The 144179-nt window shown below is 38.6% G+C and overlaps 6 protein-coding genes across 13 annotated transcripts; 3 read left to right on the top strand and 3 right to left on the bottom strand.

The window, feature by feature from the left end:
* Positions 1 to 24577: 24577 nt before the first annotated feature.
* Positions 24578 to 31486, bottom strand: LOC137024797 (gastrula zinc finger protein XlCGF57.1-like). Of its 2 annotated transcripts, none has more exons than XM_067392681.1 (3): positions 31434 to 31486; positions 30681 to 30815; positions 24578 to 26947 (listed from the first exon to the last, which is right to left on the bottom strand). In XM_067392681.1, the coding sequence occupies exons 2-3, from the start codon at positions 30763 to 30765 to the stop codon at positions 25740 to 25742; spliced, it is 1293 nt and encodes a 430-aa protein (XP_067248782.1). In that variant the 5' UTR covers positions 30766 to 30815; positions 31434 to 31486; the 3' UTR covers positions 24578 to 25739. The 2 variants fall into 2 exon arrangements, with proteins under 2 accessions (XP_067248782.1, XP_067248781.1); XM_067392680.1 differs by having other exon boundaries at positions 30681 to 30845; positions 31434 to 31469.
* A 10619-nt stretch (positions 31487 to 42105) lies between these two features.
* Positions 42106 to 58109, top strand: LOC137024793 (tripartite motif-containing protein 16-like). Of its 2 annotated transcripts, XM_067392674.1 has the most exons (6): positions 42106 to 42856; positions 46327 to 46422; positions 46509 to 46742; positions 47656 to 47815; positions 50405 to 50446; positions 55927 to 58109. In XM_067392674.1, exons 1-6 carry the CDS (start codon positions 42287 to 42289, stop codon positions 56460 to 56462), a joined length of 1638 nt encoding a protein of 545 aa, XP_067248775.1. In that variant the 5' UTR covers positions 42106 to 42286; the 3' UTR covers positions 56463 to 58109. The 2 variants fall into 2 exon arrangements, with proteins under 2 accessions (XP_067248775.1, XP_067248776.1); XM_067392675.1 differs by lacking the exon at positions 50405 to 50446.
* Positions 58110 to 67373: 9264 nt separating this feature from the next.
* On the bottom strand, positions 67374 to 77781 carry LOC137025164 (tripartite motif-containing protein 16-like). Its single transcript, XM_067393197.1, has 6 exons — positions 77581 to 77781; positions 74984 to 75079; positions 74664 to 74897; positions 73782 to 73941; positions 69075 to 69122; positions 67374 to 67897 (listed from the first exon to the last, which is right to left on the bottom strand). The coding sequence occupies exons 1-6, from the start codon at positions 77779 to 77781 to the stop codon at positions 67374 to 67376; spliced, it is 1263 nt and encodes a 420-aa protein (XP_067249298.1).
* Positions 77782 to 80914: 3133 nt separating this feature from the next.
* On the bottom strand, positions 80915 to 87107 carry LOC137025163 (gastrula zinc finger protein XlCGF57.1-like). Its single transcript, XM_067393196.1, has 3 exons — positions 86936 to 87107; positions 81162 to 82044; positions 80915 to 81104 (listed from the first exon to the last, which is right to left on the bottom strand). The coding sequence occupies exons 1-3, from the start codon at positions 87105 to 87107 to the stop codon at positions 80915 to 80917; spliced, it is 1245 nt and encodes a 414-aa protein (XP_067249297.1).
* Positions 87108 to 93107: 6000 nt separating this feature from the next.
* Positions 93108 to 108282, top strand: LOC137024788 (uncharacterized). Of its 3 annotated transcripts, XM_067392669.1 has the most exons (13): positions 93108 to 93158; positions 98314 to 98508; positions 98758 to 98810; positions 99288 to 99482; positions 100039 to 100201; positions 100501 to 100965; positions 104974 to 105026; positions 105402 to 105596; positions 105822 to 105984; positions 106130 to 106567; positions 107161 to 107228; positions 107652 to 107695; positions 108178 to 108282. In XM_067392669.1, exons 2-13 carry the CDS (start codon positions 98364 to 98366, stop codon positions 108227 to 108229), a joined length of 2034 nt encoding a protein of 677 aa, XP_067248770.1. In that variant the 5' UTR covers positions 93108 to 93158; positions 98314 to 98363; the 3' UTR covers positions 108230 to 108282. The 3 variants fall into 3 exon arrangements, with proteins under 3 accessions (XP_067248770.1, XP_067248768.1, XP_067248769.1); XM_067392667.1 differs by lacking the exon at positions 108178 to 108282 and having other exon boundaries at positions 107652 to 108082; XM_067392668.1 differs by lacking the exons at positions 93108 to 93158; positions 108178 to 108282 and adding an exon at positions 93181 to 93279 and having other exon boundaries at positions 107652 to 108082.
* A 5625-nt stretch (positions 108283 to 113907) lies between these two features.
* LOC137024799 (uncharacterized) lies at positions 113908 to 127713 on the top strand. 4 transcript variants are annotated; one of them, XR_010895754.1, is made up of 10 exons: positions 113908 to 113959; positions 115376 to 115594; positions 116463 to 116515; positions 117040 to 117234; positions 118469 to 118631; positions 118917 to 119384; positions 120285 to 120352; positions 123181 to 123224; positions 123753 to 124521; positions 124718 to 127713. XR_010895754.1 is itself a non-coding variant. In XM_067392682.1 (9 exons), exons 2-9 carry the CDS (start codon positions 115426 to 115428, stop codon positions 123802 to 123804), a joined length of 1212 nt encoding a protein of 403 aa, XP_067248783.1. In that variant the 5' UTR covers positions 113908 to 113959; positions 115376 to 115425; the 3' UTR covers positions 123805 to 127713. The 4 variants fall into 4 exon arrangements, 3 of the variants coding, with proteins under 3 accessions (XP_067248783.1, XP_067248784.1, XP_067248785.1); XM_067392682.1 differs by having other exon boundaries at positions 123753 to 127713; XM_067392683.1 differs by lacking the exon at positions 120285 to 120352 and having other exon boundaries at positions 123753 to 127713.
* Positions 127714 to 144179: the final 16466 nt, after the last annotated feature.

Here is a 144179-nt window from a genome sequence, read left to right as displayed (position 1 = left end):
CACTGGTAACAAAATGAGAACTTTATCTCCAGTCCGAAATGAACGTTGTACTGCCTTTTGATCATAGCGAGTTTTCATTTGTGTCTGCACTGAACCAAGTGAGCGTCTAGCCAACTCCCACATAGTATGTAGTCGCTCACGGAATGCACTGACATAATCTAGGACATTGGTAGTTTGAGACGGATACACAGGAGAAAGAATTTGCCCTTGCAAAATTTTCAGTGGACCACGAACGGTGTGTCCAAAGATTAATTCAGAGGGACTGAATCCAAGTGACGCTTGGGTAGTATTGCGAACTGCAAACAACAAGAGCGGGATCTCCTCGTCCCATTCTTTTTCACGCTCAACACAGTAGGTTCGAAGCATCGATTTCAATGTTTGATGAAAGCGTTCAATAGCGCCTTGCGACTGAGGATGGTAGGCACTGGATACCTGATGTTTGATATTTAGCTGTTTCATTACCTTCGCGAACACTCTGGACATAAAATTCGTGCCTTGATCAGACTGAATGAATTTAGGCATTCCAAATGTAGTACAGAACTTAACAATTGCTTTGACAATCGTAGGGGCTTTGAGAGAACGGAGCGGTATTGCCTCGGGAAACCTGGTTGACGCACACATTAGCGTTAATAGATAAGTGTTTCCAGACTTTGTTCTGGGCAACGGACCAACACAATCAATCAGAATTCGTTCAAACGGTTCGCAGAGGACTGGTATGGGCTTCAGTGGGGCAGGAGGAATCACTTGATTTGGTTTACCTGCCATTTGACACGCATGGCAGGATCTACAAAATTTGGCTACATCTGATTTCATCGACGGCCAAAAGAAATGCTTCAATAAACTATCATAAGTCTTTCGAATACCAACATGACCAGAAAGTTCATGATCATGCGCAACACACATTACCTGCTCCCTGTAAGGTTTTGGGACAACAACTTGAAAGACAGCGCTCCACTCATTCTCTGCGTGACGTGGAGTCCACTTACGCATCAGGACACCATCGTCCAGGTAATATGCAACAGGATGCTCTAACAAAACATATGGCTCAACAGTAACCGCTATACAGTGACTCAAAGTTTCATCAGCACGTTGTGCTTCAATTAACTGTGGCTTACTAAAGGATAAATCGACATTGGGGAGCGCACACACATCCATCTCCATTGCATCGGCATCATTCTCTGACTGGACAAAATCATCAGCACACATAAAGGAATTAGACAGATCCACTGTGTCCAGTAGTTTACGAGCTTGAGCTCGGGGTCACAACACATGTGCCAAACACATCTGGAAATTCTTCCTGCAACACATCTTCATTGTACACATCTGGAACATTTATTACCTCAGGTAGACAGAAAACTTTTACCTGCTAAATCGTTCCCGAGAATGAGTGATACACCCTTCACAGGTAGTTCAGCTTGGACCGCCAGCTTAACGTTTCCTGTAATTAATCCAGATCGCAAAAACACATTGTGCAAAGGAACCTTAACTACTGCAAGATCAATGCCCTGCACAAGTACATCGGAATCACAACTTGACTGTTGAGAAAATGGTAACACACTTTCTAAGATAAACGATTGCGCAGCGCCAGTATCACGTAGGATACGGATGCACTTCGTTTCTGTCTCATCCTCACTCAGTGACACAATACCATCACAAATAAATGGTTCAAAAGTAGACTCAGTCACCGCACTCAAAGATACATGTTTGGGTGACAAAGTCTGTCGTTCAATCAATGAAACGCTCTTCGAAGGAATCGCTTTTCTACTAACTTTGCGTTTTAGAGCGGGACAAGCAGCAATGAGGTGACCCACCTCATGACAATAAAAACACTCACGACTTTCACTCTCTACACCAGAAACGTTCTTCGGTGCCGTTACTGTATCCTTAGAACTGCGAGACCGATCAGGGAGATTACGTTTTCCGGACGAAAACACTACTCTATGAGTAAGCACAAACTCATCAGAAAATACTGCAGCCTCAGAAAGAGAGGAAACTTTCTGCTCATTTAAGTAGACTACAATTTTTTCTGGCAAACAATTTTTAAACTCCTCCAACAGTATTAGCTCTTTAAGCTGTTCAAACGTTCCGACTTTGTTTGCAGCGCACCATTTTTCAAACAAATTTGCTTTGTCTCTCGCGAATTCGACAAACGTTTGACTAGAGGTTTTCACAAGACTGCGGAACTTTTGCCGGTATGCTTCGGGAACCAACTCATAAGCGCGCAAAACAGCACTCTTCATTACATCGTAGTCTAAGCTTTGTTCAAGCGTTAGTGCTGAACAAACTTCTTGGGCTTTACCGACGAGTTTGCACTGCAATAACAGTGGCCAAACATTCCGCGGCCATTTTAATGTGGCGGCGATTCGCTCAAACACGGTAAAATAGGTGTCAACCTCGCTCTCTCGAAACAGTGGGACTAATGCAATTTGACGACTTATATCAAAATCAGGTTGACTTACTTGTGGGCTGCGTCGAGGTGCAGGAATAGGACTCGGAGTAGAAGCAGTGATGGGTGATGACACGGGCACTCTCACGCTCACGTCAGGCGCATCAGCAGCGGAGGGGGAACAGGTGATCTAGTTTTGAGTTCAAGTTCCAGCTCCTTGAGCTTGATATCTCGCTTGATCTCCAGCTCAACTGTGCGCACATGCAACAGCTGGCTCTGGTATCGTTGCCTGCCCAGCTCCACCTCTAACTCTTTTAATTTGATCGCCAGTAAAGGATCTCTCGGAGAAGGTAGATCGACGGGATCTATGCTGGCCAGATCCTCAGGCTTGGGTTGCTCACCCTCACCCACGGAAACCGGCAACGGAGCTGCAACACCCGCCGCCTCACTCTCCTCTGGCAAAACTCCGTGCTCCACCAAGTGTCTATAAATCACATGCTTAATCTCCCTTTTCACTGCACCACGAGAAACTTTAATTTGATACAATTCCGCAATCGAAAACAAATCATCTTTGCGGCAGATATCCAATTGTTGTGATGTAGGTTCAATCGCAAACTTCTCAAGTTCAAATTTCGAAGCCATTCCGAATTCCCTTCCCCTTAAAGTGAAAACCACTAAGCAAACGACGACATACAAAGCAAATTTCATGAGTTTCTTACCTTTTATTTTCCTCACACGCAACGAAGTATCCAATTGGTTTTCCTAGGGAAAAAATAAACTTTTTAAGACGAGCCCCCAATTTCTGTTACGACCATCTAGGGGTCGGCCGCAACAGGAAGAGGAAGAAATGAGTCTCACTACCAGAGAGATTCCAAATAGAAAAGATTTTATTTCTTACAGAGGGTTAGCGTCAGGGGCAGACAAGGCCAAAATAATAAACAAAAGAATCCTTTTTTTAAACCTCTACAATTCCTAGTTGAAAATAAAGAAAACAAAATACAGTTTAAACTTACCTATCTCCCTAACCAAAAACAATATAAAAAAAAATGTATACAAAATAAAATGGCGTCCAACCCCCTACATCCCTCGACTGGGCAAAGATATATACAAAAGTATTTACAGGTAATATTTACAGAAGTCAGTAGCGAACAAAGCAGAATCAGTATCCAGTAATCGGTAGTCAAACAGGCGTGGGTCGAATAAACAAGAAATAACAACAAACAAAATACTACAGTAAGTCACACTCGCAAATACAAACTCCAAATAATCACTCACAATCAATCTCTCTGGCACGACACTCTACACTAACAAACGATACGAAGTAATGATGAGATAGGTAACGATCAACGACACGATGGCACAATGATGGCCTCTTCAGTGTGTTTGGGGCGGTCTTTATATTCAGATCAGGTGAGGAGGAGAACCAATCGCAGCCTCCAACAGGTTATCACAAGCCACGCCCATCTGTAATACAAACATGCAGGCACATACACAGAAATTAAAAAAAAACAAAAAAAACACACAGGACAAAAGGATGGGATGAATGAATAAATAACTTCTGCTCATAACAGCAATATACTTGACTCATCTAGTACTTATCTAGAAAGCAATATACTTCACTCATCTTATTTCATATAAATAAACTACAGCTCGTACAAAATGCAGCAGCTAGAGTTCTTACTAGAACTAGGAAGTATGACCATATTAGCCCAGTTCTGTCATCACTGCATTGGCTTCCTGTTAAACATTGTATAGATTTAAAAATCTTGCTAATTATTTACAAAGCACTAAATGGTTTAGCTCCCCAGTACCTGAGCGAGCTCTTAATGCATTATAGTCCTTCATGTTTATTGCGATCTCAGAATTCAGGCCAGCTGATAATACCTAGAATATCAAAATCAACTGCAGGCGGTAGATCCTTCTCCTATTTGGCACCCAAACTCTTGAACAATCTTCCTAGCATTGTTTGGGAAGCAGACACACTCTGTCAGTTTAAATCTAGACTAAAAACACATCTCTTTAACCTGGCATACACATAACACATTATCAATTTATTAGGCTGCATAAATTAGGTCAGCCAGAACTGGGAACACTTCCTATAACACCAGATGTACTCGTTACATCAGAAGAAGAATGGCATCTATGCTAATACTAGTCTTTCTGTTTATCCCGAGGTTTACCGTAGTCAACCGGATCCGGGCCGTATCCAGCTGAGACCAAGGACCTGCACCATGACATGACCAAAACTTAGCCCTGAAGTATCAGCAGAGATCGAGTCAACTAGATCATCCATTGTGAAGACATCATCAACACGACAGCCAGTGCCACAGTTCCACAACAAACCGACCATACCGGCGTGATGAATACGATCCTCAATTGGACACGACCACAACGCAGCCCTGAAGTATCAGCAGAGATCAAGTCAACTAGATCATCCATTGTGAAGGCCTCATCAACACGACAGCCAGTAGCACAGTTCCTCAACAAACCGCCCATACCGGCGTGATGAATACGATCCTCAACTGGATGGAACTGAAATAAATACTTTGATTGTTGTGATCCTATCAGACTTATGATAGCAACCTGATTCGTAACAAAGCACTGTTCGCCAGAGGAGAACTGGCACCCCGACTAAGCCTGGTTTCTCCCAAGGATTTATTTCTCCATTTTAACACCTATTTGCCATTTGTTTGCCACCTGATGTCACCTGTTGGAGTTTGGGTTCCTTGCCGCTGTCGCCTTTGCGAAGTGTAGTTATCTCTCTGAGTTAATTTTAAAAAATTGTCATAAACCAAATATCCTTTTTTCCACTATTGAATCTGTTCTTCATCCAAATATTAATGTGTTTCCTGAGACATCTGTCTCTCTCTGTGCAGATTTTGCAAGACATTTTAATGACAAGATTTCTCAAATTACATCTTTGTTGCCTCTGTCATCGTATAAATTGCCTGATATTCCTATCTCCCCTTCCACTTGGTCTGTCTTTGAGCCTGTAAATCTAAATACTCTGTTTGAGATTACATCTTCTCTGAAACCTACTACGTGCCCCCAGGATGTAATTCTTGTACGTTTCCTTGGACAAATTATTGAGACCATTGGCCCTGACTTATTGTCTATTATTAATAAATGTCTCTCTACTGGCACTGTACCTGGCGACTTTAAACTTGCCACGGTGCGGCCTCATCTTAAAAAACCTAATTTGGATCCCGCATTACCGGCCAACTTTCGTCCTATTTCAAACTTGTCTTTTTTTTCTAAAATTTTAGAGAAAGTTGTTCTAAATCAACTGCAATCTTATTTGTCTATAAATTCAATTTCTGAAAAATTCCAGTCTGGTTTTAAATCTTGTCACAGTACCGAGTCAGCTCTTTTACGAGTTTTAAATGATATCATGGTGATTACTGACTCTGGGCAGTCTACGGCTTTGGTTCTGTTAGACCTCAGTTCTGCCTTTGATTTAGTTGACCATAATACACTTTTATCACGTCTTGAAACATGTGTTGGTCTTCGGGGCACGGTGTTGCACAGGTTTCATTCTTACCTTACTAATAGGAGATATGTTGTCAGCATTGGAAACCAATCTTCATCTGAAATACATTTAAAATCTGGTGTCCCCCAGGGTTCGATTCTTGGTCCAGTACTGTTTTCCCTGTATATGCTTCCTCTAGGATCTATTTTTAATAAGTATGGGGTTTCTTTTCACCTGTATGCTGATGACACACAACTTTATATCCCATTGAGGCGCGATAATAAACAGGCTTTAAAGCATATCTTAGACTATTTGGATGAACTAAAGCTTTGGCTTTCAAGTAATTTTTTAAGCCTCAATGAGGGTAAGACTGAATTTATTTTGTTTGGCTCAAATGACCATTGTGTACATGACTTTGATTCTGAACTTCTTACTCCTTACAGCACTACATGTGTAAGAAATTTAGGTGTCTGGTTTGATAATAATCTTAAATTTGATAAACAGATAAGTGCTGTCGTTAAGTCCTGTTTTTATCATCTTCGTCTTCTGACAAAGGTGAAGCCATTTTTGTCTCTAAAGAAGCTTGAAATTGTTATGCATGCTTTTATAACATCTCGATTAGATTACTGCAACTCTTTGTATATTGGTGCTCCTGTGTTTCACGTCTACAGTTGGTCCAGAATGCAGCGGCTCGGCTTCTTTATGGGAAGCGTAAACATGAGTCTATTACACCAGTCTTGATTTCATTGCATTGGCTGCCAGTCAAATATAGAATTGATTTTAAAATTTTATTGTTTGTCTATAAATCTCTTCACAATCAAGCTCCACAGTACCTATCGGATTTGCTACACCCGTACACTCAATCAAGAGCACTCAGATCAGCTGATTCTGGATTAATGCGAGTTCCCAGGGCACGTCTCAAAAACAGAGGTGATCGTGCTTTTTCTGTTATCGGCCCCAAGTTGTGGAATAGTCTCCCAATTCAAATTCGAGCTGCTACCACTCTGTCTATTTTTAAGTCTACTCTTAAAACTTATTATTTCTCCTTGGCATTCAACATCCCCTGATTTGCTGTGCAATGATCGTATATTTTAATACACCTCATCCATTTTACATTGTTTGTTCTACAAATTGTCTTATTGTTTGTAACCCTGTTGACTGTTCTTTTTTGCATACTCTGTGCAGCACTTTGGTCGACTTCGGTTGTTTTAAATGTGCTATATAAATAAACATTGTATTGTATTGAATTGTATTGTATTTGGCTTGCTTAGTTGGGGACTCTTGACATTTGATATTCAACAGTATTCTTGACATTTATTCAACAGTGCTTCTGATCTTCCTGCATTGACACTATTCTTGAAGAGCTGCTGTACAGCAAAAATTATGTACCAGTTATCAATGTAAAGCTGCTTTGACACAATCTGCATTGTAAAAAGTGCTATATAAATAAAGGTGACTTGACTTGACTTGACTCAAGAATGACTGAACTGCCTACTAGATGCATTTCCCCCTATCCCTCTGTTATGGGAGATGTTACACAGGATGTGCTACTCGTGGCACCATGTTTGACAGCCAGATCATGGTTTCCTTTGTTGCTGACAGGCAATCTGTGGAAACTTCCCCTCAGAAAGGACCTCTGCTCCCAGCTGGAGGCAAGGGTCTGGCATCCAGATCCAACTCATCTGCAGCTTTGGGTCTGGCCATTGGGTTAAAGGCTTCTCTGGAGCATTATGACCCTGCACTTATCCATACCATCTCTTATGCCAGGGCTTCATACACACAACAGATTTATGCTTCCCGTTGGAAGCTTTTTTCTACATTGTGTGGGAAGGGGAGGTTTGATCCTGCAACATGTGACATACCGAGCATCTTAAACTTTCTTCAACATTTACTGGAGGAGATCAAGGCAGCTTCCACGTTGAAAGTGTTTGTCTCTGTGATTGCTGCATATCATGCTCCAGTTGGTAGATCTTCTCTTGGATCTCACAGTCTTGTCTGCAGTTTTCTGAAGGGTGCACGACATCTGAACCCTGCTCGGACTCCTAACTTCCCCGTGTGGGATCTGCCACCTGTGCTTACCTTCCTTTGCTCTTCCCAGTTTGAGATGACATTTAAATGGATGTCCTTGAAGACTGCTTTTTTGTTGGCTATCGTTTCTGCGAAAAAAGTCAGTGAGTTGCACACTATTAACAGTAAAACCTCCCTGTCACAGACATGGCATATTCCTTCACATTCCATGGTTCTGGCCCCAAAACCTATTAATACAGTAAAAATCTCCAAATTAAAGCCACCAACAGTGGAATCATAGAGTCATACCTAACATATATTGCCCTATTCCAATGCCTCTACCATGTTATCTGTTTGTTAATGACCTTCACAAAAACAACATCCAAATGTACAAACTGCTGCTGGCATCAAACAGACACTTAGTGGACAAAGTTGCGACTGAATTTGGACATCTGCCTTATAGATCGGCATTGACCTACCAATCGTCGAGTTACCCACCACCACCACTGATCCCCACCTTTTCTTCCACCATAAACGTGCACTTATTCAACAGCTCTCAGTGAAAAGGAGAGCACTTTTTATGGTGGTCTGATTGTTACACTCTGTGATGCTAATGTAGTGATGTTTGTGATGTGTCTGAAACATCACCATCATTGTGGGAAGTTTGGTTTGAGTTAACTACAGTTATGTGTTTTAGTGCAGTGTGTCTACAGGGTGCCCACCTATGCATCATGGCAGCACAATAGCCAGGTCGGAACACCAGCTGTTAATCTACCAACTAAAGGAGCTACTATATGACTATATGTGTGTGTGTGTGTGTGTGTGTGTGTGTGTGTGTGTGTGTGTGTGTGTGTGTGTGTGTGTGTGTGTGTGTTTGTGAGTGTCACGTCGTCTAATTATAAGGTGAGTAACTTGTTTTTTTCTCTCGTAAATCGTTGTATGCCTTAAGTTGAGAGTGTAATAAATGTTTATGTTTAGGGTCCTCGTTACAGGCATTGCATCACTCAATTCAATTTCAATTTCAAATGAGCTTTATTAGCATGACTGTGAATCACAGTGTTGCCAAAGCATTAACATATTATACATTAATAATAAAATAAACAAACAAACAAACAAAACATATATGTATACATCATGTTACATGCAGTGATGCAAACAAATCCATCTTAGTAAATTAATAAATAAAGCAGGTCTCTAGAGAGTTATCCATCTCTAATGTTGTGAATGGCTAACACATATTTTGCAGCTGTGCTGTCATCTTCACCAAGTATGAAGGGCATTTTCTCAGTATCACTCAGTTCAATGAATGATGGAAATAGTGTTCCAAGTATGGAGAGAAATGTTTCTCTTGCATCGTGATATTTAGGACAGATGAGTAGGAAGTGTTTCTCATCCTCTATTTGCTGTAGATCACAGTGTCTACAGATTCTCTGCTCTCTCGCTGTCCATGTTTGTCTATGTCTTCCTCTCTCTATTTCTAGATCATGGTCACTTAATCTGTATTTGGAGAGGATTTGTCTTTCTTTAAATTGTTTTATTAATAAATAATTTGCCAATTTAGTGGTTCTATTTAGGGTTGAGAAACACTTATTTTGGATCTCAAAATGTGCTTTTAGTGATTCATCATGAGTATCTTTTAGATTTTTGTCAATTTCTTTAATAATAGTTTTGGGGTTGTAGCTGTGGTCCACTGGGAATTGAGTTTCATGGACAAGTTGAAGAGCGACTGTGTTTAGAGGATGAGATTCTGCTGAGGTTTCATTGGTGAGGAGGGCTTTATATTGGACTGAATCAGGATCAGACTGATGGAGGTGATGCCAGAACTGAACACATCTCTTCTGGATCTCAATGTTCAGTGGGTACAAACCTAATTCAGCCCTACAGGCGTCGTTGGATGTGCTTCTGTGAACCCCTAAAATGTTTTTGCTAATTTCCAATTGTAGTTTTTCTACTGAAGTTTTATCCCAATTTCTAAAATTAAAAGATAATTCCATAGAAAAGAATTGGTTTAATTATTGAATTGTATAATTTTATCCAAGTTTTAATGGGTAATTTTAAGTGACCGCATTGTGACTTTATAGCATAAAAAGCCCTCCGGCCTTTTCACTCAGTGTTTTGACAGCCAGACCAAAGCTTCCCGAAGTGCTGATGTCGATGCCCAGATAACTGTAGCTGGTGCTGTGCTGTAGGACCTGGCCTTTATAAGTGAACTGGTGTTTGTTTGCCTGAGATCTGGCCTTTTTCTGGAACACCATTACTCTGGTTTTGTCCAGATTGACTGTCAGGGCCCACTCATGACAGTACTACTCCAGCAGGGACAGGCTTTGCTGGAGACCCTCAGGTGTGCGGGACAGCAGGACCAGATCATCTGCGTACAGCAGAGTGACCTCTGACCTCTGTGTGGTGTAGAGTGAGGCCGGGGACAGTAGAACGCTCTAGCACTGATGCCAGATCATTTATGTAGATGTTGAATAGAGTCGGACTCAGACTGCATCCCTGCCTCACTCCATGTCCCTGCTGGAAAAACGCTGTTCTGTGGTTATTGATTTTCACCGCACATTTACTGTCTACAGGGATTGTATAGTGTCAAAAGTTTTCCCACCAATGCCAATTTGTAGGAGTTTGTACAGTAAACCGTCATGCCAAATTGAGTCGAATGCTTTTTTAAAATCTACAAAACATGCAAATATTTTTCTTTGTTTGTCCTTGATGTTTTTGTTAATTAGTGTGTGAAGAGAATAGATGTGATCGGATGTGTGTTGTTTTGGTAAAAATCCAATTTGTGCTTTATTTAAAATGTTGTGTGTGGAGATGTGTGTGACAATCCGGCTGTTTATGATGCTGCAGAACAGTTTTCCTAACGCACTGCCCACACAGATGCCTCGATAATTATTGGGGTCAAATCGATCACCTTTTTTAAATATGGGGGTGATCAGTCCCTCAGACCAGATCTCAGGGAAGTTAACGGACCATAAAACCAGATTAAATAATTTAGCTAGAGCTTTATTCATGCTGGAACTGTTGAGTTTAAGCATTTCATTGCTAATGTCATCTTGGCCACATGCTTTCTTTAATTTAAGTCTTTTAATATGCTCTGTTATTTCAGATATTGTTATTAATTTGTCTAATGTATTTTGATCATTTTTAATTGTTTTCTCCAAGTCTACTAGTGTTTTCTTTATTTTACACTGAGGCTGGTTAAGGTCAGTATGTTAAATTTTTTGATAAAGATTTTCGAAATAAGTTTTCCAAAATGTGCCACTCTGTAATGATATTTCTGATTTGGGTTTTTCAAGTTTTTTATATAGATTCCAGAAAGAATTTTGATCAACTGATTCATCAATTTCCTCAATTTTGGTTTTAAAATAATTTTCTCTTTTGTTCCGCATTAGTCTCTTGTAATTTCTCAGACACTCTTTCTCTCTCTCCAACCGTCACTCTGGGCCACGCTGCTGCTTTGGGTAGTCAACGCTTCTGGTCCAGTGGCTAAGTGGGCCTGAAATTTGTTTTTTTTTCTCTTGTGGTCACATCATTTTTTGTTTGGGTTAATTTGTTGTTATAATAATATAATAATAATCCTTACATTTATATAGCGCTTTTCTGGGCACTCAAAGCGCTTTACATATTGAAGGGGGAATCTCCTCAACCACCACCAATGTGCAGCATCCACCTGGATGATGCGACGGCAGCCATATTGCGCCAGTACGCCCACCACACACCAGCTTATTGGTAGAGAGGAGACAGAGTGAGGAAGCCAATCAGTGTATAGGGATGATTAGGAGGCCATGATGGACAGAGGCCAATGGGCAAGTTTGGCCAGGATGTCGGGGTTACACCCCTACTCTTTTCGAAGGACATCCTGGGATTTTTAATGACCACAGAGAGTCAGGACCTCGGTTTAACGTCTCATCCGAAGGACGGTGCTTTTTGTCAGTATAGTGTCCCCATCACTATACTGGGGTGTTAGGACCCACACAGACCACAGGGTGAGCACCCCCTGCTGGCCTCACTAACACCTCTTCCAGCAACAACCTAGTTTTCCCAGGAGGTCTCCCATCCAGGTACTAACCAGGCTCAGCCCTGCTTTTTTTTGTATTGATTTATCTTTTGTATTACTGTCACCAACCCTCAGTTTCTGATTTTGACTGTGTGATAACAGTCACTATTAATTAGAGTGATTACCGCTATGCGGTAATCGTGATGTCAGTTATATTGAAATCTTGAGCCGTGATCAGCTCTGAGTTTGTGTGATCTTTGTTGTTGTGATGGTATACGTTGTTTGTTTTTTCTTTAATTTGTATTTTTATTTGTAAACTTGATTATAATGTTCATTTGAGTATTGCAAGTTTTCTTGGTTTTGTTACATTTGTTTAATACATTGATTCTGACTGTTTTGTTTTTGTTTATTTATGTTGGGGTTTGGTTTGTTGGTAACACTTTACAATAACAGTACATGAATAACCATGAACTAATACCTGAGTTAATAGTTACTTCAACATGAACTCATGATTAGTTAAGATATGAACTAATGAAGAGTGATCCTTAACTACGACAGGAGTCATAGGGATTCATGCATGAAAACAGAAGCCTTAACTAAGCGTTAATACATGTTTGATAATTAATGCATTAATTAACATTTAGGGTAAACTAAATCAAACATCTCTATAAGAAGGAATAATACATATTTGGACTTTGAAATAAATTTAAACAATTTATTATTGTCAGAATTTAAACTACTGACATCAGCAGCTTCATTATAAACATTACTGAAAGGCACATGATTAGTTTGTAATTATTTTCACTGACCCTCCCTATCAAACATATAAAATACTAAATACACTATTTATCTTAAAAGGTTTATCTTAATCTGTTTTGTGATATTCTTTCCTATCAAACTAAACTACTGTGACTTACATCAGTTCCTGAGGAATCGGTTCCCAAAAAAATAACCAAACAGGAAACATGAACTAAGGTCAGGGAGCGTTTGCTGGGATCAGATTCAGAAGATCACTCTCCATCCAGACGCAGGCCGTGATCATACTGTACCTCCATTCTCTGACTTTTTGAAAAGTCACACAACATCACTTAACTGGGCTGATTACTTATATAGTTGTGTTAGTACATGTGTGTTTGATAGTAAGTTAATGATAATCATGAGCTGAATTTGGTAAGTAGTTAACAGGGAATTAATTATGATTGTGCCCCCTCAAGTAAAGTCATGACATAAGTATACATTAACAAACCATTAGTTGATGTTAGTATATGCTTAGTTAATAATGAGTTAATTATGATTGTGCCCCCTCAAGTAAAGTCATGACATGATGCACATATCACACATCATTAACTAATATATGAATAAACACTATAGAGTGCCATCCTTATTCCTTTACACCCCGGTACAAAAAAACTAAAATAAAATGTATTTGTATTTTACTTTTATTTATATAATTAAACATATATGGACTTGAAAGCAAGCCATAAACATACCTGTAAAGACACACATAAGGCACATTTACATCTAAAATAGCGCACGTCCACAAGCTAATGCTAATCAAAGCATATAAAATACAATACAAATACAGAATAACTGCACATAACCTCCTGAAAACCCCAATAAAACATACATGTAAATATGTCTTTAATTATTAATTCGGCTTACCAAAGCAGTCAACATTTATTAGTTTAAAATGCCAGCAACACAACAAACGCGCCAAGAGAACACCTAACGTGCGCCACTAATGAGTGTCCCGCCAGAAACAAACCCTACATACTTTAGTTCCGGGAATAAACTATGACTATTTAGCTATGACTAAATAAAAATGAACTATAAAAATCAGAAAACAGTTTAGATCAAATTAAATTTATTAGTGGTAGTTAGTCTATTTTCCACATTTGTTTAGACAGATCTATGTAATTAATGGCTAAATAATCATGTGCCATTGCAATTATTTGTCACAAAGCTGCAGATGGCAGATTATGATATTACAGTGTAAATTATGACAGTATTAAATCGCGTTTAATTCAAATTCAGAGTACTTCTTGTTTACTCTTATGGAGGCTGATTTATTTAGTTTACCCTAAATGTTAATTAATGCATTAATTATCAAACATGTATTAATGCGTAGTTAAGGCTGCTGTTTTCATGCATGAATCCCTATGACTCCTGTCGTAGTTAAGGATCACTCTTCATTAGTTCATATCTTAACTAATCATGAGTTCATGTTGAAGTAACTATTAATTTAGGTATTAGTTCATGGTTATTCATGTACTGTTATTGTAAAGTGTTACCGGTTCGTTTGTCTTCTAATGTGATTTTTCTTTCTCTTTTTTTGTATTTTGCAGGAGCTGAGTGTTCCTTGGAAGCGGGCTGGTTGAGAAATCACCTCGTTGGTTCTGGGTTGCACAGGCTTCACTTCAATATGGGTTGTCATTATTGCTATGTCACTATTTCTGGTCATGATTTGCAGTGATTTTTTTGGATGTGATTCTGATTGGCGGGATTTATTTTTTCCATCGGACCAATACAATTAAATTCTGTATTTTTGGGGTTTTAAATTTTGTAAACTATTTTAACTTTAATAAAAAATATCTGTTTAAACAGAAACTCACACCTCTTGCCTCTTCTAAGTGGAACTTATTTGTGTGACATTAACAGCCTTCCCATTAGTATGCAGAAAAAGAAAAGTTCAGTTCAGACAGGCAATGAAAAGAGTCCTGGGAGAACTAGAGTCAGATGCACCTGCACAATACGAGTAGGTAACCAGTAATCACGCTTACTCTTGTGGCTCTGTCATAAATCCCCGGTCCTCCCATTTATGGTAGTCTCCTGATCAGTGTTTTTTTGATAACACTGGTGCTCTGGGGATAATTGAATTTAAGTGTCCTGATGTAGACAGTGTACTAGAGTGCAAGTACTTTTCTGTAAGAGCAGATGGTATGCTTGCTCTCAAGACCAGCCATGAACTTCATTATCAGATGATCGGATAATGGAATCACATGGATGACATGGTGCGACTTCTTGGTCAAATCCAGAAATGACTTCCACCTGGAGCACATTTACTTTGAATTGGGAGTCAGTAAAAATATATTCCACTGACTGTACAAAAATGTATTAATAATATTTAATAAATTACATTCACAGTATATCGTCTAAAAAGTATGAAATAAATATTTCTACAGTTTTAGAACAACTAATTTCTCTGTTAAGAGAATTATCCACTTGCACAACTGAATGGATCTGGAAATGATAAGGGTTACAGATCCAGATCCAGGACTGTTTTGAACCCATCCATGAAGCAACTCATCCGGCCGGATCTGATTTGAGTGTCCATCCATTTAGTGTGTCATTCAGTCTGGTTACCTTCCAGATACCTCATTCAAAATTGGTATTCTGGCCAAAACCAACTACAGAAATATTTCAAATCTAACAGACCAACATTTGCACTATAAAAGTTTGAATATTTGATATGTCTGCCTTTATTAATATTAAAAAGTCTAAATCCATCCTTTTTAGCCAGTAACAATAAAAATAGTTAATTAAAGACTGTAAATACATTGAAGAGGTACTACAGAAAAATCAAATGCAACCATAAATTTTACCAATAACATTGTTTTATTTAATGAAAAACATTTTTCTAAATGAAAAAGAAGACATTTCAAAACAGGCTACTGTTGGTCAGGATGCTGACAATGGGAAGACTCCTTGAGCTTTCCCGATCTGCTGCCAGGCTGAAGCACCGTATTACATGCTTTACAATGTTGTCATTAGTGGTGTGGGGCTCATAATAACATTCCATGTGATGTTAATATTAATGGTTAAAGAGAGCGTACCCCCCCATATGTCTTTATTTTATTTTGTATAGTTCATTTTGATGGTTTTGTTTTCTAAATGTATGGTTGGGGTTAAAAATGTTGGTGCAAATGCATAAAATCCTGCTTAATGTGAGTAATGCTCAAGCAGGCATGTTGTTTTATTGATCAGACAGGAGAGGGCGTCCGCGGAAGAAAGGTGCGGGCGTAAATGACAAGCGAGAGAATTAGTTTTTTTGGCATCGGTTGAAAAAGGCAGGCAGATTTGTGAACTACGAATACGTGTAAGCAAAAAAAAACAACATTAAACGAACCCATCAAACCAAGCACGCCTGGAACTTCATTTATTTCGGCATGCAACAAACTTGGAGGCACTGCTGGGATTTGTAAGAAGTGCGAGCCGAAGGGTTCACGAGAGAGAGAGAGCTAGCCAGAGAGAACGCTGAGATTCTCGGCCGACTAAGCGTGTGAATATCAGCACGAGATGGATCTGGAAGCCCTGGCCGAAAGTGTAACAGAGAGACTGTGGCTGTTGCGGCTCGATCAAGTGAAAGAGGTATGTGATTGTAACAAAATCTCTCTCGAAAACGCCCCCACTAAGCGCGCACTTATCAAGAGAGTAACTGAGTCGATCGATGCTGTGATTGAACGCGAGGAAGAAGACGTAGCAAAGCATTTTCTGTTGTCAATGTTGACGTTCATGGAAACGCAGGGAGAGAGAGAGGACGATGAAAATGACGGCGGCAGTATTAAAAATGCGACAGACATTTCACAGGCTGAAAAGTATACTGTGGATGAGACATATTTACAGCAAAGTCACTTTAAAATGCACACGCAAAATACGGAGATGAGAGATAAAATAAAAATAAAAGGAAAAGAGGATGAAATTGTTCAAAATCGGCCCCTAGAACAAGACATTTACTTGTCTTGCCCCTGAAGTCACTGTAAGGAGGGATTTCAAAGTTTGTGGTCAAATTGGAGAGAGCGGACAAAAAGATAAATTGTCATTCACTAATTTGATGCACCAGGTGGACAGAGGATTGAGAAGAGGCCATAGTGAAGCAGAAATTATTGAAGCAGTAATAAAAGCTATTAGCCCAGGATTGAGTCTACGCAATATGCTTGAAATCAAGAGAAATCTCACTCTGTCACAGCTGAAAACAATATTAAAGGGACATTTCAAGGAGGACAGTTCTACTGACCTGTACTACAAATTGTTGAACATCACTCAAAATGCCAATGAATCTCCACAAGCATTTCTATTCAGAGCCATTGAGTTAAAAGAGAAGCTGCTGCACACCTGTGAAGAGGGCGGTGAGTACTTCAGTACAGAGCACGTTCAGAAATTCCTACGCTCTATTAGCACAGGGCTGATCAGTGATAATATTAAATTTCAGCTGAGGCCGTACTTGGATGATTCAAAGATCTCTGATGAAATGTTGATAAACAAAATGAATGAAGCCGCTGGTGATGAGATAGAGAGACTGAATAAACAAAAGAAGAACACTGCAAGTAAAGTGGCAAAAGTACACAAACTCTGTCCAGAAATGCTGGCCCATCCATGCAGGCAGGATGAGATGACTGCCAAGGTGTTGGTTCAGGAACAGTCAAGTGATATAGTCAGGCGAAAAAGCAGAGATACACCAGCAGTGGAGGGGCGCAGAGAAACAGAGTTATATGAGATGGTCAAACTCCTGAGAGAGGAAGTTGCAGAACTCAGGAAAAACCAAAACAACCCTCCTGAACGTATGGCAAGGGGAAGATCCAGCTACAGAAAGGGATGCAGAGCATGTCAGGAGAAAGGTGAAGAGGATCGATGTGAACACTGCTTCAGATGCGGAGTTGTGGGTCATGCTGCCCGGGGCTGTAGAGCGCCAAAGAATCCAGCAGAAGGGAGGAGCGATGTAAAAATATCAGTTCATTCCATGAGACCAGACAGCTCAACCACCATCTTGGGCTACAGTGGTCCACAAGAGAAAACTCAAGAGCTCCTGCGGCAAAGAATTAAACAGCTAGAGGCAGAGCTAGAGCAAAGAGGAAAAACAGAGCATGCTAGAGCTGCCACCTACACCAACCACATACCCTTGCGGCATCGAGCGAGATTGGAGAACCTCATTGGTCCAAGATGTATGGTTGACTGCTTCTTTGAAGGCGTGCCGGTGCAGGCGCTCTGGGACACTGGATCGCAGGTGACCATTGTCAATGAGGAATGGAGAAGAACTTGCTTTCCTCACATTGAGACACGCAGCCTGAATGAGCTGCTGGATGAAGGTGAAACGCTCATTGGTCGAGCAGCAAATCAAACTGATATACCCTTCTCTGGATGGGTGGAGCTGAAATTCCAACTAGGACCAAAAAAAGGGTCCCAGGCAGAACTCCTGGTGCCAGTGCTTGTCTCAAATGAACAAGGCGTGGGGCAGCCTCCAATCATTGGCTACAATGTTATTCAGCAGCTGGTGACAGAGGGAATGGAGCAGCACCCTGATGTCATCTCAGAAGTGGTAAAGGAAGCTTTCTCTTTTGACTGAAAAAAAGCTGTTGTATTGATACGAATGATACAAAATGGGGACCGAGTCGAGAGAGAAGGAGTAGTGAAAGTTGGACGAATTACTACAGTAGTTGCAGCAGGACAGACAAAAATGGTGAAGTGTGGAGTGAGGGCTGGTCCTCTTGTTTCAAAGCAGGAAGTCCTGTTTGAGCCAGAAGTTATTCCACAGTGGCCTGAGGGACTGGATGTAGCTAGAATGGTAATCAGTCTACAGAATGGAAACTTGACAAAAGTTCACATCCCAGTAACCAACATCAGCAATGTGGACATTATGCTGGCTCCCCGCACTATACTAGGACGAGTACAGCGAGTCCGAGCCATTTATCCAGCAGACACAAAACCCGCTATTGTAGAGTCAGACCGGACTGACAGTGGTGATAGTGTGATAGCAGGAGTGGTGGTCACTGAAAGTAAAGATGTAACATCTCTGAACGGGTTTGACAACACCGGCCAGGATGCTAATGGAAATCTGTGGGACCCACCAGTGTCAATTGATCATCTCACGCCAGAGCAACAGAGAAAAGTTAAGCAGCTGCTGAGGGAGGAGTGTGCAGCGTTCTCGAAGGATGAGGATGATGTGGGGTGCATCCCATCCCTCAAAATGAAAATCCGCTTAAGTGACATGTCTCCAGTAAAGCGTACTTATGTCTCTGTGCCAAAACCGCTACATAAAGAGGTGAAAGAATACTTGGAAGACCTTCTGAATAAAGGATGGATTAAGAAGTCTCGCTCCTCTTATGCATCCCCGATCGTCTGTGTACGGAAGAAAGATGGTAGTTTACGCCTATGTATAGATTACCGCGAGCTCAACCGCAAATCTGTCCCAGACCGTCACCCTATTCCACGGGTACAGGACATGCTAAACAGCTTAAGTGGGAGTGCATGGTTCTCAGTCCTGGATCAGGGGAAGGCGTATCATCAGGGGTTCATGGAGGAGGGCAGCCGACCATACACAGCTTTCATAACGCCTTGGGGCCTTTATGAATGGGTCCGGATCCCTTTTGGGCTGTCCTCTGCCCCCGCCGAGTTCCAGCGCAGTATGGAGGAATGTTTAGCAGGACTGAGGGATGACACCTGCCTTCCATACTTGGATGATAACCTTGTGCACAGTAAGACATTCGAGGAGCATCTCTGTGATGTCAGAGAAGTGTTACGCCGTTACCAGAGACATGGGATGAAGCTCACAGCTAAGAAGTGTGAATTGTTCAGGGCTGAGGTAAAGTTCCTGGGTAAAATAGTCTCTAAAGGAGGCTATACTATGGACCCCAAGGAAATTGCACCCGTACAAGCACTAAGAGACCGTAAGCCTAAGACGGTGGGTGACTTGAGACAACTGCTGGGGTTCCTGTCATATTATCGCACATACATTCCCAGTTTTTCCCAAATTGCTAAACCCCTCTATGAACTATTGTCAGCAGGAAAGCCACCAGGAAAAGTGGCAGGTGGTAAAGGGGAAAGCTGTAAGAAGAGTGTGGGAAAAGGGAGAAAATTAGCACAGCTTAATTCCAGTCATTCTATAACTTGGACAGAACAACACCAGAATGTCCTTAACCAGCTGCTTGAGTTCTTGCTTCACCCCCCAATCATCGGCTACCCTGATTTCGAACAGCCCTTCATCTTGCATTGTGATGCGTCACAAGATGGACTGGGAGCCATACTATATCAGAGGCAGCAAGGGAAGCTGGTGGTGATTGGCTATGGATCACGGACACTAACGGTTCCGGAGAAGAATTATCATTTGCACTCGGGGAAACTGGAATTCCTTGCAATGAAATGGGCTATTAGTGAGCGATTCCGTGAATACCTTTATCACGCAACTTCCTTTGTGGTCTATACGGACAACAACCCGCTGACATATGTGTTGTCCACGGCTAAGCTCAATGCCACCACCCACCGATGGATAGCAGAGTTGGCTGACTACAATTTTACTATCAAATATAGACCAGGCCGCACACACCGGGATGCTGATGGACTGTCGAGGATGCCTTTAGACATGGAGAGTTACATGCAGGCCTGTTCACAGGAGGCCAGTCCAAGAGTCATAGCTGCTGTCACGAATGCACTTCTCCTGAAGCCAGAGGAAGAAGAGCCCTGGATGTGCCCGATCACCATAGCTACAATTTGCTCTGAGGCTGAGCAGGAGCAAGGAACATCACAAGTGAACAAAGTGACTCCCGAAGAACTCAAAACAGCCCAAGAACAAGATCCGGTACTTGGAAAAGTGCGGGAATACATTCTAGCAGAACGTTGGCCAAGGTTGGTGGGACGAGGCCGTCGTGATGAGTTGACTGTTCTGTACAGGCAGAGAAAAAAGTTGTTTTTAGATGAAAAGGGAATACTGTGTCGACAATCAGCAGGACGATCCCAGACAGTGTTGCCTAGAAAATACTTTCACTTGGTGTTAAAGGAGCTTCATGAGGAGATGGGACACCAAGGAGTGGAGCGCACACTGAGCCTTATCCGGGACAGGTTCTATTGGCCTCACATGCAGGCAAATGTGGAACATTATGTCACCAAAGTGTGTAGCTGTCTGAAACGCAAGCGTCCAAATAGGACAACGAGAGCACCACTGGTAAACATAGTGACGACTTACCCTTTTGAACTGGTATCAGTGGATTTTCTGCATCTGGTAGGCTGCAAGGGTGGCTATGAATACATCCTAGTATTAATGGACCACTTCACACGCTTTGCCCAAGCGTATGCCTGCAAAAACAAATCTGCAAAAACAGCTGCAGAAAAAATCTTTGGCGACTTTGTTCTCAGGTACGGATTCCCCACTAAACTCCATCATGATCAGGGAAGGGAATTTGAGAACAAGTTGTTCACCCACATGGAGGAACTCTGCGATATCCAACGCTCCCACACGACTCCCTACCATCCTGCTGGAAACGGGCAGGTGGAAAGATTTAATAGAACATTGTTGTCAATGTTAAGATGCCTGCCGAGTCAAGCCAAAGCTGACTGGAAGAGCTCCCTTAACAAGGTTGTCCACGCGTATAACTGTACGCGAAGTGAAGTGACAGGTTATGCCCCGTACTACCTCATGTATGGACGACACCCAAGGCTGCCTGTTGATGTAATGTTTGGCCTGAAGCCAAGGGAGTGTGGAGAGTCGCACAGTGATTATGCCGCCAAGTGGAGAAAGCGCATGAAAGAGGCATATGAATTGGCATCAAGAACAGTGCAGAAGGAGCAGAGGAGAGCAAAACAAGGCTACGACAAGAAAATATATGGAACAGATCTCCAGCCAGGAAGCAGAGTGTTGGTGAGGATTTGTGGAGAAAGAGGTGGTCCGGGAAAGCTCCGGTCATACTGGGAGGACAGAGTGCATGTTGTGACAGAAAGGAAGTATGAAGACGGCCCAGTGTATGTAGTTAAGCCAGAGCATGGCCCTGGGGAAGCACGGGTCCTTCACAGAAATTTGTTGCTGCCTTGCGACTTCCTACCTGCTGACAACAACCAACAAAAGAGCAGTAAAACACAATTAGGGCGAAAAGAGACAAAGACAAAAGGAAAAAAAGACACACATCAAGAGGATGCTGTAACTGAAGAGGACTCAGAGGATGAGGATGACTGGAGAGGCGTGACGACCTTGCCAATACAGCAAATTACAGAGAACGAAAGCCAGCTGAGACCTGAAGAGGATGAGTTCCATTTAAAAGCTACTGAAGGAGCATTGGACCAGCAGTCAGATGGTGAGCATGTACTGCCCAGGTGTGATGAAGAGGACGGAAACTCAGAAGCGTTTGCAAATGAAGTGGACGATGACAAGGAGATGGCAGAAGGGGGGCAGGTGACATCATCAGATGAAGCAGATGACATCAGCCCAGCAGTAACTCACCTGCCACAGAGAAAGTATCCTTTAAGACAAAGACATCCACCCACAACACTGACGTATGATACATTAGGCAAACCCTCTCTCACACATAGAGGTTCTTTGATTTCATAGTTGCTAAGTGAAGTCGTAAAAACAGTTCATAAAGTTCATAAGTAAGAGAAAGTTCATGAGATTGTTTTATTTAATATACATACAGTTCCAGTAAACAGACAATGGCACATAAATTGCTAAACTATAGTGATACAGTCATAATAGCTTATAATGTGGGTCTGTTTATAGAGCATAGACTATGTCTAAGGTTCCAACCTTTCAGCACTTGATGTGTGGCCCGTTGCATGACGGAGCAATCTTTCGACATCATGTGGCCAGTGGTGTCTACTCCAGCAGATGGCATGAAGGGGGAGATACATGTCATCCGAAGACAGTTGCAAGACAAATTAGCATCAAGTATAGAGACTGACTCCCTTATGTACTACTTTGCTCTAATGTTGAGGACAGAGATGCTTGGAACGATGGAATGCCAAGTCGGCATTCATTTTTGGAGGGGAGAGTGTGGGGCTCATAATAACATTCCATGTGATGTTAATATTAATGGTTAAAGAGAGCGTACCCCCCCATATGTCTTTATTTTATTTTGTATAGTTCATTTTGATGGTTTTGTTTTCTAAATGTATGGTTGGGGTTAAAAATGTTGGTGCAAATGCATAAAATCCTGCTTAATGTGAGTAATGCTCAAGCAGGCATGTTGTTTTATTGATCAGACAGGAGAGGGCGTCCGCGGAAGAAAGGTGCGGGCGTAAATGACAAGCGAGAGAATTAGTTTTTTTGGCATCGGTTGAAAAAGGCAGGCAGATTTGTGAACTACGAATACGTGTAAGCAAAAAAAACAACATTAAACGAACCCATCAAACCAAGCACGCCTGGAACTTCATTTATTTCGGCATGCAACAGTGGCGGCAATATTCCTGTAGCACACAAGAATATTTTCATTAAAATCTCATTGGAACTATTTTTTTTAAAAGGATACACATAACCACCGCTTAAAAAAAACAATACAATAAATTGTACAACTCGACATTTAAACGTACACTATGTAAGTTTTGGCGCTCTAGCAATCAATAAACAAAACTGTGTGCGTCCTGCAGAAGAACATTGTAGTCGGGGCAACTTCTTGTTGTGCAGTAACAATAACTAAAAGATCTAAATGTCTTTATTAGAAAATATGGAAAATGACATAACAGATGAGCAATTTTATTGTTCTTAAGTATGAATTATAGGAAGTGTAGGAAAAAAAGTCATGCCATTTAAATGAAGGGTACATTAAAAAAAAAAAAAAAAAAATGCAAATCCCAATAGCCTAGAAGGGTTAATTATTTAACATATTTTTAACTAAGTTACTACTTGAAAATACAAAACATTTAAATAAGTTATTTATTAACACCAGCAATGATCATTATACATAACTGATGTATTAAATACATTTACATATATGTTTTATTTAAAAAAAAAAAAAAAAAATCTAACATTTTTAAACATTGCATTAAAAAGGACACATGAGAAGTGCCTGAACATATGTTTGCACAAGTTCTCCAATTTGGCACTGTGGTATTGGTATTGTGGGGCACGGTGAGAGCATTTGGTTAAGTTGTCTCCCCCATAATCAACAACAAGGTTTAACAAATATTTGTCCAATAATTATATAATGGGGGACAGAGCAAAAACATCAATCAGGTTTAATGGAGTTTGACAGAATCTGTCACATACAGGAGAAAACACTCTTATACATATTTGCTAATAATAGACAAGGTGCACTGAATAAGCGCATGTCTGGCACATACAGATGATCTATTTACCCTGAGTTCCTCTGATAACTATATAATGGCATCTAAAGACTCTTGACAAAGACTATGGATCTCAAGTTCTGATCAGAACTTTTATTGAGCAAATCACAGTGAAAAAATATATTTAAAGGAATATCATTAGGCAGGAGAGGAAAATCTGGAAATGTAGCCTTGAGTAAAGCTACAAAACTGTAAGTATCTGAAAAGAATGCTGCTTCAGAAGTGAGAAATTGTCTGTAAGTGGTTAAAAAGATGCAAAAATGCCACCAATATATAAATCTTGAAGGGTATTGATGCCACAACTAGACCAAAATAGACAACATATTTTATATGTGCAAGTAATGAGGTTGACCTTCCTTTTATTTTTTTATGCTGTTGTGGCGCACGTTTTTGTAAGATGCCAGGTGTAGAAATTTAGCTTTGCTGAAAACCATCAGTGTCATTGCTGTAAGAGATTACAGAATGTGCACATGTATCGGCGTACTGTAAATGCATCTCGCTGGTGAGCGAGAACTGAGCCTGTCAAATTCAGTCATCAAAAGGTATGTTTAAGATCCAAATGCAATTTGTTGTAAATTAAATTGGGTACAATTCATGTCCATTTATGGCCATTTTTATTTTAACAAATTTCTCCAAAAATATTATATTTTATCAATTAAGAGAATAGTATAATCTCACATATAATATAGGTAGTCAACCAAAATGCCTATTACAACCCAATCACATGTGATGATTGTTCACAAAATCACCACCAGGAGGTGCAAAAGGATGTGTTGCTCAGCATTGCTCAGAAAGGCTAGAATTGTGACATCTTGAAGATAAAATAATGAAATAAATTACTGGAGGTAATAACAACAACAACAACAACAAAAATATAGCATTATAACCTTTAATCTCAGCAAATTATTTATCATATAGGCCTGGTTTCAAAGACAGGTTAGATTAAGTCAGGATTAGGCCTTAGTTCAATCAGGATATTTAAGTAGCTTTAATAACTGTATCTTAGAAAAAAACATTACTGGTGTTCATCTTGAGACAAAACAATGGCTCTGACGAATCACGCTTCTGTCTGGCAAAAACTGCAGGTAGGTATGTTGGAGCAGGGTGAAACTAATCTTATCTTAGCAGTATTGTGGGGTTAAGACCTATGCCTTATGACATATCTGGTTGCACAGAGTGAGTGGAGCAGAGCAGGCATATTCATTTAATTCCCATGGGGGAAAAAAAAAAACATCAGGTTTGAGAACCCCATCCATGTGAGAAAAAAGTGACTGTTCTGGAGGATCTCTATACCCTTAAATAGGGCACTATTTGAGGGGACACCCATTTGTAGTGGTATCCGAAACCATAGTGAACTTTTATTGAGTACACTCATTCAATCGCATAATACAGCACAATACCGAGTATACAACTGATGTACACTCAATGGCTAGAGAATACCCAGAATGCACATAACGGCACACTCAGTGTCCAAACTCACTTACTCCTTTTCATTCACTCTTCAAGTGGACTATATTAGTGGACAAATGTAGGGAATGTAGAGAGTTTTGAGAAACACGGCTCTATACAATTGAAATTAATTTCCCACAGATATATTAAATGCCATGGCATTTAAAAGCCTTTCCACAGACCTAGGTGAAAAAATTACTTCTCAAATGTATTTCTAAGTGTGAATGCAAAAAACTATTTGACAGATCCTAATTAAATTGCTATTTCCTGAGTGAATGTGAAAGTGATTTTTGAAATTGTTTAATTTCATGAACCTCTTGCCACACTCTAAAACTTTCTTTCTCTGATGATTTTGTAAATGTTTGAGGCCACTTTCATATCTGGAACTCTTCTTACACTGAAGACATGTGACGCCTCATGTGACTGTTAATGTTTCCTTTAAATCTGAAACTCTTTCCACACTGATGGCATGTGTAAGGCTTCTCTCCGGAGTGAATTCTCATGTGAGTCTGAAGGTTTACTTTCAGTGTGAAACTCTTTCCACACTGAGGGCAGGTGAAAGGCTTCTCTCCGGTGTGAACTCTTAAGTGTTCCTTAAGGAATGCTTTGATTGTGAAACTCTTTCCACAGTGATGGCACATGTTAGGCTTCTCTCCAGTGTGAGTTGTTACATGCTTCTTAAGGTGATTCTTGTCTGTGAAACTGCTTCCACACTGCTGACATATAATACAGTTCTCCCTTGAGTGAATATTCATGTGGTACTTTAGTGTTTCTTTACATCGAAAACTCTTTCCACATTGAACACATATGAACGGCCTCTCTCCAGTGTGAATTCTCATGTGAGTGTTAAGATTTCCCTTTAATGTGAAACTCTTCCCACACAGTTTGCAGTTGTAAGGGCTCTCTCCGGTGTGAACTTTCATGTGTGAATCAAGGGTTCCTTTACGTGTGAAACTCTTTCCACACTGAACACATGTGAACTGCTTCTCTCCAGCATGAATGTTCATGTGAGTCTTCATGTTTCCTTTTTGTGAGAAGCTCTTCCCACACAGTTTGCAGGTGAAAGGCCTCTCTCCTGTGTGAATTCTCATGTGAGTCGCAAGTTTTTTATTGAATTGGAAACTCTTTCCACACTGGTGGCATGTGAAAGGCTTCTCTCTGGAATGAATTTTTACATGCATTTTAAGGTGTTTCAAGTCTGGGAAACTCTTTCCACACTGACGACATCTAAAACAGGTCTCTCTTGAGTGAATCCTCATGTGGTAATTAAGCTTTTCCTTACATTTGAAACTCTTTCCACACTGACCACATTCAAACAGCTTCTCTTCTGTGCAAATTCTCATGTGAGTCTCAAGACTTTCTGTTTGTGAGAAGCTCTTCCTACACAGTTTACAGGTGTAAGGCTTCTCTCCAGTGTGGATTTCAAGGTTTTGTTTTTGTGTTGGATTAGAATTGTTAGATTTGGTCTTCTCGGCTCTTGAGGTAATATTTTCAGTCTGTGTGGATTTTTCTCCAGTTATGAAATCATGATTTATCTCATACTGATTTTTCTCTTCCATTTCATTGAGTTCTTGAACCTCCTCCTTCAGTGCCATCAGGTCTAAGGTGAAAGAGACAAATACAAATTAACTTGTGTCACAAGTTCACCTGCCCATCCTGCCTTAATAAATGATGGTGAACAACTTTGGCTGTGGCAGTGTATAAATAAGCATTGGGCAGAGGGGGGAATGAGAACGAAATATGATGCTGTGGCAATGGAGAAACTAAAGGTTGAAAAAGGAGAAAGATAGCAGGAGGGAATAAAGGTTGAATTACAAACAAACATGTTAGCCTGGATGAATATGGCATCAATTCATTATGGTGTGAATAAGCAATTAATTGGGTTTGGTCTATTTAACAAATAAACCAGGTCCTTTCAACACCTGGAATTAAGATTGTTTCGGTCGATTGACAAGTGAAAAACATTCATGTTTACATCTTTTGTCCTGATTTCTTCAAGGGGAGCGTCTATGAGCAGGTAAATGTATGGACATTGTCAGATATTTCGATCTAACGGACAAAATAAGCTCACGCAATAATTTCAAAAATATCCTGCACCCTGAATCTACCATAATAATCTAATGATGGCTTATGACAAGACGGCAGTCAAAGTATTTTAGGCTTCTGTGCTAAAATGTGTCGTCACAAAATTGATAAACAAGGAAATGTTGTATATATTGTGTACATTGAATAAAGGGCTATATTCTATGAAATTAAAATACATTTCTTTTAAATGTATAGCGCAGCTTTTTAATGAGGCAACAACAAATATGTAGGATAGAACAAGACAAGGCTACTAATATTCTTTCATTGTGCAATAGTATTATATAGGCTCCAATACAGACCGACACAAAGCACTTATGTGCATCCCGTGTGCAGAATGATGTGCTTGAAACAACAGCAGTTTTTTGAGCATTTTCTTTCAACAGATTTACATTACAGTTAATGTGTGTGTGAAGAACGATTCATAGCACTCTATTCTCCAGTGTTGTGATCTAACTAACAGACACTGTTTGAGATGTGCGCGCGCTGTTTTTTGCAAGGCTTTAAACATAAGCAAATTATAAACTTTCCTTAAGATTCAGCACTGGCTGACCGTTCCATATACTACCTTGAGCGTCTTTCACAAGTTCTGAAAGATGGTTTAAACGAGAATGCACGCGTTGGCGATAAAGCATAGACTGTCATTGTGTGAAAATGTGGAGAAAGTTAAAACAAAGCTGCCTCTATAAATAGCCCACAGGTATAGATTTTTCACGCGTTACATAGTATCGTTAGACATTAGATCGCTCTATATCGCTGTATTGTTATACCCCTAATGAAGATTCATTGAATGAAAAACACCTCAAAGCTTATCTTTTTGTGCTGCCTGAAGATTACTGTAGACATCATATTAAGCATGCAGACTATTTTTGTTAGGGATGTGCACAAATAGTCGAATATTTGAATATTCGTTCTGTAATTAATTTTCGAAAAATAAAAATACTATTCGAATTTTACTATGTTCCTTTGCTGGCTGTAAATGCAGTGAATCCATGATAAATCCTAAGCACTAAAACTCGCAGTTATAACTAAATGCACCGGGTGGCGCTGTGGAGCGTATTTAACAAGTTTATTTTATTTGATCGTCACATGTTGTCGTCTGCCTCGCAAAGTTTGGAATTACTTAGATGAAAATGATACGGTGGCCGAGAGAGCTCAACGCGCTGCAAATGAGAAAACATCTTCATCAGTTTGACAACACATGCGCTGCAAACTCCACAACACTTACAAATAGTGAAACGCGCTGCAAATAAAGAAAACATCTTCATCAGTTTGACAACACATGCGCTGCAAACTCCACAACACTTACAAAAAGAAAAACGCGCTGCAAATAAAGAAAACATCTTCATCAGTTTGACAACACACGCGCTGCAAACTCCACATGTTTTCTTTATTTGCAGCGCGTTTCACTATTTGTAAGTGTTGTGGAGTTTGCAGCGCATGTGTTGTCAAACTGATGAAGATGTTTTCTTTATTTGCAGCGCGTTTCACTATTTGTAAGTGTTGTGGAGTTTGCAGCGCGTGTGTTGTCAAACTGATGAAGATGTTTTCTTTATTTGCAGCGCGTTTTTCTTTTTGTAAGTGTTGTGGAGTTTGCAGCGCATGTGTTGTCAAACTGATGAAGATGTTTTCTTTATTTGCAGCGCGTTTTTCTTTTTGTAAGTGTTGTGGAGTTTGCAGCGCATGTGTTGTCAAACTGATGAAGATGTTTTCTTTATTTGCAGCGCGTTTCACTATTTCTAAGTGTTGTGGAGTTTGCAGCGCATGTGTTGTCAAACTGATGAAGATGTTTTCTTTATTTGCAGCGCGTTGAGCTCTCTCGGCCACCGTAAAATGATCTTACAAAATGGAATTACTTTTGATCAAATTAATTAATGAAACTGAGTTATCATAATATCAACACCATAATGAGAAAGCACATAAAATCGAAATACCCGTCAAGTGAGGAAAGACAGCTGCATTCACGACAGGTAAGCGCAACCTAAAGTTATCCCCGAGTGAGCCAAGATGATAACTTATCTGATAGCAAAATGATTTTGAGACACATGCTTCCTTTAAGTTTCGTAGAGGGAGATATATTTATGAACAGAAAATAAAGTGCTACTGTTAGAAACTTAGCTTAGCACACAGTTATATAGGCTATTATCTTTGTGTCTCTGCAACATCTGTCAGCACGGCTCGTTTTCTGACCCGAGCATGTGGATATTATTGTTTTTCTCAACATGAACATGTGAAACAATATAAACACGATAACCATATACTGACTCGAGAGTATTATGTACGTTTTGTACAATAATGGGCGCTGTCCGGCTTATTAGTATTTTCCCGCTCGCGCTGCTTGATATTAAATGCTTTTGTTCTTAATATTTTCAGTTTACACATATTGTTTAATCCTTTGAACTAAAAGAAAAACTTAAGATATAATGTAAGCTTGTTCAGAAATGCTTACAAAATATTGATGAATATAAAACAATAACGTCTTTCTCGTTTAACCTCATTTAAATAAACTAATATTCGAATATTCGTTTTTTACGAGCCCAAATATTCGAATACAATATTTTGGAAAAATGCCCATCCTTAATATTTGTTGCGTCTTGCTTGGCAGGAGTTAATAACTCAGTGTCAAGTTTTTAATGCTAAAATATTTATTTTAAAAGAGCCTGTCTCAAGATGGAGCAGCTTTTCCCATTCATTTGTGTTCAGTCATTCTTGTGCTTTCGCAAGAGGAAATTTCATGGTGCAAGCCAATATCAAAAGAGCTAAGCAGCATTTGTTGCAAAATGTCACACCACAAGTGTGGCTCATGCAGGGCATTCCTGCATCCCTCGGGTGAGCACTCTTAATGCGGGTGTATTTATTTGTGATAATGAGAGTAGCATTACTTAGCACTAATATATAACACTAATTCTTTTAAATATCTGAATTTTCATTATTGTAGCCTCCATGTTTTTGTTAGATCCTGTTGCATAATTAAGTGAAATAAATTAATGGTTTTGACTTTTTAAATTCAAAATTTGCTTTTGAGTTTAATATTACAGAAAATAACTGTCTTAGATAAGTAAGCAGGATCTTCTCAGGTTGAAGCAGCATTAGTATTTGTATCATGTGATAACATGTCTGTCCACATGAGGCCACCCGCTCCATGTCAAATAAAACCCCTTTATCTCTTCAAAAATATAATTATTTTCTGTGGAGTTGGACATTTAAATAAGGATCAAATAAGTGAGTTGAGCTTTGAGAATGAAACCAACCTGTTTGTTCCTCAGTATCTTCATGTTTCACTCTGAATGTTTCTTCAATCGTCACATCTTCAATCTCCTCTTTAATAAACGCCATCTTTATAATAGTGTGTGACGTGGATCTCAGTCACTTCACCAGGAGTGTTTCTGTATGTTTGGACAGAGATCAATCATGTCCTGTTTAAGATTAGAAAAATTAACAAAAACAAAAACTCTGTCTCAATCAGCTCTAGTTCACTATTTCAGTACACTAGTAAGAGAGTCAGTCAGAGTCAAGTTAATGGACTTTAGATTAGACTATGGATTATGGATCAGATTTGACAAAAACATATAGGCTAGAACTATAATTAAATATTAACAAAATAACAAATTATACAAACTATTAATATTTAGTTTTGATTTAAGTATTTTATAAAAGATTACATTTCCATGATAGCATTAGTTGGTTTGTAAAAGTTGTCGTTTGTGTTTGTTCTCGTTGCAATTACACGCTTTGAATCAGTGAGTCGTTTTGTAAAGCATTTGGTTCAGTTGAGTTTCGAAAAGTTCTGTTTCTCTCATCACTACATGCAACATTCGTGTTTATGATAATCTGATTCACCATATAGGGAATGAAATGACTGTTTATCAGTTAACGTTACATAAAGCATTATAATGTTACATTCAATAATTGTTAATTTATTTACATATCTTGCAAAACGGTTTAAATAAATCAACTGAACAGTTTTCATTGGTTTAAACGTATTAAATGCTTAAAGCACCAACCTTTCTTCAGCCGAATCACAACAGAAGCAGGAGCACTGCGGAGCCTTATGACATCATATCGACACACCAAAATAAAAGTCCCGTTCAGACGCTGCTGTCTAATGTACATACAAATTCATGTCATATTAGAAAAGTATTAAGAACTATTAATGAAAGAGTGTGAGATTCTGTCTAATACGCAAAACTTTAAAAAAAAAAAAAAATTGTTTTAAACCAGATATTACAGTATTAATATGCAAATAGTGGTGGGTGATATGAGCAAAATCTTATTTCAAGATATAAGACATTTTAATCCAAATAACAATCTATCACAATATAGATATTTTGGTTATTTAATTTTAGTTGTTATAATACACACAACGGATCAAAAGACAAAAATATGTTTTTCAGGGACAGTAGGTTTAATATGTAGAAATACAAAAAGAGGTCATAATTGAGTGTGATTGGCTCATCTTTCAGGAAGGTTCAAAGGTCATGGTATAGATCACATGGGTCTCATCTCTGAAGGTGCTGCTAGATGCAGAAGAAGCTCATGAGAGTGTTTGACGTCCTCTACTGAAACACTTCATTGACTCTCTCTGCTCTGATGAAAGTGAAGTATATTAATATATTGAATTATTTGTGTTCATTACAGCACTGAGAGCAACAGCGGGACGATCACATGACAGATATAGAAAGAAAACACTGACATTATTCAACACAACACTACATGATGAATTCAGAGCATGGTATTACCACAGTTCATGTAGAAAAACATGGTTTATCATGTCAGGATACTTTCTAGATCAGGACGAGCAGCATGAACCACTGAACAAAGAAACTCCAACAATTCTGACATTTACAGTAATGATGAGATTCATCTGGACTGATTTCAGAGTTCAGCTTACAGTTTTCCTTCTTTCATATCTAACATATTTCTGAGTTATTTGGATTGAACTGATGATGATTGACTCAATCCTTGTTTTTATCTTTTCTCAGAGTTGTCAGAGCATCAGGTCTGTAAATCCTGTTCAGGAGGAGGTTTATTTAACGTAAACTGGATTAGATTAGAATAATTGTGCTCATACTTTCACTGATCAAGAGTTTACAGTATCATCACATGATCTGGATCTATATATTTTACATTTATTAATAAACTGATATCAATTTTACAACAAATTTTTATTGAATGTTACATTTTAACGAATCATGTCTGTGATCAATGATTGGACTGCTGCTGAGTGGTCCAAAGTTATGTTCTTTGATGAAAGTAAATTTTGCATTTCCTTTGGAAATCAGGGTCCCAGAGTCTGGAGGAAGAGAGGAGAGGCACACGATCCATGTTGCTTGAGGTCCAGTGTAAAGTTTCCACAGTCAGTGATGGTTTGGGCTGCCATGTCATCTGCTGGTGTCCACTGTGTTTTCTGAGGTCCAAGGTCAACGCAGCCGTATACCAGGAAGTTTTAGAGCACTTCATGCTTCCTGCTGCTATCCAATTTTATGGAGATGCAGATTTCATTTTCCAACAGGACTTGACACCTGCACACAGTGCCAAAGCTACCAGTACCTGGTTTAAGGACCATGGTATCCCTGTTCTTAATTGGCCAGCAAACTCGCCTGACCTTAACCCCATAGAAAATCTATGGGGTATTGTGAAGAGGAATATGCGATATGCCAGACCCAACAATGCAGAAGAGCTGAAGGCCACTATCAGAGCAACCTAGGCTCTCATAACACCTGAGCAGTGCCACAGACTGATCAACTCCATGCCACACCGCATTGCTGCAGTAATTCAGGCAAAAGGAGCCCCAACTAAGCATTGAGTGCTGTACATGCTCATACTTTTCATGTTCATACTTTTCAGTTGGCCAAGATTTCTAAAAATCCTTTCTTTGTATTGGTCTTAAGTAATATTCTAATTTTCTGAGATACTGAATTCGGGATTTTCCTTAGTTGTAGTTATAATCATCAAAATTAAAAGAAATAAACATTTGAAATATATCAGTCTGTGTGTAATGAATGAATATAATATACAAGTTTCACTTTTTGAATGGAATTAGTGAAATAAATCAACTTTTTGATGATATTCTAATTATATATGGCCAGCACCTGTAAACACCATATCGGATTAGATAACGTCTCATGTAAACAGTTGACCGAATCTTTGAATCGAAATGATTTTAATTGGAATGACAAAAAAAGTGTACATGTAAACTTGACTACTGTCTCAGTACAGTTTACCAGATATCCTGTACAAATCATAATTTACGTGATCAACTCTAAAACTCTTCTGTCATGTTTTCTTTCTCCTTCTACAGGAAGAACATGAACACACTCAGTGAGTTTCTCTGCTTGTTTTCTTAGTGACTTACATTGTAGGAAGTCGTTCCTAGTCCCGGGAACAATGTTGGTGAAAGTGACTGTGGAAATCAACAGACATGAAGAGAGTGATTATCATGTCAAGAGAAAATGATCCTGCATCCGTTGCTAAGATATTTCTAAAATGATCTTCTACATGATATGAGATGATGGAGGATCATTTCTGAGAGCAGATGAATCTCCAGGACTTTACCTCTGATCTTCTTGAGCTCCTCTCTGCAGAAATCCTCCAGTTTGTCTCTCAGCTGACGGACAGATTTTCTCACGCCATCAAAAGAGGAGAGAGAACTGAAGGGATCGTCATTTACGTCTGTAGATTCAGGAGGAGCTGAGAGAGACTGGAAACTCTACAGAAAACAGAAATCAAAGCTCATCACCTCCACACTTCAGCCAATAACCTGCACTACTGTCAGATTTGAGCAGCTCTTGTTGATCTTTAGTAACTCTCCTCAATCCAGCACTTTCACTGCATCAGATTCATTCTCCTCATATTTGTTATATCATGTTAGAGCAATAAATTCCAGTGTTTGCCATTTAGGCCCTGGCAAGGCACTGGCAAGGTTCATGGGTCCGTGTGCTCATTTCTGTGTGTGTTTATCAGTGTTGCCTAGTTACGGCACACCTGACAAGTCAATCTAAACAGTCACAGGTGTAGTCCTAGGGCATCCTTGGCTTGTGCTTCATAACCCTCATATAAATTGCACTGATTTTCAGTTTTGTTCAAGGTAATTCAAGCAACAGTTTTTCAATAATGGAAGAATATGTAAAAGTATGGTATTTGGGGTAAAAAGCGCTGCTGATGTTGGGGTAAAAAGCACAAAAATTAACATCATAATGAATAGCTGACTGACTTTTCCATTTGTTGACGTGACATGGTTAGAGTGAGATGGTAAATATCATAAATCTAATTGGGAATCCATCTTAGAAATAATACCCATATTAACTGAAACAATCATATTTAAAAATATTATTGTCATAGACACATCAGTCTCCACCGCTCACCAATAAACAGTTCCTGTGTAGTTCTTAATTAATGAAGGATCAGTATTCTAAAGTGTTACCAAGAAAAGATATAACAAAGCTGAAAATCAAATATCTCTTGGGGCCATGAAGGTTGCATAGCGTGACAAAAACGTACTGTGCACTCATGTGTATACCACATCCTGTAAAGATGACATATGTTGCATTATGTGTGTGGGTGAAAATGGGTTCTGGGGGACAAGATCATTATTGTGTGTAACTGCCAAATATGAAGACAGTCAGGAATGAAATGTCAAGAAAGGTAGAAATCTGAAAAAATGTACAATAAAAAATGCTAATGCCATTGACGCAAACACAAAATGTGTTGATGCAGGTAAATAAAGTGATTGATGCAAGTAATGTAACAATTAACACACAGGACGTTAACTCAAGAAGAAGCAACGTGTGCATGTATATAAAGATTATGTGTGTCATTAGTGATTAAAAAAGCAGGCCTTTAGAGCTCTCTGAGTGGAAGATCTTTTAGAGAGAGAGAGACCACACAAGCGAGCACACAAGCAAGCAGGAGCGAGCGGAAGCCAGCTAAAGACCACAACCCTCAGAAGATCAGAGGAGACACCTGACTTTCTTAGAGGAGAAAACATACTGAACAGAGACAGGGTAAGCCTTAAAATGTAATTGTGTGTCTGGCCCATGGAAATTCCAGCTTAGCAGGCATAGATTTGTGTATTTAGCTTTTGCTTCTGCAAAATAATAATAATAATAATAAAATGATAATGAGGACTGCCCTAAAATTCATTGAGTGAGAATTCATTTGGGGTATCAGGAGATGAAAGTCTGAAAAAGATAGATTTCATAGCAATCTCTAATATGTTTCATTATGAATCTATGGAAGCCCGTTTCTGCCACAAAAAACAAAAAACAAAAAAAAACCCATTAAAAAAAAAAAGATGAAAAAAAAGATGAATTATGACTTTTTATCACGCAATTGCGGCTTTATATCTCAGAATTCTGACTTTATATCATGTGAGATAAAAACTTGCAATTGCGAGTTATAAAGTCAGAATTCTGAGATATAAAGTCGCAATTGCGTGATTAAAAGTCAGAAAGTCAGACGTCTTTTTTTGACGTCTTCTGGACATCCGATATAGACGAACACGCAGAATCACCAAAGGAGAAAAATCACAATTTTTAAGCCACCATCATGGAGATTAGTGTTTGCTTTAGTTGGGCTCTTGTCCCTTGCCCTATTAATATTAGAGGTTTTTTGGGGGGCAGTTAACTGAGTCATTACAGCCAGACAAGTAAAGAGAAATGATCAGGTGTTGGTTATGTTTTCACATAATCATTATTTGACCTGAACTCATTTAGAGCCCAATCTCTGAGTTAGATTTACATCATTGATTACAGCAGCACTGTGATTCTACAGCACAAGATCAGCTTTATCAATATAATATGAAAGATTTCACATGATCATTTTTTTTTTTCTCTTAGGCACACACAGACATCAAGAATCAGCCTGTGAATCTCAATGACGGTGACAAGCAACATATTCTGATCAACAGATCAACTCTGAACATTAGAAAACAAGCTACTAAAAGTCACATAAACAGAACAAAATAAAATATGAGAATAAAGAAAATTACTAAGACAATTAAGCTCATAATTTATTCATGCAGCAATGCATGATGGGAGCCATGGATGAATTTTGATTGGTGGCTCCCAGAATGCACCACAACATGCTTTTTGATGGTCACCACTGTTGAGATTCACAGGCTGATTCTTGATGTCTGTGTGTGCCTAAAATGAATACCTTTTTTTTTTTGTTCAGTACACCTTTTCTGAAATAATTTGAATCATATTGTAAAAGCTGATCTTCTGCTGTAGAGTCACAGTTCTGCTGTAATCAATAATGTAAATCTAACTCAGAGATTGGGCTCTAAATGAGTTCAGTGACTCAGGTCAAATGATGGTTATGTGAAAACATAATCAACACCTGATCATTTCTCTTTACTTGTCTGGCTGTTATGACTCAGTTAACTGCTCAAACAAACTCTAATATTAATAAGTTAAGGGTCAAGAGCCCAACTAAAGCAAACACTCATCTCCACGATGGTGGCTTAAAAATTGTGATTTTTCTCCTTTGGTGATTCTGCGTGTTCGTCTATATCGGATGTCCAGAAGACGTCAAAAAAAGACGTCATAAAAACTTTCATTCTGGCCCCTCAGTGGATGTCTTTTCAACCTGAGACAAGACCTCAAAAAGACTTCTTCTGGACGTAATTTGCTCAGTGGGATTTTGCAGCTCTAGAGATGCGTTTTTTAAAAGCTGAACTTACTTAAACTTGAGTGCTGTGTTTTGATCCTGCGTCACCAAAGTATGGATATGAGGGCAACTATTAAATATGTGTCACCATTGTGTTCAATTGACTTTCAGTTTGTTGTCATTCCTGTTTCATGTTCCCTGTTCCACCATGCCACCACTCATCAGTCTCCATGGACACTAATGATCCTCAGAGCTAAGTTCCTGCTTGTGTTCAGTTCTTTTTCCGATATTGTCTATGTTAAGTGTATGTGTTGCTTCCTGTGCTCCTGTCTTTGGGTATATTTTTCATTAAACCTCATATTGGATTATATTTGTCTTCCTTATCTGCCTTCCTGCAACTGTATGTGACAGAATACTGAACCAAACATGAATTATGCAACAAAGTTTGCATAATTTTTTATGTTTTTCTCAGGAGGTTTTCCATCTTGCCATCCCTTGCCCCTACGACGACGAAACCCTGAAGTCACTGTTCTGGATCAGTCTGATGATTAAAAAAATATCATGGATCATGTCAGTTATTATTGCTCCATCTGCCATTTTTTGCTATTTTCCTTGCTTGCTTACCTGCATAAAGTCTGTTGATTCAGCTGTGCACAGATCCAGACGTTAATATTGGCTTGTCTAATGCCTTGAACATGAGCTGGCATATGCAAAAGTTGGGGGTGTACATATTAATGATCCTGACTGTTACGTAACAGTCGGTGTTATGTTGAGATTCGCCTGTTCTTCAGAGGTCTTTTGCACAAATCAAATTTACATAAGAAGGAGGAAACAATGGAGTTTGAGACTCACTGTATGTCATTTCCATGTACTGAACTCTTGTTATTCAACTATGTCGAGGTAAATTCAATTTTCAATTCTAGGGCACCTTTAATTTTCCACAGGGATATCATGTGGTTTCATATGATTCTCTGCCTTTGCCTGAACAAAGAACAGTTATTGATCCTATAGATGTGTATGATCATTGTATGACATGAAATAAGAAATGTGCGTCTGTGTTCTAGAGAATATAGTAGTATAGAAGAATGGTAAACATATTCCTTATGTGGCAACTACAACGGGATAGAGGCTTCAGCCTTGGAAATTAGAGAGATAAAAGTAGGAGGAAGCCCTCCTTTCCTCGTCAAACACTCTGCATCAAGTCAGAATGACTTTTTGACCTATTCTTGTAAGAAAATAAAACTTTTGAAAGACAATTGGATATGTTTGTCTCTTATACAGTGATATTATTTTATTTGCCACCACAATTCAGTACCCAATGATAGGGCTGTGCCTGTACCGGGAACAGGACAATGGAGTTGGAGATCCACGTGCAGGCTTTATTTACAGGAGAGTGTAGTTGGACAGGCAGAGGGTCAAACACCAGCAAACAGAAACAGGAAGGTAAGGCAAAAGATTAATCCAAACACAGGCAAAGGTCAAGGCAGGCAGCAAATAATCATAAACAAGGAATCAGTCCAGGTTCACAACACAGGCAGGGCTAAGCAGGACAAGGAACAGATGGATTGTAAACAAAGGGCTAAACAATACTCAGCAATGTGAGTGTGTAACAGGGTTAAAAAGGTGTTTCCACTTGCTACACATTTTCATGTATGGCCCCTTTAATTGCACTCAACCTGGACACTCCACCATAGAATGAACGGGTTCCGGTAGGGTCATTTAGATTCACGCCAGCCAAGAGTGATAAAAGTATATTGTATTAACTGTATAACCATTTTATTGACTAATATTGATATAGATGTGTTTAAATGTATATTGTATGATTTGTGTTCATGCTTCATCACATTTGTGGTAACATCAAGTTTTTCACCTCATTATAGAACTCACAGACGGTGATTTGCAAATCTGATCACGTCTGTTTAATATGTTGTCAACAGAATAAAAGCCTGTCTTCAAGTGCGAATTGGTGTCGATCCTGACTTTCACACAACACAACGCAGAGACAGCACCATTAAAAGTGCAGCTTATAAAGAGTTATTGATGGGAAACAGGTGTGAGTGTGTGATTGGTTCCTAGGTGGGGAATTGTGAGAAATGGAGTCCATATAATGAGAATAGAGCATGGACCCAGGACACATGTAACAGTGCCAGTATTTACGTGAATATGCAAATTACTAATAATTTGCTATAAATCAAATGAAATGCAAACATGGTAAAAATATGTGTTTTTATAGAAGCAAAGATTGTAAACAGGACATAAACATACCCCCCAGGATGTTGTATCTATTTACAAGATAAAAAAAGATCAAATTTTATTTGAAAAATTATAAAGTACTAGCCAAAAGTCAAAATGCATATATATATATATATCCTCCAGGTCTAGAGGAGATCTCAAAAGTGCTCTCTTAAACTTGGAGAGAAGGTCCTCCAAAAGATGCCTTTTTAGAATTTGCTGCAGAATAGAGGGACAAAATGTGCTTAAACTGAGCAACATTAGATAGGGTGGGATGTGGGAACTGGAGGACAGTGATGACGAGGTTAAGGTTGGGACATTGTACACTAAATAAAACCCTTAAGATGATGGGAAAACACCAGACAGGATTGTGTGAAGGATGTCAAGAGGAGGAAACAGTAGAGCATATAATCATGGCTTGTAGGAGATATGAAGTTCAGAGAGAGATAATGAGGAATAAACTGAGGGTGTTAGGGGATCAGGAGTTCACGTTAAAAAGGTTACTGAACACGAAAGATAAGGCACAGGAATCAGAGTACTGGTGAGTTTTTTAAGAAAATCAGGGGTATTCAGTATGATTTTAAGTAAAATTAGTAGAATGTGAGGGAGTAATTACAAAAGGATATTAGTAGTTTATAGAAAACAGAACCAGTTATTTTGGAGAATTAAAAGATTATTTTGGAGATTTTTTATGTGTATGTGTGGGTAAAATTGAGTGGGAAATAGAAGGTAAAGAAATTAGTTTGTAAACCTATTATCTGATCCACACTCTGGAGCAGAAGGGGGTGGTAATGGACCAATAAACTGGATGCCAACCGCCGTAAAATAGGAAAGAAAAAGAACACAGATTGCTGAGTATTGTTTAGCCTTTGTTTTACCTTTTCTCCATGTTCCATGTCTTTGACTAGCCTTGCCTGTGTTTTGACCCTGGACTGTTTCTTTGTTTGAAGATTGTTTGCTGCCTGCCTTGATTATAGCCTGTGTTTGGATTACTCTTTTGCCTTGCCTTTCCTGTATCTATTTGTTGGTGTATGACCTACTGCCTGTACGACTCCAGTCCGCTCCAGTCCTTGAATCCACTCCAGAGCCCACTTCAGTCCTTGAATCAGCTCCAGCCCATGAATCTGCTTCAGAGAAAGCTCCAGTCCTTGAATCTGCTCTAGACCCCGCTCCAGTCCACAAATTCACTCCAGAGTCCACCTCAGTCCATGAGTCCACTCTGGAGTTCCAGCTGTCCCAGAGTCCAGCCTTGTGACCCCTGAGTTCCCGGTCTGCCCTGATATTACCATGGAGATGAGTTCTCTTCCTGCCCTGATGCGACCATGGAGGTCGTCCCTGAGTTTCCTGTCTGCTTTGACACGATCACGGAGGTCGTCCCTGAGTTTACTGTTTGCCTCGACACGACCACGGAGGTCATCTCTGAGTTTCCGGTCTGCCTCGACATGACCACAGAGGTCGTAACTGAACTGTCTGTTTGTCTCGATGCAACCGCAGAGGTTGTTCCTGAACTGTCTGCTCTCCGCTACATGACCAGTGAGGACGTTCCAGTCAGAGCCCTGGAGGGCTTTTCTGAGCTCCCGGCCTGTACTGTCATGGCCCTGGTGGCCAATCTTAACCTCTCTGTGCTTCATGTTTCAGTTTCTCCTGTTCAGCCATGTTGGTTCCCAGTGCTACCTGAGCTGCAGTGGTGGTCATCTGTTCCGCCATGGAGGTCTTCAAACCAATCTGAGCTGCAATGGTAGTCGGCTGCTCCGCCATGGGGGTCTTCAAGCTCGTCTGAGCTACAGTGGTGGTCATCTTCCCCGCCGTGGGGGTCTTCAAGTCTGTTGCCCTGATCGTCTGTCCAGCCTTCTTCGCCCTGGTCGTCTGCCATGTTTCAGTTTCCAGGCCGTCTTCCTTTCCATGGACCTGGCCCTCCATCCCGCCCCCTGTTCCGCCTCTGCTCCACCTCCCTCCAAGATTTACAGGTGTCTGGAAGCCACTCCTTCTGTCACGTTTCTGCCCACTGCTGCTTCCTTCTACTCATTAACCTTTGTTCTACCTTTTCTCCATGTTCCTCGTCTTTGCCTAGCCTTGCCTGTGTTTTGACCCTGGACTGTTTTCTTGTTTGATGATCGTTTGCTGCCTGCCTTAGCCTGTGTTTGGATTACTCTTTTGCCTGTATGACCTACTGCCTGTACGACTACACTATCCTGTAATTAAAGCCTGCATGTGGATCTCCAACTCTGTTGTCCCGTCCAATACATCCCAAACCTTCTGTGGACATGTATTGCACTCAATCTTAACACTTAACATCTTAACAGCGCATGTGAGGGATTCTGTAGAGACAAGTTGAGCAACACTCCCCGTTAAAGATCATTGCATTTAAGGAGCTCATCATCCAGGAGATAAACAGGACAGATGTTACAGTTTGTCATGAACTTGTACACTTCCTGCCATGAAGGGTCAGAGCAGTATATTCAAAATTATGGAGGGCATAAAAAGTGCTAGAATATTATACATTTGTTGAATTAAATCTAGGGTGTACTCATTTCTGAAATCCTTAATTTAAACAAAATTGGCTAATTTACTTATTTTAAGGCTATTAATGATATATTTCTCAGTTTTCATTATGTATACATTTTAGTTTTTCCATCTTTCCATGAATTGTATTAGTGATCACAAAGAAAATACATCTTTTATATTTGTTCAGAGGGGGTGTACTCATTTATGCTGTGCACCGTATATATTCATGTTCCCCCTCACCTTGAAAATATTTTGTGCACAATTGTGAGACTATTGGATCACAAAGACTGTCAATGAACACCATTGCACTGAAGTGTTATTGTGACTAAGCTATTTTTTTTCCTGTATGGGACCATTATTACCATCACACGTCATCACACTGCTTTACAGACACGGCTGTTTTGCACACGTCACTCAAACACACAACCAGGAAAAGTTTTAGTTCAGAGAAACTGAAACTGAAGTGTACTTGAGCTGTTGTGTGTTTGTGTCTTTGTATTCTTGCAGTAAAATGGCAGTAGCCAGATTTTCTCAGGATGAGTTCCTGTGTCCAGTGTGTCAGGAAGTCCTGAAGGATCCAGTGGCCATTCCCTGTGGACACAGTTACTGTAAGATCTGTATTACAGGCTGCTGGGATCAGGAGGATCAGATGAGAGTCTACAGCTGCCCTCAGTGCAGACAGACCTTCAGTCCAAGACCTGCTTTAGCAAAAAACACCATGCTGGCTGAAGTGGTGGAGAAACTGAAGAAGAGAAAACTTCCTGCTGACTGTTACGCTGGAGCTGGAGATGTGCAGTGTGACGTCTGTACTGGAAGAAAATACAAAGCCCTCAAGTCCTGTCTGGTGTGTCTGAACTCTTACTGTCAGGATCACCTTGATCAACATGAGAATTTCTTTAAAAGAAAGAGACACAATCTGACTGAAGCCACTGGACGACTGCAGGAGATGATCTGCCAGAAACACGACAAGATCCTTGAGGTTTTCTGCCACACTGATCAGAAGTGTATATGTGTGCTGTGTATAGATGAACATAAAAACCACGACACTGTATCAGCTGCAGCACAGAGGACAGAGAAACAGGTATGATCTTAAAGGGGTCCCATTATGCTCATTTATAGGTTCATACATTTATTCATGGGGTCTACTAGAATACATTTACATCATTTAATGTCTATTTTCACTCTCTCTCTGAACACTGTTTTTGTTTCAGTTTCTTTAAAACCCACCTTCTGAAAATTCTGATTGAGTCTGCTCTGATTGGTCAGCCGTTCTGTTGTGATTAGTCTATTGCTTAGAGCATGTGTCAGAAATGTTACTTTGTCTTAAAGGGGTCATGAACTGAGAAAACAAATTTTCCTTGAGCTTTTGATATAAGTGGCCATCCTACTATAAAAAATATCCTGTAAGTTTTAGAACTGAATACGTATTTGTTAGTCAAAAAACAGCTTTTATTGTTACCAAGCCCAGCGACCGACTCATCCTGGAATGTGCCTATACAGTAGTTGAAAGGCGCCTCTGCAGAAGAAAATCAACACCTACTTCACAATTGCAACTTTGGCCCCACCCACTGGCATTAGTGAGATGAGGAAGTGAGAAGAGCACAGGATCACTTACTGGACTAAAAATAACACATTCCAAAGGATCCTAATGCAAAGAATGTGGTTTATTTATTTTCAACAATGTCAATGTCTCAGTTGACCATTATTTATTTTTTATGCAGTACATTTCACTGTGGATTTTTTGTTAAATCTGTTATTTAAACTCTGAATAAATTATAAATAGAAAGCGATCAAAGTATGCTCCTTTTACAATCACTGGAGCTGTCAATCAAACAGTGCAAGTTTATCAGTGGGTCCGGGCTTTTGCCAAAACTCCCGTAATAATCACTGAATCTCTTATTTACACTGTGTTTGCACTGTTAGTTATGAAAGCATTCGTTAGTGTGCAGAAATGGAGTTGCAATCACAAGATCACTGCATTCATGTCTGTGATCGGATATAATGCTCATCACAATGCTATTTCAAATGCAAAGCTGTTCACAGCAGTGGGCATTTACACTGAAGTCTCACAGCAGACACGCCCCTTAAAAGAGCGTTCAAATCAGAGGGCTAAAATCAGGGTAGGAAAAAATGCCTTTTATTTCTAAAATATCACAAGTCACTGGGCGGTGTAGTGACTGCTGCTTATATATGCTTGATTTGAGCTGATTTGCAGGTTAACAAGCTCGCTGATAGGTCGGGCTGTGATCCATTCAAATTGCCTATAATTTGCTGACGTTTGTTCATATCAGATACACATTGTGTAAGTAACAATAAAGCTCACTATTCTTCTCCCAGTTCACCGGTCACATGTATTTCGGTACAATTGGATGAATTTATGTGCTGTAGCCCATAAATTCAACTGACAGGACTCTTTGAACTAAAGCGCAAACAAAGCACAAACAAACAAGGCGGCACCCATCTCGCGTTATAGATTAAGATCAAGATCATGATGTAGGTTTTTTTTTAAATGAAAAAACACTCACTTGCAAATATATGAGAATCGCAATATCAGATAGTTGATGACATGGTGAGAAAAGCGATACATCTATCATACAGTGTGGCCACGGCATGTCACAATCATGACGCGTATGGAATCAATAAAGGAAACTATTCTAATAGTGGCCTTAACTCTGGGAGGTCAGCCAGAATATTTTAAACTTATGTGTGAATGGGTTCATTTAATTTTAATTAAATTTAATTAAAAATATCCATTTTCAAAGAAAGTCATTGGGTGACCGAGTTGTTGTCAGCTCATGTTGCATGTAACTGTTGTGGATCAATTATGTAGTGTCACGTAGTGTGAACACAAAGAATTCAAGACTCCACAGCAAGTCATGTAGTGATGCAATGTAGTCATGAACAGCACAGCGATCTGCCAATGTTTAAAGTCCTGTAGTGTAAACCTGGCATAAAAAAACTCAAGACTACAATGGAGGCATTTCAGGGACTTCAGAAACAGTAAAGGCCCTTTCACACCGGACGGGTAACGGAAAAGCGAAACGAAAAAGCTAATAGTTCGAGTGCGAATAGTTTGCGTCAAAACCATTCACATCAGCCGCAACGCGAATTTGCGACGTTTGTGCTCTGAAAGATTCCAAAACATTCGCGGTGACAGCTGAATGAAAAAAAAAAAAAAAAAAAATATAATATATATATATATATATATATATATATATATATATATATATATATTTCAACAAAATAATCTTCATCCTGTTGGAAAGGTTGCTCAGTTTAACTGCTCAGGACAAACAACACAGGCACGTCATCATCCAGTGAAGATGAGCTTTTCATTTTTTTTCAAAGACCGACAAGAAGTTTTTGGGTGCACCCAGTCTCAACAACAACTCATTCACTTTCCATAGTCACGGACACAATTTAGGTTTAAAAAAAAAATCAACAAGTTTTACCTCAGAAGTTGTTATCCTTGTCTATAGCCTACAGCGATTTGCATGTACTCCCACAGGAGCTGTAATCTTGTGAGAAATGCGATACCTGTCAAAGGTTAATGTTGATTGAATAGCTAATGACATCTAATGGACATTTTGTTTATAGAAAAGAAACCCACTCACATAAACTGCGAGTAGCCCAGGCTAAATAGGCTTCTGTCTAAGATAAGAAAACCTTTATTTGTCCCACAATGGGGAAATTGTATGCCTATGGACTACAGATAGAAGTTTAACTACTAGACATATAGTTTAAATAAACATTCACAAGGTAGTTTTCTATTGTAAATGCGTCGACACACAAGCTATCAGATGATCCGTCATTGTTGCTGTGACATCACCTTTGTTTCCTTGTATTTGATTGGTTGAAGCCTTTTCTGTCGCCTCGAATGTGAAAAAAAATCGACATTGAAGCGAAAAAAATAAGCGTTGTTTTTTAGCAGCAGCAAATTCGCGTTCGGTGTGGAAGCACTCATTACACAAACAGCTGATCAAAAAACAAAACCTTTGCGTGTCAAAATCGCGTCCAGTGTGAAAGGACCTTAATGTTGTTATAGAGAATAACTCCCGCTGGAGGGACTTTGTGCTGTGCAGAGCTTTTCATGCTCAAACAGCAACATTACACACTAAAGAAAGATGATCATGGACACAAGCATAATAGGACCCATTTAAACCAGTAGTTCACCAAGAAAAAAAAAAAGTACATTCATCATTTACTCCTTTTAGTCCAAACGGGCATGGCTTTCTTTTTTCTGAGGAACACATATGATATATATCTGTCTATCTATAGAAGACAGATATCTGTCCATCTGTCCATAACCCAGGCTGGGAGACCAGCTAAAACCAGCTACATCCAGCTTAAACCATCTAAGACCAGCCAACCAGCTTAGGCTGGTTTTAGCAGGATTATTTAGCAGGAAAGGCTAGCACTTGTGAATGAACTTATAACCTTACTAGGCAAGATCTTTAACTCCTCATTCTAACCACTTCACTGATATTGGATTCATATTTGTCTACTTGATGATTTTTGTGATGTTTCTCCTGTTATTGGTTTGTCCTTTAGCACCAGTTGAAGAACACACAGAGGTCATTTCAGCAGAGGATCCAGCAGAGAGAGAAAGATCTTCAGCAGCTGACAGAGGCTGTGGAGTCTCATAAGGTGAGTCTGGAGAAGAAGAGAAGTTTGAGAAGTCTCAGTCAGGACTCACTGAAGCCACTGTGTGATTGTGATGTGTGTCCTAACAGCGCTCTGTAGAAACAGCAGTGGAGGACAGTGAGAGGATCTTCACTGAGCTCATCCGCTCCATTGAGAGAAGCCGCTCTGAGGTCACACAGTGGATCAGAGATCAGGAAAAGACTGCAGTGAGTCAAGCTGAAGGACGACTGGAGCAACTGGAGCAGGAGATCAATGATCTGAGGAGGAGAGATGCTGAGCTGGAGCAGCTTTTAAACACACAAGATCACATCCATTTCCTGCAGGTAACAGAGATCTAGAAGAACAGGATCATAGTGGACTTGAGCAAGAGACTCACAGAGAAACATTTCATGAGAGCAGAATGAGCCATTGACTGAAATGTTGATCTGTGTGTTCGGTTATTATATAATCATCAGTCAGACTCTCATCTGATCATCTTCTTTTGAAAGAGACACACTTAGAAATGCGGTTCAGCTCTGGAAAATCTCTTAGGAAACATTTTTCTGAAAAAAATATTGACCTTCCAGACAGAAACAGCTCAAAACTTCACTAATATTTAAACGTGAACCTGATTGTGCCAGCTTAACCTAGTTTACCCATCATCTCTTTACTTATCTTTTTACAATCTTTTGTTTACCAAAATCAGATAATCTTCAAACCTGTTGAAACATTTTATAATTTTAATAACAATTTGCCAGTAACACATTAAGGAATTTTACAGTGAAGTCCTCAAACAGGAAGTGAGGCTGTATATTAGCGATGGTTCAGTGTATTTAAACCACAACACCTGACCTTGGGTTTGTGTCCAAGGAGTCCTTGTGATTTGTAGAGCCACTAACTGCTCAAAAGATATAAATCATGGCCAGTCTACTCTTTGCCTTTGAACTGCTTTTCCTGATCAAACTATGCAACCCTGCCATGTGATTCACTTGATGCACTTGATCTGTTACATTTATGTTTTTGCAAGATGTTTGATCATCAAGTGTTTAAAAAGTTCACATATGGTGTCAGTGTCAAACACTTGAACTTATAGCTCTAACATGATATAATGAATATGAGAAGAATGAAGCTGATGATGTGAAAGTGCAGGATTGAGGAGAGTTACTAAAGATCAACAAGAGCTGCTCAAATCTGACAGTAGTGCAGGTTATTGGCTGAAGTGTGGAGGTGATGATCTTTGATTTCTGTTTTCTGTAGAGTTTCCAGTCTCTCTCAGCTCCTCCTGAATCTACAGACATAAATGACGATCCCTTCAGTTCTCTCTCCTCTTTTGATGACGTGACAGAATCTGTCCATCAACTGAGAGACAAACTGGAGGATTTCTGCAAAGAGGAGCTCAAGAAGTTCTCTGACAGAGGTAAAGTCTTGGAGCCTAATGTGTAAATCTTGATGTATAAGTATTTTACACGCACATATCAGGATTTATAAAAAATAAACTTTTCGGTTACAACTGTAACCTAGGTTCCCTGAAGAGGGAATGAGACCCTCCATCGAAAATGATGTTGTGGGAAGGCTCTGTGTGATTGTGTCATGAATCACATGTGAAATCAGTCCAAAGGTGTGATGAGACGTCAGAAGCGGGTAACGTCATGACCAGGAAACTATATTGTATGTTCAAACAGTGAAACGTTAGCTTTAAAGTCTGCAGTAAGTTGACAAGCATGCTGGAAGTATGGCAGGTCTACGCAAAGTCTTGTTCCCTTTTCAAGGAACCTAGGTTACAGTTGTAATTGAGATGTTGAAACATCTTGAAGAGACACTCCGGACAAGAGAGCTTTAGAGGCAGCCATACTTCTAGTAAAGTGGGCTTGGACTGATATAGGGGAAGGCTGCCGGGCCGACTCGTAAGCAAGTGAAATAGCCTCAAATATCCACTTGCTCATCCTCTGTTTAGATGCTGGGGACCCTTTGCGAGGAGACCCAAAACAGATGAACAATTGTTCCGATTTACGCCACAGGACAGCTCTGTGGACATAAGCATCCAATGCCTGAACAGGGCATAGCAGATTGTTTATTTCCTGGTCTGGATCCCCAAAGGGAGGAGGACAGAAAGCTTGCAGCACAATAGATCTTGCCACATTACTGGGGACCTTAGGAACGTAACCCGGTCTGGGGTGAAGGAATGCCTTTACCATACGAGTCGCAAATTCCAAGCATGGCAGGGCAACCAACAAAGCTTGTAGATCTCTTATTCTTTTAAGAGAAGTAACAGCTAAGAGGAACAACGTCTTCAGAGTCAGGAACTTGACTGGAATCTCTTCAATAGGTTCAAAGGGAGCCGGGGAAAGGCCTTGGAGCACCACGGCCAAATTCCATGCCGGTACTCTGGTTCGTACTGCAGGCCTCAGCCTCAGGGTCCCACGGAGGAAACGTTTAACCAGTGGGTCTCTCCCTAAAGATATACCACCCAGAGGAATGTGGTAAGTAGCTATGGCCACCACATAGACCTTTAAAGTGGATGGGGACAACCCTGCAGTGAATCGCTTTTGCAGAAACTCCAGCACTGTACCAAATGGGCAGTTAACTAGGTCCAACTGATGACCACTGCACCACAAAATGAAAACTCTCTACTTCAAGGCATACGATTTCATCATGGAGGGAGCTCTGGAGTGGAGGATGGTCTTAACAACCTCTGTTGAGAGACCAGTATCCATGAGCTGGGCCTCCTCAGAGGCCAAGCCCACAGGTTCCACAGTTCCCCTGAGTGGAAAACCCCCTGCCATCTAACAGTCTCTGGAACTGTTTCACAGTGAGTGACTGTCCTAGCTTTATCCACTTTATGGTAGAATTACGGATTGAACCTATGGGTGCAGGAGAAAGATGTGCCTGCATCACAACAGAACCCCATACTATGCCCAGAAAAGTGTTTCTCTATGCAGGAGAAAGTACACTTTTTTGGCATTTAACCTCAACCTTTTCATGTAAGTGAGAACGACATCTCAATGCCGAACTGGTTGCTGATGTGACTGAGCTAAAATCAGTCATTCGTCGATGTAGTTCAGAATGCAGATGCCTTGTAGATGCAACGTGCTAGCACTGCATCCACGCATTTGGTGAAAGTGCAGGGTGATAGAGCTAGGCCAAACGGAAGAACTCGATATTGGTACGCTTCGACCCTGAAAGCGAACCTCAGGAACTTCCTGTGTTGAGGAACGATGGATACATGGAAGTATGCATCCTTGAGATCTATCATGAAAAACCAGTCCTTGGACCTGATCTGTGACACAATTTGTCTCAAGGTTAACATCATGAACTTGAGCTTCATAACTGACTAATTCAGATGACGCAGATCCAAAATGGGATGCAATCCCCTGTCCTTCTTTGAAATTATAACATAACGGCTGTAGAAACCAGTTTCTCTGTCAGGAGGAAGTACACATTCTATGGCTCCCTTCTCCAACAAAGTTTTTACTTTATCTCATTTTTTCCTAATGTCTTGTACCATTAATGGTATCTTGTGGATGGAAACATGCATATGGAAATGATATGCAGATGAAGATATGCATAGTAAAACTAAGTGTTGTAAGCTCTATATGGCAAGGCAATTTTATTTGTATAGCACATTTCATACACAATGGTAATTCAAAGTGCTTTACATAAAGAAATATATGTTTATAATGGTATAATGGTATATATGGTTATTTCGGGGAGGGGACAGGGTGGAGAAGCATGAATTCACAATCTTCCGCTGACTGGGTTTTAGAAAAGGCTCAGGTGCTGAAGAATGCATGGTTTTATAAACCTGATAATTTTGTGTTACACTTACATTGCCAGGATGAAATCTCTGTAAAGTTCTATACATGAGGCCAATGGAGATTCATCTGCTGTCAGAAATGATCCTTCATCATCTCATATCATATAAAACATAATGTTAGAACTGTCTTAGAAATGGATAAATGGATCATGACATGATAATCACACTCTTCATGTCTGTTGATTTTCACAGTCACCTTTACCAACATTGGTCCCAGGACCGACTTCCTACAATGTAAGTCATTAAGAAAACAAGCAGAAAACCTCACTGAGTGTGTTCATGTTCTTCCTGTAGAAGGAGAAAGAAAACATCTGTGCTGCGTCTTCTAGAGGGTGCTATGGGGAATGCCTCTGGCGTGACCGGTGTCTGAAGCATGAGTGTAAACATGATGATGAACTTGACATTGGCAGGCGGCAGTCTATGACGTCACTACTGGTGTAACCATGAGTATAAATTGGTACCTGTTAAATACACCATACACGTAATGTCTGAAGGAGACATGCATAGGATTACCTGAAACATTGCAAAGGGATGCAGCATCTTGTTCCCCTTCTCAGGGAACAATGGTTACATGTGTAAGCTGAGACATTCCCTTTCGAAAGGGAACTCACTATGAGGAACGAAATAACCATATCTCCATGCTGAAAGGATGAGTCCCTTATGTATTTGATCTGCCTACATTTTAATGAAAAACCATTGTATGTGTCACCATTGAAAACGGTGTAATAACGCAAGCTGATGGTTAAATGATTACTGTAGAGTACCGTAAGAACTGTTTTTGTGTGCATTTTGTATTTATTTTTTTATTATTATCGTAGTTTTATGTTTTAACAGTTTTCTTCTTTTAAATAAAATGACTAAATTACGTTTAAGTCAAGTCATGCACTTCTCTAAAAACAAAACAAATAAAAAATGTGACAGTATGGTAGATCTCATTTGCGTCACGTCAGCAAATAGCATTCAGTTTGGGCTGTGAAGGGGCATGTAATTGGTGTGATTTACTGAATGAATACACCCATCACTGACCCAGTCGCTGTTTTGAGTCTGAACAAGAGAAAGATCTTGTTCGTGAATGAATTGAATGAACTGGTAGGCTACATCTCGTTTGTGGATGAAATGAATGAGAGTGTACCAGGTAGGTTGGTCATTATGTGTCAATCTCGTTCAACAGAAAGAGGATACAAAGCGCAGTTATAGGTGGGCTACTGTTGGGCTACTCTTGTTAATATATTCATTTTTAACATACAGAGCTCCACGTTTAACATAATCCCAGAGTTATGAATGTGTAAATGTCTGACGAAACAATTAAAATGTTAATTTAGCAAGAAAGCCTTGTGCTTTGGTCATCTAAACCACTTATTAAACTTATTTTATTTCTTTAATGAGTTGGGTCTTGGCACATTTTAATCAAAAGGTTTTTTTGTAACAAGTAAATATGTTCATTAAATTAAGACATAACACATAAGACACTCTTTTTCGCCATCTGCTGGCGTATTTATGTTATATGAGGAAATGGTCACTGAACAAATCAGTGAACAAATCTAAACAAATTATTTTGCTGAACAAACTCAAAATGAATGAATCTCTTGAAAGACTAAAAATTTCAACCACTAAGCTGCACCGAATGTGCACTCGCTGCTACACTAAACACAGTGTGAGCTAGTCTTGACAGTTGCGGTAGCATGGTCGCGTGTTGTTTCCACCAGCACAACACTATGTCTATATGCTTGTTTTACCATCATCAGCTTCTCTTGGTTTCTTTTTATTAATGGATGAATTATGTTAAAATATTCAAAAATCTGAAATATTAAAGGAGGAGAAGCTTAAAACAGTCCTGAAGCCCAGCCCGCCTGCGAGCTATGATGTGAAAATTGGCCCGAAGCCTGGCTTTAGGGGCGTAAATAAGTCGGGCAGTAATACAGGGCTCTAGAACTTATTTCCTCTGCAGGGTCAGTTCACTTTTCAAAATGCAACCGTTCTTCGTCAGAGGAACATCTTCCTCAGAGGAAAAGGTGATGCGCTGCGAGGATAAAAAGCTTACTCCTCATTTAAAAAACAACATGTTTAACACAAAATACTTCTCGATTCACGAAAAATACTATTTTTTTTTTCTCACTATGGGCCACAAGAGAAATATTAAGAAAATAAATTAGATTCATCTCTAATTGTCTCTAAGAGAATATGTGCCGTTAGATGCTGTCAGATGCCAAAAGTTCGTCAGTTTTTACTTTCAGTTTCTGTAGTGAATAATGGACTGCTGTTTGAGACTTCTTCACCTGCATAACTCTCACGAAAAGTTTGCACATTGTTTGTGTGATATCCACTGGCTTGCCTTCATGGTTTAAAATTGAAATATTTTCAATATTGCGATGTGGCATTTTTCTTTATCACCAGTTGCTCGCAAAATGATGGACACTGATTCACATATCGTCCATGTCATAATAAAATTAGTTGATTTATTAAATTAGTAAATAAGCAACAAGCAAACTTAAACTTGTTTGCTTTACATTTCTGCAAATAATTTGCTGATGCAGGTACAAAAAGATGTTTTGTACCTGCAAAAAAAAAATATATATATATATATATATATATATATATTTTGCCCCCCTACCTCGAGAGTCAAATGTCTCCCATGACCAGGGGTGTGGCACTCTTAGCTCATTGCAGATAATGGAGTAAAATGAGAAGATTGTACCTCTCCTTGGTTTCAAATGGATTACATAAACTGAGAATTATTTGGTTTTGATTTGACTTCATTTAAAAGTAAACATTCCAAGCATTATGTAGACATACACTGTCCGGCCAAAAAAAATGTTGCTGTTTGGATTTTAATAGACAAACACTTAATAGTCTATGAATAGATCATTATTGCAGTGATTATTATGTTTGTAGCATGTTATATTCTCGGCAACCATTCTTTTAACCCTAAAATATGGAGTGTGTAGCTTTTTATTTCTTAAACAATCATGTATCATGATGTATCATGGCCATATTCCAGGATGACAACGCCAAGATTCATCAGGGTTAAAATTGTGAAAGAATGGTTGGGAGGGAGCATGAAGAATTATTTTCACACATGAATTGGCACCTCTGAGTCCTGACCTTAATCCTCTGGAGTCTGATTTGGGGCCCTGGAGAAGTTTTGACATACCTTGACATTTGTGCTTTTTTCAGTTGTTCATAAACATATTAATGGAAAAGGTGTCACTACACTGTATTCAGCACAAACTAGGCTACAATAATATGTGAGGAACATGTATGTACGTTTGTGTTTTTGAGGGAACATTTCTGCGTGGTTATTGAAAAAACAAAAACTTAAGTCACTGAAATAAGGCCAAAAAATAATATTAAATCTGTGTTCACAAGACTTCTGGGCATTGGAGGTAAAAAATAATGTAAAATAAGCCTGCCTACTCGTTCATATAAAACAATATTTAAATTTTGTAAGACACTTTTTGTCAAGACACACAGTATATATGGAGGTGTGAATCTTCATGAATAATGCTGTAATTCACACCTGAGAAGACAAAGCCCGCATAATAATGAGCCCTTTCAGTCAGGTAGGCTATGTGAAAAAAACCCTCTGTCAGCTGTATTAACGTTAATATAATGTCCACTCTTGACAGAAAACATGATTTTTGTGATCTCATGCATGCACGTATAATTGCACATCATGTGAAGAAAATTTTGTATAGGCCTATGTTAAATTACAGTACCAGTCAAAAGATTGAACGCATTACTATTATAATGTTTCTAAAAGAAGTCTCATGCTCATCATGCTGTATATCAAAAAATACAGAAAAACAGCAATACTGTGAAATTTTATTACAATTTAAAATAATGTTTTTCTATTTTAATATACAGTAAAATATAACGTATTTCTGTGATGCAAAGCGTCTGAACATTCCTACCTCTGTGGCATTTCATATAGCCTTTTAGCTTAAAAGCATGCACATTTGGAGAAATATTGATGGATTCTCATATGTTTATGTCAATTTTCTATACAGAGGAGTAATATTTATTCGATATTTATTGTAATAACTATGAGCGCTCGATACTGTGATTTCATCTCATACTTGCAGCCGGAGGGTGCTCTGTACACCTTTAGTCCACAAATGACTCAGTGAAGAACAGGCATACCATGTGACATTCCAGGAACTAACAGAGGTTTTCAGAGATCTTTATAATCATGGCTATAACATGCAGATAGACACTTCTGAAGATAATAAATACATGATTGCAACGATGTATACATGTATTGCCTCAGAATTCATGTCTGAATAGCGCTGGCTCTGTGGGCGTGGCTGCATTAGTGGATAATGAGCTGACTCACGGACGTCTGACACGTCTCTCTTTTCATACATATGACATAAACAGAGAATTTTTGTTTTCAGTTTGACTTATATGATTTAAAACCTCACATTTCAATGTTTCTTAAGACATAAGTCTCATTTTTGTGTCATTAGTATTCACTAAGTTACAGTTCATTTTTGGACTTTGTTCAGAGGGAGACGACAGATCATGTCATGTTAGTTTTCTTTATTTTGCAAAAAGCACAACATTTTGTTTTTACTCTAAGTGTACACAAATAAAATAAGACATTCTATAGTTTCAATTTATATATTACTTCTGTCTCTATAACAAAAACTGACGGAGTATTTTAAGTCTGTTTTGCTGCAATGTGAAAAAAATCCTACAAAACGCTCCAACGGGTTTTCTGACTCAAGAGGGTTAACCTCAGTGAAAGTCTTTGGGATGTGCTGGAGGAAACTTCACAGACTCCTCATCTCTTGCATTGTCAATACAAGATCTTTACAAGATCTTTACCATCGCTGGCATGATCGCTGACCCCAGGGTGTTAAGTCAACAAGAGGAGCCAAAAAAGGAAAACTTACTGTTTGACTCATCCATGCTTTTCCTTCAACCCCCACAATCAAAACTGCCTCACCGTAATGCCGACCACAGGACTCGACCCATGGTGTTCAACTCTCAACTCTCATCCCTTAAGAGAGAGTCAAGCCCAGGTGGAACCCATTACAGAAAAGAACCATATGAGAACAGACACAAATGTGTCACTATGAGTGCCTTAAACTCCCTCTAGAGGCGAACACCCTTGTGCAACACTAACTACTCTCCCTCAGGAGATAGCAGAAAAGAAAAAGCTCTTTAACTGTCTCTTCTAGTCTTGTGAATACATCATATCTAGTGCATCCAGCTTGCTCAAAGAGAAGACAGCTTTCCGCTCAATTCGATATTTCAACATCGTTCCACATCCCTCGAGGGACAAGCGAACAGAGCTTTTCATTGAGAAATACTTTCAATGTGCACATATAGGTCCTTCAAGGGCTAAATGTGTGCGCAACTCACTCATGTGCATACAGTCTCCTGAATACAAGAAGGATGATGACGTATTCCACAGGTGCCCTTTTATACTCATGGCCACTCCAGTAATGACGTCATAGGCTGCAGCTTGCCAATGTCAAGTTCATTGTTGTGTTTTCACTTATGCTTCAGACACCGGTCATGCCAGATGCATTCCCCATAGCACCCTCTAGGGGAAGCAGCAGGAGTTCCATTTTGAAAGTGAAAAATGATTTGCACAGGATATCTGGTGAACTGTACTGAAACACTGCTGAAATACTGAACAAAGATTTCAGCTACATTAAAAGATCAGATTCATAATTCCTGATTCTGATGTGTTTTATCTCCTTCAGATTCCCATCACCTCACTCTGGATCTGAACACAGCACATAAACGTCTCCGTCTCTCTGAGAGGAACAGAGTGATTACTGGCACTTTCACAGAGCATTCGTATCCTGATCATCCAGACAGATTTGATGTGTATCTTCAGGTGTTGTGTAGAGAGAGAGTGTGTGGACACTGTTACTGGGAGATTGAGTGGAGCAGTGATGGTGTGTTTGGTGTGTTTATATCAGTGTCATACAAGAGAATCAGCAGGAAGGGACGGGGTAATGAGCGTTTGTTTGGACGTAATGATCAGTCCTGGGGTTTGTTTTGCTCTTCCTCCAGTTACTTATTCAGACACAATAAGACAGAGACTAAACTCCTTGCTGTAGAGTCCATCAGCAGTAGAATAGGAGTGTATGTGGATCACAGTGCAGGAACTCTGTCCTTCTACAGTGTCTCTGGAGACACAATGAACCTCATCCACACAGTCCAGACCACATTCACTCAACCTCTCTATCCTGGATTTAGGGTTGGTCCTGGATCATCAGTGAAACTGTGTTGATTTCACATGGCTGTTCTGTTTTTATGTCTGCATTGGTTCTAGTTTGTCTCCCAGTTATGAATCAGCTAATCATTCTGTGCAAGTGTTTTGTAGTATGTTAACAATTACTTTAAGTATTTAAGCCCTGTGTTTCTTGAGTTCATTGTTTGTGATTGTCAAAAGATTGTCATCTTTTTATGGTTGTGTTAACTCCCAGTGCCTTTCTGTGTTAGATTATTATTAGACTGCTTTCTTGAGTTTCTCTATCTTTGTGCGCTTACTACCGCAACCAGCTATGACAGTTGATGAATCAGAATAAATTGCAGAGCAAACCGTGGTATTAAAATAGTTCCATCCAGACCGTGGGACATAAATACACATTTACCATAAATACATATTTTTTATATATTTATTAAACCATTTCTACAGTTTAAAGCAAGGAGTAATGTTGTCAAAAGTATCGACTTCGATACCAAGTCAATACTAAAATTTAAAAAATGTGACGCTTTAAGCGCTGTTGAGCAGATTCTTAAACACCTCTGATTGGCAATTATGTTCATGTCTGTGATTGGCTACAATGATCAATGCTTTAACCCTCAGGGGTCTGAGGATTTTTGGGACCCTGGAGAAGTTTTGACATGCCCTCACATTTGTGCTTTTTTCAGTTGTTCATAAACTTATTAATGGAAAAAGTGTCATTACACTGTATTCAGCACAAACTAGGCTACAATAATATGTGAGGAACATGTATGTACATGTTTGTGTTTTTGAAGGAATAACGTTTATGCTTGGTTACTGAAAAAACAAAAAACTTAAGTCACTGAAATAAAGCCAAAATATATATATTAAATCTTTGTTCACAAGACGTCTGGGTATTTGAGGTTGTAGACTAGAGTTTTTGCTTCAAAATGAGGTAAAAAATTATGCTGCCTGCTTGTTCATATAAAACAATAGAGAGATTTAAATTTTCTAAAACATCTTTGGTCAAGAAACACAGTATGAGTGGAGGCGTGAACCCTCATGTATAATGGGTGATTCTCACCTGAGAAGACAAAAGAATCACATAATAATGACCTGAAATGACTTGCATATTAATGAGGTCTTTCAGTCAGGTAGGCTATGAAAAAACCCTCTGTGATCATGATTCAAATCTCATCATGGTGTAAATCAAACATACAGAAAAAACAGCAATACTGTGAAATGTTATTGCAATTTAAAATAATGGTATTCTATTATATTCTTTAAAATATAATGTATTTCTGTGATGCAAAGTGTCTGAACAATTATGTTACCTCTATGGCATTTCATATAGGCTTTAGCTTAAAAGCATGCACATTTGGGTAAATATTGATGGATTCTCATGTTTATGTCAATTTTCTATACAGAGGAGTATTTATTCATTATTTATTGTCGTCACTGTGAACGCTGGATACTGTGTTTTCAATTCATACTTGCAGCCGGAGGGTGCTCTGTGCACTTTTAGTCCACAAAAGCCAATGCTAAAGAAGAATAGGCAATCCAGGAACTAACCGAACTAACAGAGGACAGAGATTGCTAACTATGGCTATTCAAAACACTTTTCAAGACAATAAATACACGATTGAGACGATGAATGCATGTATTGACTCAGAATTTGCCTCTGAATAGCGCAAAATAGAGTTTTTTAATAAAAAGAAGGTGCTGCATCTAGATCCTGACCACTTTCCTTTGTGCTGCAACCAGCAACCCTGACAGAAGGACAGACCATAAAAAATAGATCTAGCAGCTGTGAAAGGACTCCCGCTCCAAGGATTACAGCATTGCCAATTCCAATCTAAATATAAAATACTCAGGATCAGTTTAATAATTAATTTAATAATATTTAATATTTTGACAGCCCAAAGGGCTGCAGTCCATATTTCAAAGTGCAAATAAGGGCCGTTAAAGTAGCATTAATGCGAAAAGTGTATTACAGTAGGTGCACCGAAGTTCATTAGGAATACACTAATGTAATAAAACTTCTGATCAGGTACATGTTTTTCTGTTTGCAACCATGCAAAATTGTGAAAAGTGCTATTGAATTAAATTAAACAATAGCCTACCTGATATTCAAAGTGTGAGCAATTGATTAAATAAGGTAAAGGTCATAATTATAAAACTTATTTATGATTATTTTTTGCAACTCAAAACACATTTCCTGTAAACTTTTATCTAGGCCAATACTATTTTTATACTAATCAAGTAGAACTCAAATGCTGTTCATTGAATTGGACATTTTATCATAACAGGTCAATATAGTATTCAACATAAATAAATTACTTAAAAATGTAACCAATGAAATCATTTTATTTGCAAATTTCTCATGATTACTGAGCTTTCTGAGCTGTAGGCAAAAGTTGGGTTTGAAAATTCTGCCCTTACAGCCAATTAGCAGAAACAAACTAGATGTTTCAGTTTATACCTCATGTTTTCTGTGGTTGGCACAAAAAGAAAGTCTCACCTAAAAGATTATATAGCATCATCTAAAAATAATTTGATCATTCTCGGATTTGAAATACATGGTGAGACTTGTGTCTTTAGCTACAATGACTTTCTAGAGTTTCCTTCTGACAAATGTGCCAAAATCTGCAACACAGATTCCCAATAGTGTGCACTCCAGCGAGTTCGGTTGTTTAGCAAAAGTACAGCAAAACCGATTGTTGGTGAGTGTGATGGCATTGGCTTTATGGCATGTTCAAAACATATCAATCATTGTGGTTCAACCAATAGTAGGACGTTGGGGCAGGCCAATGGGGGTCAAGGTTTAGCTTCAGCAGTTAAAGTGTTTTCAAGTCATGTCAGAAAGAATGTATTTATGAGTTAAAATGCACATGAACATCAGCACAACTCATAATTATGAGTTTATGTAACTCTGGATTTCCTTAAGAGTTTCAGAGCTAGGTGCGTGACTGTGAAAAATCATGTCAGAGGCAATGGATGCAGAGTCTGCCTAGTGAAAAAACCCTACCAAAATGTGTTTTAAAATAGGCCTACATTCATTTCACACTAACTAAAAACACATTAATATACAGTAATCAGCATCTGAAGTGGATCAGAAAAGTTCAAAGTTGTCCTAAGAAGAAGGTTTTAGGACAACTTTGATGAAGGTTTTGATCCACTCCAAATGTTGACTATTTACAGACATACTGACACAAATATTTTAATGAAACTTTATTTGCAGTTCTTCTTTATTGCACAATGCATATTTCTTAATAATAAGCCTAAAATGTGTTTAATATCACTAGTAGTAAGGATAGTATTATCACTGTATAATTTAAATGCAAGATATATATATATATCTGCTGTCTGTCTTTCTCCACCAAAGATGATGCCCTCTTGATTCACATCGCTAATCACCTTACGGCGCCCTCTTTAAATACCCAGATCTACTCCGTACTGCCCATTATTGTAGTGATCTTTTCATCAGATCTGGGTATTTAAAGAGGGCGACGTAAGGTGATTAGCGATGTGAATCAAGAGGGCATCATCTTTGGTGGAGAAAGACAGACAGCAGATCCAAAGGAAAAAACACACAAAACAGAGACATTCCTCCATATGCTCTTAGCATATGTAACACCAACTGCGTCACAGTGGCATGAGGAGGCTGTCCAAATTTGAAAGGTTCCTTCAAATGTGTCCTTGATTTCCTGTGAAATTAAGGATACAACAGATGGATCCTTTGCAGCCTTGCCTACCCCAGAATTCATTGTGCACTGGTGACAAATTACACTTTTGAGATGTGATTATATATAGTTTATACTCTATTATATACAGAAATTGACCATGGTGAACACATTTAGGCAGTTTGTGAACCCTGTTTTGGTTTTTAGACAGTACAGATGTTACTGCCACTCATCAAGGGCAGCTGTTCACAGTTGCTAGGTGACAAGAACAGTCCTTCATAGGCTAGACTATCCCATTTTGAGGGATATTCTATCCCAGATGGAGGGCCCCTGCCCTCCATCTGAAGTTCTTTAAAGAAATTCTTCTTTTTGCACCAAACTTCATATCAAACATGCAACTGCCCCAATCGATGGTGTAACCACATTACTGGCCTGAGCTACTAAATCATGTGCTTCTGTTTTACCTGTACCTGTTACACCTGTGGGCGCACGTTTTCTGGCTTCCACCTTCGACAGCAATATCTCCCCTTCATTATCGGTAAAGTTCTTTTTTTTTGTGACATACTTTATACGTTTCTCGGGACAAGTGCTGTGTTGTGGAAAGCATGTGCATACATAAAAGAGGCAAAAGAACTTTCATGAGAAGTTCAAATGCAAGTATAAATACAAATAGTGTAGGCAATTATTAGTGAATGAGACCCATTATATGAAGAATGTTTGCCTTCTGATCACTCAAAATTTGAACGTGGACACAGAACAACATCATATCATATCTCTGCAATAGGAAAGGGAGTTTGCCTAATTAAACAGATAGTTTGCCAAATACAAATATCAAAATCAATAATCAGAAAAAATAAGGATGAAATTCACTGCAAGAGACAATGCAAAACAAACAAAACAAAAGATAGATACAAGCAGAGCTGACCCAAACGTCTGACCCTAGCATGTTACTCCATGACCATTTGACACACTCTCGCTTCAGAAGGCAAAAGCTGAGAAATGGTAAGAAAAAATGTGGGCCTTAATTTGCTATGAACTGGATTGTTCTTATTAAGTCTAGAATCAACCACACTTTGTTACCTGCTTATGTTCATGCCTTGGTTCCCGGCCATTGGCAAGTCCCCTCTAGGTCTCTTCTCAGCTGCTGGGTACAATAGAGGAGTATGTATCTTCTTCTGTTTCACTTAATCATTTGTCTCTGCTCTTCTTGATGGTGCAACTATTTGCTAGTTAGTTATTATGTCAGTGCAGATCCTGGAACTTGAGTCTATTGCTTTTGGACTTCTAGACCTATTTTTCTGTGGGTTGCTGGCTGCCAACATGTTCTACCCCTCCCAACTGTGTGGATTTTAGTGCTTTTTCCCATTTTCTGTTGTTGATGGCTTATGTTAAAATTCTTTTTTTTTATGTTAAAATGCGAAAACTCTTTTTTCTTCAATCCACACTCAAAAACAAACATAAACCCTAATCAAACACTCATGAACCAGCTCATCAAGGTCTTCAGAGTGAGTGTACTTCAGAGTACACTCATTCAATCCCATAATGCACCGCAATAACAAGTTTACAACTGATGTACACTTAACAGCTAGAGAATACCCATAATGCACTGAGGGTTGTGCCAAATGAATAACCGCATCTTCCCAGAAGATGGCGCCAGTTATTTTCCAAACCACTGGTCCAATGTTGCTACAGCATCATACAAGTATAAATTCCATTTTAATTTATTATTAAATTGTTTAAGTAAGGAATAATTGATGATGGGCCGTTGAATTATTAGGGGCGGACTGGCCATCTGGCAGACCAGGGGCCTCATTTATAAAACTTTGCGTAGATTTCATCCTTAAAGTGTGCGTACGCACATAAGGCAGAATTTGTGTACGCACAAAAGTTTTCAGATTTATAAAACCGTACGTACACCAGAACCTGCGCAACGTTCACTTTATAAATCACAATTATCTGAATATTGTGCGCAGGTGCACGTGCTTATAGCTTACCCCAATCTCCTCCCGAAATAACCATATTTGGAGGTTAAGACCACCTATTTTGAATATGTATGATCTCCCTGCATATTAATACGACCGATAATTGTTATTGATCTGTTTGGCTAAAAATGGAAGAACAGAAACGAAAAGCAAAAAAAAAGAAACTTCACCGACTGCGAGATGGAGGTACTGCTGTCTGAGGTGGAGGGCCGAAAAAAAGTTTTATTTGGTGGGATCTCTGCAGGCATTTCAAATAAAAGAAAGATATTAGAATGGGAGCAAGTAACAGAAATAGTCAATGCTGTTACCTCGGTGCCTCGCACAGTCCAAGAGACAAAAACAAAAATGGTCTGACTTAAAAGTAGTCGTAAAAAAAAGAATATGTGCACACAGGCGCAGTGTCGTAACAACTGGTGGTGGTCAAGGAATCACTGACCTCTCAGCCTTTGATGCAAGGGTGGGTGCGATTATAGGGGAAACAGGATTAAGTGGAGTTCTTTCAGAATTCCAAGGTGATACGGATGTGATTTGCGGTGACGATGGTAAGTAATTGATTTATCTACACATTATGTACATTTTTCATCTGTTTAAAATTCTGCCTTTTTGTTGTGGATAATTTAAATCAACCAATTCAAATTCTATGGAAGTAGAAAGTCCCAAAATATCCAAGTGACAAATCTAGCAATAGATGCAGCTGCCCTTAAGATATATACGTTTATTAAAATAGTCGATTTTCCTGTTTATTCATATGCTAAAAATGTAACTTAAAAAGACAAAAGCAAGTCATCAAGTGCACATTTTATTTCACACATTTACAGATATGCAATACAACCTTTATTTAATTAAACGTTTTTTAATGATTAAATTAACAGTTAATCCTGGAATGCCTTCAAGCCCGGTGAGTGGTCCAAGTGGGGTAGACAAGGGATGTAGGCTTAGATCCTACGTGCCACCGCCACCGGCATCCTGTGTGCCTCCACCACCATCCTGTGTGCCACCACCACCATCCTGTGTGCCACCACCGGCATCTTGTGTGCCACCACTGGCATCCAGTGTGCCGCCATCATCAAATGCCCAAGCAACCCCATCCTGTGTGCAATCCAGTGCATTCCATTTATTACATTTATACACCGCTGTATTGCCATAGCATTATGCACTGCATTAGGAGGGCCAGGGTCGGGTTCATTATCTTCAGTATGGGCGTTCGATGGAACAAGTATACCATTCTTTTGAGCAATGTTGTGCAACACTGCGCAAGCCACCACAATGCGGCAAACCTTTGTAGGGCTGTACAATACTGTGCCACCAGACCTATCCAAGCACCTCCAGCGTCCTTTTAGCAGACCAATAGTGCATTCGACCACTGAACGCGTCCGGCAATGCTTCTCGTTATAACGCCGTTCTTGTTCGGTTTGGGGTCTAGTTAGTGGAGTTAGCAGCCACGTTCTAAGGGGATAACCACTGTCTCCTGAAAGGTAAAACATTTACAAATTTTTTTAAAGAAAATATAACAAAACAATGAATGTAAATACAATAGGACAATTAATATAACATTTCAAGTACTAGACAGAGGTAACAATTATAAACAATATTATAAGAATACTTTAAAGAAAGTACATGCTTGTAAAATAGCCTACAGATAGCTTTTTGTTTTTTCCAGGGCAATATTGATTCAATATAACATTTCACTTAATTTTTAAATGCTATAAAACATGTTTTGTTTCCTGAAAATTTGCATTGATTAATGTGAAATTTTGCTTTAAAAAATATTAAAATAAGTGTGGGTTTGTTTATCATTGGAGATTATAATCATACCTAAAAGAAAAAACATTTTAAAAGATATGTTTTAAACACATTTGCATCATTACTCAATTACAATTACATGCGCATTCCTGCCAACTTACCAAGAAGCCATCCATCACGCACAGCTCCTGTTTGCAGTCTGTTCTCTACACTGCTGTTGGACAAAATGTAGGAATCATGAGTTGACCCAGGCCATCTCGCAACTACATTTGTCAGAGACATATGCACATTACATATGATCTGCACGTTCAAAGAATGAAAATGTTTTCGGTTAACAAAAGCAAACTCATTCTCAGATGGTGCCTTTATTGCAACATGAGTGCAGTCAATAGCACCGATTACATTGGGGAAACCGGCGGTTGCTGCAAATTGCATTTTGATGTTGGCCTGTTCAGCTTGCGTGTAAGGAAAATGGATGTATCGGGGTGCCATCCCCACTATGGCATCCCATACATATGGCATGACACGGCTCAGGGATGACTGTGACATACCCGATCGGTCTGCCAACTCTCGCTGGAAAGTACCAGTGGCCAAGTGGCCTAATGTGCTCAATACTTGTACAGGAATACACAGTGTGTGGTTTCTCCGCGAGGGTCTTTCCAATACTGGCCGTAATTCAGAACACAATTCCAAGAGGATGGCTCTTGGGAATCGAAATCGGCTCATGAGCCAATCATCATCATGAGCAAGGAAATCTTCACGGTCTCTGAAAACACGCTCCCTCCGTAGAGCGTCATTGGTAAGGTCTTCTAACAGCGCTAGAGCATCCATTATGATGATATGTTATATACGCACATAGCTTTTTATAGCCCATTCATTAAAAAAAATTAGTAAATTCTAAGTATTTGCACCTGGTTAAGAATGCTGATAATGATAATTCAGGTTGATGCAATTTGATTTATTGGGTGATGTAATAGGATAATTTAGAAGTTTTTCATTTTAAATAGTTATTGCTATTTGGGCCAGTTGGTGTCGCCAAAACACATACTCTTCTAAAAGAGTGCGTACTTATTTACGCCAAGTTTATTTTTTATAAAACCCGATATGTGCGTGGAAAAATGCGTACGCATATTTCTATGCCCATTTTGTGCGTACGCAACGTTTATACATCAGGCCCCAGGCATTTTTCCCTCTGGGCTGATGTGGTTTTTGGGCTGACGTGGTTTTTAGGCCGATACATCTCATACTTTTTGTGTGTGTGTGACCCATAAAACTCGTACATCAGCGGCATTTAAGACATTTTAATTCAAATAATGATAACTAACAATATATCACAATGTTGATATTTTGGTTATTTATTTTTTGATATAGATATAGAAAGAAAACACTGACATTATTCACCACAACACTACATGATGAATTCAGAGCATGGCATTACCACAGTTGATATGTAGAAAAACATGGTCATGTCAGGATACTTTCCAGATCAGGACAACCAGCATGAACCACTGAACAAAGAAACAACAATTCTGACATTTACAGTAATGATGAGATTCATCTGGACTGATTTCAGAGTTCATCTTAAAAATTTCCCTCTTTCATTTAATATATTTCTGAGTTATCTGGATTGAACTGATGATGATTGACTCAATCCTTGTTGTATTTATCTTTTCTCTGAGTTGTCAGGGCATCAGGTCTGTAAATTCAGCTGAGTAGGAGGTTTATTTAAAGTAAACTGGATTAGATTAGAATAATTGTGCTCATACTTTCACTGATCAGGAGTTTACAGTATGAGCAGACGATCTGGACTTATATATTTTACATTTATCAATAAACTGATATTTATCAATTTTACAACAAATTACATTTTATTTAATGTTACATTTTAAAAGAATACTGTGTGTGATTATTTCAATAGAACAGTAATTTTGACAGTAATAATAAAAATGATTTATGTGACACTACAATAAGAACTGAATGACTGATTTCCATCAACACAAACAGAGTTTGAGAAAAGCACAGATAATCACTCATCATGATTCACAAACACACACTGATCTTACTGTCTACACTGCGTTCCAAATTATTATGCAAGTGACATATAAGTACGTTTTCAGTAGAATAAACATTTAGATTTTAGTTTTTCTAAGAAAATGTTTGTTCGTTTTTTTATCCATGTCTTTTTAGATAACTGGTATCAATCTCAGACAAAATAATTTGCCAGGTCTATGGAAACCCTACTTAGAGGTTGTTCCACATTATTAAGCAAGTCACAGTTCTCATGCAATATGAGGAGGAAGAAAGATCTTTCTGAAGATGAAAAGCATGAAATGGTGCAATGTTGTGCAAAAGGCATGAAAACAACTAATATTGAGTGAAACTGAATGGAGATTATCGAATTATCATACGATTTGTGAGTGATTTAGAGCACAGCAGAACTCGGTCAGATAAAGGCTTGTTAATGAAAGTTTCTGTCAAAAAAATGTATTGTATTAAAAGGGCAGCTATAAAAAAGCCAGTGTTGAGCAGCAAACAAGTATTTGAAGCTGCTGGTGTCTCTGGAGTCTCAAGAAGCTCTCCATGCAGGCTGGCAGTTGTGCGTAAAGATGCATTTCAGCCACTCCAAACCAAACCTCACAAAGAGAAACATTTACAGTGCGTGTAGAAATACATGACTCATTTTTAAATAGTTTTATTCACTGAATAATGATGTACTACAATGGATGGTCTAAATGGATGGATTTCTGGATGGATTGTGAATGGCCACCACGTTCCAACAAGACTGTGACGTCAGCAAGGAGCTGGTGGGTGATGATTTGGGCTTGAATAATGGGAAGTGAGATGCAGGGTATTAAAATGACCCAAGCTGCAAAGCTTGTTTCTCTTTGTGAGGTTTGGTTAGTGGTGTCTAAAATGCATCTTTACGCACAACTGCCAGCCTGCATGGTGAGGTTCTCAAGACTCCAGAGACACCGGCAGCTTCAAATACCTGTTTGCTGCTCAACACTGGTTTTTTTATAGCTACCCTTTTAATACAATACAATTTTTTGACAGGAACTTTCCTTAATAAGCCTTTATCTGACCGAGTTCTGCTGTGCTCTAAATCACTCACAAATCTTATGATAATTCGATAATCTCCATTCAGTTTCACACAATATTAGTTGTTTTCATGCCTTTTGCACAACATCGCACCATTTCATGCTTTTCATCTTCAGAAAGATCTTTCTTCCTCCTCATATTGCATGAGAACTGTGACTTGCTTAATAATGTGGAACAACATCTAGAGTTTCCATAGATCTGGCAAATTATTTTGTCTGAGATTGATACCAGTTATCTAAAAAGACATGGATAAATAAACAAACGTACATTTTCTTAGAAAAACTAAAATCTAAATGTTTATTCTACTGAAATCTTACTGATATGTCAATTGCATAATAATTTGGAACGCGGTGTATATGAGGATTCATTACACACATTTATTCTAACATCTAACATCTCACCGATACTGGTTTATCATGAGCTTAAAGTATTATGAGTAGAACTGCTCAAAAGTCTGTTCTGATTCATCAACACAGTTTCACTGTTGATGCAACATAAAGCCTAAACCCAGGATAGAGCGGTTGAGTGAATGTGGTCTGGACAGTGTGGATGAGGCTCATTGTGTCTCCAGAGACGCTGTAGAAGGACAGAGTTCCTGCACTGTGATCCACATACACTCCTATTCTACTGCTGATGGACTTTACTGGGAGTTTAGTCTCTATGTTATTGTGTATGAATGAGTAACTAGAGGAAGAGCACCTCAAACTCCAGGACTGATCATTATATCCAAACACACATTCACTATCCTCTCCCTTCCTTCTGATGCTCTCATATGACACTGATATAGACACACCAAACAACCCACTCCACTCAATCTCCCAGTAACAGCGTCCACACACACTCTCTCTACACAACATCTGCCAATGATCAAATCTGTTTGGATGATCAGGATATGGCTGCTCTCTGAGAATGTTAGTAATCACTCTGTTCCTCTCAGACATATGGAGGCGTTTATTCACTGTGTTCAGATCCAGAGTGAACTGATGGGAATCTGATGGAGATAAAAACAGATCAGAATCAGGAATTATGAATATGGGGCCGTATTCACAAAACATCTTAAGGCTAAAAGTAGCTCCTAACTTGCCGATTTAGGAGAAATCACTCACACACTCTGGTTCGTTGAATTCTGACTGCACGCAGATAGATAAGAGAGAGCGAGGACTGTGGCTTAAAACATTAGCATACCTTTGAACGGACGACTGTTTTCTGCCCCACTTTTACAATCTCCAGGTCCTGGACCCATCCATCTGTAAAAAAGACCTGGGCCTGCTGCAGCGACTTGAAGTTCCTAAAAACTTCATGTGTGTATGCACGAACACTTAATATCATGTAGTTGTGTGTGTAAAAAAAAAAAAAAGGCTATATATATATATATATATATATATATATATATACATATATATATATATATATATATATATATATATATATATATATATATATATATATGGGTGCTGGAATTTGGACAACAGTTTGACGTCGCTCTGCTCTTAAGGATCCAGTCCTTTGATTCCCTTTATTTTCTCGTCATATCTCGTCTTTGAATTAGGATTTAGTTTTAGGCGGTATGGTCCGACAATGTTTTCTTCAGCCTGCTGCATTTTGTTGGATAATATTCTGTTTTTCACACTAATTTTTTCATTATTTTCATGCCAGAACACTAGAACACTTTCGGCCAAACATATCAATAATTCTTTGCATTCTGATGACGTTGCCGCCCAGTTGGTCACATGTCTTAGCGATCTTTATATTTCTATGATTAAATCGCTGACTCCTCCCCCATCAGCCAATCACTGTGTGTATACTCCATAGCAACAAAGTCAACCCCGCCCTTACTCTTAGCTTAAAACTTCAATCTATTCCTTAGTAAATGTTTGTCTCAGCAGCTTTATGAATAGGTTTTAAGAGAAAACTTTAATGCTATTTAGGAGAAGATAAAATGTATGGTAAAATGTTTTGTGAATACGGCCCCTGATCTTTTAATGTATCTGAACTCTTCATGTTCAATATATCATCATTGTCTCTGAACAGTTTACCAGATATCCTGTACAAACCATCATTTACATGATCAACTATAAAACTCTTCTCTTCATTTTTTCTTCCTACTTCTACGGGAAGAACATGAACACACTCAGTGAGTTTTTCTGCTTGTTTTCTCAGTGACTTACATAGTAGGAAGTCGTTCCTGGTCCTGGGAACAAAGTTGGTGAAAGTGACTGTGGAAATCAACAGACATCAAGAGTGTGATTATTGTAATGAATATATATGGATATTTATTTCATAATGCTGTTATTCATATTTGTTAATTGTTTTAATTTGGAACTACACACATGTACAAGCATATACAGGGCTATCAACTCTCAGGCATTCAGTGTGAGACTTATGCAGTTGACACACTGTTCTCATGTTCTCACGACACAACCATATTTTCAAAAATCACAAAGCAAAGAGGATACTGACACCGACAGCAGGTTACTTTTGATATGAAACTAAGTTTTAGCTTTTAAATTGTCAATTTTTTTTTACAAAATTCCAACAATAATTACAGTTTTGGCACTGTAGTGCCTCAGTTCATGTGACACATGAACAGATCATCTTACTTTTTACTACTAGTTATTAGTAAATAAACACGAATGAACATCAGAAGATATGTTGGAAGATACAGTATAACTTATTGAAATGTATCATGTCTCATGTAATCGATTAATCGGTATTTCAATCACGGAAATACATCAATAATACAGCTTGAAAACAACGTCAGGCTCCCTGTATGTTTACAGCATTATTGAGAGATATTTTCTTGGTGTAAAATTAACATATAGCTACTGTACCTGATATTTATCCAAATTAACTGATATTGAATCAAATCACAAGCTAATGAATTGAAATCATTCAATTTGAGTCAAGCACTAATAAAAACAGTAGACTGCCACGTTATTGTAACATGTAAATGTACTCTGACCATACTGAGGACCTGAGTTTAGCCTCCTAGACCACTTCAGAAACCAAACAAACAGATTGATCTTGCATACGGACTGGCCGTCCATAGGAGTGTGGAATGCTGCTATGGCCGCCACATATACTTTGAGCATGGAAGGGGTGTGACCCTTATCCAGCAGCTCCTGAAGAAAAGACAGTACCAGTGAAACTTCACTCCTAACTGTACACCAATTGGAGAAGACAGACCATTTATGGGCTTAGAGGCATCTTGTGAATGACGCTCTAACTTCAGAAATAGTGTTCAAGACCCTCGCAGAGAGGTCTATCGGCTTCCGTAGAGGGGCCAGAGGTGAAGGGCTCAGAACTCTGGTTGAGGGTGCCAGATTCTTCCATCCTCAAGGGAATTGGCAGCGGGGCTGCAGAGAGCAACTGTGTCAACTCTGGGAACCATGGTTGGTTCTGCCAGAGGGGGGGCCACCAGAAAAACTGAGCGTCTGTACCCCCTGAGTGCGACTGGAGGGAAGTGATATAGGGGAAGTCTGGGCCATTCGTGGGCCAGTGTATCCCTGTCCCTCAAGAAACATATTGGGCAGTGAGAGTTGTCCTCTGAGGCAACAAGGTCGACCTCTGCCTTCACAAAGATACTCCAGATCATGCAAATAATCTGGGGGTGAAGTTTCCACTAATCCAAGGACACATTGCCCCTGGACAGTATGTCTGCCCCTTGGTTCAATCTGACCGCCACACGCACCACTCTCAGTAAGTGCAGGTTGGGTTGTGCCCATAAGAGGAGGCGTCGATCTGAGTCCACCTTGGTGGTTTATGTAGGATATCACTGCCATGTTGTCCGACTGGACTAAGACATGGTGCCCTTTCAGATCTGGCAGGAAGGTTCTGAAGGCCAGAATGACTGCCAGCATTTTAAGGCAGTTGATAAAAAAGGCTTTTTCTGCACTCGACCAGGAGCCGGAAGTCGCTCCCCAACCTGTCTTGGAAGCATCTGTCGAGACCACCTTCTGTCTGGAGACCATTCACAGATGCACGCCCAATTGGAATCAATGAGTGTCCTCCCAAAGGGGTCAGGGCCATGATGCAGTGGTGTACGAGACACCAAGTTTGTGTTGGAACTCTGGGTTTCAGCCAGTACTGTAGGGGCTGCATGTGAAGCAGGCCCAGCTGAAGTACTGGTGACGTGGAGGCCATGAGGCCCAGCATCCTCTAAAACTTCCTAAAAGAGGCTGATAACCCAACCTTGAAAGACGCCACATGACATTTAATTGTCAAGGCTTGTTCTAGCATGAGCATGGCCAGCATTTGTGCTGAATCAAGATCTGCTCCTCAGAACAAGAATTGTTGGTTGGAAGACAGTGGCTATATTAGTCCTGAGTCCCAGGCTTTCCAAATGTCTGAGGAGCACGGATCTGTGAACGTCTAGCTTGGCCACCGAGGTAAGTCGAGGTGATTCAGGACTACTTGTCCCTTCAGTCTCAGAGGGGAAAGGGCCGCATCCATGCACTTCATGAAAGTCTGCGGAGCTAGAGAATGGAAGGACCATAAGCTGATAAGCCCCCCTTTGAACGCAAATCTCAAGAATGGTCTGTGATAGGGTGCTATCTGGATATTAAAGTATGTGTCTTTCAGATCCACTGATAAAAAAAACATCCCCTGGGCACACTTGCAAAAGGATTTGTTTCAATGGTAACATCTTGAATGGCCATTTCATAAGGGCACAGTTCAGATGACTGAGGTCGAGGATAGGCCTGAGGCCACCATCCTTTGGAACAAGGAAGTAGCAACTGTAAATGCCTGACTTGCTGTGGGTTGGAGGAACTGCTTGTTTTTACTAGCAAATTCATCACTTTGGTGTGGAGGATATGAGCCACATTGCTCCCTACGGAGGTGGTGACCACAATCCTGAAGTGGGGAAAACTGTGTGTGTGAAGTGCAGCAAGTAAGCCTCTTCCTAAGCCTCAGCCCCGGTGGCCTGGTGATTAAAGTCTTAAAAATGTTTGTTTTTTATTTTGTTCCCTATAACAGTGGTTAAACAGTGGTTAAAAATGTTTGTTTTTTATTTTGTTCCCTATAACAGTGGTCTGTTGCATGGGAGAGCGAACATGAATGGGCCCAATGCTTGCAACAAACATTGCTTTCAACACCCGGAACTGAACGGAGAGTTGGGAGGCAAACTCGAGGCTGTTTGGGGTTGGTTCGGCCGCAGCGAGACTTAGCCCCCTGTTCTTCCTTCCTGAAGGATCAGGATGCCATCTGAGTACAGGATCTTGTAAGATTGTCATTGTGTGAAGGGCGGAGCCTGCTTATCCAGCTGAGGTATAGACATGACCAGTGAGAACTGAAGTGGTCCTACAGGGCTTGGACGGATGGGCGACCTTCGCTTTCCATCCAATCGCTGTGGGCAGGCAGAGGTACGTGGCTATGGCTTTATCTTTACTTTATACTTTATTTGTCCCTATAAAGGGAAAATTGTCTTGGGCAATACAGGTTAAAGCTGCACAACATAACACTCACATAAATAACAATCACACAATCATGTCCTTTGATTTGAATTCAACAGCCTTGTAGCGAGAGGAATGAAAGAATTTCTGTAGAATTTCTAAACCTTGCAGTGCGGAACCGTCGACCAGATGGAAGTAATTCAAATTCAGGATAAAGTACATGAGATGGGTCCAGAGTCATTTTCCTAGCCTGTTTTAAAGCAATTTTGTTAAATATGGATTGAAGATTGGGGTAAACCCCCAAACCAACCACCTTCATTGCTATATGCACCAGCTGATTCAATTGTGATCTAAAGGTAACTGTCAAATTACCAAACCAGGTGGCTATGCCATACAATAAGATGGATTCGATACAGGAATGATAAAACAACAACATTACACTCCGAGTGACACCAAAAAGTCTAAGCCTACGTAAAAAGTACATTTTTTGTTGCACCTTTCGACACAGATTATCCACATGTACTTCCCATGAGAGTTTATCATCAATAAGCAAACCTAAATATTTGTATGAAGCAACCTGTCTAATGGACTCATTGTTAATCACAATAGGTGAATGGTCTCCCACTGATCTAAAATCAAAAATCATTTCCTCTGTTTTCTAACATTAATTACAAGACTGTGTTCTTTACTCCATGTAACAAACTTATTAATCTCAGTAGTATAATGTTGAATGGCCTCATCCTCATACAGAAGACCAAGAATGGCAGTATCATCTGAGAATTTTACAACAATATTCCTAGGATGGTGACTCCTGTATTCATTAGCATACAGTGTAAATAAAAGTGGTGAACATACACATCCCTGGGGTACACCAATACTGATGGACCTACACTCAGAAAGAGTCTTCTTGATTTTAACTTGCTGAGTCCTATCAGTAAGAAATGCATAAAACCATTTAATACTATATGGGTTAACAGCCATACTACTTAGTTTGGAAAGCATCTAACTTCTCGTAGCCTTTTTTCTCAGCTCCATCAATTGTGGTGAGGGCAGTTAAGGTAGAAGTACGAAAGTGCGGCACGTAGGGGGCACGCAGTCGTATAAAACAATGAATTGATTTTAAATTTCTAAGACACTTTTTGTTTAGAAAGGCCATATGCGAAAAGATGTGAATCTTCATGAATAATGCTGTGATTAACACCTGATTAAGAGATTAAGACCCCGTCCCTAATGAGTCGCAAAATGAGCCATTCACTCAGGAATTGCCAGAGTAGTTTGTGTGTCTTTCGCACTGGTAAGAAAAAAACATAGGTGGTATTGCACGCAACGGGCTGGCTCCATGGGGTTATAGAGAAATTACCATGCAATAAAAATTTTAAAACTTCCCAGCATGCCACAGGAAAAGTGTTCAAATCCTGATACAAATTTCAATGCCTTTTTTGTGTGTACACAATGTTTATACATCAAGCCCCAGGACTTTACCTCTGTCAGAGATCTGCTTGAGCACCTCTTTGCAGAAATCCTCCAGTTTGTCTCTCAGCTGATGGACAAATTCTCTCACATCATCAAAAGAGGAGAGAGAACTGAAGGGATCGTCATTTACATCTGTAGATTCAGGAGGAGCTGAGAGAGACTGGAAACTCTACAGAAAACAGAAATCGAAGCTCATTAGCTCCACACTTCTGCCAATAACCAGAGATCAAGATCATCAATGGCATCACATGGAAGGTTTGAGTTGATTCCATTAGAAAAAGCAGTTCAAAGGCAATGAGTAGACTGAGCATTATTTAGAATGTTTGAGCAGTTAGTGGCTCTGAAATTCACAAGGACTCTTAGGACACAATCCCAAGTGGTTTAAATTCACTAAAGCATTGCTAATATGCAGCCTCACTACTTGTTTGAGAACTTCACTGTCAAATTAATTAATGTGTTCATGAAAATTATTATAAAAGGTTTCAGTAGGTTTGAAGATTATCTGATTTTGGTTTGTATTACAAGTCAAAGATTGTAAAATAATAAGAGATGTTGTGAAATCTAGGTAAAACTGATACTATCAAGTTCATGGATTTCACACTGTTGTAAAAAAAGTTATAATACTGAAGTTTTGAACTGTTTCTCTCTGGAAGCTCAATATATCGTTCAGAAAAAAAATGTTTCCTAAGAGATTTCCAGAGCTGAACTGCATTTGTTAGTGTGTCTCTCTCAAAAGAAGAAAATCAGATGAGAGTCTGACTGATGATTATATAATAACCGAACACACAGATTAACACTTCAGTCAACGGCTCATTCTGCTCTCATGAAATGTTTCTCTGTGAGTCTCTTGCTCAAGTCCACGATGATCATGTTCTTCTAAATCTCTGTTACCTGCAGGAAATGGATGTGATTCTGTTTGTGTGAAAGCTGCTCCAGCTCAGCGTCTCTCCTCCTCAGATCATTGATCTCCTGCTCCAGTCGCTCCAGTCGTTCTTCAGCTCGACTCACTGCAGTCTTTTCCTGATCTCTGATCCGCTGTGTGACCTCAGAGCAGCTTCTCTCAATGGAGTGGATGAGCTCAGTGAAGATCCTCTCATTATCCTCCACTGCAGTCTGTGCAGAGCGCTGTTATGACACACATTACAATCACACAGTGGCTTCAGTGAGTCCTGACTGAGACTTCTCAAACTTCTCTTCTTCTCCAGACTCACCTTATGAGACTCCACAGTCTCTCTCAGCTGCTGGAGATCTTTCTCCCTCTGCTGGATCCTCTGCTGGAACCACCACTGTGTCTCATTCAGCTGGTGCTAAAGGACAAACCAATGACAGGAGAAACATCACATAAATCATCAAGTAAACAGATATGAATCCAGTATCAGTGAAGTGGTGAGACTGAGGGGTTAAAGATCTTGTATGATAAGGTTATAGTTTTAATCACAAGTGCCAGCATTATTTCATCAATGCCTAGTTTTATAAGGATAGTTCACCCAAAATGTAAAATCTTTCATTGCTTACTCATCCTCATATCTTCCCAAGTGAAGTTATTAATGTATTTTTGGGAGGAGTATGCTCATCTAATGTTCAAATTGTTCAAAAATTAATACCAAAGTATTAAAACATAAAAACTTACCACTTCCCATTGTTAGTGTTTTTTTTGTTTTGTTTTTGGCATCCCTCTTGCTCCCCTTCTCCTTTTTTGTATATTTTTTTGCCTATGTAATAGGGGGGTAATCGGAGCTCGAGTAGAATATCCTCTCTGAGCCCCTCTATTATGTGGGCACACAAACTCGTGAAACTTGTATTATTTTTTTTCTTGCATAACACAAAAGAAGATATTCTGAAGAATGTCTGTTTCTCTATATAGCAGCCATATCACCCTGTAGTCCAAGACTGGTTGCCCACTGAAGCTAAGCAGGGTTGAGCCTGGTTAGTATCTGGATGGGAGACCTCCTGGGAACACTAGGTTGCTGCTGGAAGAGGTGTTAGTGGGGCCAGCAGGGGGTGCTCACCCTGTGCTCTGTGTGGGTCCTAACACTCCAGTATAGTGATGGGGACACTATAATATAACAAACACCGTCCTTTGGGTGAGATGTTAAACCAAGGTCCTGACTCTCTGTGGTCAGTAAAAATCTCAGTAACACTTTAGAATACTGATCCTTTATAAATGAATAACTACACACTTATTAGTTAATAGTAAACTACTACATTCAACTGAGCACAATTTTTAGCTTTCCACAAGCTAAATTTTTAGCTTTCCACAAGGTTTAGGAGTGTGTTTATGGGAATTTTTGACCATTCTTCTAGAAGTGCATTTGTGAGGTCAGGCACTGATGTTGGACAAGAAGGTCTGGCTCATAGTCTCCGCTCTTATTCATTCCAAAGGTGTTCTGTCGGGTTGAGGTCAGGACTCTGTGCAGGCCAGTCAAGTTCCTCCACACCAAACTTACTCATCCATGTCTTTATGGACCTTGCTTTGTGCACTGATGCGCAGTCATGTTGGAACAGGAACATCCCCAAACTCTTCCCACAAAGTTGGGAGCATGAAATTGTCCAAAATGTCTTGGTATGCTGAAGCATTAAGGGTTCCTTTCACTGGAACTAACCCCTGAAAAAAAAAACCCACACCATAATCCCCCTCCACCAAACTTTACATTTGGCACAATGCAGTCAGGCAAGTACCATTCTCCTGGCAACCACCAAACCCAGACTCGTCCATTGGATTGCCAGACAGAGAAGCGTGATTGGTCACTCCAGAGAACACGTCTCCACTGCTCTAAAGTCCAGTGAGGACTGCAGCTGTGTGAAGTCTGTAGCTTATTGACTCTGCAGAAAGTTGGCGATTTCTGCGTACTGTGCGCCTCAACGTGTGCTGACCCCGCTCTGTGATTTTACGTGGCTTACCACTTTGTGGCTGAATTGCTGTTGTTCCAAATTGCTTTCACTATGATACCACTAACAGTTGACCTTGGAATATTTAGTAGTGAGGAAATTTCACGAAGGGACTTATTCCACAGGTGGCAACCTATTACGGTACCACACTTGAATTCACTGAGCTCCTGAGAGCGACCCATTCTTTCACAAATGTTTGTAGAAGCAGTCTGAATGCCTAGTTGCTTTTATACACCTGTGGACATGGAAGTGATTGGAACACCTGAATTCAATGATTTGTCCCAATACTTTTGGCAATATAGTGTATTTTATCCCAACCAGATGAAATCTCTAAATTATCCAATTTCACAGAATGTGTTAAAGATATAAAACAGTGGATGACCAGTAATTTTCTTCTGTTAAATTTAGATAAGACTGAGGTATTACTTCTTGGAACAATAACCTGTTCACAGAATCTCTTCAAATGTGAATTGAACTGAATTTCTAGAGCCTAAATCAAATATTGGGACACGTCAATAACATCAAACCTCCCTGGCTTAAGCATGTCACATGACTAAAAATGCCACCAAATTTGATTTTTCGTATCGCTTCAGAAGACTTAGGTTATCCCCCTTGGAAATTTTGTTCATGCTACCTTAATGTACTTTCATTTGTGTTCCTCAGAAAAAAATAAAATGTCATACCAGTTTGGAATAACATGAGTAAATAATGAATGTACATTTTTGAGTATAATCATTCAGTTATGTCAATCATCATTATGAATGTATATAAGCAACAGTCATTGTGCTGTTCCAATGACAATTCTTCTCTTTTTTTTTCCTTCCAGGTTTTTTATTGATTATAAACACAAATAAGAGTGTAAACAGGGACAAAAAGCATAATCACACACTGATAAATACAGTGTGTTGGAAGTTCATACCTGTTTCTCTTTCCTCTGTGCTGCAGCTGATACAGTGTTGTGGTTTTTATGTTCATCCATCGTACACAGCAGACATATACACTTCTGATCAGTGCGGCAGAAAACCTCAAGGAGCTTGTTGTGTTTCTGGCAGATCATCTCCTGATCCACTGAAATTCTGCCTTCTGCTATTTTACAGCAAGAATACAGAGAAACAAACATGCAAAAGCTCAACTACACTTCAGTTTCTCTTTCTGTGAAGTGAAAGTGTTTCCTGGTTCTGTGTTTGAGTGACGTGGTAAAGTACCTGAAAGCCACACTTGAGTATAGATATCTTACCAGAAAATGACTTTGGTAGAAGTTACAGTCTCTGTTTAGAATATTACTTGAGTAAAAGTTTTAAAGTATGTGATATTTATTGTATTTAAGTTTAAAAAATATTTTTTGATATTAAACATACTTAAGTATTGAACGTATACGTACAAGTAAATGCAAAATACAAAAGGAGCAAAAATATTGTTAAAAATTTTGTTCTGTACACAGTTTGAGCAGCAAGATTGTGTTGAGTTTTAACTGTTTCATGTTTTGTTTTCTTTGAATTAAAAAAAATGGCAAAATGTTTATTGTAAGTTTTAAATATAAAAAATACTAATTATACCTTGATCATTCATGTTAATCCATAGTGTATTAACTAATCTAAGAGAAGACTTTAACATGTTAAAATGTATTAGTAACATCAGTTCTGCTCATCTTCATACGAAGGACTATGTGAATGCTTACTTTCAGTTGTCTCGGCTCATTTAACTGATTTATTTGAATCTAATAATTCACTTATCGATTATTGTCGTTTCATAGCTAATTGTCATCACAAGCTAACCTAGCGGTGTGGATCAAACAGCTCACAGAGTGTAAACAAATGAAAATTGGGAATTCATTTAAATGTTGTGTTTTTATTCAGTTGCCATCCGGTACAGAAACAGGCCCGGTTCCAGAATCAAATCACCGAGGATGTTTTAGTAGTAAAGTGCAGATGTAGGCTAAGCAACGGCTCCACCATAGCAATGAGAAATTTAAGATTATTTACAAGTTTTCACTTTTACCAATAATTGGAACAGAATTTCATAAATATTTTGCTATGAATATTTTTCTATTAATCTATTAGTCTGTCTTTACATTGCTTTAATGTGTTATTATCATTTTCACATGTCATATGTGACCCTGGACCACAAAACCAGTCATAAGTCGCATGGGTATATTTGTAGCCATAGCTAACAATACATTGTATGGGTCAAAGACTGTTTGCCTTCTGGTCACTCAAAATGTGGACATGTGAACACAGAACAATGTCATTTCATAGCTCTGCAATAGGAAAGGGAACTTGCCTAATTGACCCTTCGCCGGGAGTTTGATTGACAGGCGATCTAACCAATCATAACGCCAAATACGCCATTTTGTCCAACAAAGCAGTCAGGGGAATTAGTAAATTAACATTGGTGAACTTGTACTTAAAAAATGATGTGCACTGATGTCTTTCTGTGGTTGAAATGTGGTTCATTCATGTTTATTTGATGATAGAAATTAACTATTAAGAAGAGATGATCGGTTCATGAGCTGCTTGATCTTAGGCGCTACAGCAATGTCACGGCACATTAAAGAGCCACAAAATGGTATTTATTGTTTAAATTTCTTTAAAAATTATTAATTTGAGACTTTGTTTCATATCAAACATAACCAACTACTGTCTTGTCTGTCGATACGTTGTCAGTGTCCTCTTTGCTCTGTGATGTATTTTTCACTGTGTGAGAACATGATGTGTGGCGCGAGAGCGGCATGGCTTGTCAGACATAGAAGCAGTAACTAAAGGAGGTGGGTCTTTGCGAAAGGTCAATCAAATACGAATATAAAAATCAATAAGCATAATAAATAAGGATGAAATTTACTGCAAGAGACAATACAAAACAAACAAAAGATAGATACAAGCAGAGCTGACCCAAACGTCTGACCCTAGCATGTTACTCCATGACCATTTCACACACTCTCGCTTCAGAAGGGGAAAGCTGAGAAACAGTAAGAGAAAATGTGGGCCTTAATTTGCTATGAACTGGATTGTTCTTATTAAGTCTAGAATCTACCACACTTTGTTACCTGCTTATGTCCATGCCTTGGTTCCCGGCCATTGGCAAGTCCCCTCTAGGTCTCTTCTCAGCTGCTGGGTACAATAGAGGAGTATGTATCTTCTGTTTCACTTAGTCTAGTGTCTGTATCATTTATCTCTGCTCTTCCCAGAGTTTGGTCTAGTTTTTGTCAGTGCACTGCACTATTTGCTAGTCAATTGGCTATTATGTCTGTGCAGATCCTGGAACTTGACTTTTAGACCTATTTTTCTGTGGGTTTCTGACTGCCAACATTTTCTACCCCTCCCAACTCTGTGGATTTTAGTGCTTTTTCCCTTTTTATTTATTTTTTGTTGTTGTTGTTGAGGGCTTATGTTAAAATGCTTTTTCATGTTAAAATGTTTTAAAAAAAAAAAAAGTTCAATCCACACTCAAAAACAAACATAAACCCTAATCAAACGCTCATGAACCAGCTCATCGAGGTCTTCAGAGTGACTCAAAAACTGTAGGCAGGTGTGTTGGAACAGGGTTGAAGAACTTTGTCTTATGCTGCATATCTGCCTGCACAGAGTGACTGGAGCAGAGTGGGCATATTCAATTAAATCCCATGAGAGCTAATTGTCATTAAAAAAAAACATAACATCATAGTCACTTTTAACTCCCAGGTGTTGTCAAACCTGTCCTGGAGGGTCCCAGCATGGCACATTTTGTATGTCTCCCTTATCTGACACATCTAATGCAGGGTATCCAAATCACCCCCAAACCCTTAGATAGGACACTATTTGAGGGGAAAGCCATGTGTAGTGGTGTTCGAAACCATAGTGGACATTATCGAGTACACTCATTTAATCCCGTAATGCACCGCAATAACATGTAAAAACTTTGTAAAAACTGATGTACACTCAACAGCTAGAGAATACCAATAATGCACTGTTCTGGACCTTGAAAGTGGTGGATAAATACCTGCCTATAGATGGACGGACAGACATCTCTCAGATTTCATCAAAAATGTCTTAATTGTTGTTCTGAAGATGAATGAAGGTCTTACCAGTGTGGAATAACATGAGGGTGAGTAATTAATGACTAACCAGTAATAACCAGTAATTTCATTTTTGGTTGAACCCTTTGAACAACTATTTCCTGAGAGAATATGCAGGTGATTTTTGAAATGGCTTTATTTCATTAACCTCTTGCCACACTCAAACTGCAATTTCTTTCCCTGGTGATATCTGGAACTCTTCTCACACTGAAGACATGTGACGCCTCATGTGACTGTTAAAGTTTCCTTTAAATCTAAAACTCTTTCCACACTGATGGCAGGTGAAAGGCTTCTCTCCAGAGTGAACTCTCATGTGAGTTTGAAGGTTTACTTTAAATCTGAAACTCTTTCCACACTGAGGGCAGGTGAAAGGCTTCTCTCCGGTGTGAACTCTTATGTGTTTCCTAAGCAATGCTTTGATTGTGAAACTCTTTCCACAGTGATGGCACATGTTAGGCTTCTCTCCAGTGTGAGTTGTTACATGCTTCTTAAGGTGATTCTTGTCTGTGAAACTGCTACCACACTGCTGACATATAAAGCAGTTCTCCCTTGAGTGAATATTCATGTGGTACTTTAGTGTTTCTTTACATTTGAAACCCTTTCCACATTGAACACATATGAACGGCCTCTCTCCGGTGTGAATTCTCATGTGAGTGTTAAGATTTCCCTTTAATGTGAAACTCTTCCCACACAGTTTGCAGTTGTAAGGGCTCTCTCCAGTATGAAGACTCATGTGGGAATTGAGGGCTCCTTTACGTGTGAAACTCTTTCCACACTGAACACATGTGAACGGCTTCTCTCTAGTGTGACTCTTCATGTGAGTATTCATATTTCCTTTTTGTGAGAAGCTCTTCTGACACAGATTGCAGGTGAAAGGCCTCTCTCCTGTGTGAATTTTCATGTGAGACGTAAGTTTTTTATTTGATTGGAAACTCTTTCCACATTGACGACATCTAAAACAGGTCTCTCTTGAGTGAATCCTCATGTGGTAATTAAGCTTTTCCTTACATTTGAAACTCTTTCCACACTGACCACATTCAAACAACTTCTCTTCTGTGCAAATTATCATGTGAGTCTCAAGACTTTCTGTTTGTGAGAAGCTCTTCATACACAGTTTGCAGGTGTAAGGCTTCTCACCAGTGTGGATTTCAAGGTTTTGTTTTTGTGCAAGATTAGAACTGTCAGATTTGGTCTTCTGGACTCTTTTTCGTGAGGAAATCTTTTCAGTCTGTGTGGATTTTTCTCCAGTTATGAAATCGTGATTTATCTCACACTGATTTTTCTCTTCCACTTCATTCAGTTCTTGACTCTCCTCCTTCCATGCCATCAGGTCTAAGGTGAAAAGAAACAAATACAAATTAACTCCAGTGTCACAAGTTCACCTGCTCATCCCGTTTTGATAAATGATGGTAAACCAATAATAAGCATTGGGCAGAGAGGGGAATGAGGCTCCAGTGGGCTCTAACAAAATATGATGCTGTGGCAATAGAGAAAGTAAAGTTTTGAAAGAAGGAAGGAAAGAATGATGTTCATTCTCGTGTTACGCATTAAGTTAGAGCTTCAACAAGAACCAATGTGGTTCATTCTCATGTTACGCAGCACGTTTGAGCTTCCACAAGAACCAATGAGGTTCATTCTGGTGTTACGCAGCACGTTTAAGTTTCAGCAAGAACCAATGAGGTTCATTCTCGTGTTACGCAGCACGTTTGAGCTTCAGCAAGAACCAGTGAGGTTCATTCTCGTGTTACGCAGCACGTTTGAGCTTCTGCAAGAACCAATGAGGTTCATTCTCGTGTTACGCAGCACGTTTGAGCTTCCACAAGAACCAATGAGGTTCATTCTCGTGTTACGCAGCACGTTTGAGCTTCAGCAAGAACCAGTGAGGTTCATTCTCGTGTTACGCAGCACGTTTGAGCTTCAGCAAGAACCAGTGAGGTTCATTCTCGTGTTACGCAGCACGTTTGAGCTTCTGCAAGAACCAATGAGGTTCATTCTTGTGTTACGCAGTACGTTTGAGCTTCCACAAGAACCAATGAGGTTCATTCTGGTGTTACGCAGCACGTTTAAGTTTCAGCAAGAACCAATGAGGTTCATTCTCGTGTTACGCAGCACGTTTGAGCTTCCACAAGAACCAATGAGGTTCATTCTCGTGTTACGCAGCACGTTTGAGCTTCAGCAAGAACCAATGAGGTTCATTCTTGTGTTACGCAGCACGTTTGAGCTTCACAAGAACCAATGAGGTTCATTCTTGTGTTACGCAGCACGTTTGAGCTTCAGCAAGAACCAATGAGGTTCATTCTTGTGTTACGCAGCACGTTTGAGCTTCACAAGAACCAATGAGGTTCATTCTTGTGTTACGCAGCACATTTGAGCTTCTGTTTATGTTACTGAATGATTTTTAAATGTGAATAATTCTGTCCATCAAGTTGTCGATTGAGTCTCTTCAGAAAATTTGGACTATACCGCTTGATTCATATGGATTAGTTTCATGATCTCTTATGAGCTTTTTGAAGTGACAAAGAGGCAGTTGCATGGACTGTCAATGGAGGACTTAGACTTGAAAATAAGCTCATCCCCATTTTTGAATCACAGTACCGAACACCTGTGCCCGGTTGCATGAAACTCCTTAAGTGAGGGTTTCCCTGAGGGAGAAAAAATCCCTGAGGTAAGGGATTAACTAAGAGCGTTGCAACAAACTTCTTAACTTTCACCCTTACCTAAGTGTTTACACTAAGCGTTTCACGGTAGTTTCTGACAACATACGGCAATGATCGCAGAGGTTGCTATAGTTACTATCTCTAACAGTAAACAGAACATAACGAACCACAAAGCCAAATCCTTACTAAAACCACATTTGTATGAATATATTTGTGCTATGGAGAGTACAAACATAACAGAAATCAAAAAACGTAAACCAAACTGGACAGAGGACGAAAAGGCAATTCTTTTAGAAGAATTCACAAAAAGAAAAAACATTCTTCGAAGCCGCTATAACCCATCAGTCAATCATTCGCACAAATCGAAAGCCGGGCAGGAGATAACAGAAAAATTTAATTCAAGAAATCTTGCTGTCAAGTGAACAATAGAAGAAGTTCTGAAAAAGTATGAAAACATAGTGGTGAGTTCAAGAAAAGAAATAGCAAACCGTCAAAAAGAATCTGGAAAGACCGGTGAGTAACGTTCATGCTCGTGCCTGATCAATTGTATCAAAAAGGTATCGCGCTTGGTTTGGAACAAAGTTACAATTGTTTTGTTATGTAAAGGAGGAGGGCCACCGCCACAAGACCTATCCGACACAGCGAAATTGGTACAAGATATTTTAGGGAAGGATTCTCCTACTCTAATCAATATTCCAAGCATTCCTCAAAGCAGTTCGGAAGGCAGGTAAAGCAGGTAATGCAGATAATTACTTATACGTATAAACTGCATTTTGGCGTGACAAAGTTTCAAGTCTCTAGGCCTTACAGTTCGGGCTGCACGATCAGTTTTTGGGGAGAATAATAGCTAATAATAAAAATCCTTACAATTACAATATGTTTTCAGCACTTCATGCTTAAACCCCTAATAAAGCCTACCTACTCCAAACTGGGAAGATGTTCGAGTGACAAGCCCCACTCCCAGCCATACAGCCCCAAGGTAGTGATATCTATTAGATTATAATTCAGTTGTACAATTATGTGTAGCCATATGTACACGCACGCACGCAAATATATATTGCGTGTGCGTGCATGTGTGTGAGTGTGTGTGTGTGTGGTAGTAGCAACTGGTTTGTTTTGTTTTCAGACATTCGTCTGAGGAGAAAGGACTGGAAACCACCAAGGCTACATCAGGGCTGGCTGAGCTTCAACAAGAAGTTATTTTGCTGCAGAAGAGGAAAGCAGAATTGGAGATTTCTAAAATAGAAATGGAGAAGGAAAACTTGAATATGCAGAATATTGTTCTGCAATACAAAATGAACAAACTTGCTCAAGATGGATTAATAATTTTACAACCAGTAGGGGAAGAGTAACAAAAACGTTGATCTGTTGGTAGGGTGTTTATTGTTCAAAAGGTTTGCAATATAAAATTATTTAATAACTATATAACAATACTATCCTATAACAATACATAACTAATGACATTTCCTTACTGTAAATGTGCTGTTTTTTTTTTTCAATGTATAATCAAAAATGTATATATTACAGCCTTGAATAAAGAAAAGTATATAGAATAAAGTTTTGATTTAACTTATTTTTAATTATTAATGCACTGCTTTATAGAGTATCTAAACACTACTATAGCCTACAGTTTAAAGCAGAACTAAGCAAGATTCGCGAAGCTCCCCCTACAGTTTCCTTCAGTGAATGACACTGTCATAAATACTCCAAGCGCAGCTCTGGACTACAACGACTACAACACTCGCCAGCGCAGTAGTTTTGCAAATACAGTACAAGAAAGAGGAGGTGGGTAATTTGCAAATACAGTACACTCGATGGAGGTGGGTAATTTTCGAAATTGTCTTATAAAGACATAATATATACACTGTTTTTGAATTACCGTAAAGCATTTTGTCACTCTCGCGTGAACGTGAACATGGGACGAGATTGTTTCGGGTCGGTGCAGCTCAAGTTGCAAGTGCTGTATTCTGGCGTAGACGTGCCAGAGGGGGTTAGTGATCGCCTCAAACACACCACTACAAGTCAATTAACCATCGTAAGGACTTAGAAAACTATTTATGAAGGTAAAAAAAGTTACTTAGTTCTGCTTTAACATATTCTAGCTCACATTAGGAAAACATTTTTTGCACAAGCACATCTCAGATAGCATGTCCCTCTGTCACATCCTCCACGTTATGATTTGGCCGCACTACACCTTCAGGTTCAGTGTAGTCATCCATGAGCACACCTAAGTCTTTGGATATGTTAAAGAGGACGACGCATGCAATGATGACTTTTCCTGCTCTTGCTGGTTCTAGACGCAGCTCCCCGTGAAGACAGTGAAATCTCCTTTTAAGCTGCCCAATCGTTCTTTCAATGATTACTCTAGTTTTTGTTAAAGCAGTGTTGTATCTTTCCTGCAATAGGAAAAAGATTTAGTTTTACTTTTACTAATTGTAGGCTTATTTATCCATAAACAACTTAACTGAAGTAAATTATTTTTGCCTGTGCATCTCCTGCTGGATTCCTGAAAGGTGTCATCTGCCATGAACGACATGGATAACCACTGTCCCCTAAAAGTAAGCCCCTGTGTGATCCATTCTCAAAACTGCGATAAATGTTACTCTCTGATAACACGCGTGCGTCATGGGTACTCCCAGGCCACTCGGCGATAACATTTGTTATTTTGCAGTCTGGATCACATATTAGCTGGACATTTAGGGAATGGAAGTTTTTGCAGTTAACAAATTGATCTTCATATTGGTGAGGGGCTTGAATTCGCACGTGTGCTCCATCTATTACTCCGCAGATGCATGGGAATCCAGCGACTGCAAAAAAACGCTCCGCTATTGCGTCCTCCTTGTCGTTGGATGGAAATTTTACGTATTTGTCAATTTGGCGACACAGAGCTAAGGCCACTCGATGTACAGTTCTGCAGACAGTAGATTTGTGCACTTTAAAGACGTCGGCAATAACAGACTGAAAAGTACTGCAAGCAAAAAAACGCAAGGCAATTAAAACTTGAAGCAGTGCTGGAACTGCGTAACTCCGCCGGGTTTGGTGCTCAATTTCATGTTCTAGTGTCGTGGTGAGACGAAGGATTGATTGGTGGTCAAACCGATATTCTCTCAATAACTGTATATCATTCATCGTCTCCAAGGGATTATTGCGATCATTAAAAACACGCCTTGGTATTTCCTCCTCTTCAATTAACACTAAATCAGACATCGTATTTTGAGTGTCAAAATTGAGTGTTGATTTAAGCTAGCTGTTTTGGTCCCTTAAAATTATTAAGGTGAAATGGTCGCTAAGGACTTTGTAGAAACGCTTAAGGAAACACTTAGATAATTAAGGGGAAAAACTTAATAACAGCCTTAAGTTCCTTAAGAAAACCCTTAGGGTTTTTTTCTTGCAACCCAAGTTTCACTAAGGGTACATGTGAAATCAATTTGTCTCATGTCTGTCCACATGAGGTGACCCATGTCAAATAAAACCACTTGATTTAGGAAACTCGTATGACACTCTTCAAAAATATTAATTTCTGTAGAGCATTTTAATAAGGATCAAATTTTGAGAATGCAACCAACCTGTTTTTTCCTCAGTTTCTTCTTGTTCCACACTGAATGTTTCTTCAATCTTCATGTCTTCAATCTCCTCTTTAATAAACGACATCTTTGTTTGTTTCTCAGTTTCTTCTTGTTTCAAATTGAATACTTCTTCAATTTTCATGTCTTCATTCTCCTCTTTAATAAATTCCATCTTTATAATAGTGTGTCACAAGGATCTCCTTTGCTTCACCAGGAGTTTTTCTGTGTGTTTGGACACTCTGTCCTGCTTAAAATTAGAAAAATTAACAGAAAAAAATAAATATGCAGTAAGGAGAACCACATGATTTCTTCCCGCTTTCTCTCCATACTTCACACGCATGGAAAAAAAGGCATGTTAAATTATTGCATTACCGATAACTCAAGTAACAAATGACATACCTTTACTTTCTATTTAAAGCATTAAAAAGTGTCATGGTCACTTGACAGATCCAGAGAGAAGAGTGAATCTGTGTAGAGTGAAGAGTGAATCCCCTCCCCTTCAAATAAGCTAAAAAAAAAGAGAGAGAAGAACAAGATTTCTATAAAGTGGTATAATACGACATTTCATAAAAGGGCATAATCCACACTGATGATATTCATTTTAATTTGTTTGACTTAATTTGTATGTGCAGTATTTTTCAACTGTACCCATTTTTTTAATTAATATTAAGATGTTTAGTAGCCATGCCAAAAAAAGGTCATTATGACTTTTTGTCTCACAGTTCAGATTTTTTTTTCTTGCAATTCAGACAAAACTGTCATAATTGCAAGTTTTATATCACCCAATTCTGAGGGGAAAAAAGTCGTAATTGCAAGATGTAAACTCGCAATTCCGAGAAAAAGTCAGAATTGCGTGATAAAGAGTCACAATTACCTTTTATTATTTTGTTATTTTTTTTATTCAGTGGCGGGCACAGGCTTCCATTCCTTTATAGGCCTACCTGAGTAAAAATGTGGGAGCCTTTATATGAGGAAACGAACACATGAACGTCATCTACAGTGCTGAAAATCAATTCATGGACACTTCAGCATTTCATTTGATAAAAAAAAGGCAGAAATAAATAAATCTATTGTGAGATACACACACTATGCCTTGTTACTGTTGGTTTTATGAAATTACAAAATGCAATTTGAATAAAAAGACCCACTGGAAGGGGTCCCTGGCCCCCCCCAAAAATTAAGAACCCCTGCCTTAAATGACCTAAAACAAATTAATTAAAGAACAAACTATACAGACATTTTTTTAGACATTTATGATAGTATTTAATTTATATATTTAACAGATTGCACTTTCAGGAAATCATTAGCAACTGGTTTGTAAAAGTTATCATTACACACATGGGTGACATTTGACTCTCGAGTTAGGGGGGGCAAGATTTTTTTTTTTTATTGCATGTAAACATCTTTTTGTACCTGCATCAGCAAATTATTAGTTTTAAGCAAACAAGTTTAAGTTTGCTTGTTCTTTTATTTTTTACTTATTTATTTAATAATTCACTTTATTGTATTATCACGGGAAATGGACGATATCTGGAATCAGAGTTCATCATTTTGCGAGCAACTGATGATAAAGAAAAATGTCACGTCACAATATTGATAATAAGTATTACGATTTTAAACCATGAAGCCGAGCCAGTTGATATCACACAAACAATGAGCAAACTTTGCGTGAGAGTTATGCGGATGAAGTCTCACTGGAGAACAGTAGCGGCTCCTTGCCATAAATATATATGTAGGGCTAGGGCAGATTCTGGGTGTTAACGCTAGTTTATTATAAACATTTTACAAGCTTTATATTCTAATCGCTGAACACATCAGACACACTTTTGGCAGAATTCGAATGTCCTTGCGTTATTCAGCCTGAGGGTGGCGATCTAATGATGATTGACAGACTTTAGTACACACAACACACAAAATCTTTGAATTGTATTTATTGCTTTTGTTTTTAGAATATTGTTTTAGCATAGTTATGTAGGAATTCGAGAAATGAGCACGTTTAAATTAAAGGGTTTATACCCTCATTAATGTTATACGCTACTCCACATAGGAAGAACAGACATGCCAAACAGTTACTGACCTGATGCAGACACATATCTGAAGCGGACTGATATCGTCTTGGTCTGGAGCGAGGTGTACGTGAGGTGTGTTTAACGTGGAAATAAGCGGGGCAGCCAGAAATCTGCCACTATGGCTCTCTATGAGAGGGTGCTGCAATTCCATTTTTCACCACAGATTTACATAGGAAAGTTGTGTGGCGCTGTAGAGCTGGGATGGGGCTTCCCCGCTTAGTATTATGAATACATGCCTGTCGAATCCATGCGCTACAATTTAATATATCCAGCTCACTTTACGACTTAAAGTAGTCTAGAAAATCTGAAAATTATTTGTTGCAGAATGCTGAACACATTTATAGTGTATTATTAATTCAGTGTACATAGGGGTAGGCCTATATTTTAGGATTAATATTTTGGTAAGGCTCTGCCCCACCTGCCCATACAGAGCCGCGGCTGGTACAGAAACTGAAAGTAAAAACCATAGACTGTGGTAAAAACTGAGCTTTTGGCATCTGTCGGCGCATATCCTCTTAGAGACTATTAATTTATTTTCTTAATATTTCTCTTGTGGTCCATAGTGCGGAAAAAAAATTAAAATTTTACGAAAATAAACTAGTTGTTTTTTAAATGAGGAGTATCCAACTAATCTTTTATCCTCACTCACAGCGCATCGGTTATGCGGTGATGCGCTATGATATTGTGGGGCAAATTAATTACAATATTATCTGAATAATAAAAGTAGCATAATAATAATAAGAAGAATTTAATAGCCCTGCGTGCCCCGTCCGATATACGCCACTGTGAAGGGATAAACGGCGTTCGGGCACGGCATCAAAGCGATTAACTGTTTTATCCAAATCCACATTCATGGACCGTCCAATGTTCAGTACTGCATGTCTCCTGTATCTGATGTTTATCATGTGTTTTCAGAAACGTTTACTAGACGGTGGACTAGCTTTGACTCTCTGAATAGTGGCCGCGTTTTTTGTGACCACGGTCTTTCCGCGCTCACGGGCAAAGGACTCGGCGTAGGCTATCTTTGAAAAGCTCGCGCTCAACTCTGCGCGAGGAGGAGCGATGGAGCTGTAGCCCCCCCCCTTGCAACCCCCCTTCCCCCCCCTAATGCCGCCCATGATTACACACATTAGTGTTGTTCTCGTTGCACTGTTTGATCACGTGATGTCAGCGTGATTCGAGCGATTCGAATCAGTTTACGAATCATTTGATTCAGTTGAGTTTCGGAAAGCTCCGTTTCTCCATCACTACTCGCCAGTATCCGAATTCATGCTTATGATAAACTGATTCACGATAGAGGGAGCGAAATTTACAGGGAGACGCACCTTTTCTGTTACTCGTGTACGGATTTACTTTACCTGCACAAAATAACACTCATTAATATTAGATAAAGCATTAACATGACATATTCAAGATCGACTAATCTATTTTACATGACCTTTAAAAGCGATTAAATTGATTTAACAAGTTTGAATTGATTTAAACACTTAAAATGCTTAAAAGACAAACCTTTCTTCAGCAGAATCACAATAGATGCAGGAGCGCGGCGCAGCCTTGTGACGTCACATAATCGTACCAAAACAAAAGTCCTGTTCACACGATACTTCGTCTGAAATTATTAACGTAGATAAAAATATATAGCTATCGTATTGAAAACTACATTTACGAGCTAAAAATACAGACGCTCTTATCCAAAGTGACTTACAAAGGGATGTAACCAAATTTTTATTTAAAGATATGACATTTCAATTCAAATACGATAACAGTGTCAATACATAGATATGTTATTTAATTTTTATTATTAAAAATAAAGAAGCAAAACACACACAATACAATGAATACAAAAAAATCAAAGATATAAATGAAATAAGTTTTTTAGGTCTTAAACAAAATGAACGCATCTGTCGGCTGAAGAGGGAATGCCATAAATCAGAGCCTCTATTGAGAAAAACTAAAGATTCTTTTGACTAACATCTTGGAATATACAAAAACAGGCAATTCTATTAAAAAATTATTAACGAAAATAAAAAAATCCCAGAATATTTTAGATTGTCTTTTAAATAAGAAGCCATATAACTGGCTAGATCAGCACTGCGTAACCATGTGTGACATTGTTAAAATACTGATCATTTTTCTATGGATGAATTGGGAAGTTATTCACAACATAAAATGGAAATGTTCAGGACAGTTAATAAAGAGAATCTCTCAGCTAAATGAAACTGACTTTATTTTAAATCAAGAATAATTATTTGTTATTAACCGCCAAAATCATGTACTTTTCAATTTTATTCTTACTGGAATATTTATTTCTACAACTGAAAGTTCATACTAGCCCAAGAACATCTACAGGAACCAATGTAGTAGTCAATAAGTGCAATAAACACTACAATTATTTACTTTTACATTTTAACAATCATGACAGCTTTGGTGTTGTATAGCTCCAGCTTGACCTGAGTGGACAGGAGGTCATCGCTACTGCTCGGATGTTAGCCTGTACTCTTCATAATCGCTGTCAAGGACGATCTACATAGCGATTATAACCACCTTTAAATTCTGTGGATGTGGGTCCCAGGAAAATACATTCCTGGCCATATTTAATAGACAAAGTGAATTTTTTTATTTACATAGGTAACCCCTTCCTCAAAATTAGCCCGTTCTCCACATTTTGGAGCTGAATACACTATGTTTTTTCTTCATATAGTGCATGATGTTTTGTAGGTGCTGATTTTAACGTCAAGCCCTTCCTTCTCAAACGCTGCATCTCATGGGTGACGTCTGGCTGTACGGGCTCTTATGTTGAAACATTTTTACAAAACATCAACATCACTCTGAATATTATAACATTTTACAAATATAATTATACCATATGAAAATCATAATGTCAGGTTTTAATTTCCCCTAGCAAAGATTAGGCACTTTCCACCATCAGACTCAAATGATTAGTGTTGATGAACCAAGCATGTTTTTCAGCAAATCAACTCAGTGCCGCACTAATAACATGTACACTACCACTCAAAAGTTTGAAATAATTAAGATGAATGTTTTTGAAAGATGTCTCTTCTGCTCACCATGCCTTTATTTGATCAAAAATACAGCAAAACTAGTAATATTGTGAAATGTAATTACAATTTAAAATAACTGTATTCACTTCTTTCAAAAATTCAATCTTGATGTTAAAATTAGTGTAAAAGAGGCTCTATTGTCGCCACCTACTGGTGCAAATATGTAATGTGAGGAGATAATCACTGAACGAAGCAGTGAATGAATATTTTTGCTGCACTTCTTTATGTTTTTCCTTCTCTAATCAACTTTTTAATCAAATTACATTGTTCCTTCAAACAATGTTTGGAACGGCCCCATTTTACTTAGCAATTCAGAAAGAAATATGTTTTTATAAAAATGTGTGAAACATTTGCTTTCCTTCTTTCTTAATTAAGGACAATTTACTACACCTGTTTGTTTTTTTTTTACAGAACGAGTCAATTATCTAATTTTTAATAATTTTTCTATTCTTTTTTGGGTCTGTTGTTTTTCGATTACACCACTACGTCTAAGTAAATTATTTGCAATGCAGAAAAGTCAAATGTCCACAAAACACGTCCTCATAAAGTGGTGAAGTTACATATTACATATTGTGCCTTTAAGTCATACACTGTTTTTAACTTGTAAACCACATTTGTAGCTATTAGAATATTAATTATTATGTAAATCTGGTATAAACGTTTTCTTCACCCAAACATTCAAATTTTGCCTTTTAGACAGAATCACATTCGGTTCTTAACATTTCCTTAATATGATATGAAGACTTCAGATGCAAAAGCCTCTAAGTGCCATAATTTTATCAAGATTGTATGTTTATGTTCAGTTGTTTCACTTTAATGACAATGAAAAGGACCTATTAATTGCCATTAAACTGAAATTACTGAACCTAAACATAAGAGCTTGATAAAAATGTTCATTTTAGAAGAAAATTTCAGATGGCACTTAGAGGCTTTTGCATCTGGAGTCTTCATATGTATTTCTATGTACATTACTATATAAGTTTATAATTGTAGACGCAGCAGCGTGTGAACAGGACTTTTATTTTGGTCTCCCGATGTGACGTCATAAGCCTGCGTCAGCTCCTGCATCTGTTGTGATTCTGCTTAAGGAAGGTTTGAGTTTAACTTTTAAATTGCTTAAATCAATTTAATATTTACAATTTACGAAATAGATGAATCAGTTTCGAATGCAACACTGTGATGATATATCTAACACATAAATGAGCGTTTTTGTGTAAGTAAAGCCCTTCCACACATGAGTAACAGAAAAGGCGAGTCTCATCTCTCTTCCTACACAGAGAATCAGTTTATTATGATCATGAATTCGGTTAATGAAGAGTAGGTAGTTTTTCTAAACTCAGTTGAACCAAATGCTTCGTTAAATGATTCAGAGATTCGAATCGCTCGAATCACCGCGCGCTGACGTCACGTGATCAAACGGCGTGATTGCAAACGTGTGTAATGATAACTTTTACAAACCAACAGCAAATGTTTTAATGAACGTGTAATCTGTTAAATGTAATATATTTGGAGTTTAATTTATATAAGTCATAAATGCATAAATAAGAAATGCGTGTATAGTTTGTGTTCTTTTATTAATTTGTAGTGCTAGTTAAGGCCCTCTTGGAATTGCTGTTTATGAGGCCCTATTCCCTATTGTTTTCCGAAGGTTTTTTTATTTATTAATTTTTTTCTAGGGCTGCCCTCGATCAAAGGGCATTTCTAATCTCACATTTATATTAATAAACATGTTTTGGTTTTTGACACGCAAAAGTTCACAGTGACCAAGGCTAAAGTTATCATGAGCAGCCATGTAAAGTTGCTACTACTTAAATGTTTTATGTCATGAGCCATATTTGAGGTAGGTGAGTGATAAGCGAACGTTTGGATTTCCTGCCCGACATAATGTCATTTCAGTGGATGCACTGATATGAACATTTTGGCTAACCAATAACTCATTACATTTGAAAGACAATAACTGATATATTGGCCGATAAGTCCAAATGGGTGGATGACATGACGTACAGTTCTACCTGTCCATAATGTCATTTACTAAAGAAAATGGGTATTTTTTAAAAATTTATATCCTTATGTTGTTCCTCTAACAAGATATTACTACAGCGTACCATAGCTTTAGTTGGTGTATGAAGACCAATACTTCAAATTTTGATCTAAACATCAAAATTGTCATATGGTGTGACTGTGTGACTTTACTAATATGACAATATAAGTATAAACAATTGATAGATTTACAGTTTAAATAACATAATTAGGCATTTTTAATGAACACAGAAAGCGTTGATGTCTGTGCATGATTTTTAAGAAAGTTCTGGCCAAATACATTTTGTCCGTAAAATGGGCATCATATGGTGTGACATTAAAATCTATATTTTGAACGGGCAATAATTTGGACAACATTATGAACCAGAGGTCCACACTCAACCAGGACATTGCATTGTCATCTCTAAAGTGGTTTGGAAGGTCATGAGGCAAGTTCTGACTTTTTGATTTTTACTTAAAAAGCTCTGTATCTGATTAGCTCACTAGTGGTCAAAGTTTTGTGTCTTATGGTGTGACATTATTTGCTTAAAATGAAACACTTTTTACAAATTTTACTCATTTATTCTTAAAAATCATTGCTGTCATGTGTCAATTTACATGCCAAGTATAAGCTAGCTGTTTTTAGTTAACCGAGATTATCTTAACTGAGCAAAACGTCATATGGTGTGACACCGTATCATATGGTGTGACCGTTTTTTCCAGGTCACACCATATGATACATTTGTCACACAATATTGTAAATTATAAATAAATAATCAAAACATATTGTAAATTAATGGTGAACATTAAATTACCCATCCAATTAAAGGGTTATTTCACCCAAAAATGAAAATAATGTCATTAATTACTCACCCTCATGTCGTTCCACACCCGTAAGACCTTCATTCATCTTCGGAACACAAATTAAGATATTTTTGATGAAATCCGATGGCTCAGTGAGGCCTACATAGCCAGAAATGTCACCAAATCTCTCAAGATCCAGAAAGGTACTCAAAACATATTTAAAACAGTCATGTGACTACAGCGGTTCAACCTTAATGTTATGAAGTGACAAGAATACTTTTTGTGTGACAAAAAAACTAAATAATGACATTTTTACAACAATATCTAGTGATGGCCCATTTCAAAACACTGCTTCGGAGCTTTACTAATCGAATCAGTGGTTTGGAGTGCCAAAGTCATGTGATTTCAACAGTTTAGCAGTTTGATATGCAACCTGAATCACTAATTCGAAACAAGAGTTGAAGCTTTATGAAGCAGTGTTATGAATCATTAGATATTGTTGAAAAGTCTTTATTTTGTTATTTTTGTCACATAAAAAGTATTCTCGTCGCTTCATAACATTAAGATTGAACCGCTGTAGTCACGTGAACTGTTTTAAATATGTTTTGAGTACCTTTATGGATCTTGAGAGGTTTGGTGACTTTGCTGGCAATGCAGGCCTCACTGAGCCATTGGATTTCATCAAAAATACCTTAATTTGTGTTCTGAAGATGAATGAAGGTATTACGGGTGTGGAACGGCATGAGGGTGAGTAATTAATGACATTATTTTCATTTTTGGGTGAACTAACCCTTTAATGTGTTGCTTTTCAAATGTATACTTAATTTAAACGTTTAACCATGTTTGCCATACTTTGCATATTAAAAGATGCAATTTTTTGTTTGTGTCAGGCAGAAATGTCAAGTAAAGAGAGGACACAAAAATACAGGGAAAGACTCAATTCAATTTTTTTTTTCTTTTCTGTATCTTTTATGTGTCTCTCCACATCTCTATCATTTTCTCATCTCTTGAAGGAGGAAGGGAGTGCACACTGAATGCCTTGAGTTTTCCTCTTTGTTTCTTCTCTTTATACCTTTTCAGCTTCCACTGATGTTTAAAGATCCCATGTGAATCTGTTATTATCCCATGGGTATCCGTTTTTACTAATACTATAATAGTCTATGAATTTTCAATCTAAAACATTCGGCTAATTGTAAATTGATATTTTTTACTGTTTAACAGTTATAACACACACACTGTCCTCTAATGTTCATGTTGAAGTTTCTTGATATGAGATGGAGTTTGATTTACTCATATTTCATAAATAAAATCTTAAACGTTTTAAAATGATGATAGTAAGTTTCATGATTTTTAGTCCTATTAATGTTAATTTAATTAATTGAATGATGAATGCATATAAAATACACTTTTTTTTCAGTTCGTCATATAGTGTGACACTATATATCATTTGGTGTGACAATCAGAATTGTGACAATAAAATTACTTTTTTGTTATAAATCATAAAAAAGTCAATGGAGCAAAAGAGAAATAGTATCAGCAAGAGTCACAGGCATTTTGTTAGATTTATAAAAGTGTTTGTCAGAATTAATCTAAAATATCTGGAAAGGCTGAAGAGGTATGTCTTACTTTGCATGATGGTTTAAAAAATAATACAAAATATATTGGATCTGCACCAAAAAAATGTTAAATCTGAAGATAGTAATGATAAAGGTTTATGGTGAAGTTAGTTAGTCTCATTTTCATTTTATATAGAATAACTTTTATGTCACACCATATGACAATTTTAGGCACAAATGCAACAAATTGGTGAATAAATCCAATTTCCAATACAAAATCTAAAAAACCACAACTATTTTTGGAAATTCAAGAGTCAGTACAACACAACTCAATATTTTTTATGCCTAATATTTGAAGTTTAAAAAAAAAAAATGTTTTTCAGGCTTATATGTCAACCACCCAAATCCAAATTTCTGGATTTAGCCTGATTACAAAAACAAAATGGCTCACCATTAAAAGCCATGACCCAAACACTCTTCTACATAAATGAAACGTATACAGTACAGTAGTCTATTTCGAGCCAGTGTAAGATTCTTACATTGTAAGAATTGTAAGAACTTTTCAAATTACTTTTACTTTCATATGGCCAACTATAATTTATAACTTAATAACACTTCAGTGTTTTTGAATTTAGACATTATAGTAATAGTAAACATCTTTAATATTACTGTTTCAAATTCTCATCATTGCTGTTTGAGCTGAGCGCGAATGAAGACGTTTTGCTAGAAGGTTAATCAACTCGACAGTCACTGATGCACGGCTACTAAACATCTTTTTATTACCATAGTGTATACAATTTTAATGTTATGTTTGTGACAGTCCTATTCATAACTTTTAATGTTTTGCATTACTGTTTGAGTGCTCACGCTGAACCTAAAGAGCTGAATGAGCTTTTCTAGCGGGTTATTTAACTCAACTAAACACATCCTATATGTGATTATTCAGACATTTATATTGCATAAATGTAATATTCCAACTTAATATCTGCACAAAATTATGCAAATGCACAAGCAAATGGTGGTGTAATTCCTGTTCGGGATGCGCTTTCCACAAAACGCGCACTTAAAGCTAAAGATGATCAATGCAGTGCTTTACTGCATTGTTAATTAACTCAACCAAACCACCCTATATGAGATGAATCACATATATACACACAGAATACACATAATATTACAGCTTTAAATGGCACAAAATGCTGTGAATGCTCACGTGAACTTGACTGCTAGTCATGAAGGTGTGAACCTGTGGACGCACTCTTTCCGCAACAACGCGGGAGCACAAAAAATTCACAACATTCATTTAGTTGTGTTCTCGTTATAATTTTACGTGGCCTATAGGACAGATTTGTGCTGCACATGTTAATTGTATTTTCCTTTTCAAAGTGATTCCAGTCAGATCAAGAAATTCAGGACTGAAGTGTCTCCACTGAAGGAAATAATTTATTATCTATCGACATATGTATATCGGCCTAATTTTCTTATCGAATCAATAACGGTAACATTAAAAATGACCACTTATTGGAACATATTAAAAACTGTCAGCAAGTGTTAAATAGGCTAGCAACACTTAGCTAAGTGTTAAATAAATGGGAAGTTGCTGTTTCTCTGGCATACAATGTCCATCTGCCCCAAACTTCACATTTTTGATAAGTGTCCTGGCCTGAAGACATCTGCATGCCAAAATGTAGTTATAGTCATAGCGCCACCAGCTGGCAGCAGGAAGAGTGGCAAATACAGATCACTTTGTAGTCCTCTTATATTTACCTACTTAAATGCATATTGCCCACCGTGCTCTGTTTTCCTAAAGCACCCAGAGATTTAGCTTGGATGTGTTTTTCTTTCTGTTCATTTTCATTTTAAACACACAGAAAAACACCTGGTGAAGCGACTGAGATCCATGTGACACACAATTATAAAGATGGCATTTATTAAAGTGGAGAGTGAAGACATGAAGATTGAAGAAACCTTCAGAGTGAAACAAGATACTGAGGAACAAACAAAGATGGTGTTTATTAAAGAGGAGAGTGAAAACATAAGGATTGAAGAAACTGAGGAACAAACAGGTTGGTTTCATTCTCAAAGCTGAACTCAGTCATTTGATCCTCTATTTCTTGCTCTATGACTCCCCATTTTTGTTGTATAAAAGAGTGCAATTATCAATCGGTTATTTAAGAATTGCTACAAGCCTAATTTACATTTAATTTTGGTCCGCCACAGTTTAATTAATGTATTAATGAGTGTGTGTATATATATATATATTAGTCAGTATGGTTCATTTTCTTCCTGATTCTAATTTTGATTTCTATGTACAGGTGCAAAGACAGGGAAGAAAAAGACATACAAAGGTAGACAACAGACAACAAAGGTGATTATCCAAAGTAATCTGATATTGATATTAATCCACATAAACAGTATCACATATTTGCCAAACTTCAATGTACTTAAGGTCACACATTTTGATAGGATGTTAGATTTTGGCATTGATTGATTGCTTAAGCGGTAACTACTGGATCCATGGATAAATGTATACATAGATGCCCCATTAGCGGCTGTTTCTATGGGCTGCTTTATGTAAGCTGTCCGCCATAATAAACAGAGATATATTTCTTCAATCCATGTTTTAAGTAATCATCATAAACTAGGTATCATTTAAAGGCATTGGATAATGTGACATTAAGAAGTTATCATAACTTAAATTCCTGTAATAGGTCATTGGTGAGAATATTTTCTGTGGTAATAGACTGAGACACTCGTCATCATAGTAGGGGTGAAAAAAATATTTCTTATCATCTCATAACACAGCATGCAGTGTTGCAATTATAATTTATTATTCTTTCTCCAGTTGCCGATTAAAAAGGATTGCCATACATGCAAGGAAAAAATTGGGGTAGCAAGCAAGACGTGTCCACACTGTGGTGCCAAACAGCCTTATAAGCAGAAGCTTGAGGAAAGAAAGAAAAATCTTGCCCAAGAGTGGATAGACCGCCAGAAAAAAAACAGCAGTGTGAACAAGGTGTATGATGCAACAGAATTACTGGTAGGTTTATATTTGAGATGTTTTGTCATTAAATAGTAAGTACGTTAAATAATCCTTGATCTTTACCATTTACACATGCGTTTCCAAATTCATACACAGACGTTTCAGCCTTTCTTCAGTGTTCACACTGACTGAGGCTGAAACAATAACCTGATCTAAAGTCAATTTGTTATTTAAAGGGTGCATTAGTAATATGCCCCTATTAGGCGGGTGCACAGCGCATGTACACTCTGCTTGTGTTGTGCTTCAATCATGTTATTATATTCATGTAAAACAACATTATACATACAAAAAGTGTTTTACTGTATCACTGCTGGTGGTGGTGCGGTTGTCAAGTTTACCAGCACATGTCTACCGGGAGCAGGATTGGACACCCCTGTTGTATCACAATAACTGAAAAACTAAGCCAGCTGGGGATGGGAGGGAATTACTAAGTTGGCTTACTCTGTCATCCAATGCATTGGTTATCTGTCTAGCTATCATAGCATAAAAACACTGTTTTTTTTCAGTACTCTGAAATTTTCAGTCTTGTGATTTTGTTTTAATATTGTTCCAGCTCCACAAGTGGGACCTTTTGGAAAGGTACCCAGTCCTCCTCCTTGCCAGGAAAACCAATAAAGGTTTTTCAGCTGAGTGCTTCTGTCCATGGCAAATGAACTCAGAGGAGACTCAGGATGCATGTGTCACCATAAAGAAGCAGTATGAAAGTCTTCTTAATGGTAATGAACATGTGCATGTTACATTTTTACACAATCGATTGCTTATTAGTGCATCCTTGATTGATTTAAAAATTGCTTTTTTAATTTAGTAGGATATTGTTAATATTAGTTTCTCTTACATTTGTTTTCCTGGTACAGTTTTGCCATGTCTGCTTATTATACTGTATTGTGTTTATAAGGGGCTTACAACATTGGCAAGTGTATACGTTTTCAAAGTTTTTAAGTAGATATCTGTTGCATATTTGTTGATTGCAGAAACTTATGCAAAGGTTCACATTACAATTTCTTTTTTCTAACAGTGGTGATCGCCGATAAACTAGCAAGCAGCAATGGCAAGACTCCAGCAAAAAATATCACAAAGACAAAGATTACAGCATTAGCAAATGTCTGCCCTTCAGACCCAGCCTCAGAGTCTAAACCTCCGCTCACCCCTGAGTCTGAGCCTCTTACTCCTGTGTCTTCCTCCTCGGCTTCTCCTGTGCCCTCTTCTTTCCATTCCACCCAGACATCTGTTGTTTCCTGCACCACCTCCTTCACCCCTCCTGTATCTTTATCTGTTGCTCCTCTGTCCCCCCTGACTCATCCTGATTTCATCTCCTCTCAGTCCAGTCCTGTGTCTTCCTCCCTAAGTTCTGCCCTGCCTTCAGCTCCTACCCTTTCTACCTGTTCAAAACTCACTCCTGTGTCCATTGAGCAAGCCACTCCAGACTCAGAATCTTCCTTACAAAGAAAAAAACCAACAAGGCGGAAAGGAGACACTAGTGGTATGTGTGGATTTATCATTATCATTTTTATCACCATATAAATCAAAATGGTTTGTCCCCCTGTTTTAGTTCAGGGGAACAAACTTTCTCATTGTTTTATTGAAAAGGTCAGGCTTCGAATTCTACTGAGGCACATATTGTAATATGCATTGTAATATGCAACTTTTTTTTGTATAGCAATCTTATTTTGCATATGGAAGTGTGCTATTTTCTTTTAATGTGCAAGACTTCTGAATTATTAGCACCAACAGGTAAATAATTGGAATAGTAACAAATGCAGCTTTTCCACCAAGTCAGTTTGAGTGTTGGTTCAGATCCAGAGACTAGTTTCAAATCAGTTCTTTTGTCCTTTTACACCCAAAGCACTAGCTCTGAACTAAGAAAAGTTTCATAAGTAGCACTAAAACATTGCAGGTCTAGATTTAAGAACCTCTTGCATCAGGGGCTGGGGTTACCGTGACCAATAAGATGAACAAAAACTTGTTGTGACCACCATTTTGGAAATATCAGCTAATCGAGCAAATAGCAGCTCAATTGTAATCTCTGTCAATACAAATCATGGCGAGTGGTGCGAACACGTTGGATTCGCTGTGTTTGGATGCCATTGTAGGTTTGCAAAGCCATCAGCATCAATAATAACACAACGTCCGCCATTGTTGATGGAAGGCTTGTTTGAGATGCATTGGAGCTGTGTGGACCGATAGGTGTGTGACATCGGAGAGCCATGGTTCTGCTGGAAAGTTCTCACCAATCATTTCCTTGGCCACAGGTGTATAAAATCAAGTACCTAGGCATGCAGACTGCTTCTACAAACATTTGTGAAAGAATGGGTCATTCTCAGGAGCTCAGTGAATTCAAGCGTGGTTCCATGATAGATTGACAACTGTGCAATCCATTCGTGGATTCATCCATTCGTGAAATTTCCTCACTACTAAATATTCCACGGTCAACTGTTAGTGGTATCATAACAAAGTGGAAGCAATTGGGAACAACAGCAACTCCATGTAAAATCACAGATCGGGGTCAGCACATGCTGAGGCGCACAGTGCGCAGAAGTCACCCACTTTCTGCAGAGTCAATAGCTACAGACCTCCAAACATTGTGTGGCCTTCAGATTAGCTCAAGAACAGTGTGTAGAGAGCTTCATGGAATGGGTTTCCATGGCCTAGCAACTGCATCCAAGCCTTACATCACTAAGTGCAATGCAAAGCGTCGGATGCAGTGGTGTAAAGCACACCACCACTGGACTCTAGAGCAGTGGAGACGTGTTCTCTGGAGTGAACAATCAACCTTCTCTCTCTGGCAATCCGATGGATAAGTCTGGGTTTGGCTGTTGCCAGGAGAAAGGTACTTGTCTGACTGCATTGTGCAAAGTGTAAAGTTTGGTGGAGGGGGATTATGGTGTGGGGTTGTTTTTCAGGGGTTGGGCTTGGCCCCTTAGTTCCAGTGAAAGGAACTCTTAATGCTTCAGCATACCAAGACATTTTGGACAATTTCATGCTCCTAACATTGTGGGGACAGTTTGGGGGTGGCCCCTTCCTGTTCCAACATCACTGAGCACCAGTGCACAAAGCAAGGTCCATAAAGACATGGATGAGGGAGTTTTGTGTGAAGGAACTTTACTGGCCTGCACAGAGACCTGACCTCAACCTGATAGAACACCTTTGGGATGAAGCTGGAGACTATGACCCAGGCCTTCTCGCCAATATCACTGCCTGAACTCACAAATGCCCTTATAGAAGAATAGTCAAAAATTCCCATAAACACATTTCTAAACCTTGTGGAAAGCCTTCCCAGAAGAGTTGAAGCTGTTTTAGCTGCAATGGGTGGGCCAGATTAAACCCTACAGATTAAGAATGGGATGTCAAAGTTCATAAAAATGCAGGTGTCCCAAAACATTTGGCTATATAGTGTGCGTGTGGCCCAGACACAAAAATGTTAGAGCCATTATGGATAGTGCACTGTTCTATGGGCTGAGCTCCGGGGCTGAAGCAGACATTGAAGAGCATTCTGGAGTTGACTCTGGTGAAACATACTGGAGCAGATTCTGGAGAACATACTGGAGCAGAATCTGTACCGTGGTCAGGGGCTGGAGCCATCACTAGACTCTGGTCGGGGCTGCTGTGGATTTGTGTGTGGCCCAGAGACTCAAGTGTTAGCATCACACTGTCCATAATGGCTCTATCTGGGTTGGGCTCTGGGATTTCCCTCACTGGAACGGACTGAGGAACATCACTCTATTAATGATGGAATAATGTATATTAGTAAATAGAATGGCATATGAAGCTTTACATATTTTAAAGGGATACTCCACCGTTTTTTCATATTAAACTATGTTATTCCCTTTATTAAGACGAGTTGATACATACCTCTCTCGTCTCAGTGCGTGCACTAAATCGCTCTGTCTTGCGACGAAACTTTGTTAGCACTTAGCTTAGCCCAGTTCATTCAATAGGGGCCAAGCAGAGAAGCTACCAAACACCTCCACGTTTTCCCCATTTAAATACAGTTACTCGAGTAGTGTAACTCGACCTAGGATGGTGACACAAAACAAAACGTTGCGCTTTTCTAAGCGTGTAAAATGGATAACCATATTGTATGGCGGAATACCATAGCAAGTGCTCAGGAGCACTTTGACTTCACTCGTGAAAAGTCCTTTCACCGGCCCCCACTCCCTCTCATCCTCCCTCTCATTTCCGTCAATAGAACCAACGTGACTTTTACAGGAGAGGGAGCGGGGGCCGGTGAGAGGACTTTTCACGAGTGAAGATATTACTGCGCCAAGTCAAAGTGCTCCCGAGCACTTGCTATGGTATTCCGCCATACAATATAGTTATCCATTTTACACGCTTAGAAAAGCGCAACGTTTTGTTTTGTGTCACCATCCTAGGTCGAGTTACACTACTCGAGTAACTGTATTTAAATGGGGAAAACGTGGAGGTGTTTGGTAGCTTCTCTGCTTGGCCCCTATTGAATGAACTGGGCTAAGCTAAGTGCTAACAAAGTTTCGCCGCAAGACAGAGCGATTTAGTGCACACACTGAGATGAGAGAGGTATGTATCAACTTGTCTTATTTAAGGGAATAACATAGTTTAATATGAAAAAACGGTGGCGTATCCCTTTAAATGCTTAACCTCTACATAATAGGCCTACTATAATCTAAATTTATATACATTGATCAGACATAACATTATGAGCACTGGCAGGTGAAGTGAATAACACTGATTATCTTTTCATCACGGCACCTGTTAAAGGGTGGGATATATTAGGCGGCAAGTGAACATTTTGTCCTCAATGTTGATGTGTTAGAAGCAGGAAAAATGGGCAAGCGTAAGGATTTGAGCGAGTTTGACGAGGGCCAAATTGTGATTGCTAGACGACTGGGTCAGAGCCTCTCCAAAACTGCAGCTCTTGTGGGTTGTGTATGGGGCTGCCTTGCCATGGACCAGACAGGGTGCCCATGCTGACCCCTGTCCACCGCCAAAAGCGCCAACAGTGGCCATGTGAGCATCAGAACTGGACCATGGAGCAATGGAAGAAGGTTGCCTGGCTTGATGAATCATGTTTTCTTCTACATCAGGTGGATGGCCAGGTGCGTGACCATCTCTTAACCTGGGGAACACATGGCACCAGGATGCACTATGGGAAGAAGGCAAGCCGACAGAGGCAGTGTGATTCTTTGGACAATGTTCTGCTGGGAAACCTTGGGTCCTGCCATCCATGTAGATATTACTTTGACACTTACCACTTACCTAAGCATTGTTGAGACCAATGTACATCCTTTCATGGAAACGGTATTCCCTGGTGTCTGTGGCCTCTTTCAGCAGGATAATGCTCCTGTCACAAAGCAAAAATGGTCCAGGAATGATTTGAGGAGCACAAAAACGAGTTTGAGGTGTTGACTTGACCTCCAAATTGCCCAGATCCGTTCCATGTATATTTACATTGTGCTTTTGTGTAGTCTGTACATTTTTCTTCTTCTTTTCTGATGTTGATTTCTACATGCAGGTGCAAAACCAGGAACGGAACAGACATACAAGGCGAGACAACAGACAACAAAGGTGAATATCCAAAGAAATCTGATATTGATATTTATCCACATAAAAATGATCATACATCACATTTTATATTTACCAAACACCGTACTGTATAACACTTTTGTATAAGGTCACACATTTTTATAGAAAGTTTGATTTTGGCATTGATTGATGCTTAAGTGTTAACTACTCGATCCATGCATAAATATATACATGGAAACAGCCACTAATGAGGCATCTATGTCCTGCTATACGTAAGCTGTCCTCCATGTTGGAAAAATCAGAGTAGGTCTGTGAACATTCGAGAGCAAGTTGACTGAGCATCTTCAACCATAGATCCATGTATGAATATCTATATGTAATATCAGTGTTGTAATTTTCAATTGTTTCTTTCTCCAGTTGCCATTTCAAAAGGATTGCAATACATGCAAGGAAAGAATTGGGGTAGCAAGTAAGACGTGTCCACACTGCGGTGCCAAGCAGCCTTATAAGCAGAAGCTTGAGGAAAGAAAGAAATATCTTGCCCAAGGATGGAAAGACCGCCAGAAAAAAAACAGCAGTGTGAACAAGGTGTATGATGCAACAGAACTACTGGTAGGTTAATCTTTTATCGTTTGTCATTAAATTGTAAGTACTGTAAATAAATTTCGATATTTACCATTTACACATGTGTTAAAAATAAACTTGACATGCTTTACCAAGTCTAATAACGAGCACAAACTGTGCTAAATAGAATTTGGTGTGCAAGCAAATGGTTTCTGTCCTACAGTGTTTTTTCTACTTTACCACAGTAAAGACTTTGTTTCAAAATTGTTCTAGCTCCACAAGTGGAACCTTTTGGAAAGGTACCCAGTCCTCCTCCTTGCCAGGAGGTCCATTAAAGGTTTTTCTACTGAGTGCTTCTGTCCATGGCAGATGAACTCGGTGAAGACTCAGGATGCATTTGTCACCATAAAGAGGCTGTATGAACGTCTTCTTAATGGTAATAAACATGCATGTAAATTTTAATCCATTTGCCTAGAGTTTTTTTTTTTTTTTTTTAATCTTTTTTTATCCTTTAAGTAGATGTCTGTTGTATATTTGTTGATTGCAGAAACTTATGTAAAGGTTCACATTTTTTCCAACAGTGGTGATCGCAGATGAACTATCAAGCAGCATTGGCAAGACTCCAGCAAAAAACATCACACAGACAGAGATTATACCATTAAAAAATGTCTGCCCTTCAGACCCGGAGTCTTATACTCTTACTCCCGTGTCTTCCTCCTCGGCTTCTCCTGTGCCCTCTTCTTTCCATTCCACCCAGACATCTGTTGTTTCCTGCACCACCTCCTTGACCCCTCCTGTATCCTTATCCGTTGTTCCTCCTCTGTCCTCCCTGACTCATCCTGATGTCATCTCCTCTCAGTCCAGTCCTGTGTCTTCCTCCCTAAGTTCTGCCCTGCCTTCAGCTCCTACCCTTTCTACCTGTTCAAAACTCACTCCTGTGTCCATTGAGCAAGCCACTCCGGACTCAGAATCTTCCTCACGAAGAAAAAAAACAACAAAGAGGAAAGAAAACACTTGTGGTATGCGTGGATTTATCAGTCATTTTTTATCACTATATGAATTAAAAATGCTTGATTTTTTTTTTTTTTTTTTTTTTTTTTTTTCACCATCAAAATGTTTTAGTTAGTGAAAGAAACTGCTTTCTCTCTCTTTTTTACATTAATTGTATTTTTTTTAGATACAGTTAATAATGTGTTAACAGTTAATTTGATATCAGGCAGCACAATGGACTGTTTTTGTAAAGCTAAAATAACTGGAAACCATTAATATGATGAATGTGACCAATGTTAAATGGTCTTTGCACTCTTGCGTTAAAAATAGGGTGGATAGATCCACATTAAATATACTTTTTATACACTTTTTTTTTATTGCTTTGATCATTCTTCATGTTCATACAAACCATGAAATTTGGAAGTGAGTGTTTTAAAAACAAATGTGACTCTTTCCTGACATATTGCAACATAAGTGAAAATGGTGCTGTTCAGATGTTAACACTAAGCAGCAATTTTGATTTTAAAAAACATTTTTTTGAGTTTCCTTTAAGTTTTTCAATTAAAGTTTCTTTGCAGTGTTTGTCTAGTTCAAATTATTATCCTCTTTTTAATCATTTCAGAATGCCCAGTGCATGAAGACTCAACCAGTTTCCCCTACAAAAAAATCCTGAGGAAAAGAATCAGGGAGGTTTGTTTCAAAATCCATTTTATATATATACATATAAAAATACCTCATAGATAATTGAAATTTGTACAGTACAATACAATACAAATTATTAATTTTGTATGTTTATAATTACAAATTGTCTGTGGAAAAAAACATTACTAAATGTACTATATCATTAATGTAAGGTTTAAGTATTCATATAATTAATGTTATAATGTTTGACCATGGACTTAATTAAGAAAAGGTTTACTTCACAAATTAAGTTTGATTGCAAATTTTAAATCTTGTCCATAAAAATTGAAGGTACTTATTTTTCAAAACTATATATATGCTTCTTATCTTATGTAGATTTAATGTTAAATTTACAGTCCAATATTATTATTCTACCTGTATGTGTTGAAAGAAAATTACATTAATTTTACTATGTTTCTTTCTGTCTTTAAGGGCCATGCAGAGGTGTTGGTGCAGTGGTATCCTTGCTCTGGATGGTGCGCATGTTGTCTGAACTTTACTGTAGATGATTTACAGAATAAAACTAACAAAATTAACATTCATATCAACATTACATAGACATCTTTTAGCTTTAACTGCAGTTTGATCAGAGAGGGCTGGCCGTCAAGAAAGTCACATAACATTGTAAAATTGTTTGGGCAGTGTAGTGCATTGATATAAAATTAAATTAAATCTATGTTTAAATAAAATTTTTCGGTTAATATCCGAGTGCAACAACATACACACCATGTACCCTTGTTACACAGATCCTAAAAGTTAAAACTAGCTATGTTCAGTATCATCTTTAAACATCTTTTATAACTTCAAGTCTAGACTTGATACCATCATTATTACCCAATATACTGAGTGTTAAAAAGCAATGCTGCATTCCTGAAGGCTTCATGTCTCAATGTATGTCAACATAATATTCCAAACAGTAATAAGCAATGGGACGGTAATACTTTTCTTTCTCTTGCAGTGGGGCAGAGTGGGAAAACTCCTGGGAACCAAAAGAAAACATTGAATATTAATACCATCCCGAAGATCTGTTCCAATGTTTTGTTTGTTGCTGTTGTTTTTCTAAATTTTGGAGACTGATAAAGCAGATAAATGTTTTGAAAGAAATATCTTATCACTGCCTCTTTCTTCATATATACACTTGATTTTTTTTACTATTGATGCTCATGCCTTTGCAAACCTACAGCAGCATCCAAACTTGGCTTGCCGTAATTTTCTAGACTGAGATCATAATCGGGCTGCTATTTCAAAAAGGGCGGTCACAAGATTCTTGCTGGTCACAGTAACACAGCCCCTGACGCAAGCGGTTCTTACTTCTAGACCAGCAATGTTTTGGTGCTACTTACGCACCAATTTAACTGGTTCAGAGCTTGGGCTTTAGTTGTCGAAAGACAAATTACTGATTTAAAACTAGGCTATGGCTCTGAACCAGCACTCAAACCGCCTTGGTGGAAAACCAAATACCGGTCCACATGTTTGGTGCGTGTTCACACGTTCAAATGAACAGAGCAATCGCACCAGGGTTTTCACAAGTCTGAAACCAGTGTGTCAAACTTGCTTTACCTTTGAGATTTCCCTAGATTAAAAGAATGTTAAGAAAACAACAAGCCTTTAGAATAAGTCATATGGAGACTAACAGAAAGAGAGGCGTTGTGAACAGTGGAGTCAGATGTAGAGAAAACCCTTCAAAAGCCACATGACAACAGCCCAAATGTGAAAGAACAGTATGCCAAAATGCAGTTCACTCATTTCTCTGTGGAGATGTGCACTGGGAATAACTATGTCCAGCTGAAGAACAAAGATGTTGTTGTAGTGCAAAACATTCTGATGGAGGAACATTGAGAAATGTTTAGTGTCTTGTAGTGCATAACTGGCCCAATTACAGGGTCCTCTTTTTGACATCCTCTGATCTCCAGCTTTGTAATTGCAGGCAGCACATCAGTACCTGCTCCATCAAATGAGTCGGCTGTTTTTTTAACCCGGTCCAGAAACTCTCCCTCTTTGAATTTAACAGTTCTGTCTACTTGATCACTTACATCTACTTCCTTCCTTCCTGACTCATCTTCACAGTACTAGTCTCGCTTTGTGGAGGAAATCCACTGTGGGCAAGACTGAGAGTTTTTGAGACCTTGATTTGACAACCATGAGAGTGTGTCTACATTAGAGTTGAATTTCCCTTGCCTATACTCAATGTCAAAGTCAAACATGGCAAGCTATAACACCCAACCCTGACCTGTGGCATCCAACTTCGTGGTACTCATCACATATTTAAGGGGGTTGTTGTTAGTCAGCACAGAAAACTTATGCCTGTAAAAGGTGGTCATAGAATTTATCTGTAACAGCCCACTTTAGAGACAAAAACTCTAAATTGTGTACAGGGTAGCGGGTTTCAGGTGGTCTCAAACCTCAGCTTGCTTAAGCAATTACTTTTTCCACACCATCTTGAACTTATGCAAGGACCGCTCCAAGACCCTCACTAGAAGCATCTGTTTGCAGTATAAATAGTAAGTTGAAGTTGGGGTTGCCCAGAACTGGCACTGTAGTCAATTTCTCCTTCAGTGCTCCAAACGCCTTTTCCTTTTAGACCTTTTTTCTTTTTCTTAGGGTCTGCAGAGGTAAGCTGTTATAGGGGTGCTGCCAGTCAATGAATCGCTTATAGCACCCCGTGAAGCTTAAGAAACTTAAAGGTGCCCTATAGATTCAAAATTTGAATTTACCTTGGCATAGTTGAATAACAAGAATTCAGTACATGGAAAAGACATACATTGAGTTTCAAACTCCATTGCTTTCTCTTTCTTATGTAAATTTCATTTGTTTAAAAGACTTCAGGAAAACACGCGGATCTCAACATAACACCGACTGTTGTTGGACCACATTGTCTTTGACTATACAGACAGATGATAAATTCCTTAAAATACCTTTTTTTGTGTGTGTTCCTCAGAAAACAAAGTCATCCCATTTTGGAATTACATGAGTAAATGGGTGAACTACTGGTTTAAATGGGTCCTATTATGCTTCTTTTTTTAACATGTTCATCTTTCTTAAAGCCCCTGATACAATGCACGATTTTAGCAGTCCTATATAATATGATTACAAATCACACTGTGCAACATGGATTTAATTTACTTGGGTACGATGATGACAGCTTTTGACTTGTAGGCTACAACACAAGTGTCTATAAAAGAATAAAATATCATCAGCATGCAATAGTGGTAAACAATCATGTTAAAGGAAGCAGTAAAAGAAGGTGTGTTCTGGCCTTAAGAGGTAAGCAGTTTTCAGTTTTAACACCATGTCGCATTGATTTCATGTCACATGATCATTGGCTGGACGGTAGACGTAGGTCGTAGCAGCAAACACACTGTGCAATGATCATGCTGAATTTAACACTGTCAGAAAATGATCGTAGGCTGTCTTTGGTCGCAAGACCAGGAAAACGGCCGTCTTTGAACCTTTCTCGCTGTACGACATAGGACCAACGATTAAGAGCTACGATCGCAGAAATCACCACATTTGTTTCATGTTACGTATGTAATATTCTACTGTTTAGTGTTTTTTTTTTTTCGTTTTTCTTTCTTTCGAGTTTCTTTCTCATCTCTGCTCCAGGTTCCGGCTTCTAATTGTCTGGGAAAGTGGATTGGCTCCTCGCTGGTTATCTCATCCTTTAAAAGCGCGCTTCTGCGCAATGCAAGGGGGGGCTTGGCTCTGTGTGTGTGTGTTCTGCCGGGAGAACGCATTGTTGTCAGCGTTCCTCCGGCCTGTTGTAAAGTAATCATTAATACTCCAGCTTGTTGTATGCCTTACGATATTGACTCACTGTTTTTCCCACCATATCTTTCTTGGTTATTTTCTTATGTCGGTATTAAAAGGTAATCTGTAAATGTCACCACTCAGTAGGAGTTTATTTTTATTTGGTTAAAATGTGTCGGTATTAAAAGGTAATCTGTAAACGTCACCATCCAGTAGGAGCTAATTTTTATTTGACAAAATGTGTCGGTATTAAACCGGTAATCTGTAAATAGAGTTATGCCACATTTGTTGGGAGTGGGTATCTATTTTTGTTTAGAATTTTCTCCTGGTTTTGAGCAGATAGGGAGACAGGGAATTTTGATGTATTTTTGTTAATTTTTTCTTTGTTAGGTTAAAGTAGACTATTAAAAATAGTTAGTTTCTGTTTTGTTTGTTGTTTTGGCTTATGTCCATTCCTGAACCCAATAGTGGATGGAAAACAAAAAAAAAAACTGTTAAGCTCCTACAATAAACACAAATCTTTCCATACGTGACATTCTTTTATGTTACTCCTCCACTCCTAGACTGGGACGTAACATAATTGGGGGCTCGTCCGGGACATATCAGATCCCGGACGAAGGACTATAGAGAATGGAGTTTGATTTGACCGCGTTTACACTGTCCGCTTCTACGGAGGAGTTTAATTGCTGTAAGAAAGACGATCTGATCAAAATAGCTGATTTCTTTAAAATATCTGTTTCACGTTATGCTACTAAAAAGGAAATTAAGACTGTGTTGCATCGAAAGTTGGTAGAATATCAGATATTGCCCGATGTAACTGTTTCAAGTGAATCCGAGGAAGAGGCGGTCGCGTTAGGTAAAGAAGAAAAACCTTCCCAAATTGTGCAGCCTCGCAGCCCTCTCTTTGTACCTCCTGATCCAACTTTAGTGGTTCGATTGAAAGAGTTGGAGTTAGAAGTGAGGTGGCAAGAGCATCAAAATAAATTGTTGCATTTAAGAGAGTTAGAAATGGAGATGAGAAAACGGGGCATTGATATTCGTGGGGATCCAGTTGAAGCTATACACATGCAATCTCCGGGGTTACCTTCTTTCGCTTCTCTGCCAGCCGCGACTGGGGCGCCTGTTACTTCGAGCCCTGCAGCCCTTGTAGCAGGTTCATATGCAGTTAAAGTTTTTGATGTAGGGAAACATGTTAAATTGGTACCACCTTTTAGAGAGGCTGAAGTAGACTCCTACTTTATTGCATTTGAACGAGTAGCAGCAGCCCTTCAGTGGCTAAAAGAAATGTGGGCTCTTCTTTTACAGTGTAAATTAGTGGGAAAGGCTCAAGAGGTATGTGCATCCCTGCCTGTTGATACCAGTTTGGATTATGATGTAGGAAAAGCGGCTGTTGCGTGCATATGAGCTGGTCCCCGAGGCTTACAGACAAAAATTCCGAAATCATAAGAAAGCAGTCGCACAAACATTTGTTGAATTTTCAAGGGAAAAACAGGCTTTATTTGATAAGTGGTGTGCTGCATGCAAAGTGAACACATTCCAGCAACTTCGTGAATTAAAGGTACAATATGTAAAATTTTTGCAGTAAAATATCAAAAAACCACTAGGCTAGTGTTATATATTTTGTCCAGCTGATTACAAACAATATCTCTAATGTTTTCAACTACTTGTAAATCATGAGAAAATTCCTATTCTAAACAGTGACACGGGGCAGTGCAGTCACCTGTCAATGACGTCAGTTCCCTTTGTTACCGCCTTTACTGACGTAGAAACCACATGACAACAGTGCCGTGGACAAATGCAGAAGTAGAGTCTAGCGTCCAGCAAACCACTAGCTCGCTTCAAGCAGTTCCTTATTTACTTCTTGCACGTTTTATGGTGGATTGTGTTACTTATTTATGGAACATAATTACTGTTTACCATCTGCCGCTGGTTCTGTCGACAAGGACAGCTCCTGTAAACTCATGACCGGAAAAGCGGAAGCGGCGCCGGTGATTGTTTCATAATAAAAGTCCCGCTGCTCGTGTGGCGTGTGTTGATCAATCGCTCCAGCTCCTCGTTCAGCTCCCGCAACAATCGTTCCTGCTCTGCTTCATACTACAGTAACGTTAATAATCGCATCCACGAACATGAGTTCTTCCAGACTCCAATCCCTATTCTTTTGCACCGTTCATTGAGTTAGAGACCACATGTCCCAAGTTTCCGCTCTAAAACTTGGCGTCATCAAACTACGCCTTTGTTTTGAATAGGCTTCTAGCGACCTCTAGCGGAAAAAAATATCACAAATTGTACCTTTAATGTTGTTAGAAGATTTTAAAGGTTGTCTTTCTGATAATCTTGTAATTCATTTGAACATTCACGAAGGCAATCTTTTGTCTGAGACAGCCAAAAATCGTGCAGTGTATCCAGGACTTTAAACATTGTTGGAAACATTTGGGATATTGAAAGTCAGAGGTGTAAAGTCCATGGGTCAGAAAGCAAAAGTCCTTCCATGTGTTTATTCCACCCTTTTCACTAATTAGTTTTACCTCCTGGCTGAAAAACAAATACTGAGCAACAACAAAATGAGGACTTTTACTTTATGAACCTGGACTTTACACCTCTGTTGAAAGTACACAATTGAATAATAATATACACTGTGCTAGTGTTTTTTCGGCATTTTATTGCAAAATTATTACATGTTGTGCCTTTTAAGTCATATGTATTTTAAACGTGTAAACCACATTTGTAGCTATTTGAATACTATTAATGTAATATCTGGTATAAACCTTTTCTGCACCCAAACATTGAAATTTTGCCTTTTAGACAGAATCGTATACTCTCTAATTAACAGTTATTAATATTTTCTTAATATGATATGCCCTTTTTTGTACATTACTATACTTTTATGATTTTAGAGCAGCAGCATGTGAACAGGACTTTTATTTTGGTCTCCCGGTATGATGTCACACACCCCCGTCGTGCTCCTGCATCTGTTGTGATTCGGCTTCAGAAAGGTTTGTGTTTAACTTTTAAATTGTTTAAATCAAGGCCAACTGTTAAATCAGTTTCATTTTTACAATCTATGTAAAATAGATTAATCAATTTCGAATGCAATGATGTGATGCTATTTTGTTTAAGTAAAGCCCTTCCACACGAGTAACATTAAAAGGTGCGTCTCGATTCCTACACAGAGAATCAGTTTATTATGATCATGAATTCGGTTACTGAAATAGTAGTGATGTAGTTTTTCGAAAGTCTAGTTTCAACCAGTGTAAGATTCCTACATTTTTAAAATTAATCTTACTTTCATATGGCCAACTGTATTTATAAAAAGTGTAAATACTTTACAATAGGGTTTCATTTTGTTAGCATTAGTTAACGTGAATCAACCATGAATGAACAATACTTCTACATGAATTATTAATCTTAGTTCATATGAATCTCAACATTTTAAGACATTTTTAAGAGACAGAGTTGTCTCTGTTAACATTAGTTAGTGCACTGTGAGCTAACATAAAGAAAATTATTTTATTAACTTACATTCACAAAGGTTTTTGTTCTTAGCTAAAGCATTAACAATTGAGATCTTATTATAAAGTGATACCAAAAACTCTATTGCCTAAGAAAATAAATAAATAAATAAAATAAAATACCTAAATAATGACATTACTTGGTTTATATATAAAGAAATAAAATACAATAATCAAACCATATTGTTGATGTAAATAATACGAGAACAAAAAAAGTGCTAGAAATTAATAACGCATCAATGTCTGTGAAAAAAACAAAAAAAAAAAAACAAAACAATTTTAACATTACAGTAAGAGTAAAAATCTTTAAAGGTTTTGTTCACCCAAAAATGAAATTTCTGTCATTAATTACTCACCCTCATGTCATTCCACAACTGCAAGACCTTTGTTCATCTTCAGAACACAAATTAAGATATTTTTGATGAAATCCAATGGCTCAGTGAGGCCTGTATTGACAGTAAGACAGTTAACACTTTCAATTCCCAGAAAGCTACTAAAGACATATTTAAAACAGTTCATGTGACTACAGTGGTTAAACCTTAATGTTATGAAGCGACAGGAATACTTTTTGTGCAGCAAAAAACTAAGTGTTAAAGCATGCTACTAATGCATTGAAATTGGAAGTTGTTGTAACTCATGCATAAAATGTCCAATCTGTCTCAATCTTCACATGTTTGATAAGTGTCCTGGCCTGAAGACATCTGCATGCCAAAATGTAGATATAATCATAGCGCCACCAGCTGGCAGCAGGAAGGGTGGCAAATACAGATAACTTTGTAGTCCTCTTATATTTACCTACTTAAATGCATATTGCCCACTGTGTTCTGTTTTCCTAAAGCACCCAGAGATTTAGTTTGGATGTTTTTCTTTCTGTAAATTATTTTCCTCTTAAACACACAGAAAAACTCCTGGTGAAGCGACTGAGATCCACGTGACTCACTATTATAAAGATGGCGTTTATTAAAGTGGAGAGTGAAGACATGAAGATTGAAGAAACATTCAGAGTGAAACAAGAAACTGAGGAACAAACAAAGATGACATTTATGAAAGAGGAGAGTGAAAACATGAGGATTGAAGAAACATCCAGAGTGGAACATGACGATCCTGAGGAACAAACAGGTTGGTTTCATTCTCAAAGCTGAACTTGCTGAACCTGTCATTTGATCCTTATTATAATGTCCAGCTCTACAGAAATGAATGATATTTTTGAAGCTTTTCAAATACTAATGCTGCTTCAGCCTGAGAAGATCTGACTTCCACTTTGGGTGTTTGTTATTTTGACGTCAAACATTAAATTAGGAAAAATAACACAGAACCAAGACAATTATTTTTTGTAACACTAAACAAAAAATCAACTTCTGAATTAAACAATGAAAACCATTCATTTCTTTCACTGAATTATGCGACAGTTTCTAAGAAAGCATGAAGCCTACAGTACCAGCAACTAAAATTCAGATGGTCAAAATTAGTTAACAAACTAAATATTATCATAATACAGTTTAATATACCTGAATATAAATAGGAGTATATATATTCACTGAATCAATCCATAAATGAGTCAGTAGTTTTTTACTTCTTATCCTCAGTCACAATGGGCCTTATTTATGAAACAAATGTATGACAGAAAACTGGGTCATTTCCATGCAAAACTTGTCATTGGTCAATATGGACATGAGCAGATAGATAGATATATTTTACAATGACTGTGCAATAAATAAATACTGCAAATATTTTAATAATACACATTTTTATAAAATTATTGTAATAATTCAAATGAGGTAATTGTTTTTAAATAAAATAATTTAATAATGTATAATAGTAAAAAGACAGAATGAAAAATTAAGTTTTAACATTTAAAATGATTAACTTCTATAAAATAGTTATATATTTATATATATAATATATATAATCAGATTACACAAAAGATCAATGCAATATATTGTTTTTTTTTTTTCTCTTCCTGATTCTAATTGATTTCTACATACAGGTGCAAAGACAGGAACGGAAAAAACATACAAGGGTAGACGACAGACAACAAAGGTGATTATCCAAAGTAATCTGATATTGATATTAATCCAAATAAACAGTATCGTACATCACATAATATATTTGCCAAACTCAGTACTTCAATGGTTTTGTTTAAGGTCAAACATTTTGATAGGATGTTAGATTTTGGCATTGATTGCTTAAGCGTTAACTACTGGATCCATGGATAAATGTATACATAGATGCCCCATTAGCGGCTGTTTCTATAGGCTGCTATACGTAAGCTGTCCGCCATATTGGAACAGTCAAAGTAGGTTCGTGAACATTCGAGAGCAAGATGACTCAGCGTCTGCAACTGTGGTACAATAAATTAGTCCTGTGTTTAATAAACAGTGATATATTTCTTCAATTCATGCATTGGATAATATGGTAACTTCTTAATGTCACAACTTAAAGTCCTGTAAAGGTCATTGGTGAGAATATTTTCTGTGACAATAGACTGTGACTCGTCAGTACAGTAGGGGTGAAAAAAACACAGCATGCAGCGTTGTAATTATTATTTATGATTCTTTGTCCAGTTGCCTAGTCAAAAGGATTGCCATACATGCAAGGAAAAAATTGGGGTAGCAAGAAAGATGTGTCCACACTGCGGTGCCAAGCAGCCTTATAAACAGAAGCTTGAGGAAAGAAAGAAAAATCTTGCCCAAGAGTGGAAAGACCAGCAGAAAAACCCCAGCACTGTGAGCAAGGTGTATGAAGCAACAGAACTACTGGTAGGTTTATCTTTTAGATGTTTGTCATTAAATAGTAAATACTGTAAATAATCCTTGATCTTTACCATTTACACATGCATTTCTATATTCATACAGACGTTTCAGCCTTTCTTCAGTGTTCACACTGATTGAGGCTAAAACATTGCGTATTTTTCAGCTTTCGGTGTGAAACATTAGATGGGTATAATTGAAAAGAATTGGTGTAGTGTCCAAACTCTGTCCTGGAGGGACCTCAACACACCTGCTTGGAAGTCTAGTATGCCTAGTTAGACCTTGATAAGCTGGTTCAGGTGTGTTTAATTGGGGTTGGAGCTGAACTTTGCAGAACAGTGATGTTGCTCATGTGCGATTAAAATAAATGTGTGATAGGTAAATTTTTTCGTCTGTATACTAGCACAAGAGGTTTCGGACATGCCCTTAAGTGCACCTGCGCCATGTGCTTCAGATCATGCACTTCGATTGCCCTGTGTGTTGTTAGCTATGTAAAATAATGCATTTGACATCTTTATATATCAGTTTTGCCAAGTCTGCAGTTTTCCTGTGGAATTGGGCTACTTTTACACTGTTGCTGCAGGTTGTTTTTCATGTCCGAGGGTTGAAGTGATATTAGTAATATTTAGTCCCTGGAATGCAAATTTTATCAGGGGAACCCCACCAAAAATGCAGATTTTTACTGTGGGACACCTCTCCTGAAATGCAGTTGGACAGGTTTCGTTGCGAAAACCTGGCAACCCTCTTATGTACATTTGTTTTATAATTAGCAGTGCCAGTAGGCTTCGGATTTAGCTTGCGTTACTAATAGCTGTGTCATGTCTCTCTGTTTTTAGGATTCTTATCAATTTATCAAAATTTCCAAGAAACAAGGCACATCAATTAATTACATGACCTCGATGTAACATTTAAGCTATCATTTACAAAGTTTTGTGCTTTACTCGTGTCATTGTATTCATGTAAAACAACATTCAAATACAAAAGGTTTTGCTGTATCACTGCTGGTGGTGGTGCAGTTGTCAAGTTTACCGGCACATGTCTACCGGGAGCAGGATTGGACACCCCTGTTGTATCACAATAACTGAAAAACCAAGCCAGCTGGGGATGGGAGGGAATTACTAACTTGGTTTACTCTGTCATTCAGTGCATTGGTTATCTGTCTAGCTATCATAGCATAAAAACACTGTTTTTTTCAGTACTCTGAAATTTTCAGTCTTGTGACTTTGTTTTAATATTGTTCCAGCTCCACAAGTGGGACCTTTTGGAAAGGTACCCAGTCCTCCTCCTTGCCAGGAAAACCAATAAAGGTTTTTCAGCTGAGTGCTTCTGTCCATGGCAAATGAACTCAGAGGAGACTCAGGATGCATGTGTCACCATAAAGAAGCAGTATGAAAGTCTTCTTAATGGTAATGAACATGTGCATGTTACATTTTTACACAATCGATTGCTTATTAGTGCATCCTTGATTGATTTAAGAATTGCTTTTTTAATTTAGTAGGATATTGTTAATATTAGTTTCTCTTATATTTGTTTTCCTGGTACAGTTTTGCCATGTCTGCTTATTATATTGTATTTATAAGGGGTTTGCAATGTTGCAAAGTTTTCAGTCCTTTAAGTAGATGTCTGTTGCATATTTGTTCATTGCAGAAACTTATGCAAAGGTTTACATCACAATTTCTTTTTTCCAACAGTGGTGATCGCCGATAAACTAGCAAGTGGCAATGGCAAGACTCCAGCAACAAATATCACAAAGACAAAGATTTCACCATTAGCAAATATCTGCCCTTCAGACACAGCATCAGAGTCTAAACCTCCGCTCACCCATGAGTCTTATACTCTTACTCCCGTGTCTTCCTCCCTGGCTTCTCCTGTGCCCTCTTCTTTCCATTCCACCCAGACACCTGTTGTTTCCTGCACCACCTCCTTGACCCCTCCTGTATCTTTATCCGTTGTTCCTCCTCTGTCCTCCCTGACTCATCCTGATGTCATCTCCTCTCAGTCCAGTCCTGTGTCTTCCTCCCTAACTTCTGCCCTGCCTTCAGCTCCTACCCTTTCTACCTGTTCAAAACTCACTCCTGTGTCCATTGAGCAAGGCACTCCAGACTCAGAATGTTCCTCACGAAGAAAAAAACCAACAAAGAGGAAAGAAGACTCTTGTGGTATGTGTGGATTTATCAGTCATTTTTATCGCCATACAAAAAAGGTGTTTTGCTGTATCACTGCCGGTGGTGGTACAGTTGTCAAGTTTACCGGCACAGGCAACACTGTACTAGATTTTGCACTGTCAAACAGTTTTAGTTAGCAGAAGAAACCGATTTCTCGTTGTTTTTTTTTTAACTATTCAAGCAAGATACAATTAGTATCCATATTTAGCAAATTTTGGAAATAAGCTATTTTCATTGCATGTGCGAGACTTCTGATTTATTAGCACCTAAACGTAAATAACTGGAAGAGTAACAAAGTGAAGTAAATGTTAAAACTTCTTGCGCTACAAGCCAATGTGTGTATGATTATGATAATACAAATTAAAATAATGTGAACAGTTAATTTGTGATATCAGGCAGCACAATGGACTGTTTTTGTTGGTCCATATTAAATATACAAATTTCCCAACTTATATTTATATTTAAAAAAATGTATTGCTTTGATAATTTCTTGTGTTCATACAAACATACTAAATATAGAAATCAATGTTTCAAAAATATGAATCTAAGATCTGTCTAGAGGAAAAATAGTCACAATAACGGTGACTACTTCATCATGGTCATGTGAGCTTTGTAAAAAGAAAGACTCCAAATAATGCAAAGTGAAATTTTAACAAAAAAGACAAAAAGTGTGGTGTATTGTGGGATGTTCCCACATCTCAAAAATGTGACTTTTTTTAATGGCATATTGTAAAATAAGTGAAAATGGTGCTGTTCAGTTTTGTAATTAAAGAAAATTTAATTCAAAAACTTAAAGGAAACTTTTTGAAAATCAAAATTGCAGTTCATGTCTGTTGAACTTTTTCTTTTACTCATGTCTGGTTCAAATTATAATCTTCTTTTTATTCGTTTTAGTATGCCCAATGCATAAAGACTCCACCAGTTTCCCCTACAAAAAAATCCTGAGGAAAAGAATCAGGGAGGTTTGTTTCAAAAACCATTTATAAACCATATATATATATATATAGGGCTGGACGATAAAACGATAACGATTTGTATCGCGATAGACACGTGATCGATATCAATAAAAAATGTGTTCGATAAAACGTTCGATATTTTTTATTCTTCGTCGGAAGAAAACGGGTTGCGAAGCAAGTTTGGTTGTATTAACAAAGGCACGCGCTTTTCACACACATCCAATTTTGTGCAAGGGAATCCGCCTGTGAGTGGAGAGATTCCTGCTCGCGCATTTGATGCGCTCTCGACATTTTTCAATATAATAACGCCATAGAACCCGCATTAAATGAAATATTAATGTGAGAAGAAAGTCGTGATTTTTCGTGAAATTTCACAATTTTGTATTGGTTAAAACAAATGGAGAATATCTCATTTTTCTGTAGGTGCTCGACCATTTCCGTGTGTGGCGCTTGATCGCCGCCGTTCTTTGGAAATATTTAAAATCAGGATGGATGATTACATGCTTTAAATCACCGATTTGGGCAGCTTTGAGCAGCTCTTGAGGTTCTTATCCAGTATGAATGATGTAATCCTTGCTGGTGTAGTTGTGTTTACCGACTTTGATGAGGCTCTTTGCGCTGTCCACTCAGTTGTCATCAGCAGGAAAATCTCTCTCTATGATTGCGCTGGTTGGTTATTTTCACAGCTAGAATATGACGGCTGCACAAATAGACTTTTAAATGTTCACGGTTTTTATTATATTTCTTACTGTGGTATTGTAATTTCAGGGATGAAAAAAAAAATTACAGACATAAATGAAATGCGGGACACTACTTAAGTCTTGCGGGACAAAGCTCCTAATTTCGGGAGTCACCCTAGTTTAGACTTATGTTTACATTTTAATTATTTGAGTTTTCCATGGTTGTTGACATTTCTGTCTTAATAACTGAGGGGATTATGATCAAAGGAAAGTTAAGTTTAAAATAAAAATGTTTAAATGTAATATATTTGTAACAAGGTTAGTAGATGTGGGAAGAAGGAGGCGGGAACCGGCGAACGTTCACCAAAACTTTAATATAAAATAAACAAACAAAACGAAAGTAATGCCGGCAGACCCTCGCGGACGTCTGCCGGCCACACAAACATAACAAAACATAAAATAAAGTCCAGGCCTGGTCCTCTCTCGTCCTTCACTGATGTCGCTCCTCCTTTTATGCCTCCGGAGCTCCTCCGTGAGAGACTCGAGGCCGGCACGCCTCGCAGGTGACGCTCATTATCACTCGCGTCACCGGCCTCGCGCCGTTCCCTCACGGCTCTCGCCCGCCCTGCTCGTCACATACCCCCAACGCCCCTCGCAGGCCGGGGGGTACCTCCGAGACTGCGCTTCACTCCCCCCCGGGGCCTGTCTAGGCGGCCGCAGCACCTGGGGGTAAGGACAGACGAGACGAGAGAAAGGAGACGGAAGCAAGGGGAGCGACAGGACGAGAGAGGGGAGAGAGGAAAAAGAAAGAAAAAAAAAATGCTGGGTCCGGCTCCCAGACACACTGCCGCTCGGTCCTCAGCCTGCCAAGAGGCTCTTCTTCGCGGTGCCATGCGGTGGCACTGGACGCTCGGTGGACGGCCCGATCCTCGACCGCCTCCTGGCGGCCGGCGATGGCTCCTCCGACTGAGGGCAGCCGGCAGCGAGTCCCCCGTCCCCTGCTCCTCCCCTTCATGGCGGACGGCAGCAGGCTCCGGCAGACGGCGGCGACTCCTCCGCTCCCTCCAGGTCCAGGACGGCAGCCACCCCACCTCGTCCCAGGAGCACGGCATCCGGGTCTCCGTCCCACCTTTCACAAGGCTCCAGCACCACCGCCTCGGGCAGCCTTTCGCGGTCTTCACTTCCGCGCTGCCCGAACTCCGCAGCACCGCGATCCCCCTCAGCAGCGAGGGCTCTCCGACAGCATGTCCCTCCTTCCTCCCGGGTTTCGGCACCAATGTAACAAGGTTAGTAGATATGGGAAGAAGGAGGCGGGAACCGGCGAACATTCAACAAAACTTTAATATAAAATAAACAAACAAAACGAAAGTAATGCCGGCAGACCCTCGCGGACGTCTGCCGGCCACACAAACATAATAAAACATAAAATAAAGTCCAGGCCTGGTCCTCTCTCGTCTTTCATTGTAGTCGCTCCTCCTTTTATGCCTCCGGAGCTCCTCCGTGAGAGACTCGAGGCCGGCACGCCTCGCAGGTGACGCTCATTATCACTCGCGTCACCGGCCTCGCGCCGTTCCCTCACGGCTCTCGCCCGCCCTGCTCGTCACAATATTTTTCTCCTGGTCCTTTTTTTAAATGGGTCATAAAAAATATCAATAATTATCGATATCGACCGATATGAAACACTGATATCGTGATACAGTTTTCAGCCATATCGCCCAGCCCTATATATATATATATATATATATATATATGTATATGTGTATATATATATAAAATGATAAAAATACCACATAGATAATAATACTGTTATAATTTTGTATGTTGAAATTACAAAATGTCTGTGAAAAAAAAAAAAACATTACCAAATGTACTGTGTCATTAATGTAAGGTTTAAGAATTCATATAATTCGTTTTATAAAGTTTGACCATGGATTTTAATAAGAAGTTTTGCTTAGTGCAAATTTTAAATCTTGTACAATAGTAGTTTGACAAAATTAAAAATTGAAAGTCCATATTTTTCTAAATTGATATTTTGAGTTTATGCTTATGTTGTATGTAGATTTAATGTTAAATTTACAGTCCAATATTATATTCTACCTGTATGTGTTGAAAGAAAATGACATTAATTTCACCATGTTTCTTTCTGTCTTTAAGGGCCATGCGGAGGTGTTGGTGCAGTGGTATCCTTGCTCTGGATGGTGCGCATGTTGTCTGAACTTTACTGTAGATGATTGACAGAACAAAACTAACAAAATTAACATTTATAAACATTTTTCAGCTTTAACTGCAGTTTTGATCCATTGGATATAAAATTAAACCAAATATATGTTTTAAAACTATTTTTCATGGTAATTTCTTTGTGCAACAACAGACTTGTTACACAAATCCCAACAGATAAAACTATAATCTATAATAGCTATAATCATTAACACCTTTAAACAGCTTTATAGCTTGAAGTTCAGAATTTCATTTGAAATGTGATGTGCTTATTGAATTTAATTTTATAATGTACAAAATACAGTATGTGGATTGTTTTGAAACAGTCATTATTATTGAAACAGCCATCATTATTACCCAATATACTTAGTGTAAAAAAAACAATGCTGCATTATATTGTCTCTTCATGTTATATTGAGACTTCATGTCTCATTGTATGTCAACATACTATTTATATTCCAAACAGTAATGAACAATGTGACAGTAATACTTTTTTCCGTCTCTTACAGTGGGGCAGAATGGGAAAACTCATGGGAACCAAAAGAAAACATTGAAGATTAATACCATCCCAAAGATCTGTTCCAATGTTTTGTTGCTGTTGTTTTTCTATATTTGAAGATTGATAAAGTAGATAAAATGTTTTGAAATAAATGTCACAGCCTCTGTTCCTTCATATACACTTGATTTTTAAGATTGTTTATAATTTGTCAATTAAGAGTGTAAATACATGCACATTATCTGAATTTTCCTGCAGTAAACATATCACTAAATGCATTAAGTTAAAAGCCACCTAGGATTTTACATCCTTTCTCTGTAGGTAAGAAATATTACTCGACTTAATACCAGAGTAATACTTTTTGAAAAATTATGCCCCTTTCATTCCTAAGCCCATCCACCACTGGGATGTGAGCAAATCAGGTTATGTAGTCAAGCGTTTCCCTCTATTATAAAATCACCCACTCAAAACTCACTGCAAAAACTCTTTATCATCCTGAGAGATTCTTGCATCTAATCAATGATATGAAGAAGAACCCATGCCTGCTTTAAATTACAGAATTTATCAAACTAATTATGATTTTGTTTTCACCCAGTACATTTTATGGAGTCCCGTCCTTCACACACATTCGCATGACTATCTTTGTGAGGACATTTATTGCTATAATACAATCCCTACCCAATAGACATTTTCCTTCTCTGTGGATTGATGGATGAACTCCTTTAACCTGAGCCACAAATGTGCTACAAAAGTTTTACTTCCATGCAAACAGGACTTTGCTTGTAAGACATTACTCCATTTGTAAGATGTGAGGAACCAAAATTATGTATTTACTTTGTCCCTTTAAACTGTAAATGAAAACTGTAAAAGAGTTGTTAACTCCTACAATATCTGTAAAAAGGTCTGTTATAAGATGTTTAAACTGTTTATGAAACATTTTGTGAAAATGAGTAACCAATTTCACCTTTTTGTTCACAGCTCAATGTTTGCTGTGGTAAATTTCCCTAATGAAGAAGACCGTTTCACTGTCAGAAACCTGGTGCTCCAATGAAGGATGTTATTGGCCTCCATATAAGAGCCAAGAGAGGATAAAGAAGGCAGTGATGTTGCGTGAAAAGACAAACACTGATACATGGAGATACACCCATTTGAATTAATGAAGAAAAATTGAGTGTTTTAAACGAATATTGAAAAACTAAATGTGCAGGCATAACTGCCAACTCAAACGCATTCAGCGTGAGACTCACGCAATTGACCCAGTTCTCATGCTCTCACGCCACACCCCCATATTCTCACGTAGCAGTGCAGTAGTCATAAGGCGTTTCTCAATGTCAAGGAAGGATCCTCGGAAGCCAGAATTTCGAGGATGCTACGTCTTCGACATCCGTCGAAGGACTGTTCCAATGTCGAGGATCCTCGGAATTTCAAACAAGGACTGAGTCCTTCGTTCGAAAAATATCCCATATACAGGAAAGGATGCATATGTGTAGCCTTCACGCTCTTCGCGATCTAAAATCACCCACAATCCTATGCATGCAGCTTTGTGATCTTGTTAAAAAAATAAATAAAATGTCGGACGTTAGCAAGCAATATGCTTTCAAATGTAAGTATATTTACGTTACCAAACATTTGTAATAACTGTAGTAAATATGTCAGATAAATAAAGTTTAAAGTTTAAATGCCAGTACAAATTACTACCTTATTGATATTATAAATTATACAAATACAAATTACGTTATTGATGGCTAACTGAACAGGACCGTCATTTAACAATTGTTAGCTTGGTTGCCGTCACCGGCATTTCTTTTACCTTTTCACTGATGTAATGACGCAGTGACTTGCTAGTCTGTTCCATTTACGTGTTCTCCGAATGCTAAAGAGGAGCCTCGCCTAGCCTCTGAAGGAAGTGACTTGGAAGGACCAGTCCTGCCAAGGAAGTATCCTTGACATTGAGAAACGCCTATAGATATATACACTAGATGTCGCCTTGGGGTTCTAAGCATGCGTCAAAACCGCCGCCATCTTGGAACAGGGGTCTTGTCATAGGAAGTAGCTAGGTAACGCTGCTATCTCCACCTGTACTATGAATTCATGGACGATGCCGGACTTTTGTGCTGCGTATGGATGTTCAAACAAAAGAAATCTAAACACCAGACAGCAAGGGATTACATTTCACAAGTGAGAATGTGTTTTATGATATTGAATGTTACGAAATTATATTTCTGGTTACGTTGGTTTGTTTCAGTCCTTGGTTAACGACCGCAGCTAATCCATGCTAGTTACCCATTAGTTTTTGACAGTTTGCGTGGCAGGGGCAGCTGCCACTGAAACCTGTCACTCAACCCGTCACCGCTATATGCGCTTGCCCCGCGACCTGTCACCGCTGCCACTCGACCTGCCACGGCTATACCCGCCTGCCCCGCGACCTGCCACGGATAAACGCGCCTGTCAAGCCACCTTTCCACTGCACACGACAAACGACAGCCGTTGGAAGTAATTAATTTCCAATGGAGAGTAGTACGGGGGCTGCGTGGAGTTCCGATCATATGCGAATGCGGAAATTTTGGATCCGATTTGAGCTTCGGATGCGTTGAAATATTTGAACTTCTGCGGCTAGACCGTATGCGACCGGCCGACCGGATATGATGTATTCTAATCAAAACTATGAGCGCAAAGTTAGAATTACCAATATTTTAACACTTTAATGTTATTCTGTAAACACTATTTCTTTAAAATGGTGGTTATTAATAATTATGTCAAAAAAGAAGATATTTTATGATTATTAAATCTTTTTTTTTTTTTTTTACGTATTAGCTCTATAAAATCTACTAGTATGTTTTTTTTTTTTTATTTTAGATGTATTGAGGGTCATTTGCTTTGTATGGATATATTCATACATGCATTAACGTTACATTCATTAAAATCATTCAGTTTACCATGGTGGTTGCTGGGTTGGAATAAGCCGAGGGTAACAGTTGCTTCACTACCAATTTCAAAGTTCCGTGCGACTGCCGCTAGGGGTGAAATGCGTCAATCGGATGCGAATGTCGTGTGCAGTGGAAAGGCGGCCTCAGTCGACCTGCCACGACTATACTAGCCTGCCCCGCGACCTGCCACGGATAAACGCGCCTGCCCCGCGACCTGTATGCGGTCATGCCATCTATGCTTAAAATGTATTGCGCGTATAGAGGGTATGCATCGACGTCATTTTCCCACCGAAAACGCGCTCCCTCAGCTGGACTGAGTGGCAAAAGAACCAGCTGCGTAACTGGATTAATAGGAGAAAAGGCGAAAATGCAAGTAAAACTAACGAATTACCCAAAAGGTTGGACTCGAAAGTTCTTACAACTTGTCAAATAAACCTAATCCATGGATATTGACATGCAGCCAGGAATCGTGTTTCCTGACATTTATATGTGCCTGATTTGACGCCGGGGAAATACATAAAGCAAATTTGCCAGTGAATATTTTATATAACTACAATATCGGTAGCTTTAAATCTGTTTAATCACTTATATCAATGTTGTATCGTCATATTGTCCAGCCCTAAAACATATATAGTTTTATAGTATAGTTTTTGACAGTGTTGTTTATTTAAAATCACCCAGTTATGCATAATATAAGATGGTAAATATTTAATTGATGAGTTGTCAACATAATATATAACAATACAATATATAAGGTATGATTTTACCTAAAAATCCAACAATTCGACACAAAATGATCACTGCAAATCCATGTTTCTCTGCTGGAGTCCAGCTGTTTCTGTGAATTGCAGTGATCCATTTGCTTCTTTTTCTGTCGCTTTCTCTAGTTTTTAAATATAAACCTCAGGCTTTGTGTCAAATCTATTTGTACAGTCAGCCGCAAAGCTCTTTATAATGCTACCTAGCTTGTTTGCTAGCTTGTTTACAATAGCTTGTTGGATACTAAGTCACCCACACAAACATTGTGATAAGAATATGTGAACTGTAATAAGGCTAATAGATTTACTATTGTGTGTTGGGTTTTGCTCAATGTGTATTCATCGTATTTTGGTGAATTGGTTGTAAACAACTTCAAAAATATTCCAATAAATTAATGATTTTGAAGAAGAATATTTTGGTCAATTAAGTCAGTTTTTTTTAAAAAATGTTTTATTGAATCAAAGAGAAACACTGAACATAATGGCACAGTCAGTCTCCATGCTACAATAATAATATTAGTAAGGTTTTCTTCTGTGTAACATTACATATCCTTTTTATAAGTAAAAGTTTGCCCCTGAAATTTACGCCCCTGAAGTGGCCTTAACTACTATGTACTTACATCAAAAAATAAGTACAATGTACTTATTGGGTTCATATTGAATTGCAAAACACGTTTGCTGCTATTGAGGTGGATATAGGTAAGGTTAGGGAAAGCTTTGGTGGTATGGGTAGGTTTAAGGGTAGGGGTCAGGTGTAAGGGATGGGTCAACAGTGTAATTATAAATGTAATTACAGAAATTATTTACAGATGTAATTACATGCAGGTGTTTTTAAAATATAAGTACAATGTAAAAACATGTATGTACATAATAAGTGCATTGTATCAAATGACTACTTTAAATGTAAGTACACAGTAGTTAAGGCCACTTAATATAAAGTGGGACCTATAGTTTGTATAGAATTAAGTTGGCATTAGCAGAGTTGTTGTTTTGCAGCACTGAGCACTTATTTTACATAACTTTATCATAAAAAACAGTACAAAAGCATTTCCAGATGACAAATATCTGGACATGCCTAGTTAATGTTAATTATTGTTTTCTAAGAACAGAATGTCAAGTCAACCACATCCCATATTAAAAGGATTTTATTTATATCAATCACAACTCATCAATCATGTCCAGATATTTGACTTCTGGTGGTGTCGGTATGGATAAATTTGAATTTTATGTTATAGGATGTTATCTAAAGTGTCAGGGACAGGCAAGAAAAGAACGCTTGTATCAATGTGGGCAGCTTATCAGCCCTCCAAGAAGTCCTGTGACCCTGAGAAGCAGCAGGAAAAGACACAGGAGGAACATAAAAGTCTATCTGAGACTTTAAAGCAGGAGACAGTTGAGCCCTCAGATAAAGCAGAGACCAGGCCAAAAGATTATGACTGATTACATAATCTTATTTCCTAAAGAATTTGGGATTTTTATATGGCATGTGTCTATTGAATTATATGCAACTGTATTTTGCAGACGAGGGCAGAATTAAAAATTGCAGTGATGCTTGCAAACCATAACATACCATTGGCTGTCACAGATCATCTTGGGCCACTCATGAAAGAGTGTTTCAAAGATTCTGCAACTGCACAGGAGTACAAATGTGCAAGAACCAAGACCGCCTGTATAATAAATCAAGCAGTTGCTGCACTTTTCAAAAACGCACTGGTAATGCTGATGAGAGAGAATCCATACACCCTCATTACAGATGGCTCAAATGACACAGGTAGGAAAGAAATGTATTTACATCATGGTATCCACTGAGTTATAGCCATATTTTTGAAGATTGTAAACTGCCTTTACTATGTTTGGTTTTCCCTAAGATAATTAGCAAATAATTTTGTCAATGCAGGAAGAGAAAAGATGAATCCCCTTACTGTCCGTGTGTTTGATGTGAACAAGGTAAGCCATCGGTTCCTTGATATGTGCACAACAAGTGGGACGAGATGTGGCACAGCAGAGCTTATCTTCCGAAAGATTGATGGACAATTACAAGAAAATTGTATTCCATGGTGCAGCTGTGTTGGCCTCTCTGTGGACAATGCAGCTGTAAACATTGGACAACGAAATTCAATAGCATCTAGAATTCTACAGAAAAACAGTAGTGTTTATGTACATGGCTGCCGTGTCATATTCTACACAACACTGCAAAGCAAGCAGGTTTTTCCTTTGCTGAGGTAAGAGAGTAGACTGAATGTATGTTTAATATATAAGTGATGTACAGATGATGAATTTACTAAAATTATTAATTACAGGTGGCAGATTTTGATATCGAAGATATTGTGGTTGATGTGGGCTTGTGGTTTAAAGGCAGCACCAATCGGAAGGGCATTCTGGCAGGTATCTTTCCACCCAGCTTAACACAAATAATATAGATTTTAAGCAACTGATAGCAGTGTAAACATTCAACATGACCTTTATACAATTTTGGATTTAATTGCCTTTAAACAGAGTTTTGTGAGATCTTTGAGTCCTTCAGCATGTCTCTGTGCAGTGGTTGAGCCTTGAAACCTGTGTTACCCGCATTCTCAGATTATACGAGCCACTTGCCAGCTATTTTAAATCCACGGGTAAGACAAATATCCAAATATGTGGTCTAATATGCTCTCTTGACATTAACAATATGTGTGTGAATTGTACTGTATCTTTATTTTCTCTCACTTTTTAGAGGAGAATCAACCAAGATTGAAGAGGCTAGGGGGGGAGCCTTTTCAGATCCCATGACTGAAGTGCACCTCCTCTTCTACCAGGCCACCATACCAGTCTTCACCTCTCTGAATCTCCTCCTCCAGAGAGAAAATCCATCTATATTTTTATTGCAAGATGAGGTATCTCTTGAAGGGATGGAAGCCAGTATTTTGCCTTAGTTCAAACTTTGACCTGAGGAGGGCAGTAATACACTTAGCAGTTTCTACACTGCTGGAATTCTAATAGAGGAGAAGAAGAGAGCTAGTTCAAGGTGAGCATTTAAGGTTAAAACATAATTTTAAATTTTTTGAAAATGAGCACTGGTTTCACTAGATAAGACCCTTATTTCTCATCTGGGACCGTGTTGAACAATTTGAAGCTGCAGTGAAACTAATTATGACCTTCAATTGTTTGGTGCCCATTCAAGTCTACTATAAGGAGAATAATCCTGGAATGTTTTCATCAAAAACTTTAATTTCTCTTCGACTGAAGAAAGAAAGACATGGACATCTTGGATGACATGGGGGTGAGTAAATTATCAGGAAAAGTTTATTTAAAAGTGGACTAATCCTTTAAGAGTCGGGGTGTGAAAACTTTTGAACAGGATGAAGATGTCACAATTTTTCTTATTTTGTTTCAATATTATTGTTTTTTCATTTAGTACTGCCCTTCAGAAACAACAGAAGATACTTGCATGTTTCCCGGCAGAAAAATTAAGTACGATTTACCTTGATATTTGAATTCAAAAGTTTTCACACCCCGACTCTTAATGCGTCGTGTTTCCTTCTGGTGCATCAGTGAATGTTTGAACCTTTTTTTTAATATTTGAGTTTGAGTCCCTCAGTTGTTCTCAGTGTGAAAAGATGAATCTCAAAATCATACAGTCACTGCTGGAAAGGGTTCAAATATGCAAAAATGCTTGAAAACTGATGAATCTGCAGGAGCTGGAGGATTTTTCTGAAGAACAGAGCTCAGTTTAACTGCTCAGGACAAACAAGAGACTCATGAACAACCATCACAAAACACAAACACAGTCGTGGATCATCAGGTAACCACACACGGTATTGAGAATCAATGGTTCACAAACTTATGAATGGGGTTATTTTAATAAATTCAGCTACTGTTTTGTCTTGTGAACTAAATGCGAACATCTTTTATGCAAAATATCTTACTCAGGACAGTACTAAACAAAAAATAACATGCATTTTTTATTATCCCTCCTATTTTATTAAAATAATTCTCATTTTCAGATATTCTGCAAGGGGTTCACATACTTTTTCATGCCACTGTACCCTTTCATTCAATACTTTTTGCAACCTCCTTTTGCCAAGATAACAGCTCTGAGTCTTCTTGATGAGTTTGGAGAACACCTGACAAGAGATCAGAGATTCCGTTTTTGATTTTTTATTTGATAGAATCCATTATTCCATGTATCTGATCAAGATGTCCAGGACCTCCGGCAGAAAAATAGGCCCCACAACATTAAAGATACAGTAGTACATTTCATTGTACACATGGGGTACTTTTTACCTGTGCACCAAAGCCCTCTTAAGTGTTTGCTGCTAAAAAGCTCTTTTTTTTTTTTGTTTCATCTGACCATAGAACATTTGAAAAGTAACTGACACTACTGGAACTTCAAACGGGATGGGCTCTATGGTCAGATGAAACAAAAAATTAGCTTTTTTAGCAGCAAACACTTGAGAGGGCTTTGGTGCACACAGGGGTAAAAAGTACCCCATGCCCACGCTTAAATATACTGCTGGATCTTTAATGTTGTGGGCCTATTTTTCTGCTGGAAGTCCTGGATATCTTGTTCAGATACATGGCTTCATGGATTCTATCAAATACCAACAGATAAAAAATAAAAACCTGACTGTCCCTGTTAGAAGTCATATAATGGGCCATGGTTAGATCTTCCATCAGGACAATGATCCAAAACAAACATCAAAACCAACACAAAAATGTGTCACTGAGCACAAAACCAAGCTTCTGCCATGGCCATCCCAGTCCCTGACCTGAACCCTAAAGAAAATGAGAAACTTCATGCTCACTGTCATTCCCAGACGAAATCCTGAATTTGATCAGATTGATCCAGAAGTCTGATGCTGAATATAACCAGCTCCCACCAATAAAGTCTAGCCATCACAGCATTTTGCTACAGATCTCATTGTTATATTGTATTTTTAAAAACAGGAGCAGGATATCACAAATAAGGCAGCAGTACAAGGTCAGTTCGATCTATCTAGTGAAGAACTGCACTGTTTCAGTCTTTTCAGTGTTTGTGATTTGGAAGAATAGAAAAGATATAGAAAGAATACACTGACATTATTCACCACAACACTACATGATGAATTCAGAGCATGGTATTACCACAGTTCATGTAGAAAAACATGGTTTATCATGTCAGGATACTTTCTAGATCAGGACAACCAGCATGAACCTTTTAACAAAGAAACTCCAACAATTCTGACATTTACAGTAATGATGAGATTTATCTGAACTGATTTCAGAGTTCAGCTTATAGTTTTCCTTCTTACATTCCTAATATCTGGATTGAACTGATGATGATTGACTCGATCCTTGTTTTTATCTTTTCTCAGAGTTGTCAGAGCATCAGGTCTATAAATTCAGTTCAGGAGGAGGTTTATTTAAAGTAAACTGGATTAGATTAGAATAATTGTGCTCATACTTTCACTGATCAAGAGTTTACAGTATGATCACATGATCTGGATTTATATATTTTACTTTTATTAGTAAACTGACGTCTACATTTTACAATAAAGTACTTTTTATTGAATAATACATTTTAATGAATCCATTTTCATTTCGGTTGAAGTTAATTTTGATAGTAATACAAATTATTGATGTGACGCTGCAATAAGAACTGAATGACTGATTTCCATCAACAGAGTTTGATAAAAGCACAGATACACACCGTCACTCATCATGACTCACAAACACACACTGATCTTACTGTCTCTATGAGGATTCATTACACACATTTATTCTAACATGTTATTTCAAGTTCAGCTGTAGTATTAATGTAATGAAGAGAAAATAAGAGACTCTATAACATCTCACTGGGTGCTTCTCAATTCTTATTTGTGCATCCTTTCCTTGCTTCGTTTCCTCGCGTCTTCCTCGCGACGCAAGAAAAGACGAGAGGACGGAGGAATTGAATCAAGTGAAATGATAAATCCTCGCTCCCTTTAGCGTCACTTCAAAGCGTCATCAGCTGCGCTCGAGGGATCTACTCACATGTTAAAGTTTGGTTATTTAAAAAAATATAATAAATATTAATAAAGCAAGATGCCTAGTTGAAATATATGAGATATAAAGTTTATTTAATCTGTAAAAGTAAAGCATGCATTTAAATTATTGTGACAGATAAGAAGGGGGAGGAGAATTTATGCGTACGTCAGGTTACTCGATGAGAAAGACTTCCGCAAAGGATGCACCTGTGTATCCTCGCGCATAACTCCTCAGGAAGCCCCCTCACTCCTCGTTCCTCACCTCCTCGCGATGCAATTAGAGAATTGAGATATCCTTCAAGATGGCTGAGCTCGATTGTTTTCCGGGTCATAGGATGGAGGACGGAGGAGCGAAGAGACGAGGAGGGATATTGAGAAGCACCCACTGTTACTGATTTATCATGAGCTCAAAGCATTATGGGTAGAGTATCTCTACAGTCTATTCTGATTCATCAACACAGTTTCACTGATCCTTTATAAACCATAAACACAGGATAGAGCGGTTGAGTGAATGTGGTCTGGACTGTGTGGATGAGACTCATTGTGTCTCCGGAGACGCTGTAGAAGGACAGAGTTCCTGCACTGTGATCCACATACACTCCTATTCTACTGCTGATGAACTTTACAGGCATTTTAGTCTCTATGTTATTGTGTCTGAATGAGTATCTGGAGGAAGAGCAGATCAAACTCCAGGACTAATCATTATATCCAAACCAACACTCATTACCCCGTCTCTTCCTGCTGATGCTCTTATATGACACTGATATAAACACATATTTCCCACTCCACTCAATCTCCCAGTAACAGCGTCCACTCACACTCTCTCTGCACAACACCTGAGGATTCATATCATCAAATCTGTCTGGATGATCAGGATACGACTGCTCTGTGTCAGTGTTAATAATCACTCTGTTCCTTTCAGACAGACGGAGGCATTCATTCAGTGTGTTCAGATCCAGAGTAAACTGATGGGAATCTGATGGAGATAAAACACATCAGAATCAGTACAGCTAAAGGCAAGCTCATACTACATGTCTTTTGGCTGGATTTTGCTGTCACAGATAGATTTCCAGGGTTTGCAACAAAACCCCCGGAACGCCACAAAATCGGTGCTCGTTGCGGTCGCTGATGCTCATCAAACATGAGCAGGTCATTGACATGATCTGAGCCTGTCTCCAGTAGTCACAGACGCTGCAATATTTTTAAACCTGTTTGATATTATCACCACATGATCTTGTAGTGTGAGAGAAGAAACAAAATAAACTTGCTTATGCACCTTAATGTACATGAATGCAAAGTGACAATTTGCTAATAATTGTTTTATACTAATAAACTGTCACGGTCACTGGTTGCAGCACAAAGGATGATAATCAGGATCTTGTTGTAGCAGCTTCTTTATTCCAACAAACTCAAAACTCTATGAAACATGTAGAACTCAGAACAGAACACCCATCTTAACACTGACGAGGACAGACAGAGAACTGAGAAAAACACAGCAGGTATAACAAAGCAGGTATAACCCTGACATAACTCCCGCCTCTCGGAGGGCGCAACCTCATGCCAAAAAGAAGGGAATCGCCTCTGGACACGGGAAGAGGAAGGGAGTTGTCTCGGGACAAGAACCGAGGAAAGGAGTCACCTCTGGACAAGGAACGAGGAAGGGAGTCGCCTCTGGACACGGAATGAGGAAGGGAGTCGCCTCTGGACAAGGAACAAGGAAGGGATTCGCCTCGGGACGAGGAAGTGAGTAGCCTCTATACTCTGGACGAGGAAGGGAGTCACCTCGGGACGAGGAAGGGAGTCGCCTCGGGATGAGGAACGAGGAAGGGAGTCGCCTCGGAACAAGGAACGAGGAAGGGAGTCGCCTCGGGACGAGGAAGGGAGTCTCTTTGGGACAAGGAATGAGGAAGGGAGTTGCTTCTGGACAAGGAACGAGGAAGGGAGTCTCCTCGGGACGAGGAAGGGAGTTGCCTCTATACTCGGGACGAGGAAGGGAGTTGCCTCTTTACTCGGGAAAATGAAGGGAGTCGCCTCGGGATGAGGAAGGGAATCACCTCTGGACTTGGGACGAGGAAGCGAGTCACCTCGGGATGAGGAATGAGGAAGGGAGTCGCCTCTGGACGAGGACTCGTCACTGCTGCTAGATACATCTTTAAAATGGTCTGTCCTTCTGTCACGGTTGCTGGTTGCAGCACAAAGGAAGATAATCAGGATCTTGTTGTAGCAGATTCTTTATTCCAACAAACTCAAAACTCTATAAAACATCTAGAACTCGGAACAGAACAACCAACTTAACACTGATGAGGACAGATAGAGAACTGGGAGAAACACAGTGTTTAAGTACAAAAACAAACGGGAGCTAACAAGATAAATTAATGAGATACAGTTGGGACAAATGAACTCAATGACGGTAACCATGGGAACAAACAAGTGGCGGGAAACTGAAAAAAAAAAAGATTGTGACTAAAGAAAAACAAACTCATACAGGGAAACGGGTCAAAAACAAACTCAAAGCAGGTATAACCCTGACATACTAAGAATAAATATATTTTTAAAATCTAAAAGTGGTCTTCTACATCAGTGGATCTCAAACCTGTCCTGGGGACCCCTTACTGCTGCACATTTTGTATGTCTCGCTCATCAGACACACCCAATTCAACTCTTGCAGTTTCTACTAATTAGTTGATGAGTTGAATCAGGTGTGTTAGATGAGGGAAACATGCAAAATGTGCAGTGGTGAGGGGTCTCCAGGACAGGTTTGAGAACCACTATTCTACATTATGATATATTTTGTTTACTATCAGTTTTCTGCTAAACAGACATGGACAGCCAGCTTGCATGTATTTCTGACCATTTTCCCCCTCTTTTTTGTTGCATCTTTTTTTCTGTACATATGACTTGCACTGCAAACATGAGCGGCTCTCTAAAGTCTCGTGTGAATTCATGTGAGAAAACATTTTTTCTTTGTTGATCGGTGTTGCCACTTGGCCAAAGACCTTGTAGTTTGTGCACCTTATCGCGTTGTGTTGTGTAGTGTAGTATGAGCCCTGTTAACCCCTTACCAGACACCCCCAGTTTGGCAAGTGGGGCATAAATGTGATAATCATTATTATTATTGTTATTATTAGGGGCCAAGCACCGAAGGTGCTTAGGCACCTATTGTTATTGTTGGCGTTCCGTACGCTTATTATTATTCTTCCGCTTCTTCTTCCGCTCTTGAAGTCTATGGCAGCCCATAGAACCGCTTGCGGGAAAGTTGTGAAATTTGGCACACAGTTAGAGGACAGTCTGACCTTTGTCCATAGCAAATTTGGAGTCTCTAACTCAATCCCTCTAGCGCCATCAGCTGTCCAAAGTTGCACTTATGTTTATGTTAATAACTTTTGAACCATAAGGGCTAGAAACAAAATTCTTTTTTCCTCTGATTCCTTGGGTCAAGACGAATCGATTGCACCATATGACGTCATTTTCCGTCATGAAATTTTTTCCGCCATTTTGAATTTTCTGAAAAACGTACTTTTTCGAACTCCTCCTAGGCCGTTACTCCAATTTTCACGAAAATTGAACCAGATCATCTTCAGACCATGCCGACAAAATGTTATGGAATTCAAGTTGATTTCTCAAACCGTTTTCGAAAAACACGCAAACGAATTGTACGTAGTGCTTGCGAAAATAGACATAAGGCTGTATCTCCGCAACGCTTTATCGTATTCAGACCAAACTTGGTAACTGTCATCACAAGCATGACCTGAGGCAACATGCAGCGTTTCGGCGCAGCGCCACCTAGTGGTGCGGAGATATGAAAAATGGCTATTTTTACTTATAACTTCTGATGGGTTTGGCCAAAAATCATGAATTTGGTCTCGTTGGATTCGGGGAATCATGCCGAGTCGAATGATATCCAATTTTCCCATATTGGACATTTTGGCCGTCGGCCATTTTAAATTTGGCGCTAAAATGCTGTATTTTACGAACGCATTAGCGTATCGTTATGAAACTTGGTATGGGTCATTAGCACAATGCCCTGAAGGAGCATACCAAGTTTAGGACCAGCGCCACCTTGTGGTCAAAAGTTATAACAAAATTGACAAAAATGCTAATAACTTTTGATAATATCTACCGATTGTAATGAAACTGGTCTCAATAGATTCCTTGGGTCATGCTGAGAACATAGATATCAAATTTGCCATATTCAGCTGAACTTCCTGTCCGCCATATTGTTTTTCTTTAAAAACCTACTTTTTCAAACTCCTCCTAGACCTTTGCTCCGATTTTCACCAAAATTGAACCGTATCATCTTCAGACCATGCCGACAAAAAGTTATGGATTTCAAGTTGATAAGTCAAACCGTTTTCGTATACCGGAGCAAAGAATTTGAGAGATGATGCAAAAATTACTCTTGAAGCTGTATCTCTACAATGCTTTGACATATTCAGACCAAACTTGGTACGTGTCATCACAAGCATGACCTGAGGCATCATACAGTGTTTCGGCGCAGCGCCACCTACTGGAGTGGAGATACGAAAAATGGCTATTTTTGCTTATAACTTCTGATGGGTTTGACCAAAATTCATTAATTTGGTATGGGTCATCAGGACAATGCCCTGAAGCAGCCTGAGAAGTTTCGGACCAGCGCCACCTCGTGCTCAAAAGTTATAACAAACTTGACAAAAATGCTAATAACTTTTTTTTCTAATTGCTCACTGCTGCTGTTGGTCTGATGCTCACGGCCATGTTGGCTGGCTTCTTGTGCCGTTTTTGTGCTTGGCCCCGTAATTGCTGCTTGCAGCTATATTTATTATTGAAGCCAACACTTGAGAGTTTATAGTTCAAGACAATTACTCAGATTGTTATTAATATAGAGATATATAAGCTCAAACATAAAAAACTAAAATACTAATATAATAATTAAATGTATAATAATATTATATAAATATGGTATAACAACTTATAACCACAATTAAAGTGAAGCCACAAGTGTGGTCAGTGCTGCTTTAATTCTTCCACATCTGACTACATTTTTATGACAGTTTTTCTCAAATACTTAATATTATGGCTCCTGTGAAAACTGTATAATTTGTTCACTCTTCCCCTTGGTATACTGCTGAATTCCACCATGCCACCAAAAGGCTATAGGTCGTCGATCGGAGAGACTGTGTAAAAAAACTTATCTTGAAGTACACAAACAGATGTACTCTGAACACCTGAGGGCTGTTTCATAAAACAAGATTAGAAAACAAGCCAGGCTTATTTTACTTAGTCAGACTTGTTGTCAGCGAATTCTTTTTCATAAAACAAACTTAAATTAGTTCAAACTCAGTTACTCTGGCAACTTACACTTGGAAACTAGCCTGGTCTGGAGCAGGCTAACTGTCAGGCTAAGCGGAGTTCCTCTAACACTGACCAATAGGAACGCAATGATATCACAGCTGACTCTCTCACATACAATTATTTGACTTTATTAACATATATATATTTATAGGCCTTCATATATATATATATATATATATATAGTGAATTCAGGTTGCTTGGGACACTTTTGAAATAACTAGGAAAAAGTGTCCCAATCAACCTTAATTATATATAATGTGTGTGTGTGTGTGTGTGTGTGTGTGACCTACAGGTTTTCTTTTCTTACTGGCTAAATGTTTTGTGCCCAATATTTAATTAGACTGTTTTAAAATATATTAATACATTTCTCTCTGGTTTTGTTTGGCAGCTGTAGTACCTTTATGGTTATTAGAAGAGCAGAAATTAAAATCTTAAAATTAAAAATTAAAATAAATATGCACAGACTACATTTTAATTGGTAAGATGAATCTAAAATCAGTAACTGGCCCAAAGTATATTATATTATATTTACCCCATTACAATAGTCCATTTACAGTTACTATCATAAAAATACACTTACTTGTAGGTTTGAAAGTGTACATAAGGCACATTTAATGTCCAACATCAAATATTTTAGCGAAATGTATTTTAGAATTATTGCACTTCTATTGCGTCCCGTCTGTTTAGCGCGCAGTAGCGCTCGTTCACTAAAGTTTAGCAGCAAAATGGAAATATTTGCATGACTTTCTAACATTTACAGATGGAGAATAAACTTTTGAGAATTAAGTTATGCATTGAGGAAAACACCATGTCTCAAATGCATAAAATAGCACAAAATGTATGTTGTTTCCTATGGTGGATCGATTTGATCCATGATCGACCTCTAGGGCTGCTTAAAAAAGCGTGCACGCAAAATTATCTTGACTAGGTAAACCTGGATCGAATTAGTGGGACTGTGTGGACTTCAATTACCTTTTATGAAACCGCTTTAGCCCAAACTCATTTGTTAGGTTAATTCAAGTCAGGTTTCGGAGTTTAATCCTCACCTTTCTTAGCATCTTTTATGAAACAGCCCTCTGGTCTTGTACAAAAATTGTACAAACCTGTTGTCCAACAAAAGAGATCATTTAATGACATGTTTTTACTCCACTCTCACTTCATAGTGTCAGTCAAGGGTTTGAAATAACTTCTTTTTGTGATCTGATGTGACTTTGTGTCATAGAAGAGCTCATCCATTCCACAAACTTTATGCATGCCATTAATGCAGTTAAAAGAACAGCTTGATGCAATGAAGAGACCAATGAAAAGACAGTGTGAAACTTGGACATAGTCTGAACAAAATCACGATGCCTGTTGAGAGCCATTCTACCATCAAAAACATGGAAACAAAGCAACAGCAAAATTTGAGAACAGCTGTATCAGACCCAATGGCCGAGTATATTTCTTCAACAGCCTGGAGTACACTGGAGGAAGCCAAGTGGAATTTAATATATAGATATTAAATGTATCTTGATGAGCAAGAGAAAATTTACCACAAACTCTTGTCAACACAGCCATCATCTCAGCATTGGTCAAAATTGGCCAAGGTTACATTAACTCAACAAGTTTATGTTTTTAATTGTAGATGAGAAGAGGAAGTGTCACAAATGCCTTCGTCCACATACACCTCCAGCAACCAATCAGACGTTCATCCAGATATTAGCATGGCTCTCACAGAGTTGGAAAATAAACTCTCAATACTTCAAGTGTATAGAGATAAAAGGCAGAAAGGTTCCAGTACTTGTAACTCCTTCAGTGCAAGAGTTGATCAGCCTGCCAATTAAAAACTGGAGTAGGTGTGGAGTACTGAATGAGAATCCTTTTCTCTTTGCATGCCCATCTGCAATGACCTTTTTCAGAGGCTCAGACTGTATCTGTGAATTTGCAGGTACATGCAGTGCTAAGAATACTCAAACTCTCGCTTCCACAAAGTTGAGGAACCAGATTGGTACCCCTCTCTGAAGTTCTCAATTTTAGCAACAGAGCTAGATCAACTGACTGACTTCCTGGGCCATGACATTTGAGTACATCATCAGTTTTACTGCTTACCTGAGGGCACCATTCAGCTGGCCAAAATGAGCAAAATTCTTCTGGCCCTCGAAAAAGGAAGCTTGGGAGACTTAATCTTAAGACTAAATCTTGATGAAATCAACCTTGATTTAGAGATATTGTTTTTTAAATTATTTTATAATAGGTGGTTTACACAAATTGTAAAATAGAGTCAGATTTTGAGAATGCTTTGGATACATGTATTACATACATATTTATGTGTTTTATACATTATAAATAGAGAAAGTTACAGTGGACAGTGATTTAGAGGAGTCTACTTCTGGTCCGAAAGGTAACAATTATTTTTGCCTAATACGAAATTATGTTGTTTCTGGGATGGCAAATTGGTTTGAAATATGCGTGATTTATCTCTAGCTGGTAGACATTATGAAAAGGTCAAACAGCGAAAACTTAAAAATTATTAAAAAAAAAAAAATCCAGTTACAATGAACAAATAAAAACATGCATTGTAAGTTGCTTTGGATAAAAGTGTCTGCCAAATACATACATGTTAATGTAAAGACAAAAGCAAGTGAAGTATGACAGTAGTCATACCTGATAAATGGAAAACACCTTTTTTGTGTGTTAATCCATGATCACCACAAGTAATGGAGGAATACTTGTACTCATGATCTGTAAGGGCCTCAAAGTGCAAGTGTTCATGTAGCACTGGAAACTTAACACCTATTATATCTATTATATCTGTTATTTCTAAATTCAGCTGCTCTGCTGTATGGGCCTGGAAAAAAAGTTACACACTTGGGAGAAATTGAAAAGTGCTGTTCTTACCAAACATCATCATACATGGAAGGTTACCTGTAGAAGGTTTCTTTAGGTTAGGCATAAGTGTATGTCAAGGATGATGTGGAGTTTTGCCTTTCCACTCAAAGTAGTGATAAAACATTCCACACTAGGCACTGCTTACAGTAGGCTGATACGTCTATCATTCAAACCAAGTATTAAATCAGAAGACTAATCAGAAAATTAAATGTAATTGCATAGCACATGTGCATATTAATAACACCATTCTACCTTCAACAATGCACCAGTTTGAGAGTATTATAGCCCTCTTTGTAATTAGAATAGGGTCACTAAGGAAGACGGCACCTGGGCATCACTGATACATAGTTTCTTCTTGTGAGATTCCAAAAACATCCTGTGCCCTTTTCATCATGTGATCTTTCTCTGTACACCTTAAAGAGATGCAGGCCTCACGTCATAGTAATGAGTGACCTTATATTCCTTTTATGTACTTCAGTCACTGAACTGCTAGTTTCACTTCTTATATTCTAATTATATAATGCAACTCTGGACAATAAAGTGTGTGCCAATGATTGAACTGCACTCTATGTGTCTGTCTCATTTTTGGCATCCAGGTACCTGCTTTTCTGCGCTGAATTGCTCAACCTAAAACATTTTCTCTAAATACTTGATCTTCAAATTATTTTATCTGACACTTCTGGAAAAGCTATTTTGGGTATTTGTTTGCCTAGTGATGGTGCACGTATATTCTTGTTGTATCTTCTTGTTCTGTAGAATGTACTGCGCCATTTGTTGCAGTCCCAGATCATGTGGAGGATATAAAGCAGGGTTTTCTGTGACATTGCTCTCCTCTGAATGTGTTTGTGCCTTTTGGGGTAGGAATTCTTCTCTGCTGGAGACAGTACAGAGAAGCTTACGGTCTGTTTGAAATAGATGCCATTTCGCAAACTTTAATGCCGTACTCTGAAACACAGTACCGTGAGTTTAATTTGATGTTTCAAACAACAAAGACATGCCCGACTATAATAGGACCCGTTTGGCTGATAAACTTGGTCGCTGGCCTATCAGAGCACAATGCGCTTTTCAGAACAATGACCTTTGTAAAAATCGGGGCATAGAGGACCAACAACAATGTATGATATGTGTAAAATATTTGACTTTTTTTTTTTTTTAACCTAAAACCATGTAAAATGTAAATACACTAAATAATGTTCTTTTTAGAACTATTGTATGACCCCTTTACACACTACTACAATTAAAGTGATTTTATTTTACCCATTTCACGTTTGTTAAAAAAGCTAAAAACAGACAGTGGCTACATAGTTTTCAACCAATTTATGAAGAAGACTGGGTAATTACCACTCCACATTCTCATTGAGACATATTACGACATATGCTCTCAATGACAAATGCGGAACAGTTGGTTCATGCATTCATGACCTCAAGACTAGATTATTGTAACGCTCTACTGGGTGGTTGTTCTGCTCGGCTTTTAAACAAACTACAGTTGGTCCAAAATGCTGCAGCTAGAGTTCTTACTAGAACCAGAAAGTATGACCATATTAGCCCAGTTCTGTCAACATTACATTGGCTCCCTATTAAACATCGTATAGATTTTAAAATCTTGCTACTTACTTATAAAGCTCTAAATGGTTTAGCTCCCCAGTACCTAAGTGAGCTCTTAATGCATTATAGTCCTCCACGTTTATTGCGATCTCAGAATTCAGGCCAGTTGATAATCAACTGAAGGCGGCAGATCCTTTTCCTATTTAGCACCTAAACTCTGGAACAATCTTCCTAGCATTGTTCGGGAAGCAGACACACTCTGTCAGTTTAAATCTAGACTAAAAACACATCTCTTTGCTCTTGCATACACATAACACATTATCAATACATTAACATTTTTCAAATCCGTTAAAGGATTGTTACGCTGCAATAATTAGGTCGGCCGGAACCGAGAACATTTCCTATAACACTAGATATACCTGTACATCAGAATAAGAATGGCATCTACGCTAATATCTGTCTCTCTGCTTATCCTGAGGTTTGCCGGGTGCTGGATCCAGGCCGTATCCAGATCAGATGGAGAACCTGCGTCTGGACCTGACTACAACGTAACCCAGGAGACAATGGGCCTAAAGTTCCAATTCTGGCTGCATCTATAATTCAGATTTTTAATCCCCGTATCCGCTTACATATATTTATATATAATCGATTTTTAATCTCTATTATAAAAATGTACAATTCAGATTTTGATCTCCATATACATTTACATATATATATCTTCCAAGGGGTTTTTTCCCTCCTAGGACTTTTTTCCCAGTGCTAGCACGCTGGGTTTTTCTCCTAGGGGGTTTTTTCCACCCCTGGAAGTCAGCCGACATTGGCTTAATGTAGCACCATCTTGTATATGTTACATATTACCACGCTTGTTTGTACAGTTTTAACCACTTCCCTTTTTTTTCTGTGCTTCTAATATGTAAAGCTGCTTTGAAACAATTACCAATTGTAAAAGCGCTATATAAATAAACTTGACTTGACTTGACTTGACAATGAAATTGAATGCTATTGCTGAAATTAATACCCACAG

Source organism: Chanodichthys erythropterus, chromosome 8 (assembly GCF_024489055.1).
Source record: "Chanodichthys erythropterus isolate Z2021 chromosome 8, ASM2448905v1, whole genome shotgun sequence".
Lineage (NCBI taxonomy): Eukaryota > Metazoa > Chordata > Actinopteri > Cypriniformes > Xenocyprididae > Chanodichthys > Chanodichthys erythropterus.
Note: the sequence above shows the minus strand (reverse complement) of the source record. Positions and strands in the feature narration are given on the sequence as shown.

What these genes read in the sequence shown, in the direction of transcription:
- LOC137024793 (XM_067392674.1), top strand. Translation starts at nt 42,287, where the DNA reads ATGGCAGTAGCCAGATTTTCTCAGGATGAGTTCCTGTGTCCAGTGTGT. An exon ending in CACAGAGGACAGAGAAACAG is followed by an intron (nt 42,857 to 46,326) that starts GTATGATCTTAA and finishes TTTGTCCTTTAG; the next exon opens with CACCAGTTGAAGAACACACA. An exon ending in ATCACATCCATTTCCTGCAG is followed by an intron (nt 46,743 to 47,655) that starts GTAACAGAGATC and finishes TGTTTTCTGTAG; the next exon opens with AGTTTCCAGTCTCTCTCAGC.
- LOC137024799 (XM_067392682.1), top strand. Translation starts at nt 115,426, where the DNA reads ATGGCGTTTATTAAAGTGGAGAGTGAAGACATGAAGATTGAAGAAACA. An exon ending in GTATGAAAGTCTTCTTAATG is followed by an intron (nt 118,632 to 118,916) that starts GTAATGAACATG and finishes TTTTTCCAACAG; the next exon opens with TGGTGATCGCCGATAAACTA. An exon ending in GAGGAAAGAAGACTCTTGTG is followed by an intron (nt 119,385 to 120,284) that starts GTATGTGTGGAT and finishes TATTCGTTTTAG; the next exon opens with TATGCCCAATGCATAAAGAC.
- LOC137024788 (XM_067392667.1), top strand. Translation starts at nt 98,364, where the DNA reads ATGGCATTTATTAAAGTGGAGAGTGAAGACATGAAGATTGAAGAAACC. An exon ending in AGAAACTGAGGAACAAACAG is followed by an intron (nt 98,509 to 98,757) that starts GTTGGTTTCATT and finishes TTCTATGTACAG; the next exon opens with GTGCAAAGACAGGGAAGAAA. An exon ending in ATGATGCAACAGAATTACTG is followed by an intron (nt 99,483 to 100,038) that starts GTAGGTTTATAT and finishes ATATTGTTCCAG; the next exon opens with CTCCACAAGTGGGACCTTTT.
- LOC137024797 (XM_067392681.1), bottom strand. Translation starts at nt 30,765, where the DNA reads ATGGCGTTTATTAAAGAGGAGATTGAAGATGTGACGATTGAAGAAACA. An exon ending in AGATACTGAGGAACAAACAG is followed by an intron (nt 26,948 to 30,680) that starts GTTGGTTTCATT and finishes CTTTCACCTTAG; the next exon opens with ACCTGATGGCACTGAAGGAG.
- LOC137025164 (XM_067393197.1), bottom strand. Translation starts at nt 77,781, where the DNA reads ATGTTTGTTTCTCTGTATTCTTGCTGTAAAATAGCAGAAGGCAGAATT. An exon ending in CAAGCAGATCTCTGACAGAG is followed by an intron (nt 69,123 to 73,781) that starts GTAAAGTCCTGG and finishes TGATTTCCACAG; the next exon opens with TCACTTTCACCAACTTTGTT. An exon ending in CAGGAACGACTTCCTACTAT is followed by an intron (nt 67,898 to 69,074) that starts GTAAGTCACTGA and finishes TATCTCCATCAG; the next exon opens with ATTCCCATCAGTTCACTCTG.
- LOC137025163 (XM_067393196.1), bottom strand. Translation starts at nt 87,107, where the DNA reads ATGGAATTTATTAAAGAGGAGAATGAAGACATGAAAATTGAAGAAGTA. An exon ending in AGAAACTGAGGAAAAAACAG is followed by an intron (nt 82,045 to 86,935) that starts GTTGGTTGCATT and finishes TTTTCACCTTAG; the next exon opens with ACCTGATGGCATGGAAGGAG. An exon ending in ACTGGAGAGAAGCCTAACAT is followed by an intron (nt 81,105 to 81,161) that starts GTGCCATCACTG and finishes GAAACACATAAG; the next exon opens with AGTTCACACCGGAGAGAAGC.